General features: G+C 42.3%; 1 protein-coding gene across 5 annotated transcripts; it reads left to right on the top strand.

The window, feature by feature from the left end:
* Positions 1 to 40,758: 40,758 nt before the first annotated feature.
* On the top strand, positions 40,759 to 111,126 carry LPIN1 (lipin 1). Of its 5 annotated transcripts, XM_067544751.1 has the most exons (22): positions 58,822 to 58,974; positions 64,391 to 64,501; positions 69,834 to 70,034; positions 71,708 to 71,803; positions 73,814 to 74,148; positions 75,270 to 75,389; positions 76,754 to 76,861; positions 80,518 to 80,647; positions 82,409 to 82,724; positions 85,200 to 85,293; positions 86,662 to 86,852; positions 88,028 to 88,121; positions 90,217 to 90,286; positions 93,075 to 93,167; positions 94,608 to 94,687; positions 96,973 to 97,117; positions 98,773 to 98,921; positions 99,998 to 100,084; positions 102,125 to 102,277; positions 104,229 to 104,343; positions 105,411 to 105,514; positions 107,543 to 111,126. In XM_067544751.1, exons 3-22 carry the CDS (start codon positions 69,843 to 69,845, stop codon positions 107,700 to 107,702), a joined length of 2,832 nt encoding a protein of 943 aa, XP_067400852.1. In that variant the 5' UTR covers positions 58,822 to 58,974; positions 64,391 to 64,501; positions 69,834 to 69,842; the 3' UTR covers positions 107,703 to 111,126. The 5 variants fall into 5 exon arrangements, 4 of the variants coding, with proteins under 4 accessions (XP_067400856.1, XP_067400853.1, XP_067400854.1 ...); XM_067544755.1 differs by lacking the exons at positions 58,822 to 58,974; positions 64,391 to 64,501 and adding an exon at positions 40,759 to 40,776; XM_067544752.1 differs by lacking the exon at positions 64,391 to 64,501 and having other exon boundaries at positions 58,821 to 58,974.
* Positions 111,127 to 144,179: the final 33,053 nt, after the last annotated feature.

Genomic DNA, 144,179 nt, shown 5'->3' with positions numbered 1-144,179 from the left:
AGAATTTTGTTTTAAGTTAGACAGGATGAGATAGTCATTTGATCTAGGTTACAGTCTTAGAGACATCTATGAAGGAACAAAAACTGGTTTGTAACCTTAATAAATTCTTTCATGTATGCAGAATAAAAGAATATAGTTTTTTGGTTTTGTTTTCTATATTTTTTCCCTTCTGTTAGCTTTTAACATTAGGAATTCAGGCCTTGACTACCCTGCTTTTCCTGAAAAACTAAGGGCCTTGCTGTTTTCCGGCTCTGAACAGTGGGTACAAAATGGTATCAAATCAGAATAGAAGCAATCTATATCCCTTCACAAGGTAAAAGGCAACAGAGAATGAGGTTTAATATGGAGAACTAGCAGTTTTAAAATATCGCAGACATCAAACAAGTGAAACTTAATTAAATTTAATTAAAAATGTGAATTATTTTTATTCAGATTGTTGAACTTTGTTTTTTTAACAGCTGTTTAACTCAAACATCTGAAACTCTTGAGAGAAAAGTTGGTTTTGCTAAAGATTATATTAAGAAGGCTCACAATCAACATTGGAGAGAACAAGCAAAACCTGACTTGACATTCCTGATATTTCTAAGGTAAATAGCAAGCAGGAAAAAACTTTCTTTGGAAAAAATCTTTTCAGGCCTTCTTTAAGGATATAATAGAAATGCAAGCGTGTAATTTGAATAGTGTGATTTTTTTTTAGGGTCTGATATTATGATTCACCAAAGCTAGGAAAAACTGCTGTACTTGAAGTACTTATGTCCTACTTATTACTACTTCTATAGCTGATAAAATTGAGTTTAACATTTTTCTACTCCTGATTCGTTTGCTGCTTCTACAAAAGAAGCTTATTGTCTGATTCAGTGGTTGCATACTGTAGTCAGAATATATTTTATAAATTACACTGAAAGTATTGGGTGAAACCAGCAGAGATCTTTAATTCACTATCAAGTTTCTGACTGGTAGGACTTACAAAGGAGTAATTGGTTCAGCTGCTGGCCTGGAAGCAGCAGAGTTTGAGTTTTAAGGGGAAAGGCAATCTGGATTAAAAAGGAGGACTACATTAAATGTTCTGAAACTGCACACTCATCACCTGGGCATCTTTAACCACTGGGTTTGAAAAAGTTGTATTTCTCTTTAAACTTAGCTCTGAAAAAGAAATGCTTGCGCATCTAATTGTAGAGTTCCACACTACAAAATCAAATAGAAAGGCAGGCATTAAGGGTCCAATTCCGCCTTCAGTGACACCCATGTAACCACATTTAAGGCTATGGCGTTCCGGGGTTGTGTAGGAGGGGGCATGACTGGGTTATGACAGTACGGGCCAATTTTAAAGACCTGTCTAATGTATTAAAATGCCTGCAGAATGCAAATTGCGTAGAGTGTTGTTCACAGTTAATGGAGCTAAGCAAATTGCCTGACCATAAAAACTCATTTCAAAATAAGAAAGAAACCATCCAGCTGGAAGGTGTTTTTGTGTCTGTAAAGCCGCCCTCGTTCCACTGAAGCTTGTGACTTAATTGGAATACTTGAGGAGTCAGTTGAAAGGAAAGTGTGCACCAGTTTATTGGGCTCATGTTTCTTGCTCTGGCTGTGGTTCCAAGAACTTGAGCAGGTTAAATTAGCAAGCAAACATGAGCACTGGGAAATTATTTTCTCTGGATCTTTGTTGTCAACAACTATTACTTGAAGGCAGCATTTTTGTTTATGACCAAAGCAAAACCCGGTGTTAGCACTCCTGGGTAAAGAATTCCCTGGGAATGGAGGAAAATGATCATCTCAAGGTGTCGTCCGGAAATGCAGGACACAGAGGAACCTCTACAGAATCTTCTTGGTCTTGGGTAAGGCCTTATGATCTAAAGCTACATACACAACATTTTAAAGCCGTAGAAGAGTTTTACTAACTATGGTATAAAAACCCATATATTGGACAGAGTAGAACCAGCATGTACTCCACTTTTCTACAGCAGTGTGTTTAACTGATGGTTTGAGTTTCATTTCTGTTTCCACCTACAGACATTTATAAATATATTTGAAATGTGGGGAGGATGTGTTACTTAATCATGCTGCAGATCCACACATTGGAGACTTCAGGGAAAGCAAGGTTGTGCATTTACAGTTCACCCTGAGAATCTGTTGGCTGGATAAAGCATTACTGGTTTTTGTATAGTTAGAAGATGGTCAATGCTCTAAAGTCAGTTTGAACGTTTTTGTAGAAACTTAACTCTGAATTTCCAGATGTTAAAGAAGGGTTAATTTTGTTAGTCTTTAAATTTAAAAATGTCCTGGCTTTTAATTTTAATAACTCCAATGTTCTACCAATACTGATTTATTAAATATATATTTACAATCTAGTTTAAGATAAATGTATTATCTTGGAATTTCCTTCACATTTTTTAACTGTCGAAGAAAAATATCAGTCCCTTTGCTATACGGAACTGTTTATTCTGCACCGACATGACAACTGTGTTAATGTGCATATCCTGAACTTCTGCTTGCAACAGATGCATTAGAGTTCATTCAGAAGTACTACTGATGACTTCTTGAAATCCTTAAACCTGGGTTTCTACTGGGGACTTTAAAGAGTGTGGCAATTTTGCCTCCACAGACTTATTGAAGTGTTTACACTCAGTAGGAATTTGGTGACTAGTTCAACTGTAGAGATCTCTTAGGAAATCCAGAAGGCTATAGACCTTAGACCCTATAAGTGAACTTATGTATTTGAGAGATTTCAGAAGTTCACGGTAAATAAATCCACAATCAAACCTCCCCCAACTATTAAAAGATGCTCATTTTCACAGAGGACAGAATAACAACACATATTTGGTGTCTAGGCCAAGCTATTATTTATTTTTAAATATGGTATTTTAGAATTTTTATGAAGTATTTTTATATAATACTCTTCCAAAAGTGAACATTCTCTCAATTTTTAGAAATGTCTTCAAAATGCTTCCTCTGATTCAAACGGAGACCACACACACACAATTTCATGCAAAGGGGGGATTATTTTTCATCGAGGAATGTAGAGGGAATAACACGTAATTTTCCTTCTGGGAAGAGGAATGGAGAAATAATTGCATAAGACAGAGACAAGTTATGTCATTTAATGGATCACTGGAAGGCACTCATGTAACATGGCTGTGTGCAGTATAGGAATTTGAATAGAACCATATCTCAGACTTATAATGGAAATCTAGTTAAGAGCTTAACAAACCACCATTGTTGTGCAGGAATAGGATATGCAGGGAGGATGATTGTGGATTAGAAACTTGCATAACTAGTTCTGTTTCTTTCCCCTTATGGATTATTTTCTAGCAATTACAACAAACCTTGTTTCAGGAGAAAATTCTAAATGATTTTTGCCTTTATGCTAATGTTTTATCTGGGCCCCCTGATGGATCAAGGACCTCTGCTTACAAACTGCTCAAATTCAGATTCATAGAATCAGAAGCCTAAGTTGCAACTCAATTATTTAGACTAGGATACAGGTATACCTTATATATTTTTAATTAAGTCGTGGGTAAATCCAACAGCTGTGTTTACATGGCCATTAGCAGGTCTTTGGGTTTGGGTTTATAATGCAGCAGATGACGGTATGTTGGACTACAAAATGTGCATAGTGTAGAGATGGGGGGGAGAACTGGTATAGGCTCAATCATTCCCTTCCTCCTAGCGGAAAGGGAGAAAATCTCTACGAATTCCCTAATGCTGTCCCCTGACACCCGCCCCCCCCACCTCCGGACAATAAGGATTTGCTGCAGCTGGGCTATCAGAGCTTCTGCAACCAGCAGCTGACCCCAGGACCAACCACCCAGAGAGTTGGCAGGGGTATAGAAAAGTAATAGAGCCTTTGTCTGTATCACCTTTCTGGCCTGAGCCCTGCAGGCCTAGTGGGGAGGTGCCACCATCTGCCCCCTGCTGCTCTGTGGGATCTGCGAGAAGAGGGAATGCACAGTTTGGACACAGCTGAGCCCCCCCTTTCATGCAGGAGGATGGAGTCTCTGTGCAAAAGGTCCCATCTGTGTGTGGCTCTCAGGAGAAAAACGGAGCCCTATTTGTTGTGAAAAATGGCAGTGATGTGCTGGCAGTATTTCAACAATGGCCTCTCACAAAGTATCCTCCCATCTACCTTAGCTTGTGGTAAACCCAGTGCCCGCATGTCTGAACAGTGAGGGAGTAGGAACAGTGAGGGAGTAGGAAATCTGACAGGCAGGCATTAACACCGGGTTTTGCTTTGGTCATAAACAAAAATGCTGCCTTCACATCAATTTGGTGGCAGGATTTTAACTCGTGATCCTAGCTGCCCCTGAAAGGTCCTATGGCATGTCACTGGGAGGAGGTATGTTGGGTGCGGGCAGCAGTACTGCCTTTGGATGCTCTCTTCCTAGTCGAATTGACAGAGGGCCTCTGCAGGAGTTAGCGCTGCTTCCTTTCACAATGAGCCAAAGGCTGTGAAGCAATCTTTACTGGAACAACTTCACAAACCTGAACCGTAAACCAAAAACTCCCTCCATTTACTTGACTCCCCACAAATCAGCTACAATCACTGCATAGCCCATGCAGCACAGTCCAGGCTGGCCCAATCAACTCTACTCAGCACAGCACGCCCACTTCACATGCACAATATCTTTGGGCTTGGCCAAATTCTTTTTTTTTTTTTGTTATAACTGCAACAGATAATATCTAAATTTGGTTTTAAGCATTTTTTTCCCTATTTTTTATCCATTTCAATTTTCACAGTTGTCCAAAATTATGGGGGTGGGGCCAGCCAAGAATGATTTATGACAGAAGACATTGAGATTCAAATGGTCAGCACCCCAAAATATACAAAATAAATATTTCAGCAAACTAACAAGTTCTCAAGCAGCATTTTTCTTATTTTGCCTATCTGTAAATTTTAATAATCAGTGATGGACATATTTTTTTTTTGTTGGTTTGTGTGTGTCTTGTTAAATCAACTTTTACCGACATTTACCAATGAAAATCTAATCCTTCCAACCCTAAATTCCTTCGGCGGTTTAAGGATTTAAATGCATGTGGTTATGCAGAAGTCTGTTTGAAGGGGTTTGCTGGTCTCTCATGGGGACTGTCAGGTGGCGGATTCCCAGGATCCAGAGAGGGTCCCCCTTATGCACCTCTGCACGAACACTGACCCTTCCTCCTAGGCAGTTCAGAGTTAACCCCTGCAACAAGCACCACAGTTAATAACAAGACAGTGCTATTATCTAATCCAGGCAAAGCCAGGAGCAGACCCAGATCAGGCTCTCCAGCAGGGGTTACATGACTTCCTCATCCCAGAATAGCATACAGCAAATCCGCCCTTCTCCTCCCCTCCACACCTGGCTAGAAACACACAGACTCTCTGCTCTGCACCAGTGCAATCCCATCCCCCCTTGGATCAATCCAGCCTGTTGGGACACCCTGGTTTGGTGCAGGAGTGAGGGGCGAGTGCAGGATGGTGTTGGTTATGTGGTGTCAGCTCCTGGCTGAGAGTTTGAGAGTTCCCTTTTTGCCAGCAGCTGGCTCTCCTCCAAGCAGCTCCCTCTATGCCCTAGCTCAGGGCTCCAGTTTCCTGCTCTACAGATTCCCTTTCTCCTCTTTCAATTTCGGGGCTGGTGCCCAGTTCCCCCGCCTCCCTGGCTGGCTCCAATCCTCCCAGGAGTCCCAGAGAGTTAATTCTCTGTGTTTGAGTGGCACCCCACCCCTCCACCGGGCAACCAGGTTTGTGGAGTGGGGAAGGGGAAGGAGCTCCCTCACCAGCCCCACAGAACTCAGGGGAAAAGTACCCATTGGTTCTCTTTGGCTATGTCTGCACTTGTGGTAGCATGTGGAAAACATACACTGCCCGGCTCCCAGCAGGGGTAGCAATCGCAGTGTGGAGGGTGAGGCACTGCTTAGGTGAGCAAAGACCCGTCAGCACCTTCGGGTATGTACCTCCCACAGCTCTCTACACACCCTTCCTGTGCCTCCCAAGTCTAAACTGCTATTTTTAGTGCCCTGCTCCCTTCCCACTGTTAGAGCTTTTCCCCTCTGCAGCGTCTGTCGGGGGGAGGCAGATGGGCGAGGCTCTGACAGCAGGGAGCCTTTCTGTGCTGCTGTAGTGCTTAAGTGAAGACCAGGCCCCTGGGGGGCAAAAGGGGCAATTGCACAGGGGCCAACCGATTTATAAAGGGCCCGGGCCATGGGCAGCAGGTGAAGCTTCTCCTCGGGGAGGCTATCTCCCCACCCCGCTCTTCCGCCTGTGGTCCCACCCACAGTCCACCCCCCGACTTCACCTCTGGCACTGCTCCAACCCAGGCACGGGCCCCACCTCCTGCCGCTTGCTGCCGTATCCCTCCCTTCCCTCTCTGCTCACCCCCCCTTCTTCCCCACACCCCCTTCCCGGCTTGGCCTCCCCGCTGCCACATCTCTTCTTCCCACTCAGCCCCCTCCGCTGTCGCTCACCGCCTGAGGGAAGGGAGGGTGTGGAAGAGAGGATGGGACTGAGTGGGGGTGGAGGGAAGTGGTGGTGAGCGGGAGAGGGGACGGGGTCTGGGATGGAGAAGGCGTGGAGTGTGGACAGGGCCTCGGGCGGAAGAGGTGGGACAGGGAGCTAGCCTCCCAAGGGGAAGCTTTGCCCAATGCCCATGGCTGTAAACCTCAGCCCTCCATTTCTAGGGGGAGCAGGGGCCATTGACTGTTCTGCCATTGGGCTAGGAATCGCTGTCAGTGGACCTGGTGAAGACACTCCTATGCTGACGGGAGAACTTCTCCTGATGGCGTAGGGAATTCATCTGTGCTAGAGGTGGTAGTTCTGTCGACGGGAGAAGCTCTCCTGCCAACATATCACTTTCTGCACCGGGGGTTAGGTCGATATAACTAAATTTATGGATTTTTCACACCCTTGAGCAACATGGTTATACCAATATAAATCTGTAGCAGAGACCTGGTTGTTTTTATATTTTTATTAATTTTCTCTTTTATTTAGCTAGTAAGGTGGTAGGGGGAGATGGGGTGCCAGAGTTATGTCAGCCTCTAATACTTTCATAATACTTTACTTGAGAACCGAGTGCAGGTGTCTGTATGCCCTGCAATAATACCACCTAGCAGTTACAGCACTTTGAACTGCCATTGTGTAACAAACTGCAGCTATATCTATACAGCCACCTTGGCTGGCAGTGGTGAAAGAACCCACAATGTTCAGTACCAAAGCCGCAGGCTTGAGCTAAGGAGAACTCTTGCAGTGATCAGTGCGTAGCAGGCTGTTATGGTCACTGCAGCTGGGCACTAGAGGTAGATTTGATCGTTAACAATAAATGAGTATACCACAAAAGCGTTTTACAAGCACATTCTCACACCTCGGTGAGGAAGGCAAGGTAGTATTTTATAGATGCATTATTTAGATGTTTTTATAGGCAACTGTTAATAGGGAGGTCTTGCAGCTTGATGTTTTAATCAGTATTTATAGAGCAACAACATTTTGCACACTGTTTTCAGGTCTCTTCTGCATTGGAATCAATTCAATGGCTTCCACTGATGGACAGTGGATTGGGCTCTTACAGAGATGCAAATAGATTTGTTCTCTGTGTCAAAGAGCTTACAGTCTACGTGCAAGAAGCCTAGAAAATGAAAAGAAGACAAAAGAAGAGGCGGGGAATGGAGGGATGAAGGGCAGGGACTGGACATACACTCCTTCTGAGAGGCACATCTGCAGCCCTGGTCAATTTCCTCCCCAACACCTTTCCCCAACATAGAAGTGAAACTTCACTTTTTATCCAGATTTTAACATGATTTCACCATGAATATTATTTCCTGGAAGCATGCCATGAACTCCTTGCCAGTGTCATTGGACAGCAACAGTAACTTGTAGCATTGCTTATTATTAATACTACTCGTATTTACTGGCTTATTTTATAAAACACTTTACAAGAATCAACCTAATTAATCCCAATCCTGTTGAGCACTAGCCCCCAAAAGGGAAGGGAAAACTGCTGCAAATTAATCTCTTCATTCCTCTGACATTTAAAGGACTGCAAAATATTAAAAAATAAAATAAAGATCAGAACAGAGATTGCAGATGATTTCCCTCCCTTCTGTTTTAGAATCACAGGATCAGAAATGTAGGGCTGGCAGGGACCTTGACAGCCATCTAGTCCAGTCCCCTGCACTAACACAGGACTAAGTATTATCTAGACCATCCCTGACTACAGTTTTATTTTCTCTTTGTTCCCTATTCCTCCTTAACAAACTGTTTGCCTGATCCTGGATTCCTAATACAACCCATTGAAAGCAATAGGAGTTTTGTGTGTATAAAAAAAATAGGAGCAAGTTGTTAAATAAAATAACCACCAACACCATAACTCAGTACAATTACTGGCAAAATACCTCTAACGTTATTTTACTATTAAAGATTTTGGTTGGTATAAACATTTCATACAAGATGATATGGTTAAAAGTAGCTTTTATTTGAATGCTTTGGACCCAGTGCTTCATGCACTTCGACCTACCCCTGTACTAGCTCAACACATGGAGTTCTGCACTGTTGGGTCTCCTAGTGAGACTTCCACACCTGACTTGAGGAGTGCCTGTAAAGGTATTCAGCTGCAGCTTCTCAGACACGTTAAGTACAATGACATTTTCTTTCTTTCGGCTAGAGGGCAATGCTGAGTTTGTGGAATCACAGCTTTGAGTTATTGATGTAGGAACTGAGTGCTTGCTGACCAGCACATATTGTGACTGCAGAGGGACCTGGTGTTATGTGTCTGGTCTAACCAAAGAAACTAGGAAGTGTCACAGGATATGTCTACACTGCAGTCGGAGGGTGTAATTGCAGCACATAGTAGACACATAGGAGTTAGCTTTAATGTAGCTCGTTTATACAGATAGCAGTGAAGCCACGGCAGTATGGACTTCAGCAGGGCTAGCCAGCTGGGTCCCAAGAGGCTTATGCAGCCTGTGTTGCTGGCTTCCCTTAGCTAGCTCAGATCTACCTGTGCTGCAATCATCTCCCCCTCCTGGCATTTTCACTCTGAACTGATCCTATGTTTGAATTTAAAAATATGATTTATTAACTTTTTAAATTTCAAAATGACTTTCAGAGAAAAATAAATGTATGTTGTGAACCTTTGAAGTCTGGAATGGTTTTGATGAAAATAGCCTTTTTATAAAAATGATTCACAAGGGGGTCAGAGCTGGTATTCTGTCTTCCGACAGAGGAAATGAATAGAATAGATAATCATCAAGTGATCCATCCTGTTGGCCACGCCCAGCCTCTGTCAAACAGCAATTCCTGCTTATTCTGCCAGCCATTGATGGACCTATCCTCCATGAATGTATCTAGTTCTTTTTGGAACCCTGTTATAGTCTTGGCCTTCAAAACATCCTCTGGCAAGTAGTTCCACAGGTTGACTGTACGTAGTGGAGGAAATATTTCCCTTTGTTCATTTTAAATCTGCTGCCTATTAATTTCATTTGGTGACCCCTAGATTTTGTGTTATGAGAAGGAGTAAATAACACTTTCTTATTTACTTTCTCCACATCAGTCATGATTTTATAGACCTTTATCATATCTCCACTTAGTCGTCTCTTTTCCAAGCTGAAAGTCCCAGTCTTATTAATCTCTCCTCCTATGGAAGCTTTTCCACACCCCTAATCATTTTAGTTGCCCTTTTCTGTAGCTTTTCCAATTCCAATATATCTTTTTTGAGATGGGGTGACCAGATCTGCATGCAGTATTCACATTTCTGGGTCTCAAAGTGGCCTGGAATGAAATGAATATTGTCAGTTAAAATTCCACACGCACCCTTCTGACTTTTTTAATACTCTTTTGATAAACCTAAAATTAAAGCTGTATTAAAAAATGAAGTACAGCTTTCTTCTTTCTGAGTAGATTCTCTGCTTCCAAGTGCTCTAAAGCTTGGGATAGCTGAAACAAAGGCGACCTCCCGTGGACACGTTTATTATTTCTGGCTGATGTCAATTTCCCTTCTCCCTTTTGTTGGAAGATAGGCAGAGCAGAATCCCAATTACATTTTGGGATATGAGTGTTTCATTCATGGTAAAAACACTTAGGGTACAATACAATCTTACGAAGTCTAAAGATCTGTGTCTCCATATAACAGATGTAAAACTTCCGCACTTGAGCTCTGACCCTGCAAGGTGAATCATGGCGGCAGATTCTTGATCCGACACAGAACTTCATTGAAATCAATGGGGCTCTGCGCAGATGCAATGGTCCCTCTGTACTGTTCTCTTTGCAGGATTGAGGCCCTAGTTTGCTAACTCTCTGTAGTAAAACCTTGCACTGTTGAAGCAATGTAAGTAGCAAGCTACTCCAGGTTGTGAGATACCCTGTTAAGTAATACTTTCTGAGAAGTTATGCTACCAAGAATCAGATGAAGGCTTCTAAAGATGAATTAGTACACACTAACTCAAGCTCCAATTGCGCAATTTTTGTCAAAACAGTAATAAAACTTTAAATGGAAGGATTACCACTTTTCCTGCCCTCTCCTGTATATTTAATTTTATATCTTATTATTTATTACTAATATTTTATTATTATTGGGGAACCCAAGATATTTAAGACTCTGCAGGAACCTATAGTCACTTAGGGCCAGATTTGTAAAGGTCCAAAGGCATCTAAAGATGTAGCGAGGTGCGTAATAGGATTTTCAAAAGCATCTAAGCAGGTTGGGCACCGAAGTATCCTTGATTTCTGTGGGCCTAAATACCTTTTGTGAATCCCACGTAGGGCCCTTTGAAAGTTTGGCCCTTAATCTCTCTGTACATCAGTTACTCATCTGTAAAACAGGAGAGTAGCATTTCCCTACCTCACCTGAGTGTTGTGCAGATAAGAACATTAAAAAGTGTGAGGCGCTCACAGGCAACAGTGATGGAACCATAGTAGTACCTAAGATAGCTAGCTAGACAGTGAGGAGCTCTCATTTCAGGGTAAACTTCTGAATCACTCTTGGTCTGCCAACTTCCGCCTTCATGTTGGCCTGTGTTGAGGATGTCTGAATGGATCCTTCCTGGAAAGTCAGTTCTACTTGTTATTCATTGAACATCTTGGTTTAGACAAAAAATGTCTGAGCACTTACAAAACCCTTCTTGTAAAGATTTTAATTTGTGTGTATATTAGAGAGAGACTTTTCATGTCACAGAGAAACATAAACAATAGCAGCATTGCCTAGTGGTATCATGCTAGACTGGGACTCAGGAAACCTAGGTTCTATCCTGGCTTGACCATTGGGTGAGCTCGGTCAAATCATGCCACCTCTCTTGCCTCAGTTTTCCCATCTGTAAAATGGGGATAATGATGCTGACTTCCTTTGTAAAGTGCTTTGAGATTTTCTGATGCAAAGAGCTATATAAGAGCTGTGGATGATGATGATGATGATTAAATATACTGTATATTGCATAATAGCTCCCATACCATATGAAAAGTATAAAATATAACATTAGGATAAAGGCAGCAGGAAGAGTGAAAGAGAAATTACCTTATTTCTAATTCACTGACCACTATGCTTTCATCCAGCATTTGTGTTATAGGGTGACCAGATGTCCTGATACTTAGGGCTTTTTCTTATATAGGCACCTATTACTCTCTCACCCCTGTCCCGCTTTTTCTCACTTGCTATCTGGTCACCCTACTGTGTTAGATTTGTGAAGCCTAGCACTCCAGCTGGAATAGTAGGACCTGAAGAGAGGTCCACACAGCATCTCTACAGCAGCACCCATCTCTCTGTGTGTGCGTATGTGTGTGTGTGTACTGTAAGCATCTTTCATTTGTGAGTCTAACTGCTCTCAAGTGCAATGTGGAGCTGGGGACTCACTGAGAAGGTTATTGGTGCTAAGACTTGGTGAGTGGTGACAGGAGTGAAAAGGGACATCTTGAATACTCTGATTTTGAAGTCTCTCCTTGAGAGTACTTGGAAGATTAAAAGGAAAGCACTGAACATTCTCACACATAGAATGTGAAAGAAACCTAGAAGACATTTCCAGAGGGATCTAAGTTTCTGTGAGGGGATGTTGGTAAGTCTTCTTATAATTGCTGATTTACATTAGGAATTACTTGGTTAATAGTTTACTGTTGCTGTATTATTCCTGTAATATACACAGTCGTTTTCTTTCTGTTGTTGTGTGTACATAGTTCAACGCCTGTTGATATCAAATCTTCTGATTTTTTTTCCTTGTTTGTACGTATTCTGCCCATAACATTACATTTACGAATAAACAATGAGCTTGATCCTGTAACCCTTACTCATGTGAGTAGTCCGATTGCTTTCAAAATTCCTCTTCCTTTTATGGGTGCTGGTTAAGACAGTGGGTATGATCCATACATTTCAATAGATTAGGAGCTAGCAGAGAGAGAATAGAGCTGTGAAATACAGTAGAGAGAAGGGTAGGAGGAGGCTGGGCCTTTTATCATAGCATAGTCCAGTGGCAGAGAAAGATGATTTATTAATAGAAGTTTGGCAGACATGCTGTACTAATGTCTAATGACTGCAGGAACAAGACTAGATCAGGTTTCTAATTTCTTGCCGACAGCACTTGCCCAATGGGTGACAGGTTAACAGAGAAGGGGAACAGAATAGTCAATTTTAGATGCTCAGTGTGTTATGCAGGGGCAGCTTTAGGAGAAAGGAACGTTTTTACATGCACACTGAGCCTGTGGACTGAGGACCCAGTTTAGCAAAGTACTTCAGTCTGTGTTTAACTCTGAGAATGTTGGTAATCCCACTGAAGTCAATGTGACAACTCGCATTTTTAAAGGTGATCTTGTGCTTTGCCCAGTAGGTGCCTAAATGTATTTCTAGGAGAAAGGTGCGATAAGACGGAGGCTTTGGATAGAGGGTAGAGTCTGAGAGAAAGTATAGGAGGAAAGGAAGGCGAAGATGCAGGCAGGGATGATGTGGAATAGAGGCTTAAAAAGTGAGGAGGGGGACCTTGATTCTGAGGCAGAAAGGCAGAGGAAGCCAGTGAATGGATTTGAGGGTGTGTGTGTGACAGATCAGAGAACATTTGGTTAGGGCCCATATAAGTTCTGTGTGATATTTAACACGCAGTAAAGCTCTCAAAAACAATTTAGATGCACTTAACTGATGCATTGGCTTTGTGCTGGTCCTCTGCATGGGATAAATGTGTATACTCCCAGGGAGAATGTAGCCTGGTATGGACAGGGAAAGGTGGACACATGGTTATAGCCTACTCAGGAAAGAATTTCTTTAGCAGTGCTGGTGTCTGAGATCAATTTACAAATGAAAGGCTTGGAGCTGCTTGTGTGTGTGGAGAAGCAAATCCTGGGCCCATTAATGTCAAAGGGTGTTTTTATTTTGACTTCAATGAAACTAGGACTTAGCCTGGAGTTCATTTCTATTTTATGCTTTATTTTCCTATTTTCTTTTCTGAAAGGGGAGAGAAAAGCAGGTTACAAATATGCAAAAGAGAACCAGTAAATTCTGCAGTCCTTACAAGTACATGGTTAAGTGACTTGGGCCTTAATTCAGCAAACACTTAAGCATGTGCTTACCTTTTAAGCCTGTGAGTAGTCCTGTTGAAGTATATGGGACTGCTCACAGACTTAAAGTTAAGCACATGCTAAATTGCTTTGCTGGATCGGGGCCAAGTAACTTAACCACATACTGTTATGTAATAGTCACATTTCTAGCAAATCTTCTTGGTTTGGTCATATAATATATTGGCCAGCTGATCAGGAGGGTTTTTTCCTTTTTCCAATTAGACTCATGAGCTAGCTAGGTTGCTGGGAAAGGCACTGCCTTCTATTAGGTTATTTGTTTTTGTTCAGTGGTGCCTTATTCCCACTCTGAATTTGTCTAGCTCCAAGTTCCAGCCATTGGATCGTGTTGTACCTTTCTCTGCTAAATTGAAAAGCTAATTACCAAATATTTATTCCCCATGTAGATACTTATAATCAAGCCACCCGTCAACTTTCTTCCTGTTAAATTAAATAGATTGAGCTTCTTGAGTCTATCACTATAATGCATGTTTTCTAATCCTTTAACCATTGTCATGGCTCTTCTCTGAATCCTTTCCAATTTATCAACATCATTGTTGAATTGTGGACATCAGAACGGAATATAGTATGCCAGCAGTGGTTGCACCCAGGCCAAATATAGAGATGAATAACCTCTCTTCCCCTGTTTATGCATTGCAGTATTGCATTAGCTTTTTTGGCCACAGTGTTGCACTGGGAGCTCATGTTCAGCTGATTATCCACCATGGCCCTCAAATCCTTTTCTGAGTCATTGCTTCCCAGGATAGCATCCCCCATCCTATAAATATGGCCTACACTCTGTTCCCAGATGTATACATTTATAGTTCTCCATATTACAATGCATAGAGTTTGTTTGCATCCACTTTACCAAGAAATCCAGATCACTCTGTATCAGTGCCCTGTCCTCTGCATTATTTACCACTCCCTCAGTTTTTGTGTCATTTGCTAACTTTATCAGTGATCTGACACAGGTCGAAGACAGGCCCCGACTCCTGGCTCACAAGTCAGCCTAGCTCTGGAAAGAGCCATTTCTCCTTCGAGTGATTGCTCATATCTATTCCAATATAGGTGAGTGCACGCTGGCGTGCACGGTTCCCGGAACTTTTTTCCCCTTAGCAGACCCCATAGGGTCGGCTCTGGTGCCCCCTGGAGCCCCACGAGCATGCCGTAATATATGAGGAACTGCCGACCTTATGGCCCCTCAGTTCCTTCTTTCCGCCTGTGATGGTTGCTGGAACTAGAACTTGCTTTTCTGCAAGTACTATTCCCCTTCTTTGAACTCTTTGTTATTCGAAGTACTTTAGTTAGTTTTAAGTAGTTGTTAAGTAGTGTAGTTAGATAAGAAGTCCCTGAGGGACTTACAATGGCCAGGCCATGCCCCAGTCACCTGGATTTAAGCCGCCCCCATGATCAGTACCTTAAGTGCCTGAGGGAAGAGCAGGAAAGACAAGTGTAAGATATGCAGGGCTTTTAAACAGTGGACTCAGAAGGACAGAGAGACCAGGATAAAAGCCTTGCTCATGGAGGCAGCACTCCACCCAACATCTGAGCCGTCCTGCTCCACCTCAGCACTGAGCGTCACCTCGGTGAAGAGTGCACCGCAGGCACCGGGCTTGACTTGGCTTGGCTTGACTTGGCACTGAGCCACATCCCTGGTGCCATCGGTACGGGCAGGGTGGAGGTGGAGATGCACTGGCCACAGCCCGTTGAGTCTTCTCCAGTGTAGTGGCAGGGCTCGGAAGATTTTGTAACGCACTGGAGAGAGTGACACAGCGGGGCTAGTCTGAACCAGTTTGATTAGAATTGCTGGCTCAGCACCGTAAGCAAGTTGCAGGGCCGGTTTCACAACCCGCTGTGTAGCGTGTTTGGGTGCCAAAGGGAGGAGAAAGTGAGGAAAGAAGGTCATGTGCTGTAAATTAGCCAATGCTTGCTGTTCCCTAGAGAACGCTGTATAAAAGCTTGAAATGCAAACTGCGCAATGAGACTCGGCCATGAATCCACTTGGATTGCGTGGCACCGATTTCCCGCAGCCCGCTTCACAGAGTCGTTTGTTAGAGTCTCCCTCTGCTGTTTGGAGCATAAGTCGTGATTAAAGATAAGTGTACCTAACTGGTGTGGGCGTGTTTTTATTCCTCACCTGGTATCCAGAACCTGCAGGCAGCTGTGATCAGCGGTGCCTGGCATAACACCCGGTGCCTGCATCTCTGAGCAGGGAGCCTCCCCTGACTCCTGGCAGTGGGAGAGTGCTGACCCTGCCGACGCCGTCGACACCGGAGGCTTTTCAGGTGGCAAGAGCCTTGTTGGCCTGCCTATGCCATCTCTGCCCCTCCCCCCCTGCTGAGGGAGAAGGGGCGGGTGTCATGGGGCAAGCCCATGTTGGGTCCACCCGAAGGGTGGTAGAGATCCCCGGTATGGGGAGGAAGATCTCCCACCAGACGGCCACCGGGGGTAGAGCGAGGGCGCTCCCCCAGCAGTTGCTCCAGGTCGGCATCATCGAGCCGACCTGCACTAGCACGGAACGTGGAGTCTCCCTCTCTGCACCGACATCGATCCCCGGCACTGGAGACAGCGCATGAGGCGGCACTGGTCGAGGTCTGCCAGGCAGCGCCTGGATAGCTCCAGTTCCCAATCCCCGGCACCGAGGAGTTCGCCCGCACTGAGGTGGCGCAGAACCCGGTCACCGTCAGAGGCTCGGCACCGAGGGGTTTGCCCACACTGAGGTGGCGCAGAACCCGACCTGATGCGGAACCCGGTCGCCGGAGTAAGGCTCGGCACCGCGGAGTTCGGAGTGGCACCGGTCTCGATTACCAAGGGGTAAGTGGCACCGCAAGTCCTCGGTACCGAGGCTCCGGTACCGAGAGCTCTTCGGAGTGCACCTCCGTCCATCGACCGCTCGTGGTGACGGAGGCGGTCCTCGTTGTCCTCCATGTCGGAGGCATGGCATGACACCTGGGACCAAGGACAGTCATGGCACCACTGGTCTAGTGGCTCAGGGTCCTGCAGGGGGCACAGTCATCGAGACAGTCGACGTCCCCACAAGACGTCACAGCAGGTGGCACCATCAGCCCTGGTTTGGCCTCCAATGGGGGCACCCAGATGGGACCAGGGCCCCAATCCACCCTGTCAGCAGGGGTGCAGTCTGTGCCCCCAGCACAGGAGAAGGCCCAGAGACACCGCTCCTCGGAGTCGGACCCCGTGGAGGGCCCCTCTATGGGTGCATCCCTTCGGCGGACAGGGGAGCACCCACAGGATGTGCCTTGGCAGTCCTCTTCCTCCTCCCCGGATGAAGCAGTCTCCCGGGACCACATGGCATCACTGGAGGGTTTCAAGGCGCACCAGGAGCTGCTCAAGATGGTGGCCTCTAACTTGGAGCTGGAGGTCCAGGAGTTAGTGGAGGCTGTCAATACCCTCTTCAATGTGCTGGTGATGGCTGCCCCAGCGAGAGTGGTCCTACCAGTCCATGATAGGGTCCTTGAAATTATTAAGGCCCTGTGGCAAATCCCTTCCTCGGTCACCCCTACGTCGAAGGTGGCTGAGAAAGAGTTCGAGTATCTGTTCACTCACCCCACCCCAGGTACCCTGATGGTGGATGCAGCCAACCAACAAGACAGGCAACGTTAGCCTGGTTCCACTCCCAAGAACAAAGACAACAGAATTTGTGGATTTGTTTGGAAGAAAAATTTATTCCCCAGCGCCCTGCAGTTCAGGATTGCCAACCACCAGGCCCTCCTGGGGAGATATAATTTTAGTTTGTGCGACTCCCTCAAGTGGTTTGCTGAGGCCCTGCCCCAGGACTAGGCCACAGACTTCACCACCATCCTGAATGAAGGAATCACGATGGTTAGGGCAGTGCTCCAAAACTCCAGTGACGCTGCTGACTCGGCGGGTAGGGCCATAGCCTCTGCCATTTCCTTGAGGAGGTGATCGTGGCTGCAACTCTCAGGCCTGTCCAGGAGGTGCAGCAATCAATCCAGGACCTCCTCTTCAATGGGTCGGCCCTCTTCTCCAATTAGACCGATGCGAAGCTGCACGGTCTGAAGGACTCCAGGGCCACGCTTCGCTCCCTGGGCTTGTACATGCCCCAGGCTTCCAGGAGGCAGTCATGGCCCTAGGCACAGCAGTGACCAGGCCTCCACCTAGGCCCTTTCAACCCTACAGAAATAGGGACGGAAATAGGGGGTTTAGACGACGGAATCAGCCTCCCAGCTCGTCCTCAGCCCACCAGGGGGTCGGGCAATCATAGGAGACAGTTTTGATGGTGCGCCCGAGGGTGATGCCCCTACTGCTCTTCTGGACCCACCCCGCCCTGTCCCGAACAGGTTAAGGGAATTCTATGCCGAATGGGCAAAGAATATGTCAGACTGTTGGGTCCTCATGATAGTCTCTGGGGGCTACGCCATACAGTTTACCTCTACCCTCCCAACAATCCCCCACCTCCGTCCCTCTTCAGGGACCCATCTCATGAGCAACTCCTCTTGCAGGAGGTGGACACTCTCATCAACATAGGAGTGGTGGTTATGGTTCCTCAAGGCAGAAGGGGGAAGGGGTTCTATTCGAGGTACTTCCTCATAACCAAGGCAAAAGGGGATCTGAGACCCAGACTAGACCTGCGTTGTCTGAACAAACAACTCAGGTTTTGCAGGGTTTCCCTGGCCTCAATAATCCCTTCCCGGGATCCAGGAGACTGGTATGCAGCCCTTGACCTCAAGGACACATACTTTCATGGATCCATCCTCCCCAGCCACAGGTGCTTCCTCTGCTTCACAGTGGCTGGCTCTCACTACCAATTTACAGCCCTGCCCTTTGGTCTGTCTTCAGCTCCAAGGGTGTTCACCACATGCAGTCCAGGTTCCATGTGCAGGGGAGCATGACCCTCACTTGCTCCACATGCAGCAGGCTGGGACTGCTCATAAACAAGCAGAAGTCTACACTAACCCCAGTGCAATGCATAGAACCCAGTGGGGTCACCCTGGACGCTTTCCAGGCCACAGACTTCCTGCCTCAGCCATGTTTTGAGGTGATGGTCTCCATCATCTCCCAGCTAAACCGATGCCTCACGACAACAGCCAGGAACCGCCTAGAGCTATTAGGCCATATGGTGGCTCGCACGTAGTGGTTGGCCTCGATGTACGTGCCGAGCAGACACCCACTGAATTGGATGGTCACAGTTCCCCTCCCCGGTCCTAGCCTACCAAGACTGGTGGAGATCTCCCAGGGCAGTGCTGAAGGGCGTTCCGTTCAGGGAACTGGTCCCGTCGGTCACCCTAATCTCCGATGCCTTGGATGTGGGATGGGGAGCCCACATCAGCGACAACCTGAGCACTCAAGGGCTCTGGTTAGGGGAGGACAAGCACCTGCACATCAGCATGAAGGAGCTGAGGGCTATTCGCCTAGCGTGCAGGGTGTTCCTCTGATTCCTGACAGCAGAGTGGTGCAGGTGCTGACGGATAACACCGCAGTCATGTTTTATATAAACAGGCAGGTAGGGGCGCGCTCCTTGGCTCTCTGCAAGGAAGCTACCCATCTGTGAGACTTTGCCTTGAGGCACAACTTCCAGTTGACTGCCTCTCACCTCCCAGGAGTGAGAAACGACGAGGATAATCACCTCAGCAGGTCGTTTCTACCCTGCCACGACTGGTCATGGCACCCGGAGATAGTGAGTACGATCCTCCAAAAGTGCGGTGTTCTCCAACTGAACTATTTGTGTCGGCCTGGAACGCAAAGTGCCCGAGGTTCTGCTCGATCCAGGCTCACGGGATCGGGTCGATTTCCAATGCATTCCTCACTGACTGGGCGGGACCCTCATGTACGCGTTCCCGCCCATTCCACTCAGGTTACTCAAGGGGGTGGAAAGGCTGTATCCGCAGGTCCGTGACCTGGGGCCTTCCTGGGATCTCAACCTGGTCTTCTTGAGACTCATGGGGCCCCCTTTTGAACCGATGGCTTCATGCCCTCTGCTCATGCTTTCATGGAAGGTAACTTTCCTGGTGGCCATTACCTTGGACAGGAGGGTCTCTGAAATTAGGGCCTTGACCTCGGAGCCCCCTTATACAGTATTTTATAAGGATAAGATGCAGTTGAGGCCACACCCAACCTTCCTGCCCAAGGTGGTTTCCCAGTTTCATTGTAACCAAGATAATTTTCTCCCCGTGTTTTTTCCCAAACCGCACGGCTCGGAGGAGGAGAGGAGATGGCATTCGCTGGACATGAGATGAGCCCTGGCCTTCTACATCGAGCGTACAAAGCCGTTCCAGAAATCGACGCAGCTCTTCATTGCAGTGGCGGATTGGATGAAAGGATCACCTGTCTCCACCCAGCGCATCTCCTCATGGATTACATCCTGCTTCAAGTGCTGCTATGAGCATTGAATGTGTCACTTCCGGGTGTCATCAAAGTGCACTAAATCAGAGCTCAGGCCTCCTCTGCGGCCTTCCTGGAGAGAGTGCCCCTGCAGGACATCTGCAAAGCCGCCACCTGGTCGTCAGTCCACACCTTCATGTCCCACTACGCCATCGTCCAGCAGGCGAGAGAGGATGCGGGTTTCGGCAGAGCTGTGCTGAGGGCAGCTCACCGGTAACTCCTACCCCCCTCAGAGGTATGGCTTTTTAATCACCTATAATGGAATGGATATGAGCAATCACTCGAAGAAAACAAGGTTACTTACCAGTAACTGTTGTTCTTTGAGATGTGTTGCTCATGTTCATTCCACACCCACCCTCCGTCCCCGCTGAGGGAGTTGGCAGAAAGAAGGGACTGAGGGGCCATAGGGTTGGCAGTGCCTCATATACCACGGCATGCGTGCAGGGCTCCAGGGGGCACCAGAGCCGACCCTACGGGGTCTGCTAAGGGGAAAAAAGTTCCGAGAACTGTACACGCTGGCGTGCACTCACTTATATTGGAATGGACATGAGCAACACATCTCAAAGAACAACAGTTACTGGTAAGTAACCTTGTTTTTCCCAGGCTTTCCTTAGCTGTTGTTAGTTCCTGTGAACCCCTCTAAGGGTCTGATCCAACTCCTGTTCAAACCAGTGGGAATTGGATAGGGCCCTAAGTGGGTTTTTCATGATGTTGTTGCGGAAAAGAAATGAGTTAGAACTGGCTTTATCAGCATAACTGAAATCAGTTCTCCATATATCTTGCAGGGTTGAGGAAGTTGATAAAGTCAATGCAACCATCCCCTGTACCTATTCCCCACTCATGGAGCCCAATATCTAGTCTAATGTATCATTCGGACAAGATACTTGTTAATCTAAATCCCACAGAAGCCACTGTTGTAAGAGAGGAGCATGCTCCTAGTCCACTGGTTTTGTGTTCTCCTTTGCTAAGGAAGCAGAAGGGAATATTCAGTCCCACATACCTATCCCTGCCCTTGCAAAATAGCATTTTATCATCCCCTTTGATGTGCTATATTCAGGTCTAGTTTGCATATCTGATTTCCTGTGAATCATTTGTTATCGTTATCAGGTTTAGTAATAGTGTCAAACCTTAGTCCTATCATCCTTTCATGCCAGTCTTAAATGGGCAGCTGGGGCTCGCCTAGCATGTAGGAATCCAGGAGTGACACAAAGCTGGCTTAGCTGGCTCTTTGCTAACCCCTCCCAAACGTCCCAGGTGTGAGGGTGTTGCAGGCAGATGGAGGAGGAAGGTGGCTGGAATACACTTGTTGTGCTCCAGTGAACCCTGCCAGCATAATGGCCCCTTAGGGCCATTACAAGCCAGTGTAATTTAGAAGAGGTATGAGGATGCTCTAAGTTGTGCCTTGGGCTGAACCATCTCCTTATAGCCCTAGGAACTGAGTGGCAGAAAGATGATGGAAAATCACATCTTTCTTCCACCAAAGATGTGCTGCACTGTCCCAGGGCACCTCTTGTTCTGGGCCGGTCAGTTTCAGGATGACACCTCCCACCCCACACCTGCCCTCAGCACCAGGGAGTCTAATTTAGCCTTCTGAAGCAGAATCATGCAGTATTAAACTGGAGCTGCCTGCCTGGGCACTAAATGAAGTTAACTCATTAGGAATCCTATTGCAGTGTTCTTATGCATCATCTGAGCAGTTTCTCTCTTTGAAATGGTGATGTCAATGTATAACTATTGAAAAACACAGACAGGACTTGCTCAGTAACATGAGTGGTTTGTTTTCTGTTTTTTAAGGCGCCTTGTTTTTCTCATTTGAATCAGCTTGACTGTAACCAGAACCCACCCAATGCCAGTGTGTGTATGTCACCTGACAGCTTCACTGACTCACTGCAAGGGGACAGTACGTTCCAGGCATTAACACATGGGATCGAGTGAACTTTTCAACTTCAACACTCTACATATCTCAGGGGTCAGGCTCCATACATCAATGACTGCCCAATTCTTATCATGGCAGGGATCTCTGGAGTTGTCTAGTAAAACTGCTGACTCAGTGGGGCCAGTGAATCACTTGACCAGCAGCAGTCTTTTGAGTGCTAATACTTGTATCACCTCTCAATGTGTCTGCCCAGCTTCCCTTGACAGGAGGACTACACACTTAAACAGAGGAGAGAGCTAGGGACAGTCTTTTTGTTCTGTGTTTGTACTGTGCCTATCACACTGGGGTCCTGGTCTCTAGCTAGGGCTCAGAGGAACTATGGTAACACAAATAATAAGTAACAATAAAATAGAACATAAGCCTGCCTGACTGGCCTTTTTTTCCTTTGTGAGCAGCATACTGGTGATGACCAACTGAAGATAAAACCAACTGAATTTTAACTATTTTTACTGACCTTCATATTGCGTTTGTCCTCTTCATGCTGCCCAGCTGTTGTAGTGCGGTTCAGAGGGGGCAGCCTCAGTGTCATAGGGGCAGCACTCCTACACTTGGGGCGTGCACTTTGGGCGAGGGGCAAGGAGGAGCCACACAGAGCACGGAAATGCAACGGGGACACCAACACCGAGAAAAGGAAGTAGCAGGATGTTACAGAAAACCCATCACAAAATGGGCCAAAAGTATCTCTGTCACAGGTTGCTCAGGCAGCTAGTGTTATGGGTGGCACCAGTATCCAGGTAACAGAGTGTATATCCGCATTCGGATTCATTGAATCCTGCCACACCAACATAGGCCTGGAAGTGCCTACCTTGGGGGGAGCGACGTAGGGAGCTTTCATGGAAGGACACCCCACCTCTAGGGGCTAAGGGTCCCCGAACACAACTATGACCGGGGTAGGGAACAGGTAAAGCTGAGCTGGTTGATCCAAGACTAAGGCTGACACCTTATGCCCCTACAGGGCTTGGTAGGTGGATACAGTGGGAGGGGGGAGTACTGGTGCTCTGAGGCTGTCATGAGGATTGAGTATTCTGCCATCTTGAGTCCTGTGAGACCACTGTGGGCAAAGCCTCGGCAGGCGTTCCATAATCAGCGTTGCTACATGTCTCTAGTGGAGAGTAGTTTTCGCTGGTTCCTTCTGAGGTAAACAGATTTGGCCTATTGGCCAAAGCACAGATGTTCTGCTCACGGACACCACTTTTACTCAAGTATCATTCCATTGCCTTTATGGAGTTACTCCTGCTTAAAGCTCTGCTTCAGCAAAGTGCTTAAACATGTGTCTGACTTCAAGCACATGTGTACCTCCAGTGAAGTTAATGGGACTACCGATGTATTTAAAGGTGGACGCCTTGCTGAATTGGGGCTGTAGACTGGTAGAAGCAGAGAATCAAACCCTTTATGTTAAATTCTTTACACAAATACATTGGATACTTTGTATTATGAGCACTAGTGACATTTGTGAACAATCAGACTTGTTTTAACAATAACAAACTTCAGCACCATTGAAACATTTTGTCCATTTCCACTCAAGTGATAGCACTTTTGCCAACACCATAAAATCTTTGGCATCATCATATAACAATGGGTGCAAAAGTATGGTTCTCTTTTGTCATCTTGAAATAAAGCATGAGCAACTTGATCTCTGTGTTTGCTTTCTGCAGGAATTTCTTCACATAAGGAGGATTATATTACAGGTATTACATAAGGAAAGAGCAAAATAAGAAAAATATGCTACAGCTTAGATTAAGCAAATATTTTTGCTGTCACGGTGCAGTCTCCCTTTTTTAAGCCTCCTGTTCCTCCTGAGCTACGGTTAAAATAGATCATATTTGCATGGCGTATAAGGAGGTGTTTGTTTTTTCACTGAGCTGGTTAGTCCTGTGTTTACCTGGGCGTGGGTGTTCCTTTAAATTGCAAAACCCTCAATGAAAGCTGATTCAGATGGAGTCCTGAAGGCCTTCATGACTTTATTATGCATGCAAACCCTTCCCTGCCTCTGGACAGTGGAAGCTGTGGCCAGAATCCTCTGTCAAGGAAGGTAGGTCTCTGGTCTCATCATCAAAGCCATTTCACTGGTAGCTACAATATGGTTATAGTTCAGGAGTCCAGGACTCCAGTACACCCAAGCCTAGAGAGCAAAATGTGCAAAGACATTCCAAAAGCCAAATATCTTTTGTGACACAACCTGGTCTTAACTACACCAACTTTTTAAAATCTTGCATTGCTTCACCACTTTTGTTGCCTCTCGATCAACAAGAGGAGCACTAGTGTAGACAAGACTCCACTCTTCACTGTGGTTTTGTTACTACTGCTAAGCTCACACTAAGACACTTTAGGTGGCAAGGTGGTAGAAATACCAAACTACCAATGCTGTTCTTCACTAGTGCTCCTGCTGTCGCAACCACTTGTGGAGCTGCACCCCAATAAAAAAAAAAGTGGGATATTTCCCAAAAAGACAAGTGTGAACACAACACTAGATGTCTGTCTATTAGGATAACTGATCTCAGAGATAAATACCAGTGTAAGTGATATGTACCAACCAGTGAACCATGATGCAGGGGACTCAGGTTACTGAAGTAAAATATTGGGGAGGAAAGTGTGCTGATGATGTGATTTTATTTAATTGTGTAGTAGCCTGACAAGAGAAATGATAGAAGGCCAATTATCTAAAATAGCCTAGATGCTTGAAACATCCCTGCTAGAATCAACAAGTAAAACTCTATGGGCTTGTCTGCACTGCCCCACGGTGAAGACTACAGGGGGTATGAATAGCAGTGCGCACCAAAGTGCTGTTCTGTAACTTGCCCATGTGGACACTGAGCATGTCAACTAAAAGGTTCTAGTTTGTGATACTGAAGTCCTCTTCACATAGCACTACACTAACATGAACTTGGAATCTGTTAATTCAAGTCCTCAGTGTCCACACAGTTACAGACAAGAACTTTGGTGCACACTTCTATTCACACCCCCATACTCCATCCTGCAGTGCAGTGTAGATATAGCCTAATTGTTAATTATTTTTGGTTTTGCCTAATTTTCAATTGGATTTTTTTTAAAACACACACAAAGCAGGTAAAGATCTCAGGATTTGCACCTGTAATTCTTTTGCTGCACTTACTACATTCTTCCCCAAACAGTCATTTTATTAACATGTTTTAAAAGATTTCCAAAACATATTCACCTAAGCAGATACTAAATTTGTGTCACCACTCTTCTAGGAGCTGAAATGCTTTTGCCTGAGAGCTTTAGCAAATGAGAGCAGAGGTCTTCCCGTGGTTGTGTATGTATGTTTTAATAGTCAGCAGAACTGTAGTGTATTTTGATTAGTTCATATGCATCATCTCCCTCTTCTTGGAAATAACACAGCACAGTTGCAGTGAGAGAAATGCATCACGTGGGCTGGAACTCATATTAGACAATTGGCTTTCTCCTCCTCCTTGCTTCTTGACCTTGGCTAAGATCAAATATAAATTACTTTCCAAGCCGTTTTATGAATATATACTTACACACACCTACCCACCCACACAGAGAGAGACACCCCTCTTAAAATGTTTCTTCTGGATTTGTTTTCAAACTGTTAAATTTTCCCAGGTTCGCACACAATATTTTTTATAACTGTTGTATTGTTCTTTTTCAAAATGTTGAGTTTGGTTTTAAAAATCTAGTGTTATTTATAGGCTATTAAAACCTTTATGAACTATATTTACATCTCTATAGTACCTTCCATCCAAGGAACTGAAAGCACTTTGCAAACATTAATGCACTCAGTTTCATACTACTACCGTGGGGTAGATTAGTATCTCCATTTTACAGAAGATGAAACTGAAGCCCAGAGAGATTAATCAACTTGCCCAAGGTAGCACAGAAAATCTGTGGTAGTCCCAGAACAGAACACAGTCTCCTGACTACCTGTCCTCTACTTTAACCACAGGATTTTCCATCCCAATTCCTTATTACAGGGAGAGAAAAATCTCTTTTCTCCATAGTCAGAGATATAACCATGTTCCATTAAAAATCCTATTTTTACTGTCTATATAATGGTGGTTAGCAGATTGCTCTGAAAACTTTCAGGGTTACTTTGATTGCTAAGGAGACATCTTCTGTTGTTTAAAGAGAATTAGTCAAGGCATACTGGAGTTACAGGTTGATAAATTACTCTGATTTGATATTTTCACTTGTCTAACATTTCTTTGTGGTTCTCTGGCTCAAAAAAATGGCTTGTTACTATCCACCCAACCTTTCCACACAGTCAAATTCTAAAAACTCCTGTACCCACTATATTGGAGGAAAATAGGATGTAATTAAGCAAAGTAATTAACAATGATTGCATCTAATTACAGCAGTTATAGAGTTTTTATAAGCAGATTGCATTCGGGTGTCTAGTTACAGCATAGTGAGCTCCTATGAGTCCTAAACTTCACCATTGTGACAGAGGGTGAATAAGGGGTAGCATGAGAAAGGGAAAGGAGGTGGCAATGAAAGAAGGAAAGGAAGGTGATCCCAGCTGGCATCACTCAAAAGCAGAGGGACATGGAGGCTGAACCCTCTGTTCCTAAATAAATAGGGAGAATTAATTATTACCACAGTTTAACATGTTTAAATTACCTGAATATTTCATGAATGAGTCCTTTTGTTTATTGCATCTTTGGTCACAAAAGTACTGAATTACCCAATGTCCAGATGACAGGCTCTACATTGCACCGATGTCTGAAATAGCTGAATCAGAAATTAGGGCTGGAAAGACCTGTTAGGTTATCTAGCCCATGCCCTGGCTAGTGCAGGATTGTTTTCTATAGTATCTGTACCTACGTATATATATACATACTTTCTCCGGTATAATTTTAAATGTCTTATCTGACGGGGCTTTCACCATGTCTCCTGAAAGAATATTTCTTAGTCTGAGATTTCCTAGTCTGAGATTTTGTTAGAGAAAAAAATACCCTGTATAATCACCTTTTAAAATCTTGCTCACTAGCTCCAAATTATATATCCCCTCATGTAACCCTCAGTAAATATTCACTCTCTTTTGCACACTTCACGAGATCACCAAATCGCACTAGGGAACCAGATGATGAGGTCCTTACACACCTATCTATAATGTGTAGGAAAAGAAGCCACATGATCAAGGGGGATTTCAGTTTGCTGGTGGTCTCATGCTGCCAGTACTAAAACATCCTTGGCATTTCTAAATGTTGCAGATGAGAATTTCACAACTCAAAAAGTGTTTCATCCAACCCGTGGGAATTCTATATCAAGGCTACGGCTACACTGACGGCGGCAAAGTTGCTGCTGTCAGATCGATTTCTCTGGATCGACTGAGCGGTCAGTGCAGACCCGCTCAGTTGATCCAGAAATCGACGTACTAAGACCACCTTCGCAAGTGGTGTAGCGCTGCGTCGACAGGAACGCGGTTCCCATCAGCGCAGTGCACTGAAGACGGCACGCAGAAGAGGAGCCCAGAAGTCAACGGGAGTTACACAATTTTTTTGCGTAGCTTGTGTAACTCCCATCGACTGCTGCCGAATCCCAGAGGTAAGTGTAGACAGGGTCTAGCTCTTGTCTTAACAGATGCAGAGGAACAGATCACAGAACTAAAAAATCATGGCTTGAGTCTTGATTACATTTATAATGTGCAAACAAAATAGAGTCCATAAAAGTGATATACATACTTAATGCTTTAGAAAAGGGCCACTTTCACAAAGCTGGAAATAATCATGAGCCGAATCAGATGGGAGGAAGAATTTAATCAGAAAACGTGAATGATAATTGGGAGTTGTTGAAGAATACTCTGACATTTGGTTTCTGAGCTTGATTCTAATTTGGATAAGTAGATTTTGTGGTCTTAAAATCCCTCATGCTGTTCTGTGTGGAAAGAGGATTGCAGTGTGGCTGGATAGTTTAGGTGAACCACTGTCCTCTTCTGGATGGACCAAAGAATGGTCCATTGAGAAACATATATTGTATAATGGCTTGTTGTAAACATGAAGGTGATGAACTGCAATTAGGACACCAAGCAGGGTTTCGTGTTAGTCTTGGGAGAAACAAGAATTGATTATAGGAGCCATGGGAATACTAGGAAGGGTCTAGTGATGGGCCAGGAGGGGCAGGGGCATGGCCAGGATATCTACACCTAAGATCTACTGGATCCATTCCCTAGTTGGAAGGTGGGGGGCATATAGGAAACTGTGGCTACTAATATACCCTATTAGCGGTCATATCTGGGGCCAGCTAAACAGGTGCTCTACTGACAGGCCAGAGGGAACAACACTGCCAGACCAAAATGCATAGGAAATACATAGGAAAGCTCTTTTGTTAAAATTCTACCAGCAAACAAAGTATTCCAGCAGCTCATCCCACCCGCATTATTCCTCTCTCAAATCTGGCCCATTAGCTCATACTTGCCTCCAGAATGTTTATACAGCACTATGGAAACAGGTGCAATTGACAATATGACAAAGGGCCCCATTCACAAAATGAACGGCTTGTTCAGGTTTCTCTTTAGTGAAACAAAGCCTCATGCATGTTTTCCTCTGGACCTCACATTCAGACCCAGCAAGCTCTAAAACTCTTGCCCAAATTTACATGAAAACAGGTGGATGTAGAGAAATGCCCTTTTTCTTATTTGAAATGCCCCCAGCAGGCTTCCATAAGGGATTTGTGGTTTGCCTCTAACAACATTTTACTAGAGCCTGAATATATCCACCAACAGTACACTGTGTTATTCTGAGAACAGTACAACCAAGTATTGGCTTTACAGTAATGAATTCTTTTGTTACAGCTGGGTGCTATGGTGCCTGGAGCTCTCTCAAACCCATTCGCTCAAGCTTGTAAACATGAAAACTGATCAAGGTTGAGCTCAGCTGTCTGGCCTGTTTGACCAGAATGTATGAGCCTAAGTCTTCTGATACGCCTCAGTATTTCTTGCTTTTCTTTCTACAGTGTCTTAAAGGCACAGGATCAAACTCACCCCCCTGGTGTAACTGCACTGATGCCAATGGAATTACATCACGGATGAATTTGGTCTACACTGTGTTTATACAATAGCACAAGAACAATACATTTACTCTCCAGATTGGCTACATAAGGCCAGATCCTCCACTGGTGTAAATCTGTGTAGTTCTGTTGACTTCAATGGTCATACATCAATTTACATCAGTGGAGGATCTGGTCCAGAACCTCTGTATAAGAGGCACAACGATTACTGTGTTTAGAAACAGCCCTGTTCACTTATTTGCACCAGCTGATTTACAGAAAACAGCCTTTTCTGAGATTATCTGTTTCACGTAGTTTTTGTCATTTTTGTTCTACTCCTACCGAGGTGTCTCAGTCTCCTCTTCCCTCCCCAACCCAGTTCCCCTGTGGCAGTTCTTCCTGCCCTCCACTGGTTACGCCGCATGCCTGCCAGTGGCTCTGCAGCTATTTCTTCTCCGTATTCCCCCAATATCTCTAAGTTTCCAGAAAAGGATGGCTGTATTTTGGGGTGTGTATTTGTGTGTGCGCGCGCATGCATGTTGGTAGGAAGGATCCCTGAGGGTTGGAAAATTGTAAAATATTTTTAAAGTAATTGACAGACCAGTGAACTGGGCAAAAGGTTTATAAAGATTTTGAATGCTGTAATACCAGGTACTTGTACAGTATGTCCGGCTCTCATTTCCTGTGCTGCCATGTATATCTGGTCTGTGCTAGCATTCTATTGCCTCCACTGTTTAAAATGGCAGCCAAGAAGCAAGCAGTTAGACGTAGCAGTAAAGGTATTAAGCCTGCCAATTTAGGTGAATCCTCAAAATCCCTGTATGACCAGACTGATTTTGGGATGATGAGGAAATGCTGACTATCACACATGAATAGATGTGTCATTCACAGATGTTTTTGCTAAGCATTTGATAATTTTTTATGTGAGTGACTGATGCAGTGTTGTGAAAGAGGACCTCTGGCCTACGGGCAAGGAACTACTAGTAGATGGACACATTTCAAAGAAGAAGGTATTTGATTTTATTGCTTTAAAAATATGTGGGGATGTACTAAACATTGGAGGTGACCTGCATGCTCTACGGCATTAGCTGGACATCATCTTGTTATATATAGCATTTCTCCTACACTTATTTCCTTCCCTCCTCTAACACTCTTCCAGATGTAAATCTGGTTTGAAAACAATGACTTGGGAATGTTGCTGGATCTCCATGTAAGAACAGGGGTGAAGGGTTCCTTTCCCGCACTGCCGTATCTGCCTATGGAAGAGGGCTGCGGCCTTTCCTTTAGAATGAAGACTGTGCTAGAGGTACCTTGCCTTTGTCACCTTGAGACTGGATTACTGCACTATCCTTTCCATAGGGCTAGACGTTAAAGCCCTTCAGAAACTTCAGCTGATGCAGAATGCAGGTGTCCAGATGTTTGGTGATGCTTTGTGTGGGGGGCACATTGTACACGTGCTATATGATCTGCCCTAGCTTCTGGTATATTTCTGGGTGCAACTCAAGCAGTTGGTATTGACCTCGAAAGCTCTAACTAGCTTGGGATAAGCTTCCCTTACAGACTGCCTCTCTGTTCATGTGATACCATGGCAATTGTGGCCCATTGTGACATCTGAATGAACAGCTTCCCAGATTTAAAAGGGCAATGGCTGTTGCCAGGTTTTTCAACGCGGGGATAGAATGGAATTAGTTTCTCCCCCACTCCCACCTCTCCTATCCATCTCCACTTTGTCCAACACAGCCTTAATCTCATGATCTTCAGGCCATGATGCAAGGTCACTTAAATGGAGCTATGCTGGTTTACACCCTGCTCAAGATCCAGTCCAAAATGTGGTGGCCCCCTGGGGACTATTATTGGTTGGAGTTTCTCTGTAGCCTCCTTGGCAGTAGCCATTTTAGAAGTTACACTAGTTCTCTGACCAGAATGGATAGGGGAGTCAGGCCTTTTGACTATGGACTCAGCCTGCTAGTGTTATTTTTTGCTAGAGCTATTTGTACCTTCTTGCCTGATGTTTCCTGAAAACATGCTTCCATTTCCTGAGTTCATCTCAATCTAGCCACTGCAATTTAGAGAAAATTTAGAGAAAACCAGCCATTCCAGAAGCCAGGAAGCTATCTTTCTTTCATCATAGGTCAATAGGGAAACTCAGAGTACCTAAAGCTTTCACTGCAAGCTGGATTTAGAGATGTCATCTTATTTTACAAGTAAGTGGTCTTCCTACTTCTTTGCTTCTTAAGAAGCACTCTGCAATGGACACAACATCCTTTTGGGTGGAGATATTGGTGGCTGATAATAGTTACTCAAAGCATATTTTCAATTCAGTCTGCATTTTTTACTCACTCTAAACTAAATATGTTTTTCCCCTCTGGGCTTTGGTGCAGCGTTCTTCCAGCGGCTACTTATAGGTAAGGATCACCACCTTTGTGAGCACTGCTTCTTACATCCCTTGGTGATAATGATCTTATGTAGTAGCAGGGGATGTAAGGTAAGGAAGAATTACTTACTAGTAGTTTTCTGTTTAAGATTTCCACTTCCCCCTTCCTACTTCTTTCATTTCTTCCCAACTCAGAGCCTTGGAACACCCTGCTGTTAACCTCTGTCCTGTTCAAAATTGACTATTTGTTCCTATTCATAGTTTTCTGTCTCAGCAGTTTTCCAGTCCATGATAGAACTTTACCCCTCAAGCCATGATTACTGAAGGTTCAATCCAGTGCACATCAAAGTCAATGGGAGTGTTTCAAAGGGCGCTGGAGCAGGCATACAATTTCTTAATGACCACTTCTTGTGAGACGTTGTCAAAGGCTTTCTAAAAGTCCAATTTAATTCTCTCATCTGGTTGCCCTTTATTCAGTATTGGGGGAGGGTAGGCTGTGAATAAGGGGTGGCATGAGAAAAAGAGTGGAGATGGGAATGAAAGAAGGAAAGGAAGGTGGTCCCAGCTGGCATCACTCAAAAGCAGAGGGACTTGTAGGATGCACCCTTTGTTCATAAATAAATAGGGAGGGATTATTTATTACCAGTTTGACATGTTTAAATTACCTGAGTATTTCATGAATGAGTCCTTTTGTTTATTGCATCTTTTGTCACAAAAGTACTGAATTACCCAACGTCCAGATGACATCACATCACATAGTCTCTACATTGCACTGATGTCTGAAAGAATTGAATCAGAAATTAGGGCTGGAAAGAGCTATTAGGTCATCTAGCCCATCCCCTAGCTAGAGCAGGATTATTTCCTACAGCACATATATATAAATATATACATACGTACATACTTTCTCCAGAATAATTTTGAATAGCTTAGCTGATGGGGCTTTTACCATTTCTCTTGAAAGAACATATCTTAGTCTGAGATTTTGTTAGGGGAAAAAAAATCCTGTGTATTCAGGCTCAATTTATCTTTTAAAATCATACTCCCTAGCTCCTAACTACATCCTGTCATGCAACCCTCAGCAAATATTCAGCCTCTTTTGCACACTTCACAAGACCAGCAAATCACACTAGGGAACCAGATGACGGGGTCCTTATACACCTTTCTGTAATGTGTAGGAAAAGAAGCTGCATGGCCACAGGGGACTTCAATTTGAGTGACATGTGGTAATGGTCTCATGCTGCCAGTATTAAGACATCCTTGGAATTTCTAAATATTATAGATGATAATTTCCTAACTCAAAAAACATTGCAGTCCAAGGAGAATTCTATATTAGGCCTTGTCTTGACTGATAAAGATGAACTGATCACCAAACTAAAAAGTAATGGCAATCTAGGTGCAAATGGTCACGACTTGAATATTGATCACATTTATTATGTGCAAACAGAATAAAGTCCATACAAGTGATATATACTCAGTGCTTTCAAAGGGCAATATTCACAAAGCTGAAAATAATTATGAGCCAATTCAGATGGGAGGAAGAATTAAATCAGAAAAATGTGAGTGATAATTGAGAATTGTTTAAGAACACTTTACAAGATGCCCAAAAAGTTAGAGACCCACATTTTAGGAAGAAGGCCATAATGCTTAAAAAAACCCAACCTAGCTGAGCAGGGAAAAAGGCAACTATAAAAATATAAAAAATTGAAGAAAGGGGAAGTTGATAATAAAGAACATAAGTTAGAAGCTAGGAACTGTAGAAAACTGATAAGGGAAGTGAAAGGACATGGAGCTCTCTATGGCCAGTACACTTAAAGACATTAAAGAGTTTGAAAAGTAATATAGGAAAAAAAGAATGATAACAATGGTTTTGATCCATTGCTAGATGGAAATGGTAAAATTAACAATAAGACAGAAGTGTTAAATAAATATTTCTGTTTTGTATTTGGGGCAAAAACACATGACGTGGTCATATCATATGATAGCACTCTTTCTATTCCACTAGTATCTCAGTAGGCTGCTAAACAGCAGCTGCTAAAGTTAGCCATTTTAAAATCAGCAGGTCCAGATAATTTGCATCCAAGAGTTTTTAAAAGATCTGGCTGAGGAGCTCACTGGACCATTAATGTTAATTTTTAATAAGTCTTGGAACACTGGTGACATTATTAAAGACTGGAAGAAAGCTAATGTCATGCCAATTTTTAAAGAAGATAAACATGGTGACCCAGGTAATTATACACATCAGTCTGACATCAATCCTAGGCAAAATAACGGAACGGCTGTTATTGGACTCAAAAAGAATTAAAGGAGGGTAATATAATTAATGCCAGTCTACATGGGTTTATGGAAACTAGATCCTATCAAACTAACTTGATATCTTTTTTGATGAGATTACAAGTCGTTGAGACAGGTAATAGTGTTGATGTAATATATTTCAAATTCTGTAAGGCATTTGACTTGGTACCACATCACATTTTGATTAAAAAACTAGAACAATATAAAATTAACATGGCACACATTAAATGGATTAAAAGATGGCTAACTGATAGGTCTCAAAATGTAATTGTATATTTGGATCATCATGAAGTTAGGTATTTCTAGTGGGGCTCTGCAGGGAACGGTTCTTGGCCCTATGTTATTTAACATTTTTATTAATGACCCGGAAGAAATCATAAAATCATCACTTACAGTTTGCAGATGACACAAATTGAGGGAGTGGTAAATAATGAAGAAGAGTGATCCGGATCGCTTAGTAAGTTGAGTGAAAGCAAACAATATGTGTTTTGATACGGCTAAATGTAAATGTATACATCTAGGAACAAAGAATTCAGGCCACACTTACAGGATGGGGGACTCTATCCTTGGAAGCAGTGACTCTTTAAAAGATTTGGGGTTGTGGTGGATAATCAGCTCAACATTGGATGCATATACAGGGGAATCTCAAATTGAAATAGAGAAGTGATTTTACCTCTGTATGTGGCACTCATGTGACTCCTGCTGGAATACTGTGTGCACTTCTGGGTGCCCACAATTCAAGAAGGATGTTGATAAACTGCAGAGGGTTCAGAGAAGAGCCATGAGAATGATTACAAGATTAGAAGACATCCCTTATAGTGAAAGACTCAAGGAGCTCAATCTATTAAGCTTAACAAAGAGACAGTTAAGGGGTATCTTGATCACAAACTTTAAGTACCTACTTGGGGGACAAATATTTAATAACGGACTCTTCAGTCTAGCAGAGAAAGGTATAACACAATCCAATGGCTGGAAGTTGAAACTAGATAAATTCAGACTGGAAATAAGGTGGACATGTTGATACTGGACGCTTAGTGATCAGAGTGGATACCAGTGAGACACTGTACACCCGATTTGCAGATCAATAAGGTTTAATGTGCAAGGTTTTTTATAGATATACTAGCTGAAAACAAAGCTTAAAATTAACTCCAATATATCATACTCACTAAGCCTGGAGAGCTAAGCAGTCACTCAGAAGGCTGTATACAGGAACAGCTTTCTTCAGGGGCCCCGCCAGGGAGTCAGTGGATCCTGTGGTCTGACCGGCAGCACCTCCCGCGGAGTCAGGTGTTGATGGTGCGCACCTCTTTGTCTAAGTGGTAACTTCTTATACCCTTCCATAAACAACTTTCACCTAATTACCTCTCTACTCATTATCATATATGCTAATTTCCTACATTGGGTTTTCACCCTTGACTACATTCCATTCTCACCATGGTAACTGGAGTTGTCAAAACAACATCTGGTGATAGGAGGGGTGGGGTAAAAATATGCCCCTTGACAGTGAAAAAGTGTACCCCCCGACGTTCAAAGATAACTTGTTGTTCCCATCACCATTATCTATGTGCAGCTGCAAGCATACATGTTGTGTATTTTGTCTTACTATGTGTTGTGGTATGCAGAAACGGAGACATCTGCAAGGTTACTCAGTTAGTCTATTCATCTCTGCCAACTGAAAGATGTCATGCTGCAGAGGTCAGAATAGCCCTGCAGCTATGCTAAGCCTGTAGGACAGAGGTCAGGCAACTCAAATTGCACTGGGCCTCGAACAGTACATTTTTAGGAGTGAGGGTAATTGACTATTGGAACAAATGACCAAGGCTTGTGGTTGAGTTTCCATCACTGGCAATATTTAAACCAATATGGGATTTTTAAAAAAAGATCTGCTGTAGGAATTCTTTTGGGGAAGTTCTATAGTCTGTGCTATACAGGAGGTCAGACTAGATGATCACAGTGATTCTTCCTGGCCTTGGAATCTATGAAACAGGTGGCCTGGTAACTGAGAGCACAGCTTGATCTAATGCTCCCAGTTCTGCTCCCAGGTCTACCTCTCATTCAGTGGAACGGGATTTGCATCCTTGTAGTGGGTGGCAGGATGAGGGAAACCAGGACAAATTCTGCTTTGTTACATCTCTAGTACGCGGCTGAATTTATTTATTTTCTCATTTTCTGAATTTTCTCATGTCATTAATCAATTTATCCTGACAACAGCCTAAGTGGTAGGAAGTATTATTGCCATTTCACAGGTTGGGAACCGAAAGACAGAGAGACAAGCCTAAGGTCATAGAGGAATTCTGAGGAGAAGCTGCAAACAGAACCCTGATTTCTTGTGTCCCATTTTGCTGCCTTAAGCAGAAGATCATCCTTCCTTATCTGAAACCAAGAGAATGTCCATGGATTTACTCTGGTGTAACTGAAGACAGAATCTGGCACATCATATCTTCTTTAAAATTATTCTTACTTCTTCCTATTTAGTATTCTCAGCCTCTTGAATATGAAAGCTAGGTGGTAGGTTTTTAATAAATATCTTGACAAAGAGGAGAGTCAACAAGATGCCACTTGGTAGATGCTAAATTTCCCCACTAGTTTGGGTGCTGAATAATAATAATAATAATAAAACATTTGCTTTAGTTTTAGAGTTGCTTTTGAAATGTAAGCTGGATGGGACATTAGCCAAGCATTTTCTATGTTTGATTAAATCTTTGGTCCCAATTATCAAATAATACTCAACCACAGTATTAAGCTACATGGTTTTCATATCTTATTTGCATGGACTTGTAAAAGGAGTGTCATCTAGTACTGAACTGTGCCCTTAAACTATTGTCAGGGATCCCAGACTGCCACGTGATTGAGACATCTGCATACACAGAATGTTTTCAGGACTGTGCCTGTTTCATCTTTTTCATAGGATTTGAATTGGGAGGCAGTGGAACTATTGTATGATTACCTCACTTTATTGCAACATACTGTTGGCTTCTACGAATGAATTGTTACGTTTGCCAGTAGCAATTCCTGCTACAGGGGTTCTGAAATGTGTTTACTTCATGGCATGTCTAACTCATTAAGAACAATTGTTTTTACATTATCGCTGGTCAAAAGAGCTAACCTATTCATAAGTATAGACCTTTTCTTATTTTAAAATTAGTTTTACTCAACTGAACAGTGTTTTAAAGCTATTTAGGCTCCAGGCTAATCCAGTAGGTCCAGGGCAGAGAAAGAAGACTGTAGGGGTAGATAAATATGCATGACTCAGAATCCAGCCCTTGTATACATGTTCCTGGGGTTCTGGGTCAAGCAGCTCCTCTAGACTGGACTACATGTGTAGGTGTCAATCTGCCACCCAAACCTTCTTAGCTTTTGCAGAACTCAATTCATTTGCACGAGCCTCTGCAGCCTAGCCCTATGGAGGCACAGCTGCATCCCCCACCTGATCCAGCATGTAAACCTTCTGGAGGGTGGGGAAATAGAGCAGGGGGAGCTACGAAACAAGAGGAAAAGTGAGTAACATCAAGAGAGCGTTAACAAAAACCCAGAAAGAAAAGGCTTGAGGAGGAAAAGAGAACTATAGCAAAGGGAAGGGAAAGAAAATCAAGAGAGATGGCAGAAACTTTGTCCCAGACAAGGCACTACAGGGACACAGAGCATGGCCTCCCTCACACAGACAGACAGGGCTCCCCTGGACAAGGGCTGGACTCCCACACTCATAGAATGCATTAGTATTCCTTTTTATTTCAAAAGCATCATCAGCCAAACCAAGAATGGGATTTACGGCCTCGTCTTCTGCTGACTAGAATATGCTTTATATTTCCTAGCTCTTTGTATTGGATGCTCGGCTGGGTCTTTTAACCTTTAAATGATGTTTGAAAAAATCCTCTCCTTTCTATCATCTTGTATAATGTTTTCACGACATCAGCTTTAATTAGGTAAAATGACTGTTGCCAAAGTATCAAGATACTGTCATGAACTCAAATAAGCACAGCCAATATGGAAACACAGCAGAGTAAACTCAGCATCTGCACACAGTAAACTCTCATGTTTCAATGTTTAATTTACCCAGAGACTATTCTTCTGTTCACCCTCTCTTTCTACATTGCTTCTGAGGAAGGGAAGATGGCTTTATAATTAAGGCTCAGGGACTGGTTGTTAAGAGATCTGCTTCTGACACTGACTTCCTGTGTAGCCTTGGGTAAACCATTTAATTTCTCTGTGCTTCCGTTTCTTCGACTGGAAAATGAGGTTAATAATACTTAATGATCTCATGTGGGTGTTTTGAGGTTCAGTACCTTGATGTTTGAACATCATATTGCAATCCTTAAATAGAAGGTTCCTCTTTAGGTGCAAGATATTATTATACACACCAAAGAGCTATTTGCCAAACTACCACTTTCTTATCACTCAGATTCCTCCTAAAACTTACTTTCCATGTGCAGCAGGTTTCACTCAGACGCCAGCAAGCTTAGTGGGCAGGCCAGGGCTTAACAGTTTTTCCACCCCTAAAGTACTGGGAAGGGCTAGCCTGACAGTTAGCAGGCCCAGCAGTCAAACTGCAGTCCATCATTCCGTACATGGATGAAGAGGGAGAGGGGAAGGTAGAGAGACCCTACTGTTCCACCAGGTCCCCGCCTAGGGCCCCAGGGGGAGAGGCATGGAGTGTCCCAGTTGCCTCTTCCCTGGTCCACCTGACCAACCTTCCTTGGGCCACTTCCTACTCCCTCCACTCTCTCTTAGGTTTGGGGCATTGTTGCAGCCTCCATCACCCTCCCCCAGTAGGGAGTTCCCAATCAGTCTCAGTAGCTCAGTTGGTCAAATAAATATTCCCCAGCTCTCTCCCCAGTGTTAAGTTAGTCTCACTCAGCAAGGAGTGGGGGAGAGAAAAGTGTCATGCCCCTACCCTCTTGGTTGGGGTCATACTCACAAGCCAAATCCTTCTTCTTTGGTTCACTGTCTCCAGAAGATGCAAATGGGCTACCTCCCTTCCAACAGCTTCTCCTTCACACTCCCTGCCGCTTGCCTGTCAAAGTCCTCTTCTGAGCAGATTCTCCATTTGTAGCGTATTCTGCAGGTGCTGAGAGGTGGGGCCCTCTTGGCCCAGTACTGCTCCTTCACTCCCTTAGTCTTTGTGAGGGGTCTGTACATGTCGTCACACCTTGTCACCCACAGACCGTGTTATCCCAATATCTTTATCTATATAGATCTATAGGGTGTGTGTAATACACATACATATTTAATGGAATCTTTAAGAATGGCACCTATCAGAACTGGGTAAACTTATTACTGTGATTACTGTGAACTTATTACTTGTTCTTCTGTTTCTGATTCCCCTGTTGGTGTTTGTTCTTACTTGTTTAGGCATGCCTAAATTAGGTTTGTTAGGACAGGAATCCTTTTGGGTGTTCTATAACTAAAAAATGTTAATTCAAAAGTACAGTAGAATCTCAGTTACAAACACCAGAGTTACGAACTGACCAGTCAACCACACACCTCATTTGGAACCAGAAGTACACGATCAGGCAGCCACAGAGGGGAAAAAAGAAAAGCAAATACAGTACTGTGCTGTGTTAAACATAAGCTACTAAAAATAAAGGGAAAGCAGAATTTTTCTTCTTCATATAGTGTTTCAAAGCTGTATTAAGTCAATGTATCAACTTTTTAAAGCGCAACCATTATGTTTTCAGAACATTTCAGGGTTACAAACAACCTCCATTCCTGAGGTGTTTGTAACTCTGAGGTTCTCCTGTAACATTAATTTTTTGTAAGCATTCATGCCTAAGAAGCTTGGGAATTTGAATGTGTGCAGAACACATAAAGACTGCAAACATGGCCATATTTGAATTTGATTTAATATTGATGGAAAATCTTTTAAAGGATTTGCTCAGCTTTAGTTAACACCATATTTATGGATCCTATATGATTAATGTCTTTCTTTCCAGTCCATTTTCCCTTCTTTTATTAATGGAGTCCCTCATTTCTATTAATCTCTTTCAAAGTGGGAGGCTTTTAAATATTTTTACTACATATTAATTCATTTTGTTATGTTTTACTGCCATGGTGTGCTTTATACACGGATTCATTATTTCCTACACTATTATGAAAATATTACCTATGCAGAAGGAGGCCAAGATACGGCTGCTGTCTGCCACCCTAACTAAGGTTGTGATTCTGCAAACACTGACGTATCTGCTTAACTTTACGCACTGTGAGCGGTGCCATCATAGTTTTGCCACTGCCATCAATGGGGCCAGGATTTCACTCACAGTCCACAAAATTAAATGGGTACAGCAATCCTTGCAGGACAAGGGGCTAAGTTTATTGAACCACAGACATTTTTATGAGGATGAGAACCCGGAAGGACTAAATGTGAGTTCCTTCCTGGTATGTGATTTTTTAAAAAGTATTAACACGTGTGCCTACCTACAGAGACAATGAACAGTGGAGTATGACAGGTAGAAAACTATGAACAGTGGGATAAGCAGCAGTCCAACACACCAGCTGAATAACATTTTTGCATTTGATATTTAGTACATGTAGGGCTAACTGTGATGGATGGATGCTTAGATGATGGTGGGGGTGAGCCAGGGTGCCAGAAACCTTTCCCACCCTCTTGTACTTCTGTGCTGGGGCTAGACCCAGTCCTAGGGATCAATTCTCTGCTGCGCCTCCTGGAGGCACAGAATGGAAGGTGCAATCCTGGGTGCTGAGGGGCAGAGCGAGATGGCTTTATGTCACCTTTGCACCTTCTGGTTTCTGGGCTGCTCCAAGGGGGCTGAAACACCTATGGCAGCCCTATGCTGTGTCTGCTTTGAGGAAATTCTTTCTTGGCCCCTTAGAGTACATTAGTGGCCCCTATATTTCACCAGAGCAGTGAACATGGGCTGGGCTGGGGGAATGAATCTGTCCCCTATTGTCCTCAAACAGGGTGGAAAAGTAAGTTATGTGGGTTCACAACCCAGCCTCTATCCTTTGCAGTGGTCAAGAGTAGAGAGTCTGATCAAGCCCAGGCTTTGTCAGATTTCGCAGAGAACAGTGGTCCCAGGCACTCTGGCTTGGGTGGCGCGGTGCTCCTGCAAAGTGGTGCAAAAATGGACTTCTAGAACTAGGGAAAAAAGCAGACATTTTTGAGACTTGTTTTCAATATAGCTAAAAGGTTATAATGGACCTAATGGCAATATACACCGCGTGAAAGGAGCAGGAGGAGATGCAGAGAAACTCCAGAGAGAGAGTTCATTGATGCATGGATGTGCCAACCCATTTTAATGGCTAAATTTTACTTCTCACCATTTCTTTTTATTTATTTGCTTTTAGATTCCACTGATGAGGGATCCTGGTTGGATCCGAAACGTCTGGACTCGTAACTTGAATGTGAGTGTGATCTCAGTTGTTATCGATATTTATTTTAACTGTAGTACCTACAGTTACTGGGCTGGTTCTGGGCCTTGTACGGGGAGACAGGGCTACATTCAGCTCCTGCCCCAGCTTCCATTATTCCAACACTGCATATCCCAGCCTAATAGTCTGCATCTGTTACCAACACCTCCCTGCCAGTTGGTGAGGCTGTGCAGAAACAGGTCACCCTCATTTGGTTGTCACTAGCAGGTAAGGGGAAAGTGGCAGCAGCAAGGAAACTTTGAAGAACTTGCCTAGGGAGATGAGAATAGACTCACACAAGAGAACCATTGAACCAGGATGATGTGGGGGGAGAGAGAATTCCACTTCGCAGGCATGGTTAGGGTTGTCATTGCATTGCCATTACAAGGAGAGACGCAGTAAAAGAGGAAGATCAAGGCAACCACTGAAGAATTCTGTCAATGTCTTTAGAATATATTTCTCAAGAAAAAATAAACTGTTGCTGGGAAATACTCTCACTGTGCTGGAGGGGAAGGAAGTTTAGAAGTAGACCTGTCTGAAATCTGATGGGGGAAGTTCATGATCCAGACCTACTGGGAAACAACTCTGCTCTCGGTGATTGTGGCTGACTCATCTTTGTCTCATGATGCAGCCTGGCAGACTTTTTGTTTAGATAGGACAGACTGGGGTCAGGATTTCAATGGGGCAATGCCAATTTACACCAGTGCAGAATATAGCCCTATATGTTTAATCTGGAATTGACAATGCAATGAAGATGTTTTGGACACATGGGTGACTGGAATGAAGATGAACCACAGCTGGAATGGGTTAGATTTGGACCTTCATCTCAGTGGATGAGCTGTGTAAAGAAAGTGATGACCTGGGAATCCAAAACTCCTGCAGAATAACAGTCAGGGAAAGAGCTCGGCTACTAGAGAGAAGCTCAGATGATACTGGTGCTGCTAGAAATCAGGTTACTGGTAACTAAGGAAGGTCTGAACCAGTGCTTCAGATCTAACCTCTTCACCTCAAAAGGAAGTTTCTGAAGAAGTTTGGATTTGCATCCAGATGAGATTCTGAACTTTCCAACACAATCTCACCTGCATTTGTGATATGCACCCATATTTGTTTGTATTATAAGTGTGAAGAATTTATTCCTGCAATTATGTTCACTGAAATACTGTACTCCAAATGCAGTTATTTCTCTCAAACTGGGAGATGGTATCTAGTGGGGTTCCGCAGGGGTCAGTCCTGGGTTTGGTACTATTCAATATTTTCCATAATGACTTGGAAAATGGAGTGGAGAGCATAACATTTGCAGATGATACCAAGCTGGGAGGCGTTGCAAGCTCTTTGCAGGACAGCATTAGGATTAAAAATAACCTGGACAAATTGGAAAATTGGTTAGTATTCAACAAGATGAAATTCAAATAGCAAAGTGCTTCACTTTGGAAGGAAAAATCAAATGCACAACAAAAAATCGGGAATAACTGGCTATGTGATAGTATTGTGGAAAAGGATCTGGGGGCTATAGTAGATCACAAATTGAAGATGAGTTAACAATATGATGCTTTTACAATATGAGGCTAATATCATTCTGGAGTGCATTAACAGAATGTCGTATATAAGACGTGGGTGGTAATTGTCCTCATCTACTTGACACTGGTGAGGCCTCATCTGTTGTACTGTGTCCAATTCTGGGTGCCATCCTTTAGGAAAGATGTGGACAAATTGGAGAGAGTCTAGAGGAGAGCAACAAAAATGATAAAAGATTTAAAAAACCTGACCTATAAGGAAACATTAAAAAAACCTGGACATGTTTAGTCTTAAGAAAAGAAGACTTTGGGAGGTGTCACTCGATAATAGTCTTCAAATATGTGAAGGGCTATTATAAATAAGGACTGTGATCAATTTTTCTCCATGTCCACTGAAGGTAGGACAGGAAGTAGTTGGCTTAATCTGCAGCAGGGGAGACTTTGTTAGATATTAGGAAATCTTCCTAACCGTAAGGGTAGTTAAGCTCTGGAATAGGCTTTCAAGGGAAGTTGTAGAATCTCTGTCATTGGAGGTTTTTAAGAACAGGTTGGACAAACACCTGTCAGGGATAGTCTATGTTTACTTGGTCCTGCCACAGAACAGGAGGCTGGACTTGATGACTTCTTGAGATCCCTTCTAGCCCTACATTTCTATGATTCTGTACTATTACAATACATTTTGAATGTATGGTTTGTCTGAGTTAGATTTTGATTGCCTGTTTCTTTGATATCATTGCAGGTGCATTTAGCTAGACCCCACCCTTTATCCTGTATACTACTGGAATGTTGCATATAGAAAAAAGAAGGGGCAAAATAATCTTGTAAGAATAGCTGCCTTCAAAAACGTTACATTAAAACAAAATCACAGGAGATTAGGAATCCGACTCTCTCTAGAAATGAAACAGAGACCTCAAAACATTTGACACACAAATCACGTTAACGTTAAAGTGAAGCTGCTTCTGGAATGAGAGGTCATCTGCTTAACAGCATACAATGGCTTGGAACAGGAAGGGAGGAACACAATATCCAATTGAATCTACAAAGGGAGTTGAGGTAAACAGAATTAAATGAGTCAAACTATAATTTAGTCAAAGCCCTTTGCAGTTACTTGAATACCTGATTCATAGGATATTAGGGTTGGAAGGGACCTCTGGAGGTTATCTAGTCCAGCCCCCAAATTCTATCCAAACTGGAGAATACAGAAATAAAAACACTGAGAAGGAGCTGGGCTCTCACCTACGGTTATAGAGGAGTGGCATCTGCTATCACCATGATGACTACCTTGGAAGCTTTGTTTGGTTATGTCCATAATGCAAAATGAGAGAGGTGTTCATAGTGTGTAGCTCAGAAGCAGACGTGTATGCTGCCATGGCTCTGACCTACCTGTGGATATGGTTTTGTTTGTTTATTCTATTAAATGTGTTTCCTGTCTATGTTTTCTGAGCAGGCCTTTGTGCTCTCTGGAGCTAGACACTTCTGCATCTGGTTTTTGGTTTTCTTTTGTTTTACCTATGTGGTGGTATATACAGAAACACATGCATGTTTTAAGTAGCCTGTAAAAATATTTAAAATAATGGATGAGGATCCTCCGCTGATGTAAATCAGCAGAACTCCACTGATGTCAATGGAGCTATGTTGATTTGCATGAGCTAAGAATCTGGCCCAAACATTTTTCGATTGTTAGCTTTTCAGGGTAGAGACTGGCTTTATTTGTATGTGATGCACAGTGTTGACCATGCAGGCTCTGCTAAGCAAGTTATATTAAAACAAGATTATCTTTCGTCTTTAATTAAAATCTAAATTTGCTTAAGGGCAAAGAGCTTGTTCCTAGCTGGTAGATTTACCTGTGAACTAAGGGAAGGGCAGCAGAAATGGAAACAAGTCTCTGGTTAGTTTCCAATTAGTCCATAGTATAAGTGTGTCATGTAAAATATACTTGTCAGGATCAAAGAGAAAGAGCCGAAGTCATCCCTGGCATAATTCCACTGAAGTAAATGATTCCAATGTACTTTCTCAGAAAAATTCTTGCACATAAGAATAAACAAACTGAGCCAATCCCAATGGCATCAGTGGCGTTATATCAGGGTTGTTTTTTTTCTCTAATTGTGTTATTTCCTGCATGCGATTACTTCCTCGTTAAGAATGCTGACATATATATGTTCTTTATTTTTGTGTCTACATGCAATACTTGCAATTACTTTTTACTTGTGCACTGAAATAAATATACCCAGAGCTGATTATGCCTGACTCTTGTGTCAGTGCACGGTATGGGGAAGGGTGCAAAGAGCTTTTTTTTCATTGCACAGACTGTGCAATGGCAGGCAGAATTGCAGTTCTTGCACTTTAGGGACTGCTCTGTCCCAAAATTCCTAGGGATTCCTACAGGCTAAAATGGGGGAGAAAATGGGGACATGTTCCCCCTAGACCAGCCCTCTCTAGTTCTCTCCGTGGAGCAGAATGACTCCACAATGCCCCAGGATTGGTCTTCTCCAAAATGTTATGATGATGAAGGGATGTAAAGAGCAATGGACTGCCACTCATAGGATTTCTAAATTAATACATTGAGGTGATTAGGAACCTGAGTTCTCTTCCACTCTCTTTTCTCATCATAACCAGGGGACAAGGTCTCTGGGCTGGGACACTTTTCATTCTTCCTCCCTCTCCACTCAGGATGTGTCCTTAGGTGTTAAGGCCTCTCTTCTTCCCCCTCACCTGAGGAGATGGGGTTCTCCAAGAGAGGTTTCTTTTCTCCCATTCTGACTTTGGAAATCATAGGCAGAAGTCTAGGAAGGTGTGGGCTTATGAGCTAGTTGGGTGGATGGGAAATTATTTGTTGTGAGACAGAAAAGATCAAGAGGCCCTCTTGGCAGGAGGGGATATATCCCTAAAAGTTTCCAGATGAGGGAGCAGATTTGCTATCTATGCAAATGAACTAGAGGAGATGGGAGCTTGCTGCGGAGTGGAGGAGGAGGTGAACATGTTGGAGGTGAAGGGGATTTTGTGTGGATGAAGAGCTGCAGGGCATAGTGGGGTAACTGGCAAATGCTTATCCAGATCAAAGTCACAGAGGTTCCTCAATCACTCTGTGTGTGTGTATCTCTTTAGTGTGCTGATGCTGGTTTACCATGGGCTATTACTGAGTTGTTTGTAATATTGATCTTAGAGTTCTGGGTGCATTTATGTCTTTGTCTGTGATGAGTGTGCTTGGCTCTTTGCCTTCAAGGCATAGTCAGAAAGTGAATGCTGGGGCTTGTATGTTTTTAATCTTATTCTCACTACATTCCTAGGAGATGGGTAAGTATTACAAAGATGAGGTATTGTATCAGTAGTATGATCACAAATAGAGCTGGATGGGAATTTTCCATCAGAATTATTTTTTGATGGAAAACGCAGGTTCTGCAAAATTGAAATTTTCCATGCAAAAAATTATATGTTGCAGATTTTTTATTTTCCCCTGGGAAAACTGATATAGAATATTTCGTTTTTAGTCTGTTTGACCTAAATTGAAATATTTCAGTTTGCTGAGCTGATCCAAAACATTTCACTTAGAATCATTTCAATATTAAAATGCATTTCTCTATGGTGGCACATTACCTCATGGGAGTTGTTTGAATATATGATGGCCCATTCTTTCCTGTGGCCCAAGCTTCCTGGCCAGATTACATTTCTGATGATGCAACACAGTCTCCCCCAGACTGAGAGGCATAGTGCATCAAACATTTCACCATTTCCCAATTGAAATTTTTTCTGAATGTTTTATTCTGTGAAAAAAACTTGATATTTCAACTTTCTCTCATTTCAAATGTGGAAATATTGGAATTTCCGGTGTGATGAAAATTCTGATTTTTTTTTGCTCAGTTCTAGTCACCTGTGAGCAAGAGAACTAGGAAAGGGTAAAATTCTCTATAGTCCTACAAGCCGTGGTTCCAGAGTCAACAGTTGGATTTCCAAAATCAAAACATGACAATGGTGTTTTTGCAATAACAAAACCAAGTCTGGCTTGCCCCACCTCTGCTTTTTAGACTAGATAGAGACAATGTCCTAGTACTGCAATTTATCCAATCACCTTTTCTCCAGTTGCTGAGCTACATGGATGTATTCAGGGAACTTTGTGCTGTAGATATAACCTGAAGTCACCAGTGTCTATTAGAAACTAAGCAACTCTCCAATCTAAAGCTGGAGATGGAACATGTCTGGTCAAGAACAAATTAGAAAAGGTCTCTTTAGTTGTGTTCTTATGTTAGTTGATTCCCAGAATTGGTGAACTGCTGTTTACTACATTTATTGTTCTAGGACTATGTTTTGGATGACCTAATTCTGTGTCTGAACTATATGTAGGCTTGTTTCTAGGATTTCAGTATAATTCTGATAATTATCTTATTGAGAAATTATAGGTTTTCTAACACATATGAACTCTGGAACAGTAAGATAAAACTAGCTTTGATCTCAAGTAGGACCAAAAAGAGATGACCAGATGTTTAGGCCTAGGATATTTTTTTCATGCCAATCCATTTTCACACAATGGATAAAGAGCTTGTAGAACTCACTGCCACAAGATTTCACTGAGGCAGGTCACAGAGGAATCTTGATTTTACGGATGCCAGTCTTACAAACAACCAATTATACAAACCATTTTTCCCAATTAGAAAAAAAAAATCACATAATAAAAGTGATATTGATAAAGAACAAGTCAACCTACACATTCTGATACCTTCAATGACTGGAAATCGCTTTGCAGTGGTTTGAAGAACAAGCGATGAAGTGCACCATCCAGTAATTTATGCACCGGGTCTATTGTAATTTTGAGATATTCAGCATTATGAAATTTTTTATTTTTATGAACTCCTCAAACCCCAGTTAATTTGTAAAATGGTTTGTATCCCCAAACTCCCTAATAATGCAAGGTTTCTTGTACCAACGTCTGAAATATCTGGTACTGACCACTGTCAGATCTTGTCTTCACTTACCTCCGGGATTCGGCGGCAGTCGACGGGAGTTATGCAAGCTACGCAAAAAACTTGCATAACTCCTGTCGACTTCCAGGCTCCTCTTCTGTGTGCCGTCTTCACTGCACTGCGCCGACGGGAACTGCGTTTCCGTCGATGCAGCGCTATGCCACTTGCGAAGGTGGTCTTAGTAGGTCGATTTCTGGATCGACTGAGCGGGTCTGCACTGACCACTCAGTCGATCCAGAGCGATCGATCTGATGGCGGTGACTTTGCCACCGTCAGTGTAGCCGTAGCCTCAAAGACAAGATACTGAACTAGATCATCTTTTAATCTATGCCCAGCTGCAAAAGCCAGTTCTGACAGCTCTGTAACACCTCCTTATCATCCCTGGGCTTAGGGGTTGAGAAGATTTGAGGTAGGAGGGGTTGTGGCCCAAGGAGACCTAAAACCTGGCTATTCTGTGCCTCTTCAAAACTCCACTGAAGCATTGCCCACATTCCTCCACTGAGGATTGCCCTAACCTACTCCAGTGGGAGCACTGACACCCACATCCACTGAATAGGGGAGTTGCAAGCTACCTAACCTTTGTCCCTTTGCTGCTGCAGGGATGAAGCGGACTCTTCTTTGGAGTTGAAATGTCTCGTGTTTAGCCTCCTGTCCAGAGGGGTGTGTGCGTGTTTCTTTTTAGTTTGAGCAAACTTTCTTCAGCTGTTTTTGAGTTAGGGAAAAGTGAAAAAATGCACAAATAACAGAGGGCCAGGCTGCCCCATTCTCTCAGTAAAAGCTGTAAAAGAGGGCTGAGAATGAGGAAAACGCCATGAAAGTCGCATCTCAGAATTCTTCCCTGAACTAGGTTTGTCCTCCCTCCTTCATCAGGTGTCTTCACAAACCTGGAGGATCCCCAGGAATCTTCAAGAGGTCCAGTGCTCCTGCTGCCCTTTCCCACCCCCCTAGATAGCAGAATGGTGAAAGCACCTGTGTCCTGTCTACACTATAGCTCCTACCACTGGTAGCACCCGTGCAATATACCTGACAAGCTCATTACGATGCTGCATAGATGTCTGTTGAAGAAACTGTGAAAGCCTGCTTCTCCCAGACACAGGCAAGCAATGGACCCAACTAAGTCACTCTCCCAGATACTACTGTACTTAGCATGTACATCTGTGTACTAGACTGTATTTAGAAGCTAAGAAATGCTAGTATTAGAGCGAAGAGCACAAAAGGCTGGACATCTTACCATGTAAATCTCAGGGAGGTCATTTTAAAGTCCCATGGGAGTTTTACTATTGACTTCAATTGGAGCACTGTTAGACCCTTAACAATACACAGACTATTACAGTAAAATAAAAGGTTTAATATACAAAAGATCTACACGTTATCTTAAATTGGCTACCGTTGTTGAACTCTTGCCTACCACTAAAAAGCATTGAAAAGGGGTATTGTTTTACATAATGATGAGTTAAAACAGTGAACAAATCATGCACAGGTGCCAGAAACTACTTGTCAGGTCAACTAAACAAAATATTAGAAACTGCTGGGTAGTTTAATTCAGTGTCAGCAGCAGTACTGCCCAGTGAAACTGTGGACACGACAGAGATAAAAGAAGCAATGTTCTCAAAGAGTCAGTTCCCACATATTACTTGCCTTCCTGGATTAAACACACTATTCAAGAGTCCAGAGAAGATATGGGAAGAGTAAAGCAAATACTATACTCCTTGAAGTATAATAGCTCTTTGTCTAACTCTGAAGGGCCCCAAAGAAAGGTTTGTACCATTTCCTTGTAGATTGTTTAATGAACAGCATTAATTGTGTTTTACTTTTGATTGCTATGCTGTGCTTTCAAAATGTAATATCTCCCAGGCATATGCTTCACTTCTCATGCGTGTGGTTAACACCTGTGACAGATCCTTCATTTACTTTGTTTGATAAGGACATCATTTGTGGAAGATGCCACGTTGATTCCTAAAAGAGGACTGACATGGCTTTGCCAGACATGTACCCAATGGATCTGATCTTGCATTCCTGGAAACCTCTGTAGATGTCAACAGATGTATTGTCTGAGCAGGTATGCCAGTGGACTCATGAGTTTAGGAATATTGAGCTATGGTGGAAAAGAATAATGCAATGCAATGCTTTGACTTTTATCAAGACTCAGAAAGCGTTTTTAACTTTTCATTTTCCATTTGGGTAAGTTGGGCATTATTATTTGCAGCTCTGGGACCCAATTCATCCCTGGTGCAACTCCACTGATGCAAGTGGAATTACACCAGTGTTGATTTATAGCCTTTCATCTCTAATTTAAATATTCCCTTTCATCATTTGTGGACCAAAGGGGTCAACATTTGACAATAGTTCTTTTATCTAGCAATCGAATATGCTGGAGCACAGTGTTTTTAAAGAAATTTCTCGGAGTGAAACCTCTTTCAGGATGCTAGGGATGAGATTCTAAATTGAGTTGCAGAGCTGGCTGGGGGTGGGAGGAAGGGGAGAAGAGAGATTCAAAATCTTTCCTCTGAGAACCTGTAGCTTCAAGTCATGGAACTTTCCAAGCAGGTAACTTCTCGAGGGACCCATTAGTTCCACAAAAATGATCTACAGAGAAGCTATTTTGCAAGTGCAAGGAAAGGAAGGAAAATACCTTATCATACAGTGCAAAACCACATCTGGTTAGCCTAGATTTTAAGGCCAGAAGGGACTACTGTGATCATCTAGTCTGACCTGCATAACAGAACGTCTTCAAAATAATTCCTGTTTGAACTACAGCATCTTGTTTTAGAAATACATTCAGTCTTGATTTAAAAATTGCTAGTGATGGAGAATCCACTACAATCCTTGGTACATTTTTCCAATGGCTAATTACCTGCACTGATAAAATGTATACCTTATTTCCAGTCTGAATGTGCCTAGCTTCGACTTTCAGCTATTGGATTTTGTTATACATTTCTCTGCTAGACTGAAAAGCCACTTATCAAATATTTGTTCTCCATATAGGCATTTTTAAACTGTGATCAACTCATCCCTTAACATTCTCTTTGTGAAGCTAAATAGATTTTGTTCCTTGAGTCTATCACTCCCATGACTCTTCTCCCAACCATCTCCAGGTTTTCAACATATTTCTTGAATTGTGGACACCAGAACTGGACATAATATTCCAGCAGCAGTAGCACCAGTGCCCCTCTCCTCGAGATTCCCCACTTGATACATCCATGGTTTGCAGTAGCCCTTTTGGCCACAATGTCACACTGGGAGCTCATGTTCAACTGATTATCCACCATGACTACCAAGTCTTTTTCAGAGTCCCTGCTTCCCAGGATAGTGTCACCCATCATCTATACATGGGCTACATTCTTTGTTCCTATACGTATGTCTTTACGTTTGGCTGTGCTAAAACACATATTGTTCTGAAATATGAGCCACAAGGAAACTGAAACGAGGTAAGTTTAGTATCACCATAGTGGAGCATTCTATTGTGTAACAATTATCTTGCTCTGGTCCTGTGGCCAACTCCAATTTTAACAGCGCCTGGGAAAGTAACTACAATCTTTAATTTGACCATTTGATAAAACGTTCTTCTCTTGTTCCCCTTTTGTCTTCCTCTCCCCACCTTTGACTCTGACTTACAATATTCCTGATGATGATATGGTCCCCCTAAGGATGATGTCACAATCACACTTCTCAACAATGAGTTGTTCATAGGACATAGGGAAGATATGGGGGACAAAAGAAGTGAGAGAAAGAAGGAAGAGAAGAAAGGGTGACAGAAGAGTCTTGTCTAATTTGTCTGTGATGAGGCACAGATTAAGGTTTGGATCCAAACTTCTGACATTTCCCGTAAATGAATATAGTTATTGCCAGGTAGAAATCTGTGACTGAGCGTTCTTAACCTTGCTTGTGATCTCAAAAATGATAACAGTTTTACTGTCAGAACAGGAGATGGGCCAACATCAGCATCATAGACTGCGTGTGATTCTTCTGTTTGGGGAGGCTTACACATGACGGCTGGAAACTCCCTAGAAGTTGGGGCGGGGGGCACAGGTGGCTGGACCATGGCCCTGTCCCTTGAGGTCCCTGCTCCACCTCTTCCACACAAGGTCCTGCCCTTCTCTGCCTCTTCCTGCCCCTGTCTGCCCTCTCCCTCAAGACCCCCCACACCTGCCGCTTGCTCCTCTTCACCTCTTCCCCTGAGGCCCACCTCCTGCTTGTTCTTCTCTGTCCATGGCAGAGAGAAGTGAGTGGCAGGCGGGCGGGGGGGGGGAGGATCTAGGGAGAAGAGGCAGAGCGAGGGTGGGGTCTTACAGTGGAGCATCGGTGGCTCCCACACTTCTAGGGAGTGTCGCTTCTGGAACTCCAGAGGCAGTGGGTTGGTGTTCCTCCAAAGGGAGGTGATCATGCCACATCCGTGGTATTTGCCCTCCTGCATGGCCAGCCTTTTTTGGGGAGGCTTAGCCTCCCCCAGCCTCTTATACATGCCACCCATGATCAGCATCTTTAATGTGAATCCCCTTTGAATGTTGGGGTGGCAGGATTCAGATTCAAATCCTGGGACACAAACCAATGTCACTGCCCACTCCTATTACCTTCAAAAAGAAATCGTGAGGAACAGCAGTGTTACAAAGCCAACTATGTGCTGATTTACATTCTGGCAATACCACTGCATTCAGTGGGATTGTCTGGAGTCTAAGGGCCAGATTCATATACCCTCACTCAACCCAGTAGCACAATTGCTAACTACTCATGTAATCTTATTGAAACAAGTTTACTTGTTCACTAAGGGACTACGCAACATGAGTAAGGGTATCAGAATTTGACCCTAAGTTTGCGGAGAATTTGTCCCATGGGAGTAGCCTGAAAAGTATAACAACAACTATGACAAAGGACTGTCTAAAAGAACAGAAAAAAAACAGGTTGAAGAACCGGGATGCTGTTCTGCTGTTAATGTAAATTTACAGGAGTAGGTAATAAACAAGAGTTTGAGAAAGTCTGGAAGGCTTCACTGTGTCCAGTGACATCCAGCAAGTAAGCTTTGGTGGTGAACTGTATGGACACTAGCATCACAACTCCTTTAGGATTAACAGAGGTGGGGAAGGGATTAGTGAAAAGAGACGGAAGTGCTGTTAGAAATTATTACTTTGATGTAGGGCCTAGAATTTGAAACCTTTAGTGGGAGGGGTTAGGAGAGAGAGCGGGCGAGTGCTTTCCCAACATAACTGAAAAACTGAGAAAAAACTGAAACGTTATTGAGTAGTTATTTGACGGTGAATTTTGCACATGCCTGGATTCTGAGCTGCACCTACAAAATTATAGCTTTGAAATCTGCCCCTAGAATACCAAAGGTAATGGGACTTTCCTCTTCCTCAAACCTAAAGTTGTTGTCTTGTCTTTACAAAATGTCCATATGTGCGCAATGTGCTACAGTGCTGCTAACCCTTCTCTTCAGTCTTCCCCAGCTCTGGTTTTCTCCTCTCTTCGCCTTCTGATCTTTTGACACACACCTTTGTGTACTCGCCTCATTGTCTCTGTATGACCTCTTATCCTCTATCTCCTTCTTACTCTCTGTGCTCTCTTCCTCATTGCTCTATTTCACTTGCATTTCTCCTTTGCACACTATTACAGGCAGCTCACCACAACAGACCTTAGAGAGGCCTGGTCTACACTTACCTGGAGATTTGGCGGCAGTTGACGGGAGTTACACAAGATACACAGAGTAACTTGCGTAACTCCCGTCGACTGCTGTACTTCCGTTCTGCGCGGTGTCTTTACTGCACTGCGCCGACGGGAATTGTGTTTCCATCGACACAGCACTACGCCACTTGAGGGGGTGGTTTTACTAGGTCGACTTCCTGATTGATTGAGTGGGTCTATACTGACCACTCAATTGATCCAGAAAGATCGATCTGGTGGTGGCGACTTTGCCGCCGTCAGTGTAGACATACCCTAAGTGTTTGGGGTTCTCCTTAAAGACTCATTTAAATGAGTTTAGTGTGGTTATCAACCCCCGATTTTGAAGATATAAGTAATTCAGCATGCAGGGCTCCTTCAGACATTCCCTCTGTTATATATTACAGTAGTGGGTTAATGAGGGTGAATCACTATTAGGCTAAATCCTTCTACTTTATAATCTGTTACAAATAAAGAAAGATGATAAATCATCAGGCAAGGTTGGTGGGAGGGGAACTGAGGACTGGGTTCTTTTCTCAAATTCTGCCAGTAGCCTGCTAAGTGACTTCGGGCAAGTAAATTCATCTCTCTGTGCCTCAGTTTTCTCTGTCTATAAAATGGGAATAATAATACTGACTGCCTTTGTAAAGTGCTTTGGAATCTATTGTTGTAAAGCTCTATATAAGCACTAGATATTATTACTATTCCTAACTTTCAAAACCATAGGATAAGTAAAAAGAACAATAGATATACAGGGAAACTGAAGAAAAATAACCTCTTGCTGACCCAGATTTGACACCTAACTGTATTTGTATATACTCAAATAACTTCTCAACTGCACCACAGTCCTCCCATAGTGTGTCTGCTCAGATAAAGTTGATCATTGGTATCCACTTTAAGGATGATTAGCTCAGCTGGTCTGCACTTTTAGAACCCATTCCCTCCTGGAGCTGTCCCAGGAAGATTTATGCATTTTAGGATTCCATATTTTTCCCTCTCGAACATCAATTATGTAGTCCATTGGTAGCCCAAGGCCATGGTGGTGGCCCATGTAGAGTTGGCTCATCATGTGATGCTGAATCTCTCATTTCCACTGTATTACAAACTGCATACCATAAAGTAATCTTTTCCCTGATACTATTTTTTCATGTAAGCAACAGAGATGTTATTTGTTCATGAATGGGAAAGAAAGTCTCTTGCATGATCATAAATGGAAGATCCAGGAGATCATCTCTCTATTGGAATACAGTCTACACTTTGTAAAAGTTTGAGAGCCTCATTCCTGGAGGCTTTCTAAGACTTCCGAGTTCTTCCAATCCAAAAGTTTTTCATCCCTTCAGGCCTGTTGAGTTAAGTTTGTAAATAACTCTCTGAAGTTATCTTGCTTTCTCTTCAATGATCTTGGAGCACTTTGTAAACATTAATGAATTAAGCCTCACCACACCTCTCTGAAGCAACTATTATTAATATCCCCATTCCACAGAGGGGAAAATGGAGACACAGAAGTGTAAGGGATTTGCTGAAAGTCAGAGAAGTCTGTGGTAGGTGCAGGACTAGAACCCAGATTGCTGACCCTTTCTCCTGTGCTTTAAGCACAAGACTCCTTCCCCCTCAAAAGATATATCTTTGGAACTTGCATTCTTGGTGTCCTTGGTGATGCTACAATGTGCGGAGTCTGTGTTTAGTACACAGAGAAGGCAACACACTTCTTCGGTTGATTGCCATTTCCTAGCTCCTCTTCTTCTCTCTTTCTACATATATATTTTCCTTTCCCCTGCTCTCATATATGCAAGAATCTCCTTCGAGACCCTTCACTCCCCCTCTGCCTAATCCTGACCGTTGGCTCTCCCGCTGCCTAGCAATTTGTGTTCCTGCCTGCCTCCCTCTGAGCACTGATCCATTCCTTGCATGATTTGCATCTTCGTATCACACAGCTATGAAGAGGCACTCACCAGAGGTGATGCAGGAGCACATCCATGGGTTGTGAGTAGTTCTCAAACTGAAGGAAATTGAGACTCACTGAAAAAAAGTGTTGGGTTGCCAACCTTGCATTTCAGTTTTTACTGACATGAAGATCTGAAGCTGATTTTTTTTTTACTGACATGGTAAACTTTTTACTGACATCACTAAAAATACCATAAACAATACAATAGTGTCCCAAAAGTGTGTACTCAGTCATGGTATTCTGTACACAGGAATTCAGAATCACACAATTGTTCTAGCCGCAGTTAATTGCTCAGTTGGGTTCTTTGGGCGTGTGCAGTAATAGAAAACAGGAAATTGATAAAGTCATGGTCCGTGTAGTTTTATGATACACGAAGTGATTCTGAATGACAACAATCAATGTCAAAATACAATGTTTTATTTCTACCCAATTTCATGGACATTTTTATGTATTGACGGGTTTACGGACAGTGTTAAAATTGTACATTTTTTTTTCTGACTGTCTGTAAATATACGGACGGTTGGCAACCCTGACAGCTGCCGGCGGCCTGCCCAGCTCCCTGTACCGCTGGCTGCTGCTGCTGCCGGCCGCCGCTCAGCAGTGGCAGACCGACTGGGGGGTGTGATGGGGTCATGACTTCACTGAGGGTTCCGGTCCCTTTCAGGCTCAATTTGCCAGCATGCCATTCTCAAGACAGGGCTGTTCATAGCTCAGCATGGGAAGCCCTGGTAGCGAATACCCAGTCAGGATTGACTAGCGTTGATTGTCTCAGAGGTTTGATGTTAGGGGAAGATGGCAGAGCACAACCGGCCACACAGCCCCATTCCCTGCATCTCCATAGCCTGCCCCCTTCATATCTGGGGAGGCTGGGCTCAGACACACTGTTGCAGGGTTGGAGCAAGGAGATGGCATGTCAGAGAGCCATCACTCCTCACTTCTGAGCTCCTGAGTAAGTATCGCAGAGGCCACAAAAACAGAGGGGGGCCTTTAACCCTTAATCTTCTGATTAATCTGTCTCTTTAGTACAGAAATGGTTCTTTGACTACACTCCCCTGGATCCCAGGGTGTGTTTGTGTTTGCAGAAAGAGAATGAGGCAAGGCAGCTTGTACGAGCAAACGTAGTTGCTGTCTTCTTACTAAAATCCCACAAGTTTGCATGATACCACCCTATTTTGATACCAATGGTATCTCAAGGCATAAATGGGGTGAAGCTGCTGAACCATGATGATTCTTCCTTACATGCACAGCATTGCAAATTTTCTACGCTTTAATACTGGCAGGGACCATTGGTGGCTTTTTTTCCCCACTCTCTGCCAGAGCACCGAGTCATGAATTAGTGTCCGGGTAAAAACAGTAAAAGCTACCGATTGCATCTGAGAAGTGAGCTGAAGCTCATGAAAGCTTATGCCTGCTGAAATTAAATGTGTTAGTCTTTAAAGTGCTATAGAACTCTTCTTGTTTTGGCTGTATACAGACTAACCCGGCTACCCCTCTGGAACTGTCTGGGTAACATTTTTCAAAAGCACCTAAGGGATGTAAGGCCCAAAATTTTAAAGGTCTTTAGATGTTGCTTTGCTCACTGTTCCAACGCCTAGGTGATTTAGGAGCCTAAGTTCAATTTTTTCAAAAGGTGGCCTGGGCACTTAGGAGCCAAAATCTCACTGACAGTCAGTGGGATGTAGACTCCAACATCAGGTAGGTGCGCTCATCACCACGGTATCTGAGCATGCACCGATGACACATGCCACTGGCTCAGTTCCCTGCCCAGTTCTCTGGGTCTCCTGCCATAACAGCTACGCTAGATGCATGTAGGTAGCTGAGATCACCCTGGGAAAGTCCCTGGCAATGGTTTCATTACCGCGTGCTGCTCAGGCGAACGGGAGACCGTGGACCGCCGGAGGTCTGCCCCCCACACAGACAGAGCTACCCCGGGGGACGCGGTCTGCCCTTGTGCAAGACACTGTTACTCTGTGGCTACAAGCTGAGGTCTGATCTCTGCCCCCGGTCGTTACACAACACCCGACCCCCCTCTCCCCGCCGCCCAGCTCCGCGCAGATCTGCCTGGCAGTCAAGACACGTCCCCGCAAAAAGCCTCCTGCCAACAACATTCCAATCCCCCCCGGCGCTCAGGCTGAGCGTCCCTCTCCCTCACAGCTGTGTTGGGCTGAGCCCTGGCGGCCTCCTGATTGGCCAGGGGGATCACCTCAGCTCTCCGCCTCCCAGCGCTGAGTCACAATGAAATCGGCGGAGGCGAGGGCCCCTCTAGGGGGTTCCGGACAGACGCTGCTGTGAGCCCCTCCTGCCAAGTGGCTCCCAGCTGCTTTCCAAAAAAAAAAAAAAGGGAAGCTCCTAGGTCGTTAGAAAGCTACAGCGTAGCCCACTTGCAGGCTGGATCCTAGAGCCCCTCCCATGCACAAAAGTGCCCTGGTTCCCTGGAGAGCTCTGTGACACCCAAATCTCCCCCCCAGAAGCTGGTCCAGTCAAAGCCATCACCTCATCCACCTTGTCTCTTAGGAGTCAGAGGGGAAGTCCAGTGGGTGAAAGACTAGCAGGATCGAGCCCTCATTAATTATAATCAGGAGCACCGCGTGATTGGCAGGGACGCCATATGATGATGAAAAAACAAGGAGAGTTCTGCAGCACTTTAAAGACTAACAAATTTAATTTCTGCAGGCATAAGCTTTTGTGGGCTGCAACCCACTTCTTCAGATGTATGAAATAGAAATCAGGTGGGGGGTATATATATATATATGTACATGAACAGCAATGGGGAGGGTAGGTGTTAGCAAAATCCATTCAGTTAGAGTAGATGAGGCCTCTTCACAACCGTTGATTAGAAGGTGGGAATTACAATTACTTCTTGTAATGAGATAACCATTCCAAGTCCCTGTTCAGACCCAGTCTGATTGTGTCAAGTTTGCAGATGAGTTCCAGTTCTGCAGTTTCTCGCTGAAGTTTGTTTTTGAAGATTTTTTGGAGAAGTATGGCAACTTTCAAGTCAGCTACAGAGCGTCCTGGGAGATTGAAGTGCTCTCCGACTGGCTTATGGATGTTACCATTTTTTATGTCTGATTTGTGTCCGTTTATTCTTTTGCGTAGTGACAGTCCGGTTTGGCCAATGTACATGGCAGAGGGGCATTGCTGGCACATGATGGAGTATATTACATTAGTAGATGATAAGCAACCACATCTGCAATAGGCGAGCACTGGTCCCCATTAAGCAATCCCTTTTAAGTGTCCCCGAGGTTTCCCATACAGAGCTTGTGGGGTTTTTTTTTTAAACCCTTTAATTAAAGCCCCACCCTGTTGCTTGATAGCTTCTTTTTGGCTGGTCCTCCCAGGGCAGCTAGAAGAGAGTGAATTGTAATTTGTTTGGGCTTTTTCTCTCATGAAATCTTTATTTTTATATATTTTTATATTCATCCCCTTACATTCAGTAGGATTTTTCCAACAGGGTAGGGAGATTTTTAAATGCAGCCCACACAGCAAGATCCATGTGCACTGAATTGTGACTTTTTCTTTTTTTTTTTAAATGGAGTGAATGTTAAAAGGAGGCGGAATTTCCTTACCTATCGTCTGATCTAAAACCCAAGTGTCATTGACTTCAGGGAGCTTTGCATCAGTCCCAAATGCCTTACCTTGTGGGATGCTGAATCCTCCTATGAGATAGATGCTGGGCTGCCTTAATTCCTACCGATGTTAGCGGTTGTTCTGGAGACAAGGTGGGAGAGGTAATGTCTTTTATTGGACCAACTTCTAGTCGGTGAGAGATGTGAGGTTTTGAGTCACACAGACCGCCGTATCTTACATCTAATATCCTGGGACCGACACGTACATGCTGCATACAAAGGTGGGTTTTGGGAACATTCAGAACCGCACAGGATCAGGCCCCAAGCGGCTGACACTTGATAGGCTTGAGCAGGCTGCTGTTGCGATCTCCTGATTCCCCTTTTGTCCCTCCTCCACCCCCTGTCTGTATCCTGTGGGTCCCTCCTCTAGGGCGGGTACACCAGGCTGCTTGCCCTGATGTGAGCTCAATTGACAACCCTGCAGCAGGCTGTTTGCACACAAAGGCCATTGGCAGGAGGAGCCAGTAATTAACTGAGCTTCCTCTTAGAGAGACAAGGTAGGTGAGGTTATATCTTTAATTGGACCAAGTTCTGTTGGTGAAAGAGAGACGCTTTGGAGCTTACACAGAGCTTCTTCTTGATATTTTTCCCTATGTCATTCTTTGCCTTAGAGAAGAATGGTGTGCGTGTGCGTGTGCGTGTGTGGTGATGGGGCGAGCAAGGAAGATGCGATTTTGCCTTCCTGTGGCTGTGGGAGCTGTTGATGATTTCTGTTTGGGGATAGGGAGGAGAGATTAGAAGATAAAGGGAGGAACTGGGGAGTTTATAAAACAAAAGGAAAATTGGAGGGGAGATATTGTGAAAGGAGGAGCTGGATTTTTAACTGTTTTGGGGATTGCGCCCAGGACCCATTGAAGTCCTGAGCTTTAGCTGGCATCATCAGGCATGGTTTTCATTCTCCATGTGGGGCTATGACCTTGAGAACCCTTCTCTCACCTGCTTGGATTCAGATCTGTGCTTTGGAAGGTCTGAACTGGAGCACCATCTTTTTTCTCTTAATTCAGGATCTGGTTTCAGTAACAATTTGAGTGAAAATAACAACTTACTTTCCTTCAGCTAAATTCTGTTTTCAGGTTCATCTGGGTATTTAATTTAAATTGGGTTTGCTGGAGCCTTCAGTGGTAGGCTTTGGAAAGTGCCCCACCAGCTTCTCAAAAGGCTAGGAGGAGAGGAGAGGAGAGCTGGGTTTCTCTCTTTAGTTGTTTATGCTCAGAGAAGTGTACCCGATCCCCGCTCTGGGCAGCTGTGATCTTAGCAGGGGGCTAGGAGTCAGGAGATGGAGATGCTGTTCCCAGCTCTGCCACTGACTGACTGTGTGACCTTGGGAAAGTCACTTCACCCCTCTGTGCTTCATTTTTCCCATATATATTTACCTGTATTTGAGATCTACTGATGAAACATACTATGTTAGTGTCACTTGACTACATCCCAGCTTTATCTGAGAGGGGAAAAGGAAAGGGAGATAAAAACCAGGCCAGGCAGAGATTTTAAGGTTAGAGTGAAGGCTGGTTAGAGGGCAGTGGAATTTTACATGTATAACTGAACTTTAATTTTTGTTTTGTATTGCTTTCCTTTGGAAACATCTATCAGTTGTTTTGAGCAATAGACCCTTTTTGTCTTTCAAGAAGAAGGATTTAAACTTTCATTATGTACTTTAATATAAGGTTTTATACAAATCTCATATTCACCTTCATCTTTCAGACTGTGCTTCAGTGAGAAGAATTTATTTTGTGTTTTGAAGCAATGCTATATTTTGTTTTATATTTATATTATAAGACAAAAGTGTATTTCACTATTATGTAGTAGCCTGTCTAATAATGTTTAGATAACCAAGGTGATGTTTTTACCACTGGTCTGTTATAAATCTTAACTACTATACTCTGAGGTCAATTTTCTCTTTCATATGTAAACTCATTGACCTACTAACAGGCCCCTTAACTTCCAGTTTGTTCTGTTTTTGTTTTTGGTTGCTTGTTTTCACTACTGTGGCAGGAAATATATATCAGCAGCTTTTAAGCGGCTCTAGATGAGAGTTTGTCGTTGTCAGCATTTCCATTGTAAAGCCAGATGGAAATTTCTGCACTCTTTAAAAATGAAATAAATTGCCGGAGAGAATTTAAAAATGAAAATCAAATAAAAAATAATCCCCAGTAAAATTATTTGATAATCTCAATGATAAGGCTGCGAAAAATAAGAGGAATGGAACATTAATGGTTTTCTGATGCTTCTAGACCTCTAATAGCTGTGTTTTTTTAAACTAAAATCTTCATGTTACTAGTCCAGGATGTGGATTGCATGCCAGCATCTGCTTTCTGACTCATGTGAGTACCCCATTCACTTTAGCGTGACGTGTAATCAGGAAGATGAACAGCATTTGATCCTAGGTACTTTTTCATATATCATAGAAGTATGCTGTGTATTGGCGTAGGTATGTGTGTGTATATGCACGCACACAGAATGATAATCAGAACAGCTCACACACTAAGGGTTTGTTTTGAAACTCTTGAAATCCAGTAAATGTAGAGTTAAAGCTGAGACAAATCTCACTTTGTATTATTATACACTATGCAATTTAATTGAAAGAAAAGGACACTAGCCCAAAGAGAGATCCCAGCTCAGAGTTGAATATGCCTCTATTCTTGAATCACTGGATCACATTCTGCATTGACTTACCTATCTAAAACTCCTTTTACTTCAGTGGAATAACATAGGTCAGCACCTGAATATAGCTTGCTATATTTTCTCCAGTTATTTTAAAAGTTTCTAGATCTCATGTACCAATTTGTACTTTTCTGTCTATCTATTGCATTTATTTTGATCCCATTGGTAAAGTATCTGAGCACCTCAGAATCTTTACTGTATTTATCCTCACAACACTTGTGTGAGAAAGGGAAATACCCACACTGATACCCATTTTACAGATAGGAAACTGAGGCACAGAGAGACTGAGTGCCTAAGGTCACACGAGGTCTGTGGTAAAGGAGCCAGTTGAACTTGGGTCGCTCACGTCCCACGCTATCATGCTTACCATCCTTTTTGCTTTTGCACGTGAGGATTCATCACTAGCAAACTTCCAGTCTCCAATCTGAGTGTGCTTTGTTCTTTAGTTTAAAGTGCTTTTATAAACATATAAACATAGTATTGCGTGTTTTGTATCAAATCATTTTAAAACTGAAGCACTTGTGGGGCTTTTGGAGTGACAGATGTTGAAAGTGATGACAACTCCATACAAGCTAATGGGTATTTTTACAATGACCTGTTGGGTAGGATAAAGAAATACAGGAATTTGAACAAAGGCATTCTTGTTTGATATGTGCTTGCATTTCAAACATGAAGATGCAAAAGTGAACTGGAACCTTTACCAGGGTTGGGCTGCAGAATATTTCTGATATTTGAAAAATAATGGTAGGGCCTAATACACTAACAGAGGGCAGGTTACTAGGCACCTGGTAGTCAAGTGTGTGGGTGTGATAGGGGCATGTTTTAGCAGCTAGGAGGCTGGTGGGTCTTATTTTTCTCCTAGGCTGCTGCCCATGGACCATGTTGTGGAGACCCTGATGCTGTCTTTGGCTAATAGATGTGTGATTAAAATATGATATGATTAAGCCCTAATTAAAATATCGCAGCCTTTCTTGTTACTTCTCTTGCTTAATCTTCTTTACAGAATAGTCTAAAGCAAACTTCTTTTATCTGCCACATTGGCAATGAGATATGTATTTTGGAGTTTAGGAGGTCATATCATCATGGCCTATATACTTAGCTTCAAGCAGGTGGTGTTTCCTCCTTGTTTTTTGTTTGGGTGAGTAGCGGTAGGATTTTTTCTCTTCTTTGGGTAAGGACCAGGAAGTTTCCTCCAGTTCCCACCGCAAATGAACATATCACTTGTCATCTGTAGAGGCCAAAGCTGTTTGCTTGGAGGACCTGTATATCTGCACTGGTGTTCAACCTACCTCAAGTCTCCACATCTTTTTTGCTACCAGTTCCTCTGTCGACTGCTGCCCTTTTCACCCTGGAATATCCCTGTAGGGAGTTTTCCACATCACAGAGGGTGAAAGCAGGTCATTTAATACTGATACTATCAACATTATTGATCTGCTGAAGCCCCAGTTGACTGGTGAGGGGGACAATGCTGTAGAGAGCAGATCTGTATCTAGCTGTGCATTGAAGACCCTGATTCCTGTGGAGCCACCCGAGAGACCTCTTACAGTGTCAGAAAAAGGTGGAATGAGGGTGTAAAGATGACTCATCTTCTTAGATAGCCCCTATCCAGATCCATACTGCTTTTGTGTCCCCTCCACCACTATGGACAGAGGAGATGATATGCCCCATGATGATCAAGAGTTTAAAAATTAGCACCCTTGGGAGGAGTTTCAAATACGCGTGACTGTCCTCTTCATCATCAAGCTCTCATCCCTCTCTTTCCTTATGAAAGAGCCATGTGGCATTTCTCAGGTTGTGTTCTTAACAGTTGTGGTCCTATCACCATATATAGAAACATCTCACAATCTTTAATGCATTGTATTTATTCTGATAACACCCTATGAAATAGGAAGTGGTATCATCCCCATTTTACAGATGGGGAACTGAAGCACAGAGAGACTAAATGACTTGGCCAGACTCGGAAGCCTGTGGCAGATCAGGATCTTAAATCCGTATCTCCCAAGTCTTAGGCTGGTGCCCTAACAATTGCACCATCCTTTCTCTCCTCAAGAAAGATTGGATCCATGGCTTCTGGGTTGGGTTTATCTTAGAGATAAGCCCAAGGAATAAACTATGAATCTGGATATTGAATCTGCTTAACAGCTCAGGAGTGGGTGTTCTCCACTGGTGTCTGGGTTGGACCCATCTTTAGTGCTCAATGAACATAAAAGACAAGATTTTCAAAAGTCACTAGTGATTTTGGGTGCCTCTGTGTTGGGATCTTCAACTTGAGATGCCTGAGAGACAGCCTGATATTCAGAAAGAGCTGGGACTTTTTCAAAGTGCTTTGAGTTGAGCCCTCAAAAATCATTAGTTTCTTCTGAAAATCTTGGGCATACGTTTTAGGTTTTGTATTTCAATAATAAAGAGTGGTACATCCAATTTTTGAAAGTTAGAGCAATGTCTTTTTGTGAGTTACTTAAATCTAATAAGTTAGTCATCAATGTGGTTCATATTCAGGCACGTATCATTAATCTTAATTTTACAAACATCCATCCAAAGAATTTTCATCTGAAGTATATTCTTCCTTTCTGTAAGCTTTTAGAATAAGTCTTTCCAGAACATACAGTCTGATAAGGCTTTTTCTTGGCAAAGAATAAGCTTTAGAAGAATGCCATAAAGTTCTGTAAAAGGAGCTAGTGTTTAATAAAGCAAACAATATTGAACTCTTAGATCCCCCAGAAAAAAAATCAATAATAATAGGATACTGGCAGTTAGAACTAATTTTACAAGTTTTAAAATTATACAGTTTAGGCAAAACTCTCCATCTAGTTACACTAGTGTGAATGAGGAATAATTCCATGAAGTCAGAAGGAGTCAAAATGTGGTTTTAGGTTGTAACAGTTACTCCTTCTGGTTTTACATCCTTGTAACTGAGACCAGTGGGCAGATCCTTAGCTGGAATTGTCACAGCTCCAGCGACTTTAATGAAGCTATGATGATTTACAGCAGCTGAGGTTCTGTCCCCAGGTTTTGGCCCCCTTCCAGCATTTCACAGATATATTAGTGAGAAGTTCCTACTTATTAAAGGGACAAAGTACATTATTAATTATTGTTATTATTTATTATTTGTATTGTTATAGTGTCTAGGGACCCCATTCATGGGTCAGGGTTCCACTGTGCTAGGTGCTGTACAAGTATAACAAAAAGACAGCTTTGTAGATGTGTTTTTTATTGAGCTTTTGGTTTGCCTTGCATTTTACCGTGCTGCAGATCTTCTCCTAGCACCCTGCCAAACAACTCGAAGTGCAACACACTTCTGACCCAAGAACCTGTTAATGGCAACTGGGAGTGCAGAGGGGTTACAGGAATCTCCTGATTCTGGTATGTATATTCTGGTTCACCAAAGAATATTAAGGTCTCAAATGAAAGCTGGTGTCACACTGGTCATCAATATCATTGTGAAATGTATGTGCAAATACTATGTAAAGAATATGTATATATACTGAATATATGTTCTTGAAGTCTTTTGAGGTATTAGTCATCAACAAATGTGAAAAACACGTTTCCTGTCAGACGAGATGGTTTATCTGACTGTTATCCATCTATCTGTTTATGCATAAACTGAGTATTGCTTCATTCACAATGGGTCCCCTATTACCAGTCTGAACTGAATGCAAATGAAGAATTGTAAGAAACAACTTTAGAAAAAAACTAACAGGAAGAGGAACATAGCAGAGGAAAATAATCTTATCTCGAGGTGCATATAAAAGGTTTTCCTTATATTAGGGGTAGACAAAAGAGATGCCTGGGCATCCCTAAAGTAGGAAGTAAATGCCCAACAGACTTGCTTCATGAAAAAGGAGTCTCAACCAGGGTTGGTTGAAAAAGGTGAAGAGAATTTTAGATGAGATGAACTTCTTTAGACAGGAGGTTAACCTGTTAGTTTAGTTTAGTCTCTGGAAAGCATGTCATGATGTTGTTTTATGTGTAAGCATTTGTTTCCATTATTTCTTATACACTATCACTTGAATCTCTGTTCTTTGATAATAAACTTATCCTTGTGTTCACTATAAATATATCTAAGTGCTGTGGTGTTAAGCAAAGTGCTGATACTGAATTGACTCTTACAAGCTGGTGTGTACAGCAGGGTGGGTAATTCTATGAGTGTTCAGTAGAAAAGGGGCTGGACATTAGAAGGAATGCTCTGAGGACTTGGGGGTTGGTGCCTATTGCTACCGGTACAGAGAGAATAAGGTCTGTGGAGGCCTGGAAGTCATTGCTTGTGCTGCCTAGAGGTTGTTGGTTTCAAGGAGCCGATCTACATTCAGCATAGCGGAAACTACTTTGTGCTAAGGGCAGTGGTAGTAAGGGCTGCAGAACCCTGGGTATCCCTGGGAGTGGCACAATGTTATCCAAGTTGTTATGGCATGGGATTTTCAGAAAGCACCAAGTGACTTAGGAGCAGGTCTCCTCGAAAGTTAATAGGACGTGTTCCTAAGTGACTTATGTGCTTTTGAAAATCCTACCTATTATTTCATAGCACACAAAGGTGTGCTAGGCCCTCTTGCAGACGGAATAGAAGCCCTGCCCCAAAGGCTTTACAATCTAAATGTTAATGTGACCTAATGAGTGAGGATGAAGAACAGGAAGGTGGGGATCTGGGGTGATGGGGAGGATTCAGGAACATGATTATAAGGTTACTCAGTTAAAGGATGTGGACATTATGGTGAGTGCTTTAAAAGGTTTAATTTTATATGTATATTTATATATAAAATGGAGAATAAAGATGTAAGACAGTGAATTTAATTACTGTGAGCACTGTGAAAGAAGTAAACTTTTAGAAGAGATTTAAACAAGGTGGCTTAGGTTGATCAACCTGTTGTAGGTTAGTAGGATATTTAATATGATAGCGAACCATTTGTTTCTGACATATTTATCTGCTAGAAAAAGTGTCTTCATTGGGGGCCTGGCTTTGCAATGCAAAATGCTGAATGTGTCTTACAGTCAAAGCGAGATGCAGATGCTGAGGAGCTCCCAGAATTAGGCTCACATTTCTGCAGGTTAAAAATGATATCAGGTAGTGGGAAAAGTTGGCTAAGTGCTTTTATTTTCATTGTAGCTCCATGTTGTCCCAAGGTACCGGTCTGCCCGAAAATTCTAGTTCAATGCAAAGAATAAAACTGTAGCAATTGGGAAATTCTAACAGAAGCAGTGCAAATAGTTGGCAGATTTTCTTTTTGATTTTTTTTTCATGAACCTGGAGTGGAATGTCTTTATATTTTCCAAGTACCAACAACATTTTCATATGGGATGGCATCCACTATTTATCATATAGAGAAAAGTTACTTCTTTGTACAGAGTGCTCCTCTGGAGGTCAGAGGACCACTAAATTCAGTGTAAGAAACAGGGAAGGGTTCTATCCCAGGAGCTGAAGTTGTTTATTATTGGAGCTACTGCTGCCTGGATAGCAAGAAAAAGACTTCTTGGAACAGCTAGAGTAAAACACGTTGCCAAACCCACGTGCAGCCTCCTTGGGAATTGGGGAATGTTTCCTGGAATGCTGACGTCCTCAGGAACTGACCGTGGGCCCAAAATATAAACTTTGAGACCTCTGTAGGCACGCAACAATCTAGGCTTTGGTTGTATTGCTTTTTAAAAATTAAATATGGTTGGAAACCTGAGTAAGAATCCTGAATTGCCTCATTCTGTAAATAGCCTTGTGCCCCTTTCGTACCCGGAAAGTGCAACCTCTACAGCATTTCTGAGAAGTTCAAAGCTTCTCCATAGTTTTCATCAGCTCTATATGGTGGCCAGCAGTTTAAAATGTGTCAGATCCAGTTTGCCTGGACTTCATTTTGGAAATGAATGAGGAAGTATGAAAATACACATGAAGACGGAATAGCATTTCTTTAAGCTCAGGGAATGTTGTACATTAAACAAATGAACAAAACACGAGAGGCAAAAGCATTATCAAGTGGCTAGAGTCACCTGAGCCGGAGCAGAGGGGTGCAAATTGAACTCAACTCTCTGAACCTCCCGGGGGCTTCATTCTGAGAGAGGGCAGGTAGTATTGCTTGCTGGGGCTCCACTGGGTGAGGGCAGTTTTAAAATCCTCTCATGGCTACTTAGGAGCCCCAACTGGTGTAAGCTGCTGAGGGGATGCACAACACAACCCCTGTCCTCTTCCCTGCCTGGCATCATTGGGACTATGCTGGTCCCTCAAGTCCCATCTCAGGTGAGAAGAGTTTGTCGCTTCTTTGCAACCACTCACCTACTAGACATTCTGCTGTTGGGGGACTCTGCCAGGTCCTATGGCAGTATCAGGCATAGACTGGGGTGAATCGGGGACATGACATGCTGGGCCCGATTGTAATCATCTTTAAACTTGTTTGAGCTGCAAATTAAATGCATTTCTTACTATATCTTAGTTAAAAAAAAATCCCCAAATATAAACAAAGCCAGTTTTTCCAAAGCAGCAGCAGTCTGTGCCCATAGCTCTAGCTGCAGATGGATACTGCTGCCCTTTAAATGTGCATTCAGCCAGCTGCACGGGTAATGTGCCTGTAAAAGCCTGTAGCGGAAGTGTGGTTTGACTCTCATTTTTGATAGTAGGTTTTACGTCTAGGTACCAGTTATTGGAATTCTTCTTGTTAAAATGAGTTAGTTGGGAACATATTCTCTAAATATGTGTTCCCTGAATTTAGCAGAATAAATAATGCAAAGGAGATATTTCGTATTCAAGGAGATTAGCGAGCTGTCTGCATATAACTGTATACCTTTCAGTTAACTCAGTTCCAATGGACATTTCAGCATCCATTGGCATACTATCTGCTCCTTTCTGAAAACTTTCAGATGAGGAACCCATTACTTAATTAGAAACATACAAATATTAATTATATTACATTAGTGCTCAAGTTCCCAAAACTTCCCATTTATAAGACCCTGTTTTTATTTGCTTATAACTTTGCCAAACTTTAACCATTTGAGTTGAGATTTTCTATGCTGGATGTCGGCCTCAGGCTGAAATTTTATGGAAAATTGCAGGTGTAACACGTCAGCCATTTCCAACAATGAAGTTAATACATTGTTTTGCCCATGTTAAAAAATTCTGACAAACTTTCCTTTGAAAAGCTGTAGTACCCTATTTTTTGGATCAGGCACTTGAAATTTGGCAGGGTGGCAATCTTTTTGTTAGGGATTTGCCTTTTGCTGTTCCTGAAATCCATCCAAATTTGACCAAATTATAATCCTTTGAAAAATCTCAATTTACACATGCTGCATGAGGAGCTCTTTGATGACCTGAAAATCAAAAAGGAATCATACAAAAAGTGGAGACATGGACAGATTGCTATGGATGAATATAAAAGAATAGCACAAGCATGTAGGGACAAAATTAGAAAGGCTAAGGCACAAAATGTGTTTCACCTAGCAGGGGACATAAAGGGCAATAAAAAAGGTTCTATTCACATATTAGATGAAAGAGAAAGAGGAAGGAAAGTGTAGGTTTATTACTGAATAGTGAAGGAGAGCAAATAGCAGATAATGCAGACAAAGCTGAGGCTTTTTTGCTTCAGTCTTCACTAACTAGGTTGATTGTGACCAGATGCTTAAGACAATTAATATTAACAACAAGAGGGAAGATTCTCGGGCCAGAATAGGGAAAGAACAGGTAAAAGAATATTTAGATAAGTTAGAAGTATTTAAGTCAGCAGGGCCAGATGAAATTCACCCTGCTGTACTTAAGGAACTAGTTTAAGCAATCCTTGAATCATTAGCAATTATCTTCAAGAGTGCTTGGAGGGCAGGTGAGGTTTCAGAGGACTAGGGAAGGGCAAACACAGCACTGTCTTCAAAAAAAGAGCAAAAGAGGACCCAGACCGGTCAGCCTAACTTCGATACCTAGAAAGTAAGGCTTTTGACACAGTCCCACATGATGTTCTCATACGCAAATTAAGGAAATACTGTTTAGATGAAAATACTTTAAAGTGGTTGCATAGCTGGCTGGGGTTCCCTTGTACATATGCATTATGATGTAGTATTTAATTCAGATTTCAAAGTCAGAAAGGACCATTGTGATCATCTAGTCTGACTTTCTATATAACGCAGGGCATAGAACTTCCCCAAAATAATTCCTAAGAGCACAGCTTTTAGAAAAACAGCCAGTTACATGATCACATACCATTGTTTTTTGACAGGAAAAGACTTATGAAGTTTTTCTCTCTCCCGTTTTACTGGAGGAAGAGACTTGCTATTGATTTAAATGGTGGTGGGAGAATTGAACCAGCTGAAGACAACCCACTTGCCCAATCCAACGGGAAAGGCGTACTCAATATTGAAAACAAAAGAAAGTGATGTAGTGGAGGAAGGATTTGAAAAAAAGAAAGACTTGTCAATTCAGATACAGTTGGAGTAATATTTGGGAGTTGCAGAGTCTCAAAGTCTGGCTGTGGTTTAGAACACAGCTGTTCTCTGGAGTTTTGGATGTAGTTATAACTCTTTGAGTCACGAGCTGCCCTTTGTTTTTGCTGTCTAGTGTCTGTACAGCCACCGTAAATAAATTAGATGGCGTATTCCCGTTCTGTGTGAAATCATTTCTTTTCTAACACACAAATAATCCATTGCTGGAATCTAAAGGTTTCCGGACTGTTCAGAAGTCTTGACGGTATCCTGGCTTTTTTATGATTACATATATCTTCTGTATGCTTCTTTCCAGGCACAAACCATGAATTACGTTGGGCAGTTAGCAGGCCAAGTATTTGTTACTGTGAAGGAGCTTTACAAAGGATTAAATCCTGCCACTCTATCTGGATGTATTGATATCATTGTTGTACGTCAACCGGATGGAAATCTTCAGTGTTCCCCTTTCCACGTGCGCTTTGGGAAAATGGGGGTTCTGCGTTCTAGGGAGAAAGTGGTAAGAAAATAGAAATCTTTACACTTTTCTCTTGTTTTCTCAGTGTGTGAACTCATTGCATGTAGGTACAGAATACGTTACAATTTAGCAGGCAAAGCTTTCATTAGATGGTCTTTTTAAAGAGCCTAAATGGTATTTTCAAGGTTCAATTAAAATGGTTGGTACTGATAGTACTGTTTTAATACATAATTTGTAGATAGTTGATTGTAATAACTACAAACCAAACTAAAGTAAGATAAATGTATTTGAATGAAAATACAGTTTCCATATTTACATTTAGGCTTTTACTTGGAATTTCACAAAATATAACTAACTACGGCTTATGTTATTTAACTTGCTAATACTTATAGGATTGTGTTGGCATATTGACAAATAAGTTAATTAAAGTATTTCTCAGGATTCCTCTCGTTATATCTAAATTTTAAAGTTTTGCTGTAGTTTCTGTTAAATAATAATCTATAAATGCTCATAATGAAATATTTTCCATAATTATTGCAACATTTCTTTTCAATTTGGCAAAAAGTTAACAGTACAGACCTAAATTAACATTAGGGTCTCATGGTTTTATGCTAGGACTTTGTTGTTCATCATGTTTATTAATGACTTGGAAAAAGGAGTGAATGGTGTGTGGGTAAAATTTGCAGATGACAAAATTATTTAGGTTATTCAAAGCTAGAGAAGGCTATGAGGGACTTCAGAGGAACCTAACAAAGCTAGGTGAACAGGCAGTCTGGTGCCAGAAGAAAGCCACTGGTGACAAATGCATGATAATGCACATTTGGTGGAATATTTTATACTACTTACACACATTCTGGGTTCTAAATTAACTGTAATCACTCAGGAAACACACCTGAGTGTCGTTATGGATAGCTCAGCGAAAACTGTTGATCTACACTTATCTGAGTCAAAAAGGAAAACAAACAAACATTTAATATATATAAAGATTGGGTAGAAAATAGATATTGTATAATGCCACTATATAAATCAGTTGGATGCCCTTGCCTGAAATCCTCTGTTCAGTTATGGTCACCCTAATCTCAGAAATGATATAACCTAAATAGAATGGATGACTAAAATGATTAGAGGCCTAGAGATACTTCTGGCATAGAGGAGAGATTGAAAGGGTTGGGGCTATTTAGAAAGGGGATATGACAGGGGTATAAAAAACAATGAATGGTGTGGAGATGGCAAATCAGGTTTTCCTATTTCTCTTTTTTCATAGTGCAAGTACAGGGGGTGTTTAATGAACTTGAAAAGCAATAAATACATTTAGAACTGATACAAGGAAATACATTTTCACCCAATGTACAATTTGTTGGTGGAGTTAATTACCACAAGATATCACTGAGGTCAAGAGCTCAGTAGGAGTTAAAAGAGATTAGGAATTTGGCTAATGAACATGGCTAATGAAACATCCACCGTTACCTTAGATAAAACATAGAATTTTTTATATGGGATAAAAACCTTCGTGATTCAAGGTGCAAGACAACCATTAACTAACAGGGGTTAATACTACCCCAGTGGGCAGCTTTCCCTATAATTATTTACTATAGATTTCTTGTACTCTGAAGCATCTGATCGATGTGAAGGACAGGATAGAGCACTAGGTGGACTTGGTATGGTAGTTCCTGTGTTCTTAAAATTACTTTATTTTTATTGTATTTTCCCCCCAGGTTGACATAGAAATCAATGGAGAATCTGTAGATTTACACATGAAATTAGGGGACAACGGAGAGGCATTTTTTGTACAGGAAATGGATAATGATCAGGTAAAGTCCAAAGATGATTTTCATTTGTCAAAATTCAGGTGCATGCACTATGGCAGTGATTTTGAATTTAGGGATTTTGTTTAAAAATGTACCTCTGTTTAGTGTATGTGTAACTGTGTCATTCTGGTAGTTGCTGGGCATTTTTTCCTCATAGAGGAATTTGGTACTGGATTAAATAACCGTTTCAGATTTCAACTTTGACAGCTTGGCAAAACCCATTAACAAATTCAGTTGTCATTCATCCAGAAATAAGTAAGGCCCAAATGCATGTGTACGTGCACAGGTGCAAAAAATACGCACACTTTAGCACTCTTCAAATATACACAAATACAATGCCTACCACACACTTGCAACTCAGTGATTTGCACATGCCTACGCCTATGCTTGCACAAATCTCTGATTTGTGTGTGTACATTGAGCATTGGGCTTATGCAAAAGTGCACATGCGCTTTTAAACATTTGGGCTTAATGTGTTTATGTTACTCATTAAAGCTATCATTCTGCACCCGTACTCACACTGAGTACTACTTAAACTAGAACTCCTGTTGTGAAACTGTGATTAACTGCTACGTAGTGTAAATAAGGGTCACATTAGTTTTGATGGTACTTCCCACGAGATAGAGAAGGGAAACCTTTTAGGGTATTTGCTTTAGAAGTATGCTACGGTTGTTTTGATTCTCCAGCATGAGACAAATTTTTAAACCCAGATGAACCAGTTTAGTCCCATTAACTTCAGTTAAGAGTTGCATTCATGAACAATCTTTGTTCCCACATCTTTAAATCTAAATATATTAGGTGGTAGCAGTCATTTCCAGACAAACAAGATTGTTAGGAAACTTTCCATATGTGTTTTAGATGGTGGTGTGTGTGTATATTATTTAGTGTATACACTCACTTCATAAACAGAATCTTTGGGAAACTTCTGGTTTCCATGAATTCTTGACATTGTGTGATCCAAATCATACCTATCACTGGTGCAGAGGTTACTAGCCCCCTACTGTTTCCTGAGCGTGGTGTGATCTGCACACAGATCATGGGGGTATGACCAGGCCATAAGTTATGAACCTTCACTTAAGAAATAGTGGTTCCATCACCTAATAGGCACTGAATTCTGCCCTGGGATGTGGATAGGGCCTGCAAAACTCCCATTCACCTGGACCCTAAGTTATCACCTAATTTATGTTTGAGTTGCCTTGTGTGGGAAAAAAAGCAAAAGGAACAAGACAGAGCCCTAACTGAGCATGGAAGCGAATGTGCCTTACGGGGTACAGCATATGTGCAACTGGGTAGTTCCCTGATCCTTTTGTGGGGAGGGTGTGGCCCTGCCTCTTCCCTTCCTGCCCTCCTTTGGCCCTGCAAGGTGACTACAGTTTGTTGTGGTACACGGCAGAAGCAGTCTCTGTGTTCAGGGAGTATAGGGACAATAATTGTGTCTGGCCTCTGGGTGGGACAGTGTGGGGATGCTTCTCAGGCCTCATGGCCAGCATGGGTGGGCCCGGTACAGTCTGCCCAATGTCTCTATTCTGATGTGGTAACACTTGAGATGGGCCTGAGCCATAAGCTTTGGATATGGATCCAGAGCAGTCTTGGGATATTTGGATCTGGGATTCTGGTTCAGGCCCATTAGAGAGAGAGGGTGCTGAGCCATGGAGATGGATCAAACTTCCCCCCAAATTCCAGGTTGTTTGGACCTAGGCTTCTGGTTTTGTCCCATATCTAGCATCAACTGGATAGAGACTAGAAGCCACTAACAGGCCAGTATTAACTGTACAGAAGAACCCCAGGGTGCAGGTACCCTCCCTTGTTTTCTTCAGGAGCTGCCACCCTGAAATAATTTCCCCCTGCCTTGGAGCCTAGGGAGCCTACGTGGGAAAGGGGCATTGTGGGCCTGAGTTGTTCTGATAGTCAGTTGGGTTAATGGACAGAGATAATTCTGCTCAGATGCTAAAACTGCTTTTTTGACGGCCTGGGGGAATAATGTACGCCTGGTTTTGATTTCTTTGTCTTCAGGAGGTAATTCCTTACCACCTCGCTACATCTCCCATTCGGTCAGAGGGAGCTGCTCTGATGGAATTGCAGCTGAAGAGGAGCTTGCTAGACAGGGTGAGAAACCTGGACTCCAATGGACCCTCACAGTTACCAATCCCAGGTCTTGCTTCCCAGTCTACTACAGAAAACTCCTTGGTTTGTGGCTCTGTGAAAAAAAGAAGGAAGAGGAGGAGGAAATCCACCCATAAACTTGACAGTTTAAAAAGAGAAGACAATGGAGACACATCCGAAGATGAAGATATGTTTCCTATACAGATTAGTTCGGAGGAAGAGAATGAGTCAGTGGACAATATGAGGTATCATAATTTATAATATAGATTTAATACCATATTGAAAGCATTAATTGTTTCTTGCATGTGTTGCACAGAGCACTCCGGTGGTCTTTTTGGGTATGTGTGCAAAAATTTCCTTCTGAATTAACAACCAAACCCTCTGAACTAGTTATGAAATCCCAAAGACTTCTGATTTGAAACCAGCATGGAGAAAAACCCCCTTTTAGTTTGGCTATAACTCCTTGGTAATGTATAGGTACAGGAGTCTAGCAGATACAGGGGACCAGAGGCTCAGCTAGTGTAAATTGGCATTCTTCCATTGGCTTCAGTGGATCTACATTGATTTACACCAACAGAGAATTTGGCCTGTATATTGTGTCTACATAGTGGATAAAACATTATGATGATTAATCCAGAATATCCAGATCCACTAATTACTGGCGCTATCATTGTGCAAACCCAACAGATCCTGGAGTTACAGGCATGGAGAGCCAGCCCCTCTGTGGCCCTCTCGGGCCCCCTTTATTCAGCTCTGCTGTCGGCTCTCCCTTGTTTTCCTCTCCCTTCCTGTGGTTCAGAGCAATGCTAGCTCCTGGGTGCATTTCTGCTTTGAAATCTGACAGAATAGGATGGAAGCTTGTGATGTACGGTGACTGCTGCTTTGAATTTACCCCCTCCTACTGTGTACACTCCCCACCCCACAGACACCTACTCCTGACCAGAGAAGTTCCATCTCCACAGTGTGCCTGCAGAAAGGATACTGAGGAGTCAGAGGATGAGAGTAGCATATAGCAGAGTGGCTGCTTCCCCCTTCCGTGGCCCCCCAATCCACTTCTTCAGGTTTCAGCTTCCCTCCAGCAGCACACATAGCTGAGGAACATCTGGCCCTGAGAATTAGTTTTAACCTAGGAAATTGACTGCAAAATGACCAGGAGAATGATGTATAGCAGTAATCTAGGTACATCTGCGGAACTATAGGGTGTGAGTCAGACTATGGTTTTCTCCCACCATTTGATTTATACCAACGTCTGGGTGGCTTCTTGCAATAACCTGTCTGCCGTAGTCTGTCTGTTAACTGAAATAGGAGGAAATGTAATAGTCAAGCATTATTTTAACTTCGTTTGTTTGGTTTTTTTTATGCTCAGGATATCTGTTTCTGATGTGTTTAGTGAAGAAGTGTCTGAGATAAATGCTTCTGCAATCAGTATGCTTTCTCAGTCTGCACCGTACCCCTATTCTGATGGAGAGTGGTCACCACTTCAGAGGTACAGTATATAGATGTAGAATATATAGGTTTTTTTTAAACAATCTCCCCTTCCTCACTTAGTCCTATCTCACTTAGCCTTCTCAAGTCTTGTTGCATCAGGCATTATCCTTATCAACTACTAGATACATACCTTCTACAATTGAGTGTGAAGTATAGTTGTAGCCGTGTTGGTCCCAGGATATTAGAGAGACAAGGTGGGTGAGGCAATATCTTTTACTGGACCAACTTCTGTTGGTGAGAGGAACAAGCTTTTTAGGAGAGACAGAGCTCTTTAGGCCTGGGAAAGCTACTGCCAATGTCATATTTGCATTTTGCTGTGACACTGGGAGTACCTTTCCCAGACCTGAAGAAAAGATCTGTGCAGCTTGAAAGCTTGTCACTCTTGCCAATAGAAGTTGGTCCAATAAAAGATATTATCTCACCCACCTTGTCTCTCTACATTTGAGTTCAGTCAGACAGTATGCAACCATTTTAGGGCAACTCTGTTCTCACTTCCAGTCTTCAAATGTGAACCATGCTGTGTTGAACCCTGAAATATTTGTGGCCTTAATCTGGTCACATGCCCAGTGCTGCTCTTTGAAGTTGGGAATCATGCTGCAATGAACAAAAAAATGCATTTGTTCAGAAAGAATGACTTAATCCTGCAGTCCTTACTCGTGTGTAGTAACACTGATGTTAACGGCTTTGTATAATTACCATGCAGAAGGCAGAACATTCTGTGGAAGTTGAATCCATGCTACACAGAAATTGTAGAAAGACTTTAATGAATTTAGTCGTGAGTCTATTTTTTTTTTTTTACTTTGTGCCTGATCCTTCTAAGAACGTGCAAGATTGGGCCCTATTGTGTAAAAATAAGATTCTTCATGATTCAAGAAAATTAGCTTCCTTTGTTTATTTAAAAAACCTGTTCCTTTAGTTACAAAGGTGGGTATAACATGGAATATTCATTACGTATAATAAGCACATATACTCAAAGTATATTTTATATATAGTCCTTATGAATTTCTTGTTTAATACACCATGTATGTGTGTCTACATTAGAATCAAAGTGTGTCAGTTTGGGCTACATTTCTTCCTCCTGATGAACAGCCTCAAAGCTGCTCAATTGACATCAGTTGAGTTCATTTTCTTCATGTTACAGTGATGTTCCAAGGAAGTCTGTTTCTGTGCAGACTTCGTAGTTGTTTTGAACTGTGTGCTACTTTTTTGCTTCTTGTTTGCAATGCTTAGATTTTGATAACTCAAGATGTACATTCCTGTTTTCAAATAAACTTCAAGTTCCTAAAGAGCTTGTGTTAATTAGCAGCTATTATGAATAATGACACCTGGTTTTTCTCTCTTTCAATATATCGTGCTATCCAGTAACCCTATAGATTACACAGGGTCATCCTCTTATCTCACTGTTCCAGCAGATGGAGGCCTATCTAGTTCTTGTCCTCATCAATCTTCTCACTTCCCTGCTACAGACAGGTAGAGGAGTTATTCTCCCTCTTTTGGGATGTGTGATTAATCCTTTAATGCATTAACAGTATGTGAACTTTGCTGAACTTACAAAGCTATTTATTACTAATCTAGACACTTGGGAGGAAAATGCAAGATAGCAGAATTTCCTTTACGTGTGCTTTGATTGTAGATATGTTGCACAGTCAAACCCTGCATTGCACTATGATGGGTAATATAATATCAATATAATGCGAAAAAGGGTTAGAAAAATGGAAAAAAGACTAAGAAAACATCGAAGGACAAATGATCCAGCAGGTTGGCTGGGTTAATTGATGTAGTTCTATTGAAGTCAATACAGACATTTCTTTTGGGGCTTTCTGTAGTTTATCTTATCCAAATATTGACTGCTTTAATGATGGTCAGATAATACTATGTAGTTCCCTTTGTAAAAAAAAAAATATTGTGCTCTTTCAGACGTAGATTGTGTAACAGTTTTTTCTGGCTAAATTCAATCTGTTTTGTGGGATTTATAATTTATTCCTCCCATACTCTTCAACATCATTCTCTAATTTCCCAACCTTTCCCCTTGAGATCCGAGTTTCCCATTTATTTATTTTCCTTCTGACGTATACTTCCTAGCCTTGAGATTCATGTCATGATCACTGTTTTTTAAAACATGACCAGGATTCCTTTGGGAGCCATTAATATTCTTGAGGATACCAAGTGATGCAAGACGTGCCTTCCTCAGGAGTTTAGTACGTTACCTGAAGAATATTCCCAACTCCTTCCAAGCCAGAGAGCAAGAAATTAGAAGTGGGAAATGAACCTAGAAGATCTCCTTCCTGTCGGGACAAAATCATTAGATTAGCAGTCTGAAATGGTCTTGACTTTGAATAAGCCCAGCTCATCCCTGATTGAAGCCTGCGGGGGAGAATTTCTGCATCACAGATCAGAGTATTTAAATTTCTGGTGATTTTTCATATCAGAATACCAGGCTCAATCCCTATCCATTGGGGCGGGGGAGTTCTTCTCCCTTCAGTTGAGTAACCTCATGGCCCAGGCAAGTCTATGCAATCCATGGAAGAGGAAATCCTTTTCAAGCAGAGCAGTAGTAGTATTATGCAAAGAGACAGTGCATTTTCATTATTTATCCACATTCTTTCTCAGCCCTAGAGTCTCCTGAAGTCATTTTTTTGATGTTTCTAAAGGCATGATGTGTTGCAGAGCTGCACTGTGTAGCCTTTTGCTTTCCAGTGCCCTTGTGTAATGGAATCATGATAGTTCTCATGTGCTGGGTCTTCTGTGAGCAAGAAGAGAGTCAGAGAATTTCATTCTGAGAGTGACAGCTCACATCAGAACACTAAGAATATCAACCCCAGCTTAGTATTTGTAGACGCATGGGAAACTAACCTGCCCTTTGCATGACATTCCAACCAGTCTAAGTAATAGGAATGCTTTAATATCTTTTGTGTGTGTGTGCAAATAATGCAATATTTACTCCTCCTTTGCCTTCTGGTGCATGTTTCGTTTCTGATTTGATATTACAGTACTTAATTTAAGAGGACCAGACATTTCAGACATACAAATTACAATTCTTATGCCCTTCTTAAAGTTACATTAGTTTTTGTGTGCTAATCTACAAGGAGAACTCTGAAGAAAAGAATTTTGGAATGTGGACATCCTTTGCCTTCTAAATTTTTAAGTTTTATTATATCTAAATTGCATTTAAGCAAAGCCAGACATTTACAGAAAGAAACACTGAATATATATGTATTTCCATTGTGCTTGTGTCAAATACCCAGTAGATACAATAAACATTCTTTGTTTTGTTGGGGACAAGGGTGGATCATTAGGGTTGCTGAGTTCAAGTCCTAGCCCTGTTACTGATTTACTGTGTTATTTTGGGCAAGTCACTTAGTGACAGATTTTTAAAGGTAGGTACCTAAAGATGCAGATAGACACCAGGGCCTTGAACTACAAAGGTATTTAGGCTCCTAACTTCCATGGAAGCAAGGAGCCTAAATACCTTTGTGGATGTGGGCCCCAGTGAGATTTTCAAAAGCACGTAGTTGCATAACTTCCATGAAAATCTCACTAGATGCCTGTTTGCATCTTTAAGCATCTAAAGACCTTAAAAAATCTTAATCTCCCCATCTGTAAATTGGTGAGATTGTGATGAGCATTGATTAACGTTTGTAAAGAGCTTGGAAATCCATAGAAATAATTTTCTATAGCAATGACCCTTGGAAACTTGCTGGTTTTCTTAGATAACGAATTACTTGTGGCTGGAGGAACATGGACTTGCAGTGTTCATGGTATTTTCTATAGCAAGCCCAGGGAACTACAAGGGCAAAATGTAAATAATTTGGAAACCTTGTCTATTTATTATAGGGAAAACTGATAGGTTTTAAGGTCTGCCTTTGTGTTAGCGCAAAGTAATTGTTTATCTGAGAACAGTGAATCTATTTTATTTATCCAAGAGAAGGTTAAGAGATGTCTTAATCGTGACAAATTCAGACTAGAAATAAAAAGCACATTTTTAATAGTTTAGGGTAATTAACTATGGGAACAACTTTCCTTGAGAGGTGGTGGATTCACCATCACTTGACGTCTTTTAATCAAGATTGGATGTGTATTTAAAATATGTACTCATCTCATCCAGAAGTTATAGGCTTGATGCAGGAATTTGGAATGAAATTTGATGGACTTGTGTTATGCAGGAGTCAGATTAGATGATCAGTATCATCCCTTGTGGCCTTAGAGTCTATGAATCATCATCAATTAGTGGCTGACTTGACCATTTGTGCTATTGACTACTGACTTTATTGCATTAAAGAAAGATGACTGATGATGTCACAGACTAGTAATTCACTAATTGTATTATTAAATATACTGTATGTAACGTGTGGTCTGGTAGTGGACAGTTGATTGTCCAGTTTTCCACCAAGAAAGATCAAATTATGCACGCTCCACTCTTGTTGGCTTTAGTGGGAGATCCACACCAGCGTCCAATGGCAGAATTTGACCCCTAAGAATGGGCAAGTCATTAAAAGGAAATAATATAGAGCAACTGGATTCAGAAAACTGGTTTACTGCATGATCAGAATAATGTGGCCTGATGAGCTTAATAAGTTACTTGTGCTCCGACAACATTCATAGAATCATAGAAGATTGGGGTTGGAAGAGACCTTAGGAGGTCATCTAGTCCAACCCCCTGCTCAAAGCAGGACCACAAGGCCTCCATTTCTGTCCAAAAGCCCTTGCTGCCCATAAGCCCTTCATTTCTCTACTTTTCCTAGAACACATTCTCTCTTTCTTCCATGTGTTTTTATGCATGGGACGCCCTTCCTGAACAAGTCTGTACCCCCCACTTCCTTCAAATTCCTCCTCAAGACCCCGATGACTACCAAAACCTGCCAGCAAAGATGCACAGAGATCCAACCTGAGTTTAGTTATTTTGAAAATGGTTTATTACTCTTCCACATTTTTGATTTGTTGCTGAGCTCTTTAGATTTTTGAACTCTTTGGGTCAGTGACTGTTTGTTTGGAAAGTGCCTAGTATATTGTGATTATGTTTGTAATACAGATAATATACAAGAATACTGCATGGTGCAGTTCGGCCTATGCTTTCCTTTTACTGAGCTGTTAAATAAGTACCATTTTGTTTTGTTTTTTTTCCCCAGTCCCTCAGGTTCACGCCCTCCCACTCCTAAGAGTGATTCAGAATTAGTCAGTAGATCTTTGGACAGGGGGATGCAGAAGAATAACCCACAAATGCACTGGGCCTGGGGAGAACTACCCCAAGCTGCAAAGGTATCGAACATCACTCCTGTTTCATTCCTCCTGGTATCTACTGTGTATTGTTAATATGGCACTTGTGCATGCGTATGCATTATTTCTCATGTCTGATATACATATTTGATTTAGGCCTTAATTTCATATAAGCAAATCAAAGTCAAGATTCAGAACCGAATTATGTTGAGTCTTGAAAGGCGAAGACAAGACTTTACTATCTAATGAGATAGAGGAGTGGGAGCCAGTGAAAGAGTTCAGAGGGGGATGGTGATGTGGTTAGATGGATGGTCTAGGAAGATCACGTTAGAGGCTGCAGCTGAGGTGGACTGGAGAGAGCACTGTGAGTTTTGGAATGAATGTCCAAGGGGATGAGGCTGCACTTAATTGACATGGGAGATGATGAAGACCTGTACAAGAGTTTAGCTGTTGGGACAGAGGGAAAGGGTTCGATTTCTAAACTATTGCAGGGGAAGAACTGGCCAGGGACTTGACCTAGATTGGAAATATTGATGTAGTCAAACACTTCTGCTAAATGAGGAAGGCTTTGTATGTAAGCACTTGGTCTACAGAATTAAATGTTCTTGGTATTATTCATATTTCTTACCGATTGAAATAGAGAACACTCCTGGCCAAGATTTCATGAAATGACTAATGATTTTGGGTGCCCAGCTTGAGGAATGTTAAAGGGAGTTGATTTTCAGAAGTCTGGGCGCCCACCTTCTGATAGGCCCTTTCGAGGTGTCTGCAGATGGGCACCCAAAGTCACTGGTTAATTTTGTAATTCTTAGCCCCATCAATAACTTTGGTTATAGATCGCGAGAGACATTAATGACTGAAACAACTAGGTACAAAAATGCTGTGTCCCACAATTGCCCTATGGACAGATGATGCAGAGTAAAATTTTCAAAAACACCTTAAGTGACTTAGGAGCCTGTGTCCCATTGAAAGTCAATGTCGCTTAAGGTGTTTTTGAAAATTTTACCCATGCATCCATCTATGAGGCACCTTCACTACGGCTTTGTAAGCATGTGGATCACAACTGTTCATTCTAGGTAAAGTATTAGAGCTGCATTGCCGTGAGTGGGAGCTGAAGTAAATGCAGTGTTTGCACAGTCTCAGGCTATGACAGCTGATGGTGCATGTCTGGCTGCTGCATGTTCCAAGCACGGGCTGACTATGTGACATGGCAGCTCTGTGGTGTGCATGCCTTGGACAGCATCATAACCAAGACTCAAACGAAGCTCCTGGCGGGCTGTCGGCAGCTGCTCTACCAAGCAGGAGCTCTACCAAGTAAAGAAAAAGGGGCATCGCACCGGGGCAAGCTAGTAGGCGTTGTTCTTAGCATAGCTCCATAGAGAATCACACTTTGTATACCTTTCACTAGGAGCTGCCGTGTTCATAGACCTCTTTGTTCACTAGAGTCCCCATCTTGTCGCTTCTCAGAGTGCTGCTCTCCCTTATAAGCCACTAGGAGTTCTGCAGACAGAGCAGCTGTCGAATTGGGCCTTTAAGAACCCAGGATTCAGTTAACAGGTTTTCAGCGGTAGATGGTTTTCTTGAGACTCCGATCTCAGGGGGCATGGAAATGAGAAGTGTTATGGGCTCTGTTCTGCTTTCTAGGCGAGGCCGAGTGCCTTTTGTTCCCATTGAAATCAAAATCAAACAGGGCAGTGCAAAAGTGGAGCTTGGTGTGAATGGACCAGGCTAAACTCTGACTACTTTGTGTCTCTCTTTCTCAATCACTTTTTGTTACACTGCTCTGTTTATTTTTTCTCCTAGTCCACTTCTCTACTCAAGGCAAAGGAATCCAGCATGGTGAATGTAAATCCTACTGAAAGCACTCACTTTCGGGTAATTCAAAGTGATTCTGCAGAGGAGATAAGCAGCTTGACTTCTTTACCTGCCATTGGCCAGGCAGATATTGCAGCTGCAGAAGAAAATGACCTCCAGCCAACACCAGCTGAGTTAAATGAACCAGAGATAGAGGCTCTAGGGGCAGCTGCACCACCGCTACTTGCAAATGATGAAATCAAACAAGCTGCAGCTTGCTTAGCCCAGCCAGCGAGCAAAATAGATTCCCCCTCTAGAAAGAAAGGTAAAGCTGTTGTTTCTGCAATTCTACACACATGCTTTTGTACCTAGATCCCACAGTGATTAGGCAGTGATTGTAGCCAGTTAAACTAATCTATAATATTGGAGCATTTCTGAAGAGACTGCCTTTTAATGTAAACAACAGCTGAGCGTGTGTGGAGTGGGCTTTTTAAAAGAGCTGGAATGACCTAGAGAAATAATTTTCTCCCTTGGTTACAGAATTTAGCAGCTCTGTGGAGATAAGCGGGGTTGCAAAACTTGTACTAAATTCTTCCCTATTGCACAAATCGAAGGGTTGCAGAATTTTGTGGTCTGAGCATGAGACAGGTTTCCTTTTCAGCTGTACCAATAGTCAGCTGTACAGCTGGGCCATGCCACTGCTAGCCTCCAAACAAAGTTGCAAAATGTCCTTTGCTTAAACATCATGCATACACAAAGCAGAGTGGTCTAATCACACATAAGCAATTTTTAGCACACACATAATCTTCTTAAATTGGAATATAACTGTGCCCATTTTATTCCCCTCGAATGTCCAAAGATGATGCCAGATTGTTTTCTGATAAATGATATAATCTCCAAATGAGGTTTACACATTCACAATTTGTATTTTAGTAGATCCAGAATTCTGATGCTGGAATCTTTATATCAGCAGACGTTACAGACACATTTCTCAGCCAGTTCCCCAAGGGTTTTCCATCTGGGAAGGCAGAAGAGATTGAAGTGTTACATCTAGTATGCAATCATTTGTGCTCTTTAACTTGCCTTCCTTTGATTACTCTTCAGATGCTAGACATTCAGTAAGTGAGTTGTGTGCATTTGAGTAAAGAATGCAAACTGGAGGTCGCAGCTCTGAGTAAGACTCTCAGGATTTGACCCTCCGTGCAGTCACTTTTCTAACAGTGACTACAAGAAGAGACCAAAGATAGTCTAGCGGTCAGGGCACTAGCCTATGACTTGGGAGACCTTTGTTCAAGTCCTTGCCTTTTGTGACCTGGAACAAGTCAATTAGCATCTCTGTGCCTCAGTTTCCCATCTGTAAAATGGGGACAATAGCGTTTGTAACCTCACAGGGGTGTTGTGAGAAAAAATATCCTGTGAGAATAAATATGTTAGAGAGTGTTAAGTGCTCAGGTAACACAATGATGGGGGTCATATAAGCACCTAAGATAGACTCATAGAATTTAAGGCAGAAGGGACCATCATGATCATCTAGTTTGACTGCCTGCACATTGCAGGCCACAGATCTTCACTCCTCCTGTAATAGACCCCTAACCTTTGGCTAAGTTATTGACATCCTCACATCCTGATTGAAAGACTTCAAGTTACAGAGAATTCACCATTTACTCTAGTTTAAACCAGCAAGTGACCTGTGCCCCATGCTGCAGAGGATGGTGCAAGGAGACCCCCAGGGTCTCTGCCTATCTGACTTGGGGGGAAAGTGCCTTCCCGACCCCAAATATAGTGAGCAGTTGAACCCTGAGCATGTCAGTAAGACGCATCAGCCAGATATCTGGGAAAGAATTTTCTGAGGTAACTCGGAGCCCTCCCCACCTAGTGCCCCATCTCCAGCCATTTGTGATACTTGCTGCTATCAGTCACAGATGAGCCACATGCCATTGTGGGCAGTCTCATCATACTATCCCCTCCATAAACTTATCAAGCTCAGTCTTGAAGCCAGTTAGGTTTTTTGCTCCCACTGCTCCGCTTGGAAGGCTGTTCCAGAACTTCACCGCTCTGATGATTAGAAACCTTCATCTAGTTTCAAGCCTAAATTTCTTGTTGGCCAGTTTATATCCATTTGTCCCTGTGTCAACACTGGCGCTTCAGTCATAGAATCATAGAAGATTAGGGTTGGCAGGGACCTCAGGAGGTCATCTAGTCCAACCCCCTGCTCAAAGCAGGGCCAACCCTGACTAAATCATCCCAAGCAGGGCCTTGAAAACCTCTAAGGATGGAGATTCCACCACCTCCCCAGGTAACCCATTCCAGTGCTTCACCACCCGCCTAGTGAAAAAGTTTTTCTGAATATCCAGGCCTAGACCTCTCCCACTGCAACTTAAATAACTTCTTCATTTAAATAACTTCTCTCCCAGCAAAACCAAAATATTGTAAAGTTTTTTTTTGGTCCCGCGTTTGTTAGGTATCCAAAAGAGGTATCCAGGTGCGGTATCCAAATGAAACATCACAGGTGCAGATCACTGGCAGCTCCCATTGATTTCAGTTGGAATTGTGGGTGCTCAGCACCTCTGAAAATCAGCCTTTTGATGTCTCACTGTGGGCATCCAATATCAGTGACCAGGTGTGAAACTTTTGGCTTTGCAGTTTTGTGTCATTATAGATAATTGTTTGTTTTCTTTTAACTACAAATTATGTGCACATGCTTTATGTGCTCTATGGCTCCTTAATATATAGAGATTTTTTTTCTGGTTGTGTGTTTGGAAGACACCAATTCATTATTTTTTAACTCTGTGTTTGACAGATAAACGAAGCCGGCATCTTGGTGCTGATGGAGTCTATTTAGATGACCTCACTGACATGGATCCAGAAGTTGCTGCGCTTTATTTCCCCAAAAAGTATAACTATCTATTTGTATTAGACTATGTTAGTTAAATCTCCATCTTCTTCCATCATATTCTTAGTAGGTCTCATTGTGCCAAAATTATAGGAATATAGGCTGTTAGTAACATTCAGCTAAATGAGAGTCTAGCTTAAAAAAGGATGTTGGTAAAACTATACAGAGAAAAGATGGGATTCTTGAAATTTGTAACAGCTCTACACTTGTTCATAAGAAACGTGATAGAAACTGCTTGCCTTTTTTGATCGTCTAAGAATTATATACTGATCGCAGACTGCTGTGCAATGTCCATTAATGTTATTGGGAGGTATGCTCATGTATCAAGGGCAGTATATGGCTCTTAGTATAAAAGATATTCTAAGGGATATATATATATATACACAATGTGCTTTTCATCTTGTTACCTGAAATCACCTAAAGTTTACTATTATTAATATTATTATATTATTAATAATATTATATTCTATCAACTGGTATAATTGTCTTTCTTTCTTTCTTGATTAACCGTCTATAAATACAAATGATAGAAAACTATTTTTGGATGATACTTACGATACTTATTTATGAAAATGTGTTTTTCCCCAAATATATCATTACCATTTGGGGTTAATTTCATTAGAATTTCTTTTAACATTTGTATGATCCTCTTCTGAGATCACATTTATAGTGGTTGTTGACAGAAAAAAATTCAGCAACAACTAAAGTGAGAATAATTTGAATAGTATCTTTTTCTGCTTTCTTAAACTTTGTTGTTGTTAAGGATGGAAATTAACATTGAAAGAAAATTATCGTCAGATTGAGACAAGAAGTTGCACCACAATCTCTTTTACCAAATGTACTGTTATAAATCTGGAAGTCATTGTAACAGAGACAGAATTTTGTCCCTGTGTGTTCTAGTAAATAAGGACACACAGATTTTGATCCAGTATTATTGATTAAGTATTTAAGGGGGTGATTATTTTTACCAAAACAGTTACATCAGTACAACCTGTAGTGTGGATTCAGTTATATATATAGAGATACATTTTACTGGAATAGCTTATTCCTCTTCTTATGTGCGAATAGCTATACTTGTAGTAGCACTATTATACTAGTGTAACTGTGTCCAGAGTAGTGGAGGTTGTACCTGTCTATACTGGTGTGGTTAAATGAGTACAACTTTTGTGTATAGGAAAGGCCACTAACTAATTTGAATTCCTTGCCAAAGAGAAATGATTTCCTGTTATCAGGAGAATCACACATTTTAACACGTGGTTTGCCTTAGTGTATGCATGATGTGGGTTTGGGCTTGTGAAGGGAGAAAATTTGGGAATGACACAGATCAGAAAAAAATGAGGACTGAATGCCTGTTTTTCCCCCCCCCCAGTGGTGATAATATTGCACCTGGAAAGAATGCAAGTGAAAATGGACCACGGTCAGCCAATCAGTCCCCTCATTCTGGGGGAAGTTCAGGTGTTGACAGTGGCGTTGAAGGTGTCTCGGATGGAATAAGAGATTTGCCTTCGATTGCCATTTCACTCTGTGGAGGGCTTAGTGATAACAAAGAGATAACAAAAGGTACCAAATTACCCTCCAATTATGATTACATGTTGTTAGTCCACTCTCAACTCGTGTTTAAAAGGAAACAGTGCCCTCCTATGGCTAGAGGTAGGAATTTAAGGATGAGGAAGTGTGTAGCACTTCTCATTTGGATAAAATAGTATCAGAAGTTTGGTATTAATATTCTATAAATTATTTTAACTTACTGCAATATTTTGGAAATTACTGTATTTACAGTTTCACTTCATACTGGTAGTTCTGTGCAACAGTAATAAAGGGGTGCATTTGCCATGTATTATGCCTTTTACTTCAGTGTATAATTGGTAAATTCACAGTGGTCACTGCCATGGACAGGTAGGATGGTCCAATGGTTAGGATGGCCCAATGGTTAGGGTGCTAGCCTAGGACTTGGAACACCTAGGTTAAATTTTCAGCTCTGGCACAGACTTCCTTGTGTAATCTTGGGCAAGTCGTTAGTCTCTCTGCACATTGGTTCCCCAGCTGTAAAATGCAGATAATAGCAGTTCCCTACCTCACAGGAGTGTTGTGACGATAAATACATGAAAGATCTTGAGGTGCTCAGATACTAATCACGGGAGCCATAGAAGTATCTAAGACAGATACTGCACTGAGCATCATTTAGAAAGTAGAAGTTGAAATATTTCATACGTGGGGTAGTTTATGGTAAAGTAGTTCTATTTATTATTTTGTTAATAATTCAAATTGTGATTCTTGAGGACAAGGAGAGGAAGGGGGTGTTTTCCCAGGAGGACACATTTTCATTTTTCTCCAAGGCCTGCAAGTACTGATCAGGTTTCCAGCTGGGGCCATAGCTCTACACTGAGTCCATCAACATCTGCCCCTAACTTGCCAGATAAGATCACTAAAGAGCAGCGTAAGGCACTGGAGTGAAAGGCTTGATCCTGCAATGTGCTGCTCTCCCTAGCTTTCATTGAGCAACTCCTGTGAGGAGTTAAGGGCATTCAGCAGCTCAAAGGAAACACCCAGCACCTTGCAAGATAGGGGCCTTAAGCACTGTCTCCATAGCACTGCTGGTCTCCACCACCCCCATAGGGAAGGATTGATTCTGAGCCTGAAACTTAGTTCTCCAGGATCTCTTAATGCTAGTTAAGGGGAGTAGGTTGTCCAATTGCAAGTACTTATGTGTGCATGTTTTAAATATTTTCTAACAGATCAGTTTTTAGAACAAGCAGTAACATATCAGCAATTTGTGGACAATCCTGCTATCATTGACGATCCCAACCTTGTGGTTAAGATTGGAAATAAGTAAGTATATTTCAGCACATAAAAGTCTGGACATTGTGACAAAAGCACTTGAGTGTTTTTAATGCTACCCTAGGATTTACATCAGCTCACAATTGCTGAACAAATGGGTACTCATTCTCCTACTGTAGAGTCATCCTGCGCGATTTAAAGCCAATTACAGCTAATTAAATAACTTATTTGGAATTCAAAGAGCTAGTATTGAATGCTAACAGTGTTCACACCTAACACCTAGAGCAGTGGTTCCCAGTCGTTTTGGCTCGAGAGCCACAAATATCGTTTTTACAACCCTGAAGGGCCACCACTCTATCAGCTCATAAAAACGTATTGCCGTAGACACCATTAAGGACTACAAATCACTACATATTTAAAGTAAACATTTTGATGCTGCTGTGCTCATTTTTATGTTCATTATTTTACATCTACAAATTACTCACAGTATGTCACACACTCACAGACAAAGCACTAGTGTAGCTGAGTGACCGTCACTACACACTGAAGCACATGGCCTGGCAGCTAAGTCACAGGCCAAACCAAAAGTCACTGATTTTTAGAGTCCTGCCCCTCCTCAAGCATGGTGGGCCCTGGCTGCTCTGCCAGCAGCCCCGTTTTCCCTTCCCCTCCACTGAAGTCAGACAGAAAGAGTTCAGCAAGGAGACTGCCTCCTCACTGATCTCCTGTCCCCCTGGCTGCAGCAGAGAAACTGCAGGTATCTTGTAGCCCCCTGCACTCCATCTGGGTCCCTAGGCAGTGGCTCCCTTCTGCAGCCAGGGAGATGGGAAATCAGTGCTCCCCTGCCTCTGGCTCCAGCAGGGACCCCAGCGCCTATGGATCGATGTGGAGCGTTTTGCCATGCTCCCTGCTACAGCCAGGGGGAGGGGAGCGCGGATCTCCCAACCCCTTGGCTGCAGCAAGGAGCCTGCACCGGTCTTGTAGCCCCACGGCAACGTGCTCCGCCTGGGTCCTTAGGCACTGGCTCCCTTCTGCAGCCAGCGGGAGGGGAGCAGAGCGGCGGGCCACTTTGAAAGACCCCGCAGGCCATTGGTTGGGAACCGCTGACCTAGAGTAAAAATAAAATAGACATTAAACCTTGCTAAGACGTTCATTCAATACAATTGAATAATGAATACCTATGGGGAAATCATGATTGGCTTGTGGCCGTTCTATATGCAGAAAAAAACTTACATCCACTGAATATATTAATCCCTCCCCTCTGTGCTGATGCATGTGATTTTGGACAAGTTGCTCAATTTCTCTATGCCTTGGTTTCCTGATCTGTAAAATGGGGATAATACCACTGACCTACCTCTCCAGGGTGTAGTGAGGAGAGGAGTAATTAGGGAAGGTCTGATTATGTAAGGTGCTGGAGACCTGCTGTGTGGACCTCACTCTCATGGGCAGCATCTCTGAAGGTTTAGCTCCCTAACCTCAGGGGGAGTTGCAGGCCCTCAGCACACCAACAGAGAAAGTCAGCACCACACAGAACCCAACCTTGTACATTTGCACAGAGCCTTGAAGGGGTAAAGAGCACTACATGTGGCTCCCTGAGCTGCGGTACAGAGATGAGGAGTGGATGAGACATACAATTTCTGTTTGGGGCGTAGCTTTTCTTTCATGATTTCCTTTGTGACTTCTCCTCCAGTGGAATCGTGGTGTAGTAAAATAGGCGCTGTCTTTTCATTGGAAAGGCTTTTACACCAGATACGTACACAAGAGAAGGGCCAAGAAGAGGATAGGTATTTGGGAATTTGGTCGCCCATTTGAGCAGCTTGGAGGAAGCTTCCCTGGCCAGCAAGCCAGCATCTTTAGCCAGGTTCTTTGAATGTTAACTTCATCCTGTATAAATGTAGTATGATGTAATGTGTTAACGTTTTACTGTGACTTTGCCTTAATAAAAAGTTAAAATAAAGACACAACCAGAGTAGCCTAAATGGAACATGAATTGACAGATCCAAATCTGAACTTCATGCTTTTATTTTTGAGTTTAAATAAACTCCATTGCTTTAACTGACTGTACAAATTACTGTTAGGCTGTGGGTTGGGATTGATGATATTACAAAATGGAACAGTATGCAAACTTTTTTTTTTTACTTCCTAGGTACTACAACTGGACAACAGCTGCTCCACTTCTACTGGCAATGCAGGCATTCCAGAAACCTTTGCCAAAGGTGAGATTGAACATGAAAGTCAGCTTGGAAAATATGAGCTGTGGCAATTTTCATTTCATGAATTCAAATTCACGAAGACAGAGAAAACAACTGTATTTTACAGGAGAACCTGCAAATTAGTAGTAGCCATTCACAAATCACCAGTCACATCGCTTGTGCTTACAACACAGGGCCAGATTAAACCCAACAGTAAGTGAGGCCAAGGGCTTGACTACACGGGAATTTAGTGTGCAGCAAACTAGGCTGTGAAGGTACAGCATACTAACTCCCATGGGGAGTTAGTGTATTAAGCTAAAAGTGTACAAAGGCACTTCTAGTGTGCAGTAAGAGTGTCCACACAGGGAGTTAGTGTGGACTGGATAGTACATTATAAATTCACGCTCTGCCTTGCTGTGCTCTGACTTCCCTGTGTAGATAAGCCCTAAATTTGGTCTATGCTGTATTTATTTGCTAGCTTATAAAAATTCAGAAAATATTTAGAGGATTATAAAGTCCAAGAAAGGATGATCCTTCCTGATGATTTATCTCCCCTTTCTCCTTTGATTAATATTCACTGGCTTATAAACATAGCTTATATTTACACAGACAAGTGTATGCTGTAATTGAATATTTGGTGTCTGTATCTTCTATTATGTCTGCACAAAGTGTACAATTTCAGTAGAAACCGAGACTAGAGGGTTTGCTCTTAATGGACAACTATTGCAGAAGTAGTAGCCCTTGCTTTAAAGTGTCAGAAAAGAAGCATGCATTTGAGAAGGGATATTTGTAACTTTTAAAAGAGATTGCCACAGTTTACAGTTAATTGAGAGGACACTATTGGGAAAAGACCTATTCCTAGCTTTGCAATTCTGCTTTGCACACAAATGGTGTCTTTGGTTTTGACCCATGTGATTTCGAATTCCCTTTCTGTCACTTTGAGTTTGGAATCAAAACTCATGCAAAGCCTCAAACTGACATTTACTGGGTACCACTACATTACTCTTGCCTTTGTGTCAGAATCATCTGAATCTGCAAATATGCATGGTTCCAACATAACACCATATATTCACCCCACACTCCGTGTAAACTGTATGAGTTTGTAATGAAACACAAATCCAGATGTGATTTGTTTCATTGCAAACATTTTGCTAAGATCTATGTCTTTGGTAGATAAATTAGAAGATACAGGATGAAATCCTGACCCCACTGAAATCAATTTCACCCTTAGTCTCCTGGGTTATCAATAAAAATATAATTCATGAGCACTAAATTCACTGTTTGCTTTTTAAAAAAAAAACCCAAATACTTACATTCCAAATATTGGTAACTTTCTAGAATGAACCAATCTAATTAAATGAAGAAACAAGTACTGGCCAATACATTGGATTCGAAAGATTTACTTGGATGAATTATAACCTGAAAATATTACCATTCTGCTTTCTATTACTTATCTTCCAACTAATTTTCTTTCTTGTTTTCATACATATTATAACTTGTTCCAAAAAACGGAACCAAGTAATTGAAATGTTAAAAGGTTTTATATTTTGTCAAAGGAGACTATATGAAGTGAATGTGAACTTGGAGCTTTTGCAAAGGAATAGTTGATATTCAGCAAGGTACTTAAACACATGCTTAACTTTAAGCTTTTGAGTAGTCCTGTTGAAATGAATGGAACCAGATACGTGCTTAAAGTTAGGTATGCATGTAAGTATCTTGCTAGGTTGGAGACATTACTCTCAACAATTCAGTTCTTGATTCAAGCTGTTCCTCTGCTTTTTTGCATTTCTTTAAAAGAGTCCCAAAGCTTATTTGCTCAGTTTTAGCTTTCTGCCATTTGTCTAATTATCTTTCTCTGGTGCATTTTAGATGCAACTGTAAAGGGAAGCCTTTGAAAAACATAATATACTTAGAGAGAGAGAGAGAGAGAGAGATGGACACTAGAGCTGCACTCTGCTTTTCATTTTCATAACAGCTAATAGAACTTGGATTTGATTGTGGTTTGTCTTACAAGATCCCATTTTACTGTCACAATTTTACACTGATCTTTAGAGAGGAGGGGCAAAATTAGGCTTACGGAGGAAGCTGGTTGCAACCTTTAATGATGAGAGGCCATCCTATATTTCCATAAAAATGTCCTTTTCCCTGAGTAGTCCTATAAGTAGGTTGCAAAACAACATTGACATGCTAATAATTTTATTAGAGAAGCCAAGGGTTCATGGGTGCGAAAACTGACTCTTTTCACCCTTGGAGATAGATGATAACTCCATGTTACAGATCAGACATGTTGAGTTATTGAAAGGAAATGTGCATTGTTACCATCCATATTATATCTGTGGATAAATAACTTCAGGGTCTAGCCCCTATCAATCCAGCACATCATCACTAAATTCACATAAAAATAATAACCCCACTACTCCCCATAAATTAACGATAGATACAAATGTTACCGTTTTCTTTTATTTGTTGCAACTTACAATTTTCACTAAACAACCTCAAATCAGAGACTATTATTTACCCATGCTAGACATCATACTAATGTCTTTTTATGCTTTTTTTTTTTTTTTTTTGGTTTGATCTCCTTTTCTTTTTCATTTAAAAATTCCTCAAGTATTCATGCTTAAGTTACTTCCGTGCAGTTCTGGATGCCATTAGGTTTTGCTTTTATAAAATTTATGGCCCACAGAGAGTATGTTTCTTTTTCTTCTGTTTATCCTTGGTTGAAACTGTGTTGGTCATTTCCTTCATTTGCATGTGTTAGGTTGTCCCTTTCTTTTGTTCCATTATTTATGTTACCATCCATTTATCACAGGCCACTGTGGAATCTATTATGAGGGATAAGATGCCCAAAAAAGGTGGAAGATGGTGGTTTTCATGGCGAGGGAGGAATAGCACTATCAAAGAGGTAAGTTTAAAAAGCAGATGGAATTAGTTTTTGGCTGAAGTTTGAATCTCATGTACTTACATATGCATCCTCTAGTGGCTGTGTTTCTACAGACAGTACAATACCCAGTCTGATTTAGGTCACACGCAAGAAAGGCATTTAGGGCGTGATCCAAAGCCCATAAGTCAATGGAAACATTACTATTGACCTCAGTGGATAAGGCCCTTAGCTGAAACATTTGTCTATAGAATTTCACTTCTGCATTTCTATTCACAGCATCTAGCTTTGGCAGCATAATCAAATAGAGTAGTCAGGGACATGGGAACCAAGAACTGCTGAGTTCTTATCCTGGCTTCTCATATAATTTCATGTATATTATTAGGCAAGTTGCTCACTCTTTCTACAGGTCTGCTTCCACATTTGAAGGATAATGATATTTATTACGAGAGCAGGTTGGAAAATTACAACCAAAGCTAAATTTGAATGAAATATTGAAAGAAATTTGTTTCATTACTTTTTGTTAACAATCCCCCATTTTCCAACCATCTCTGGGGATTGAGTATTTTAATTACATCTTCAAAGCTGTGTATGAACATTGGAGCACTTTATAAGTGCTGTAGTAACCACTGCTCTCTTGCCCATTAGACATATTTAATCTTTAAACTTGCTAATAAAAATTTCTCTTCATTTAATTTTTAAAATGTAGAAATATCTGAAACTTGAGAGTTTTCGAAGTTTACACGAAATAGTCATTCTTGGGAACTCTAGTTATGAGCTTCATATAATTAGTTTTTCTTGCCATATTTTTCTGCAACTTGTTGAACCCTCAGAATGACTCTCTTCTTGGAAGTGTTCACTCATAAACTGAGCTGTGACAGCTACAGCTGGTAGAAAAAGCTTTAGTTAAGGCTGTCCATTTGTTTCCATGATAGCCTCTTGTAGCTTTCTTTGTTTGGGATGAAATTGTCAGAGCTAAGTCTGCCCAAAGTAGGTTTGTTTTTGGAAAGTTGTATTGGATTAAAGTTTCTAATGACTGTGGAACAAAGTCACAAAACGTTCCAGTATTATCTCTTACTTTCTTAATTGACATTTGGTTAATGGAGGTTCTGTGCAGTGAGTGGCTAAAGGATTGGCCCCACAATTTCCACCAACCATTTGAAATCAATTCTCTCTGTCTATCTGCCAAAGAAAAACAAACTTTAGTTTCTGCTGCAGTTTATACTTGTGATTATTTTAATGCTCTGTGCAGAAATGTTCATATGGTAAATCCTTGTTATTTTATTACATACATGCACAGAACCAAGTCCTGCTTGCCTTTTTCACATTTATAATCTTGGTGAAAGCAATAGGATTACCTGCACGATTGAAGCAAGCAGGATTTGGCCCATAAGATTACTTCCTTTAAATATTTCCTCTCTCTGTCTACTATGCGATTCACGACTTCTCATGCTTGTGTTTTAGGAAACAAAGCCAACGCAAGGTTTGAGTGGGAAGGAGCTTTCTACAGAAGAGGAGTCATCACAAATGAGCATTGCAGACAGGTACACAAAAAGTGGGCTATAGCCAAAATAACTCTGGATCATTTAAAAATGAAAGCAGGATACTTCAAGTCTTTGAATGGCAGAGTAGGGGTAGTAGTGAAATCGGGTTTGAGATTTGTAATCTGTTATGCCATCCTATCTCTAAATTTGATCTCTTAATACTGGTGAAATTCACCCATGGTAGAATCCACTTCACCTCCATAAAGCCTAAGTAGATGAAGTGTGGGGGGATTCGATCCAGGGCCAGATTGTGGAGCTGCAGTACTTTCGTGAGCCTTTTCCAAACATCTTAAGCCTGTAAAACTGGACTTCCTCGTAAGTGTTCTGCTTATGATTGGGCTGGCATCTCCATGACAACACTCTCTCTCCTTATATGTTAGCTCTTCTGTTTTTGATCCTAGCCAGATGCAGGAAGTTTAGAAGCACCTGCAAACAAATAACAACGAGATGGATGATTTCCAAAGCTTTTTGCACCTCACCGAAATCAAAATGTCCCAGATCCTTGTAAGGTTCCCTAATTTATGAAAACTTGTGCAGTCTGACCTCTCCCTGTTCGCTTCTGCATACGTGAAGAGGCTCAGGAGCATAAGTCGTTCTTTTCAGACAGATTCTTACACCATTTCTCTCATGCAGGGGACAGGAAACTCCACAGCTTTCTATTACTTTTTCCAGGGAGAAACAGGAGAAGGGGTCCCAAAGCCAGCAGATCCTCCTGATCTATGCATCTCTTGTAATATTCCTCGCTGGCCCCAGAATCTCCATTTAGGGGGGATTAAGTTACCTTCAGAAGTCCCATGGTGATTAAGTAGCAGAGAGTAGCTGTCTCCCAGCTGGTTTTCTTTTTGCACAGTCCAAATCCCACAGAGCTACAACCAAGTGGCTTACTGTGAACACAGCACTGCCCACTTCTGTGCTGTCCTCACTCAGATCTTCCAGAGATGGAGGGGGTGGTAAGACCCAGATTCAATTATAGTTTACACATGCTAAATTAGCTTGAGACTTTTTTGGGGGTTGACCATTGCAATCCAGGAGAACTAGCTGGAATGAGGAGCCACCTTTTATTTTGGAGACCAGAGACCGACAGGTCAAATGCGTGGCACGTAAACTACTGCCTAAGTAACATGTATTGTTCCAAATCTGCAAGATCCATAAGTGGTTCTCGTAGGACAGTTTCCTTATCAGTGATGTTTAGTTCTGTCCTCCCTTACATGTTTGTTTAAAGACCAAGTCTTAAAACAATATTGGAACTTCAAAATCAGACTTCACTCCTTAATTACTGTTTTGTGTTTGAGTTTTAACTGACTTTAGAAACAGATCAGGAAGGATTTGTCGCTGGAAACCATTTGATGGTAAATAGAATATTGAGTAACAAGCAGCTTTTAGGCTGGAGATAGCAACAGAGAGTGAGGCAGGCTATAGCTTTAAAATCTGCCAATCACAACATGCAATACTTGGGACACCAGGGTCAGGATTTCCCAACCACCTGCAGAACCCAGCTGTATAAGTGGAAAAGAACGTATAGGTTGGTATTTAAAGATCACATTGGCGGTATGTTCAGAATATTTGAAGCTAGTACCTAATATGATAGAATTTTAATGATAAATAAAACTTTCTTCTGGGAAAAATTTTCCTTGACAGGTTTCTAAAAACAATTGTGGTTGGAAAAATATTTTTTTGGTGATACATATTTAAACTAATATCATGCACAAAAACAAAAAGTTTCTGGCATTTCATTTTAACATTCTAAACAGGGCAAAGTTATCAGTAAAAATATAATCCCATTGACAAAAATTGTAGCTTTGACAAAGCATGGACGGTGCAGGTTATTTTCCATTAGAAATTTGCATTAGTCATGTTCTAGGTTTATTCTCTAATTGCTGAACCCTTTGTAGACTAAATATATTCTTTTCTTTTTTTTCCCCCCTTAGAATGAAACTCCTTTGTAGTTGCTCACATTAACTAACAGATTTTTATACCTTGTTTGAGTTTTTTAATGAGTCAACACGGACTGTAATTTAAGTCTTTTCTTTTAAAGTGACAATTTAGACAAGTGAATGGGTAGAAGAACCCAAATATGAATAATGGAAGGCATGCATGAATGAGAATTCAACACTTCATTGATGCATTTTTTAAGCCATGTTGTAAATAACCTCCCAAGAGACAGTACTTAGGAGCAGAGAATCAATTGACTTATTCAGCGAGTCAGTGCTAATGTATTTTAATGGATACCCAAATGCATTTACTGAGAGATGATAGCATCATTTTTTCTGTGTGTGATGTTCCAGAATAAAGGATGAATCTTCGTCAAGCGATGAAGACCCTACAGCTGCAAAACCAAACTTCGGGTCATTACAAACAAACTCAAGTTCTCTCTCATTATTGTCAGGAATCAGTTACAAAAAGACCCTTCGACTCACTTCTGACCAGCTTGTGAGTTATTTCTATATATTCCTTCTGCAATATCACTTCTAAAACATCAGGCACAATGCAGTTATTTAGTCTAGCATAGGGTTAATGAGCTCTTAGTATTTGTACTTACTTCTAGTTGTTACGACATTTAAAAAAAATCTCAATGTTTAAAGTAAATCTCATGCTTGTAAAAGGTGTTGGCTTGTCAGATCAGGAGACTGAGGTCTTCCAAAATGGGAGCCTACAGTTAAACACCAAAGTCCGTATTAGGCACCTAAATAAGGGACCTGGTTTTCAAAAGTGCTTAGCATCCCAGCAATTCCCATTGCTCCTGTCAAGAGTCTGAATATGTTGTGTGTCCTGGGTGAAATTTTGTACTGTGCCTCTAGGAGGCATGACACGGAACTGCTTAAGTCACCTTTGTACCCTCCCAATCTTGGGTTTGGGCTGTACTGGGAATAATTTAGACAGTGCTGGGGGACGGTCTAATTTAGGGCAATCTCCCAGAACTGCTTGATGGATTGCAGTGCTACCTGGAACAGCCACAGTCATATGTGCTGCGGTCCTTTCCCTGATATGTCTCCTTGACTCCCGTCCTGTCCCCAGCACGTCGCTTAAGGCACGGCTTGAAAAGGGAGTCCTCAGAGGACAGACTTACGGCTGTTGTGCACAAGGAGAATCCTCCCCCAGCTGGAAGTGAGGCTTTTAAGCAAGGGTGCGGGAACAATTTTTATAGTGGGGATGCTGAGAGCCATTGAACCAAACTGTAAACCCTGTACATGATGGAAACCATGTCAAGCAAGGGGGTGTGGCCCGTAGTTCCAGCACCTACGTGTTTAAGGCCGCTTTGTGCTGCTCCACCCTTTTATCCAGCATAACGGGGCCAGGCCCTGTGTGTGTGTATGTACACATGCACACACAGGTGTATGTGTGTGTGTGTGTCTTTCTCTCCCTCACACACACCCAAGTTGACTGCTTCTAAACGAGCTGTTTGTGAATTTAGTGTGACCAGGACGATATTAATTTCATGAAAGCAGATTCAGTTTCTCTGCACAGAGGTGTTGTGGCTAATGCTGATAAATAATGCTGTTGGTGTTCAAGCCCAATGCATTAATATTTGAGAAGGAAAATTTGGCTACTGAGGAAAATACATTTTCTCACATCCACACGCACACAGCTCATTAATTTTCAGAAGTAAACACACTTGGGGAATACAACATTAGGCAGCCCACCATTCACTGGCTGTTGAATGAGAGAGTGTTCTCTGTAGTTGGCAAACGGTCTAGAATTTGCCATAAGTGACAGATATGGTTTATTGGTCGTGTTCTGTAACAAACTGAGAGCAAGGGCACACAAAGCCAGCCGTGTTTATTTTTCAGATTCAGTAGTTTTGCAGGGGATTGAAGTCACATCTGTTTTTTGCTGACATGAACACCTCAGGCCATACCATGCCACTGATTGTAAAGCAGAACGCCGCCTTGTTTGTAACTCTGCACATGAATCAAGGGCACAGCACGGTCCTGGCAGCCAAACTCTGCTTCCATTATTCAGTAGATCTTCCCATGACAGGAAGGGGATTAACGCATGACTAGGGCAATTAGTCTCTTCCCATTCATGTTTATACAGTTCTGTCGGTTTCCCCTGCACTGTTTGATCTTGCTAATAATGTTTCACAGAAAAGTCTAAAGCTCAAGAATGGCCCTAATGATGTGATCTTTAGTGTTACGACTCAATATCAAGGCACTTGCCGCTGTGAAGGCACCATCTACCTATGGAATTGGGATGACAAGGTTGTTATTTCTGACATTGATGGAACTATCACAAGGTAAGATGACAAACAGGGCAAGATTTTTACCTACTGGGCAATATCTCCTTCTGGCTCAAAGAATCGTTATTAATGTAGAGTTGGGGCGAGGGATCATCATGTTCAGTCTTTGAATTTGCTTTTCTAGTGAAGCAAAAAAGGTAGGAGGCTCCCAGTATATTGACTGGATTGTTAAAGGCTAGCGTGTGCTATACTGTTGATCCGTTTATGATATGGCTAGGCTTTTCTGTGGTGCTCCTCACAGGAGTATCTGAGCACCTCTCACACATTATTGAGTTCATTGTCGTGTCACCTCTGTGAGGCACACAGGACTGATATTCATTCTGCTTTTAGAGATATTACATATTCCAGAGCTAATCTAGTGGGACAAGGCAGTGTGATCCAGTGGACAGGGCGCCAGAATAGGAGGCAGGAGATCTGGAGTCTATACCTGTCTCTGCCACTAACTGCACTGGGTGGTGACTGAGTCATTTCACTGCTTTGTGCCTCTGTTTCCCATCTTACCCCCAATTTTATACTCTGTCTGTCTGTTCTATTTGAATTGTAAGCATATCAAGGCAGGGACTGTCTGACTGTATTTGTGTAACGCCTTGCCCAGTGGAGCTCTCAGTCTTGGGTGGGGCCTCTATGTGCTACTATAATATAAATAATACTAAATTCCCTACACTTAAAATGGGGAATGCCATTGGAACCAGTAAAGCTATTTCCCCTGTTTTATAGATGGTGAATTTAGGCCCGGACCCTGAAGGGAACTTAGGTGCCTAACTCCCAGTGAAATCAATGGGAGCTAGATGTCTGGCTATCTTTGAGGATCTGGGCCAGAGGGATTAAGCTATTTGCGGGGGTCACACAGAAGATCTGTGCCAGAACTGGGAATAAAACTTAGATCTCTTGAATCCCAGGCCAGCGCCTTAACCAAAAGACTATCAGCTCACTGCTGGCCAAATGAATGCTTAGGAGGGCATGTAGCAATACCACCCTTTCCTTAAAAAACGTTATTTCAAGTTGTTTCTGCTTGTTCTTTGGGAGTTATTTCTTGCAGTCCATTTGCTCTGTTTTTCCCCATCTTTATTCAGGTCAGATACTTTAGGCCATATTTTGCCCACTCTTGGCAAGGATTGGACACACCAAGGGATTGCAAAGTTGTACCATAAAGTGAGCCAGTAAGTATTCAGCAAATCTGTTCATGTTCATTTCTCTCAATTTAAATGCAAAACCAGATGCCTGTTCACAGCTCTAGGTGTCCTAGCAACTATTTACAGGAATGTAAGAAATGGGTAAATTACACTCACAACAGGAAATTGGACTGGATAAGTAGAATCAGGCTAAATAGTGAAAGACCTTAACATGAGGACAAGCTTGTATTTGATGCAGTGAGGTAGGGAGAACCTGTAGAGGATGCAAAGAGCTGATGGGGGAGGGCAAGGTTAATGGCATCAGTGTCAGAGAGAAGATTATAGTAGTTAATATGCAAGATAAGGACCTTGACAAACGTTTGGCAGCCTGTATAGACAAAAGACTGGAACTTTGAGATGTTATACTGTAAGAAGTGACAAGATGTGTGCATCCAGGGAGAATCAAAGGTCACACCAAGTCTTATTGACTAAGAGGATAGTGGGCTTTGTCCATGGGGATAAAGATAACAGGGAATGGAGGTAAGGACTTGGAAGGGAAAGATTAGAAATTCAGTTTTAGGAATGCCATATTGAGCTTAAATTGGTGCTGGACAGCCATGAGAATGCTTTGAAATGGGATTGGATGGAGAGAAATATTTTATCCTATGCTAACGTTTACACACATGTTAATGTAAACTTATTTTGTACAAAAACAAGAGTGACTTGATTGTTCCACATTTACTACTGATGGCATTTTTGTTGTCTGTAGTGCTGTGTTTCTTCAATATTATATATACATGTTCAGATTACCCTTAAATTTGTGAAGATCTTTAGATTCAAGGCTCAATTGTCCATTTGATTTATTTGATTTGTTCTATGGGCTGGGGTTGTGTTAAACTTGGCTTGTTACTTTTGTTTTGCATGGATGATGTATTTTAAATTATGGATGATGTAATCTGAAATATGTCAGAGACACTGGACCTGACTCTTACTTTGAATAGGTGTAAATGACTCTACAAGGTCACTTAGAGAGACCGTGTGGATGAGGTAATATCTTTTATTGGACCATCTTGGTGAGAGAGATAAGCTTTCAATCCACACAGAATAAGATCAATGCAATCTGAAAGCTCACATAGCTAGAGGTGTTTTGTTTCATGAATAAACTCTTAATTGTATTAGAAATGCTAATTTCCAAAATTAAAAACATTTTTCTTCAAAAAGAATTATTTTCAAAGTCTACCACTGGAGGCCGTTATTGGGGGCTTTGATGGCCATAAATTTGGGTTTTCCTGTTAAGTTACTAAATTAATTATACAGCATCTAGATATTCCAGACTGGCACTATATAAATTTCTAAGGGAGAAATTTAATGCCTTTACTCACATTTAATGGTACTGTACTTCATGAACAGTCTTATTACAGGGCTTGTGGAGTAACATGCTATAAAACAGAATAAAGGTATCAGAATCTGGACCTATGATCACTAGCACCAGATAAGATGATATCTGGAAAATAGTAGCCTGTGCATATCCTGTGATTTCTGATAAAATTTCTATTTCAGTACCAAATCGGAAATGACTTTCTCTTATAAGGTTTTAAGCTCCAAACTCACTTATGTTTGAAGGAGTTTAGGCATACAAAACCAGCCTTTTGCTATCTCAAAGTGCATTACTGTGGCTTAAATTGAAAGTAAGGTTGATGCAATATTGTTGCTGAATGCATAATGTTCTCTTGTTAAGAGGACTCATTTCAGTAAATGAGGAGGGATGTGATGCAAATACACAGAACCAGATTTTACGTGGGGGCCATACAGGTCTCTTAGATAGATTCTCTACTGGTATAAATCAGTGACTTCATTGGAGCTATGCAGATTTTCGCTATCTGAGGATCTGGCTTTTAATGTTTTTACTCTCTTTTAATAATTCATTAGTTCTTAATACTTTAATTATTCATTAGTGTAACGGGGTTAAAGGGCGGAATCTGATAGTCATGGCTTATGTCATAGGCAAATAAAATATCACAAATATTGTGAAAATGTCCACTTTATTATTAAAGTAATTTATCTCTTGTTTATTTGTTTGTGTAATAGAAATGGGTACAAATTTCTGTATTGCTCGGCACGTGCTATAGGAATGGCAGACATGACCAGAGGATATTTGCACTGGGTCAACGAACGAGGAACAGTGCTACCTCAAGGACCTGTGTTGTTAAGTCCAAGCAGCTTGTTCTCAGCCTTTCACAGGTATCATTAGATAGTGCCTTGTACCCAATACAAAATTCACTTCTCTGAGATGACCCCTTTAAATTATTCTCAGAGTTTCCAATATGAGTTGGTGCAGCCTTTAGTTAAAAAACAACCTGTAGTAGGCAACCAAAATTTGCTAGTAACTTAGATGGTTTCTTAAGACAGGTCTCATTTTACAGTGGTAGCCATTAAAAATTCAGCATTTGCCAACAGATACCACCTGTTCACTACACAGTTACCATGATGATTTCCTGTTATCAGTACCATAGTACTTCAGGTGCCAACGGCATGAGTATCAACTTTTTAATGGCAATCATTGTGCAAAGTCTGTCAGATAGTGTACAAGTACTTTTACAGAATAGCATTGGTCAATTTCAGTGGTTTTTGAGGAGCTACTTAAAAAAAAGTCACATTCAATTTCAGGTGGAAATAAAATTAATGTATTGCACTCAACTGTATCAGAGAATGTAATAAAGAGAATGTGCTTCTCTCTGCTTGTGAAAATGAACTGCGTGGATGTGGAAATCAAATATAACAAGTCTGAGGAAGGAATAACTCAGAACATAGATAGTGAAGCTAATATCTACTTCCATGAAGCTTGTTAAGTGATTACTGAAAATATTGTGGGTTGTTAAGTGCTGCTATGAAAGGATTTGTTTCATTATAATTTTTAATGGGATATTCTTTGCAATGTTCTACTGCCTATCTGCTGTGTGTCAGTCAGTGTCACTCTAAATATAGGAGACCTTGGAGATCTTATACCTAAGGATAATAAAAGTGTAGTTTTCATTCCCTTTCACTCTCCGTCTCTAAGATGTACTAAAGTGGTACTGCTTTCTGCATCTATTTTGGACAGTTGGCCAAAGGGTATCCTGTCTATCTCTACATAAATGCTCTTAGCATTAGCGACGTATATGCTGGCACAAAACAACTGCATGCAGGATATTCTTAGTGATAGATTTAACCAGCCTGATTTTTGGGGACTTTTGGCTCAGGGCTTGTGTGGGTTGCGGAAGGATGGCTTTACTCCTGCCTTTGTGCCTCCTCGATCCCCGAGTTATTTGGGGAGCTGCTTCAACTCCTGAGATAGGTTAGAGATACCTGAAGGTTGCCCTAACTTGTACTTGGCTGCCTGTGGCTTCGCCACGACAGCTGCGAATAGCCAGAGTCCAACAGCACTCCAGCCATGCCTGTTTCCTTGGCAGCATTCCATGTGCGTACTCCTGTGCTGGGGTCTGCTCTCAGGAATGGTGCAGGGCAACTACACCAACACTGTGTCATGCAGGATTCTCTCTGTCAGGGGAATTCCCTGGGAGCCATCTTAGCCACCTGTATGGTCCCATTTTGCCAAGAGGGGCAGTTGTGAAAGGTCTGCAGCTTAGAATGAACTGGTTCCTCTATTCATTATTCTGTAAAGAAGAGCTAAAGAGAAATAGAAGATACCTTTGTCTTTACTTACCTCCAATTGTCATTGATGGGTGACTGCACCTGTAGAAGCAGCTTAATTGAATGTGGATCTGGCACATAGTGAAATTTAAATCCTGTAGAGAGCATAGAGAACTATACTTAGGGAAGACCTATTATAATCTTATAATCTATTGAATCATACTGTAATTTTCAGTATGGCAGTTTGTATCATTACATCACATATGGGGTAAATCTTTATTTAGAAATGTCTCTATAATTCACTACCCTTGTTTAGTAACCACATCTTTTATCACACAGTTTTATTAAAAGTCCCCTTATTTAGGAGGCTTGGTTTTACTGTGAACTTTATCTGTGCAAACATGGGGAAAGTTATTTACATTTAATAGGAGTCCTGGCTTCTAAATGAAGTTATATGCGGGTTTTTAGTGCTAGAATCTGGCTAGGTGAGATGTATTACATAATATAAAAATAAAATAGGTGATGTACTTATGAAATATCTTTTTAAAATTTTTTATTTTAGGGAAGTGATAGAAAAGAAGCCAGAAAAGTTTAAAGTCCAGTGTCTGACAGACATCAAACATTTGTTTTATCCTAACACTGAACCCTTTTATGCTGCCTTTGGAAATAGACCTGCTGTAAGTAATAGCTGAGATTATTTTTGACTATGAAGTACAGAAGTGCTGGTGTTGTTATTTAGTATTTCTTTTGTGGTAATGTCTCAGGGCCTCAGATAGGAATGAAGGTCATATTTTATTAGGCCCTGTTAAAACCAATAATGTAAAGTCAGTCTCTCCCCCAGAAATCTCACAGTTTAGGTTGTAGATGATGTGCAATAGGTGATTAAACAGACAAACATGGAGGGCAAGGTAGCAGTAGAGACATATGCATTTATATAAGTTAGCAGTCCCAGGTGGTTGACAGCCTAATAGTATTAAAAATCTATAAAGCTGTTTGAAAACAATGCTTTGGTGCTTTTAGAAATGTGTGTCCAAATTCTGCTTTCATTCACACAGCACAACTCCAGTGAGCCACATGTGGTTGCTGGAGTATAAACTGAGGCAAAATTTGGCAGGTGAAAGTCAGTGGCACTTAGGCTCCAAAGTTAGTTAGGCACTTTTGAAAATTGTACCCCTGTGTCTGTTTAATCTCCTCTAATAGTTATGATAACTTGGGCTTGTCTACATGGTGCGTTAGTGTGCGCCAGTGGGGAATAAATTCTAATCTGCACCAGCGTGCAGTGCACTAACTGGCCCATCTGGATCCTGCTGCCATACATTAAAAGTTCCCTAGTTCATGTTAACATACCCATGTTCCCAAATAGTACTGTATTAACATGCACTAGCAACTTTTAGTGAATGCCAGCAAGGTCCACATGGGCCACTAAATGTGTGACATGCCGGTGAGGACAATAATTTACACCTCTGGTGCACAATAACGCACTATATAGATGAGCCCTTAGCTAGTTCCTAAGGATTTTGTTAGACTTAGTTGATGTTTGTAACATGCTATGAGAGCTTCAGATGCAGGATAACATAGGTATATTCAGTACCAGTACTTTTCTCTTCAATATTCTTTATATATTCTTTTGCTGTATATATTCTATATCTATATTCTTTATATTCTATAAAGAACACAATTGATTGTGCAAAGGCAGAAGTATAGTGTAATTTTTTTGAAGTTTACCTTTTTCTTTCTTTGTCAGGATGTTTATTCCTACAAGCAAGTGGGGGTCTCTTTAAACAGAATATTCACAGTTAATCCCAAAGGAGAACTTGTGCAAGAGCATGCAAAAACCAACATCTCATCGTAAGTAATAATTTGTCCTGAACATTTCATGGGCTGAATTCATCCTCTAACCTATGACTGAGTTATTAAAGTCCTCAAATCATGGTTTAAAGACTTTAATGTACAGAGAATCGACCAGCAAGTGAGCCATGCCCCATACTACAGAGGAAGGCAAAAAAAAAAAAACCCCAGAGCCTTTGCCAATCTGCCCTGGGAGAAAATTCCTTCCCGACCCCAAATATGGTGATCAATTAAACCCTGAGCATGTGGGCAAGACTCACCAGCCAGACACCCAAGAAAGAATTATCTGTAATAACTCAGAATCCACCCCATCTAACATCCCTTCACAGGCCATTGGCATATCTACCACCAGTAGTCAAAGATCAGTCAGTTGCCAAACTAGGCTGTCCCATTATACCATCCCCTCCATACATTTATTAAGCTCAGTTTTGAAGCCAGCTAGGTTTTTCAAAAATGAGTTTGGATGAGGTTCCATGGCCTGCATTGTGCAGAAGATCAGCTTGGATGGTCATATTGGTCCCTTCTGACCTTAGAGTCTATGAGTCATTACCTGGTTGATGATGAAAGTCACACCAAGGATTTATTTGGTTCTATATCAGCAAAGGTTTCCTCTAACTGTTTCAAATGAAATATTTGGATTGATATAACATTTGATTACTTTGATACCAAGCCTCCACTTGTCAATATTTGAACTAACACAAAAGATACTCACTGAACCAATAATTAAAAAAAGTTTTATTTCATTCATTTACAGGGATGCTGTCCACTTGCAGTTCAGTCAATTTCAAAAATAAATTAAATGTAGTTTCCTGTGTCCCTCTTCCATTGTTTGTGATCTTTAAATAATGCTTTCTTTAAAGATTCCCTTTTTCAAGGTTTCTATGTGAAAGACTTAGGCGAAAAAAAGCTGAAACTAACTATATAGTGGGCACAGCTAAAAGTGGCTATACACAAATCCCTGTCCAACTGAAGTTAATGGGAATTTTGCAGAGTTTAAACAAACCGAAGGCTTGATTTTGGAAGCACTTTCACACTCTAGCAGTCTCGTTACAGTCAATAGGACTACTCACATAAGCGGGGTTCCACAATCAGGCCCTGAAAAAATATAAATAACTATATTTTTCTCTCTCATTGTAAACCAGTAACAATAGTGGATAGAAAAAAATCAGACAAATGTAGATTTAAATTTGTGTGTCCCTTTAATTCTCTCAGAATGTGAGCCTCTTATTTGTACTGGTAGGCAGTTAATCCCATTGATTTAGTAACCCTGCTTGTGTGAGTAACTGCTCACTAGTGTGAGTGGGTATTTGTAATCCTTCATATTGGAGAGTTACACAGAGTGGTTTGCAGCAGATAACAAACACACTTTAAAAAAAATGTATAGAGTCACATGTAGGGGGAAAAAAAGAGAGACTGCGGTAGTTACAGTCACTGCACAGGGATTGTTACAGCGTGGTGGTACAATAAAGGTCACGACCCTTTGGTGAGTCAGCAAGGTGGAAAGAATGAAATGCTATGTGGTTTGAGATAATGAAACCTCATAAACATTTCGTCCAAATTTTCAAAAATGACTAATAATTTTGGGTGCCTGCAGTCTTGGGTTCTCAACTTTCGACACCTGAAAGGAACCAGATTTCCAGAGAATGAGTACGCAGCACTTTTGAAAAAATGAAGTCTCTTTAGGATGTCTCAGGTTGGGGACCCAGAAAAGGAGATATCCAAAATTACAAATCACTTTTGAAAATCTGGAGTTTTTTTAATAAACAATTATTCTGTGTGGGTTCACAACTAACCATTTCCAAAATGAGCTGCGGTAACCTCTGCTCTTCAACACATGACCTTTTGAACATCACTGTACAAAACGAAGGATGATGAAGGGGTGGAAGCTGGCTGGCTGAGCTGGTCATTTCATGCAGAAATTGTAGTGGTAATGTGTGTTAGGATGTTTAGAGCCTTAGGTAGGCATCTTTATTTTTATATCAAAATAAATAAATCTGAGATTATTTAAACAACATTTTTTGCCCCCAGTTACGTCAGACTCTGTGAGGTGGTTGATCACGTGTTTCCTTTGCTGAGAAGAAGCCATTCTTCAGACTTCCCTTGTTCTGATACCTACAGTCAGTTCACATACTGGAGGGAACCACTACCACCTTTTGAACACCAGGATTTTCATCCGTCCTCATCTTAAATGCACCTACAGCCTCTTGGCCTCAGTTCAAAGGACTTGTTATCTTATATTTAAAGGACACAGCTTGGTTTTTGCCTTGGACGAATCAGCTGGAATCTGCGATATTGTGAACATTGTGTTCATTTGTTAAAAGCAAATTTGGAACTGTGTTTCCATGCTTAAAGTCACATTTCTAGTGACTAGGAATGGGAGTGGTGCTTCCCACTTCTCAGCCAACATATTCAAAATGTGCAACATAGTCTTATTACAAAAGGTCAATTACAAGTGCAATGGTACTGGGATTATAGTTAATCATCTCAGAGTTAGTTTAAAAAAAGTGGTTCTCAACCTTTCCCACACCAGATCTTCCATGAACCACCTCCCCATCTAACCAGAACCATCTTCCATTTAGCAGGATGGAAAGGGCAGGGCTTCAACACCCCTGACACCAGTTTGTGTGCCTGTACAGGTTGCGACCACTGTCAAGTTAACAGTCCCTTGTTTAAAAGAACAAACAATAATCCCCCCACAAACAAGCATATAACTGTGTAAGAGATATTGGGCCAGACTCTCAGCTGGTTTAAATTGGCATAGGACCATTGAAGTCAACAGAGCCATGCTGATTTACACCAGCCATGGATCTAGCCTATTATTTTGACATTATAGCTTTTTTTTTCCCCTGGGAAATAAATACATTTACCTGATTCTGTCATCCTTACTCACACTGTGCAGTACCTTACTCCAAAAGCAGTCCATTTGGATTAAGGTACATTGTGAGAATACAAGTGGAAGTGGAAGAATTCAATCCATTGGGTTTGGCTCTGTTGGAGTCAATGGCAAAACTCTTGTTGACATCAGTAAGGGGAAGAGTTTACCCATTGATTGGACCGAGTTGCACTTTGTGGGAGCTGGGAGCTTCAAGGGATTTGTCAAAACTGAAAAGTATTTTGTGAAGCATTTTCTAAGGCTAAAATGTGAACTTTGCTGCTGGTTAAGGATGCACCTCATGGTTTCACTGTGGAGCATTTTTTCAGTTGTGTGTGCTTTGCAGTACATCAGACCATCTTTGGCGTTAATGAAATCTTCCTTTTCACTTTCACTTCTGTACCTGCATACTTCTTTTCTCCATTGCACAGACAGTCGTCGTAGCTACTGCTTGGTACTTTTGGATGCCTTACATTTTAACTGTGTGCATTGGAGTCAATATTGTAGCTCAGATGAGAGCATTTTTCAAATAATGTACTTTCACATATTGCAGTACTTTGCTTTAAAATGTAGACTTCAACTGACCATATGTCAAATGATCCAAAAAATTGTGCTTTGAGATAGATTGCAAAATGATTACCTTATTTATTTTTAAAGATATTTGGCTGGGGGGAAGTCCAAAGCATATTGTTCTCTGAAAATGGCATCATGGGATTCCATGTTTAGTGTATTTCAAATTTGCTCAGTTTAAAATGAAAGGCTAAATCCTGCTCCTGATTGAACTCAATGGAAGTTTTGCCACTGACATTAGTGGTTTCCCCAGAATATGGATTTTCTAATTGCTGGCCCTTAAAACTCACTCACGTGGGATGTGAAAGTCAAGGTGCCGATTCACATTGCCCTGCACCTTGAATAATCATTTACACAAGTGCTGAAAGTCTTTCCTTCTTGTGCATCGTCACTGGAACTCTGACCCAGGAGAAGAATATTATAGGTGTATGTATGCTTTAGTGAAGTCAGAATTAGTGCACAAAGAGGAAGAACACATTTTAACTTTCAGATCTTAGGTCAAGTGGGCTGGGCTGGCAGTTTTAAACAAAAACAAATGTCTTTTTTTATTTGTAAACTGAACACATTGAGACAATCAATATGGGCCTCCGGGTGCCAATAAGAGAGTCACTTCTCTAAGAGCAACCACACTTTGGCTTCATTGACTCTTTGATGTATAAACCAGGGATTAGGAGTAATTATGTGATTTTTATGTCTGTATAAGGCCTCAGTGAGACCAATATTACATACAGTTTATGTCCACATTTTAAAAAGATGTTGAAAAATTGGAGAGGGTGTAGAAAAGAGCTACAAAAAATGATTCAGGGTCTGGAGAAAATGCCTTAGAGTGAGAGACTTAAAGAGCTTTGTCTGTTTAGTTTAGCAAAAAGAAGATTGAGAGGTGGTTTAATTACAGCATTTGAGGACCATCACAAGGAGAAGATATTGAGTATTAAAGGGCTCTTTAAGGGAGCAGAGAAAGGAAAACAGGAACCAATGGCAGGAAGCTGAAGCCAGACAAATTCAAATGGGAAAGAAGGCACAATTTTTTATTCTTTCTAGATATTATTTATTACTTCTTGTAAGTAACTGCTGAGTTACTGGATGAACGTATTAGCCATATCCGGTATGTATTTATTTTGCTAATGGCCTGTCTTAGTGAATTGTATTATATAAAAAATTCCTGCCACTTGATAAGATGCTCACAGTTCAGTTACCCTCCCACAGTCCTTAGGGCATGATTTTCAGAGCTGAGCCCCTAGAGCTCTCATTGACCTCACCCAAAGTGAAACACCTCTGAAAGGCAGGCCCATAGCATTTATTTACCAATGGGCCAGGAAGAAGGGAACCCAGTTTTTAATCACCTTTTAGTATTGGAAATGAAATGGCAGTGTAGATGAGTAGCTAATTTAAACCATTTCAGTTTGAAGACCCTACTACTACTTATACACTGCAAGATATCCTGCTTTGTCAAAGTTTGACTATAGCTGTATAAACACACAAAGGTATATTTCACTCTTGACTAATATTTATTAAATTGGCTCCTGGGGAGAACAGTTTGGAAAATCAAAAGCTTGCTCTGTTAACGACGAAGGATTTTGCTTCATTTTTAAATATACTTTTTAAAGTGTACACTATATTTTGCTTTGACAGTCAGGCAGTTGTATTCATACACCTTTAAATTGGATTTTTCATTTATTAAGAACAAAGTGGAATGGCTAAAGAAATTTTTACTCTTTCTGTGAAAGAAAAATATTGCCTGCTCTCAGTGTAATGGTGGTTTCTGTTACAGAAAGAATATTTTTGCTAACAGGGTAAATACAGACACCCAAACCACTATATGCTCTATTTCAACAAAAGACATATTATAAACTACTCTATGCAGTGGTGACTATTGTTTATTTTCATGAATCTGATGACTATCCCACTCAACCCGGGGTGGTCAAAGGAGGGGGAGGATAATATACATGACTCATCAGTTATATTGAAGCTAAAATGTATTGACAATTTTTGGGATTGGGGAATTGGTCTTTTATTTTTTGGTTTGGCTCATCCTTTCTATGTTTGTTTATATACAGGATTTGCTCTGTCTAGTGAACTGATGGAAATCATTGTAACACCTTATTTTGATGCGCTGAATGCAAAGCCATTAAAGAGAGAGATATAATAAAGGCAAACAGCTGAAAAATAATTTTTGCTATTTCAGTTCTGTGACGTCTTAAAAATATTTAGCTTTGGCCTTGTGTCTTTTGGACAACTTCAGACTATTGTGTTGTGTGGTATTTCGGTCTGTTATTAATGGCTTGTCTTATATCAGGGTTACCCGCTGTTACTTCCAGTATTTGCAATATTCACTCTGTGGCATTGCAAAGAGCCTGGGAGCCTAAACTTATTTAAGTCTATGGAAGATGCCATTGAAGGTAGCCTGGCCAGAGTGCCTCTGTTCTGCTAGTCCTGTCTGTCAGTAAGCACTTCGGAGCCAGGAGCAGCCACGCATGCATTAGAGCAACCTTGATTCTAACTAAATGTAGGGGCCAAAATTTGAGAGCTGAAAAGGCCTAAAGGCAGCTTTATGGCTCCTCCCCATCCATCGCCCCTCTCTTCAGCTCAGCATAGCTCAGCCTGACCTGAGAATGTGGGTCTGGGTGTCTAACTCACATCCTTCAGGTTTGAATGTGGCCCTGGATACATAAGGACTGGGTCATGTCCCAGTGAAGGCAACAGGAGTGCTGTCATTGGCTACAATGGAACCAGGACTGGACGGTAAGGTTCCCCCCCCCCCCAACCCCCGCCCATTCCATTGCTGAGAAATCTACAGGAAAAAGAATTGCTGCTATTTATGAGACAACAAAAAATGCACTGTGCTCCCTCTGCTGGATTTGCTGAGCAAATAACGATAATCAATTCTCAATGCTATGAGGTTGGCTTTAGTTGATGATTTTAAAAACAATGTTTGGGATTAAGTAGGTTCTACAGCAGCTGAAGTTCAGTTCAAAGATCCATGTTTGGACAGCCCACACTCACGGCAGCACTAGGCCTCTCTGATTTCTGTAGAGCTCTGACCTGTGTAAACGTTTATGCTAAAGCCCTGGGGATGGGTTTGAAACAAGGATGCTTTTTAAATTAAAAGTCACAGAAAAGATACCTCCACCCTTGCAAAGCAGACTTTGTAAGGACGTATTCATTGCTCCTGGGATATCCTGTGACCAAAGGATGTATAAAAAGTTTGAGGTAGTAAACTTTCAGAGGCGCTACACACGTAAAACTGCCTTCTGGTTCTTCAGGGGAGGAGGAGAGGTCTCCCAGCCTCTTAAATGAACATTTCCCTTTAAATATATAGGTCTAAACAGTTGGAGGGCTTAATTTAACATGCTTCGCAGATGGTACCAAATACCTTGGGAGAGATTTTTGCAAGATGTAAAATCAAATACAAGAAACTACTTTAAATATTCGAGACCAAGTATAAACACTTGGAAATATGAGGCCTTCAACTCACCCTCTAGTGCATAGTTTCTCAGCCTGTGGTACATGTACCCCTGGGGTTACACGAGACACAGGCAGGGGGTACTGGGGAAAAACAGAGAAGGGGAGGCAGGCAGCAGCTGCCAGCTTCTGGGGAAGGCGGGTGGCAGCCCCCTGCTTCCCGCCAAGTCACAGCTGAGAGGCAGGCAGCCGCCGCCGGCTTTTCGGGAAGGCGCGCAGCAGCCGCCCGCTTCCCGCCAGATCACAGCTCCCAGTTGGGAGGTAGGTGGCAGCTGCTAGCTTCTGGAGGAAGTGCCCAGGTCCCAGCTCCCAGATGGGAGCCTGGTGGCAGCCTCCTGCGTCTTGGGAGCAGGGCTCACATCTGGGTGGCAGCTACCCACACCCGATTCCTAGCTGAGAGACAGCCTCCAGTGCCCCAGCTTGAAGACTGGCAGCAGCTGGCTGCCCACATCCCTGGGTCCCAGCAGGCGCGGAAGCCTCCTCTGCCCACCTCGGAGTGGGTGGCCATCCCCTACCTCCCAGCCAGACAGCAGCCGTCTGCAACTTGCCCACGTGGCAGCCCTCCTCCCTGGTTCAAAGCCCAGTGCCCAAAAAACTTGTCAATTTTACGGCTCTAACTGAGCTGTGAAATTGACAGCTATGACAGCTCCAGATTTGACCAGTTTAAAAATGTTAAGAGGGGCTCACACAGTGTGATTTGCTCCAGGCCCACACCACTCTAGGGACAGCCACGGGGAGCGCTGCTATCCACTCTGGGCTGCTAGTGCCTGCTTAGACCTCAAAAGTTCCCACCTGTGTGAGGAGAACACCACAACCCCACCATTAGGCCATAGTGACTGGCTTGTGTTGACCTTTGCTCCTATATGGAAGAAGGGGAGGAGGAAGGAGGGGAGAAACAGCAGGGGGTTTTGTGATCTGCCACAGCCACACAGCATTGCAGAACTCAGAACTCTCCTGCTTTACGAGCAATACAGTCGTCCAGGAGTAAAGGGCAAAAAGACTGTTTCTCAGAGTTTACGCATGTGCCAGTTTGCTGTAGTTTCCACTTTTAGTGTTTGAATGTAACTGGGCTTGTGTTATTGTTTTAATTTGACTGATTGTGAGGGTGTTAAAATAGATTTTTTTTTATTTATTTTTTTTTAACAAGAAAACTAACAACAACTTCAGATTCAGGAGAAAGTAGTTCCCATACAAGTGTTGGATCCAGAGGATCATGTTTCAAAAAAAAAAAAAAAAAAAAGCATCAGTAGTGAAAGTACAAAATCTTCACAGTTTCCTAAAGCACGTAGCTACGATCCCAGTTATCTGGCTGCCGGGTTTACAACAAACAGAGATATACCTCCATCACCACTTTGTGTGATCTGCAGTGAGACGTTGCCTAAGCACTGTATGAAGCCTTCCATTTTGAAAAGGTATCTTCAAACGAAACATCCTGATCTGAAGGACAAATAGATTTTTTTCACACGAAAATGTGAAAGTTTGACAAAATCAAGTGCTGCTTGAAATTGAACTCTGCGATTCCCTAAACAAGCTCTGTAAGCTTCGTTTGAAATCGCACACATGGTGGCAAAAATGAAGAAACCACATACCATTGCTGAGAACCTTGTCATTCCTGCTGCTATCAGAATTGCTGAAATCATGTTTGGCAAAACAGAAGTAGATACAATTAAAATCATCCCACATTCAAATGACACCATGACAAGAAGAATTGATGGCATGGCAGAAGACATAATTAAACAAATTTCAGAAAAAGTCAGCCAGAAAAAACAGTTCGCTTTACAGATTGATGAATCTACGGATGTAATCACCTATGCACAACTGATGATGTTTGTCAGATACATTGATGATGAAGACGAGCAAGGAATAGAGGAACAAATATATGGCTGCAAAAGAATTGGACACAAGAACAACAGGAGAGGACATTTTTAAGATCTTAAATGAGAACATTGTAAAAAATGGATTGTCATGGGAGTGGTGTGTGTCTGTATGCACAGACGGAGCAGCAGCAATGGTAGGTCGACGAAGTGGTCTTGTTGCTTGCTTAAAAACTATAAATCCTTCAATCAAGTGGAACCATTGTATTATCCATAGGCAGGCATTGGTTGAAAAGCAACTGAATGAAGATTTAAACAGCATGCTAGGAACGGCCATGAAAACAGTAAACTTCACAAAAGTGCGGGCTCTGAATTCACGTCTTTTCTGATTGCTGTGCCATGACATAGGATCTGAACATATTACTGTACTTCACACTGAAGTTCGGTGGTTGTCACATGGAAGGTTGTTGAATCCCCTGTTCGAGTTGAGATATGAAGTTACTGTCTTTCTCAGAGATATGAAATCTGAATTCTTGCAGCATTTTGAAGATGAACTATGGATTTGCAAATTAGCCTATCTTTGTGACATTTCTGATAAAATCAATAACTTGATCCTTCAGCTTCAGGGATACAACACAAATATATGTATCTTGCATGACAAAGTAAGAACTTTTAGAAAAAAGTTGAGGTTCTGGAAAAATCGAGCTTTATGTGGAAATTTTTGTTTCATTTTCACAGCTCTCAGAATTCTGTGAAGAAAACGAAATCACTCTGAACGAAGGTGTGAAAGAAAATATTAAAAAACACTTGGTAAATTTGGAGTCAGACTTTGAATGTTATTTCCCTAATGTTGAAGAGCATGAAGATCCACAGAAATTGTGAATTTTGAATCCATTTAATGACTGTGCTTTTGAACAAGCAGGAATTCCAGAAAGCATGAAGGAAAAACGTTTTGAGCTTTGCATGGACAGCATGGACAGTATGGCAAAAAATTTGGTGCAGGCTTTATATCCCCCAGCATTGGCATGCCACTCAAAGCCTCCTAGCTGTGGCCAACATCACCTCTAGCCCAGGTACATACTTGAGTTGCGCACCCCTGGTGTAAAGGTGGTACCCCTACCCACACTAGATCTGACATCTGTCATATCACGGCCTTATATACTCAGCCCTTCTTCCAACATATGGCTCCCATTAGTCTGTAAATATAAAATCCCGTGGAAAATTGAGTGTTGGGGGTACTTATTAACATTTTCAGAAGTTAGGGGGTACGTGCTACTTGAAAGGTTGAGAAACACTGCTCTAGTGTACACTCAAAAAGGGGGCTGGGCACCATTTTAAAAGGGCCTTGTCTGTGTGTATCCACAGTAAAGATGTGGCTTTGAAAAGGCACATGGGTGATACACAGTTCCGATACAGCAGACTACAGCCCTTATGGTTTTGGAGGAAAAATCCAGACTCTCCTTGGCCAAAATACATTTCAACTATGCAAAGGAAGGGCTGGATGCAGGTGAACGCCCAGAATATTGCCCCCTTTCTCCCTCCACCCTTCAGCTTTGTTGTGGCACCTACTGTGGCAGCACATAGGGAGTAGTGATGGAAGACCCTTTTGTCCTGCTTACGAGGGGACTATAGAAGGGCCTACAAAGTACGGCATGAAAACAATGGGTGCAGGAGCAGGGAGAGGAATGGGGGGAAGAGGTGGGGGTAAAAAAAAAAGCTTGAGGAGCAGAGGCAAATTCAGTGGTTCAGCATTGCTTCCATGAAGAGGCTGTATAACTGCTCTGGGCCTTCTCATCACTGCACATCAGTTCTATGCTGAGCCTGGAAGTTAGGGGCTGGGCTCAGCCTTTGGTCTGAAAGCATTTTGCCTGAAATCGTGCTCGGCTTTGCTTTGGGAGCTTTGCCTGAGAGAGGTGAAGAGGCCCTTCATGGCTGGTTTGCCAGATAGGAGGGGATAAAACTGGTCAAGGACAAATCTGTTTTTCAAGTGTCTAAGAGGGTATTGCAACCAGCAGAGGAAAGTTGCAGGTGCAGTTACATTTAAATCTTAATTAAGTACAATGCCCTCCTAAGTTTTCCATAGAACTAGAAAACCGCCTAGCAGCTCACTACTCTGATGCAGGGTGTACAGCTCCATAAAACCACACGGATCTACTTTCAAAAAAGGCTTGCCACACAAAATTAATATGGAGAGGCTTTGATCCTAATTCAGCAAAGCATTTAACGAGATACTCAAGTCCCATGGATTTCATTGGAACCTAAAGACGTGCCTCAATGGTTTGCTGGACTGGGCCTGGATAGTTACTAACTGATCTCAGTTTCTAGCGGCTACACTTTCGTATGGTTTCCAAGCCTATAGCAATGTCAGGTGTTCAGTGTGCTGCCAGCAATCTATTTATTGATACAGGAAATCCATTTTGCCTTGCCTTGCTTTGTATGAGTTTTGCAAGCAACTGGTCCCTTCCTGTGACTCATTTTATGTTTTCTGAATGGGTTTTGTGGGTGTAAGTTTAACAATTGGAATGTAACCGCGATGTCTGCTTTTCCTTGTCTGCTGGAATCGTAACAAGAAGAATACATTTTGGAACAAAGAAATGTAAATGGAGTAGGATAGTTTGCATTACTTTACAAAATTGTATAAACATCCTTTTTTAAAGACAGTTAAAAGAAACATGCAAACTGAAACTAGGTCGTGTTTTCAAATTGATTTGTTTAACAAAGAGGTTTGTTTTAGAACATCACTTTTAACAGAAAAAAGACTATTTCACTGATATTGTCTCAATAGTTGGTTGTCTTTTGATTTATAACCAATAAATATTCCAAAAATAAACACTAAAGGCCTTACTGTGATGTCAGTTACAGCAGAGCAACTCCATCTAAGGCAAGGTTACCATTCGGATTCATACAACTGCAACTGAGAACTGAATTTTCAGCCTAAATATTGAACTATCCTAAAAGAAATTTTAATTCAGCTACTGATCTTGTAATTTCATGAATTTTAATCTTAAATAGTTTTTGCCTTTTTAATGCAGCAGATGAGGAACTGGGAAGAGTACCTCTGCTTTTGTTTTAGTCTTTTGGAAGAGGTATGGCAGAGGAGGGAGAGAATCCTATTTAACTTGGGACCATTAATCTGGGATTCATAGATTCCAAGCCCAGAAGGCACCATTGTAATCATCTAGTCTGACCTCTTGCATAACGCAGGCCATAGAAGTCCCCCAAAATAATTTCTAGAGCATATCTTTTATAAAAGTATCCAATCTTGCTTTAAAAATTGTCAGTGATGGAAAATCCACCATGACCCTTGGTTAATTGTTCCAATGGTTAATTGTGCTCACAATGAAAAGGTTGCACCTTATATCCAAATCTGAATTTGTCGAGTTTCAACTTCCAGCCAGTGCACTGTATTATACCTTTCTCTTTCATTGTTTGCCTTCATCCAGTTTATCAGATGATCCAAATCATGCTGAATCAGTGACCTGTCCTCTTCATTATTTACTATTTTCCCAATATTTGTGTTACTTGCAAATGTTATCAGTGCTGGTTTTATATTTTGTTTGAGGTCATTAATAAAAATAGTAAATAGCATAGATCCAAGAACCAATCTATGTTACATAAACACCATCTTTGTCAACCAACGGCATAATCTTGTTAAAAAGAGACAGTTTGACAGGACCTGTGTTCTATAAACCCAAGTTGATTTGCATTAACCTCCTTTAATTCTTTATTAACTGAGTCCTGTATCAGCTGCTCTATTTTCTAGCTTGGGGTCAATGTCAGGCTGACAGGCCTATAATTACTTGGTACATTATGTTTATTCTTTTTAAGAATTGGCACATTAGCTTTCTTACAGTCTTCTGGAACTTCCTCAATGCTCCAAGACTTATTGAAAATCCATATTAATGATCCAGCAAACTTCTGAGCTAGCTCTTTTAAAAATCTTGGGTGCAAGTTATCTGAACCTGCTGATTTAAAAATGTCTAAGTTTAATAGCATCTGTTTAACATCTTCCAGAGAGACTAGTGGAATGGAGAGAGTATTATCATCATATGATGAGACTATATCATCTGTTTTTTCCACACATACAGAGCAGAAATAGGTATTGAACTTTTCTGCCTTATTATTGATAATTCTACCATTTCCATCTAGTAATGAATCAATACCGTTGTTAGGATTCTTTTTGTTCCTAATGTTTAAATGTTTAATGTTTAAAAACTCCTTCTGGTTGTCCTTAATGCTACTGGCCAGAGATTTTTTCTTATGTCCTTTGGCTTTCCTTATCTATTTTCTACAGTTCCTAGTATCTGATATTCATGACTATCAACTTCTGCCTTCTTCCATTTGTTATATATCTATATATTATTTCATTTATTTTACAGCTGCCTCCACTTCCCTTATAAACCAGGTTGGTTTTTTTTAACCAGTACAGCTTTCTTTCTCGATTGTGGGTTTTGGGGCATTTAGTAAAGTGTTCTTAAATTATTCCTAATTATCATTCATACTTTTCTGATTAAATTTTTCCTCTCAGCTGCTTTATTTCACAATTATTTTTAGCTTTTGCAAAATGGTCCTGTTAAAGCATCAACTATATATATTACTGGTCTGGACTTTATTTTGCTTGCACATTAAAAATTTATCAAGTCATGATCACTTTTAGCTAATTAATTAATTTTTAGTTCTGTGATCAGTTTTTATCTGTTAGGATGACATCTAATAAAGAAGTCACCCATGCTGGCTGCAACACTTTTGAGTTAGGAAATTGTCATCTACAATGTTTCGAAATTCCAAAGATGTTTTAGTACTGGCAGCGTGAGACCTCAAACTGTCACTCAAACTGACGTTCCCCCATGATCACGCAGCTTTTTTTCCTACACATTATTGATAGGTGCATAAGGAGCTGGTTATCCTGTTTCCTAGTGTGATTTGCTGGTCTGTAGCAGACACCAACTAGTACCTCATGCTATGCTATAACTATTAGGATATTGATCCATAAGATCATTTTCTTCCACATTATCAGTGACTTGGAACAGGTGATGCCATTTTTGACACAAAGTGCCATTCCCCATCCCCTTTAGCCCACGTAACCCTTTCTAAATAGGTTATAACCATTAATTTTAACATTCCAATCATGTGAATCATCTCACTAGGTCAAATAATACCAGCTAGATAGAATTTATGCTCTTAAAGGAGAATTCCAATTCTTTTTGTTTGTTACCCAGGCTCCTAGCATTGGTGTATAGGCAGTTCAAAAATTTCCTCTCTTTATGTCCTTTGGGTCCTGATTAATTTTGTTCTTAACAACTTATTTTTGTGCTGAGTGCTCCTATCGTCCCTCTTTTTACCCTTCCCTTTTGTTATTAGTTTAACCCACTCCTGAATACTCGATCCAGCCTGTCCTGGAGGAGACTGGCCCCTCTTCTACTGAGGCAGAGGCCATCCAAAATATACAGATCTCTCTCCCCATAGAAGGTAGACCAATGTTCCACAAAGCCAAAACCCTCCACCCTACACCACTTATCTAGCCAGTGATTCACTTCCGGAATCTTCTGCCTTCTGTCTACCTTTGCTTGTGGGACAGAAAGGAACTCAGAGAAGATTGCATGGACAGTCTTCTTCTTCAGCACACGTCTGAGTTCTCTGAAGTCATCTATCTGCAGATCCTGCAATGTAATATCATTGGTGCCAGTATGAACCATCACCAGTGGAGCCTTGTCCATAGACTTCAGAAGCCTCTCTAATCTTAGAGTAACATCTCATGTCTTGGCGCTGGAAAGGCAGCACACCAATTCCTCGCAGAATGTTCTTTTGATTCTTCTGCATATTGAATCTCTAGTAATGATTGTCTGTCTTCTTTGGATAGTTTCAGAACTTTTTGCTGGCAAGCTTGATTTTCTAATAGGTTGGGTCAACCTGTTCTCCACATGTGTGTCCCATACATCTTTCCATTCCCTTGGACCTGCTGCATCTTCAGAGGCATCTTCCATCATTGCCACATTGAGGACCTGGTATAGATTTGAAACTTCTAGCTGTGTGGAATTCCTCCCAGTCATAGTCTCTCTGGTGGCCACAGCCTGACCTTCCTCATCTATTTCCCACAATATAAAATGCCACTGTGGCATCTTGTCTCTGGTGGTTATGAGCCACTAGGCCTCTTCTCTGACTTCCTCTCTGTCCTATTCTTGGTGGCCAGTGCTATTCTTCCTTGAATCTCGGGTACTGGTGTTTTCCAAACCTGGCTGTCTAGAAGCTGATCATTTTCTTTGATTCTCAATAATGTCTCAACTTGCCTCTCCAATCCAAGAATCTTTTCCTCCAGCACAGCCACCAACTTGCACTTCATGCATATGAAATCCCTTCTGACTCCAGGTAGGAAAGAGAACATGGCACATTCAATGCAGGTCACCACCACTGTTCCATCGCTGGCCACACCTACGGTTGAACCTGGAAGGCAAGAATCTCCCACTCCATTTCCAAACTCCTTCTGAAACTCCTGTTAGCTGTCTCTGTTCACAGTTCTTGAGTTCACCTAGCAAGTGACTTTTTATACACAGTCTTCCTGCTTAGCTCAGCTCAGCTCTGTCCTTCACTACTGAGGAGCACTTAACCACTCAGATACTTCAAACAGCTGGACTGATCAAAGCTCCAAGGGCTAGAAAGCCTCCCAAACTTTAGCAAGGCATCCTGCTTACTCAGGGGGTTACTCTGTCTTTCACAGTAACCAGCAACATTAAGGTACTGTGTGGAAGTTAGGATCCTTTTAGCAGTTCTGTTACCTGTCAGCTCTGTGTTCTTGGGGAACCAGGGAGCAAAACCCCTACTCTCTCTGGCTCACCTGAATCCCCCCCAGCCTCTGCTTGAACCAGAAACCAAAAGCAATAAAAAGGCAGTGGGAGACACATCTAAACCCTTCCAAACAAGAGTGATAGGATTAAGGCAACTCCCCTAGCCTCATCTACATCAGAGATGTAAAAAGGAGGCATCCTGATTAACACATTGAATGGAGAACAGAAGCCTCATCTACATCGAAGATAGAACAAGAATTAGCATACTGAATGGAGAACCAAGCTCCAAAGCAGGAACCACATTGAACTCTTGGATTGGCAAAGCAGGGACACGCTGCACGATGGGAGATCTCTGCTTCTGATGTTAATGAACCCACCCCTGCACACACCCAGCTCCGCAGTTATCAGACCATTCTAGTTATTGATATCCAAAACACTGAATCTGCCTGATTGCATTGTGAGCTCCCTCAAGGAACACTGCCCGTAACCAGCAATGATCAGCTCCTATTGTCCAGCATAAACAAAACCACTCTGGTATACTCCCTTGAGTCATCGTTTACCCATAAACAAACCTAGTGTTCTCCCTTGTTTCTTCCCTACAAAAACCCCTACCCAAGTTCAAACCTGGGTTCTGACGCCTGGATCCAAATGCTGCATCAGCTCCACTGGAACTTCCCCTTTTCCTGACTGATCGTATTGGGGGCTCTGCCTGTCTCAAGCGCTCCAGACCCTAAGCTGAACAGCCTGTCTCCTGGGAACCTGTGAGCTGCACAGAGTGGTGAGACCACCCGCCCCACATCTTCCCTTAACATACTCTCTCGCTCTTTCTCTGTCTCTCTTAGTCCAGGTATAACTGTCTACTTTTGTAATCAAACCTGGGATAGCTTTCTCCAATACCCCAACTGTAATTGTGTAGTATTGTAAGTGTTTGATTGTTTTTCTCTCCTTGTATGATATTACTATTAGTATCATAAGTGTTATATCCTGGCAATAAACTAACTCTTATAATCACGCTGGTTGCCTCTCTCTCTCTCTCTCCAAACTTTATTTTACTCCTTTGTGTTCTTGGCTTCCCTATCTTGCTCTGCAGCAATGCTTCTTTTACCTAAGCCAAAGATCCCTAGAATGCCCAAAAATCCTATGGGGTTTGCTCCTCAAGGGGGTTGCTACTAGAACAATTGTAGAGTGGTGAGGGGCAGCTGAGAAGTGCTGCTCTGCCTAGCCTGATTGAGTCCAGGGACATATAAGGGGGGTAGCTGAAAAGTGCTGTTCAGACCCCGCCTGCTCAGAAGTGTGCTCTATTCTGTTGCGGTGCAAAAATGCATGTAAGGGTGGCTGCTGAAAGTGCCGTGTCACCCGGCCTGCTGAGTTCAGGGACATATAAGGGGTCAGCTGAGAGTGCTGATAGCCCGGTCCGCTCAGACGCACTCGGTTAATCTGGAATGTGTGTGTGTATATTGGGGGGTTTATTTGAATCTGGGGCTGGAGGAACCCAGCCCTGAAAACCTTAGGTCCTGCAGGATAGCTCCATTGGGAGGGGACTTACCGCCATATGAACACACAGGTAACACAAGCAGTACATTAATAGGATCACACCCCCGCTTCCAGGAAGGTAACCCTAATAAATGAGCATACCGCAAGGTGATGGGCAAGTCTGGTAACAGTTCTATAAAAGGTCAGTTAGGTCTAATAGGTTTTGGTAAGTGCAGGGTAGTTACAGACAAAGAAGTAAAAACAACGAGAGTCCTGTAGCACCTTAAAGACTAACAAATTTCTGCGGGCATAAGCTTTCATGGGCTGCAACCCACTTCCTCAGATGCATGAAGTGGAAACCACAGATAGGAGGTGTGTATATATATATATACATCCAAGGGTGAGAAACATGACAATAGGGAGGGCAAGTGCTAACAAAGTCAATTCAAAGTTTGGGTAGATGAGGCCTATTCACAACCATTGATTAGAAGGTGAGAATGTGTGAACAGTGACAATTACTTCTTGTAATGAGATTGTCATGCTGGGTAGATGGGGTGGGGAGAGCATTTGTTATATTGTTTGACATCAGTACGTCAAAATCATAATAATTCATGTAAGATATGCCATGTCAGGTACTGTTAGAAAGCTATAATACGCTAAGTCAGATGATAATACTTATGTTCATGTGTAACATGTGAAATGGAAGTTATAGATATATTTGAGATATCTGTATTTCAAATTGTGCTGCCTGGGCAACACCCCAGATAGGATGGCAGCAGAACAATAGCCTGCTTAATGGCCCATTAAGACACTCACAGATCCAAGGGGCCGAGGAAGAAACTAAAGGCATACCTGAAGAGTTACCAGGATTGGCCCATGTGACTCTGGACTCCATTTTAGTTCTTGTAATATTCCACAAGACAGCATGGCCAGGCCCAGAGGGTATATAAGGCCAAGCCACAGAAACCATTTTGTCTTTGTTCCTGTTCAGTTACTGATATATACCTGCCTCTGGATCAATTCACTTGCAACTGAACCGAAGGACTAAGACCCATCCAAGTGTTGGATGTATACCCCCAGAGGAACTGTACAAGCTTGCAACTCCACAATTCTCCCAGAAACTTGATGTATATGGACTTACAATCATCCGTATGGATTTGATTTGCTTTGACCCTTTAACATTTCTCTTATGGTTTATTTCTTTCCTTTTACAATAAACCTTTAGTTTTAGTTACTAAAGGATTGGCTGGCAGCGTGGTATTTTAGGTAAGTTCCAAACTTATATTGAACTGGTACTGTGGCTGGCCCCTTGGGGTCAGAGGGAACCTATTTAGTAAAGAGAACAGAGTTTATATAACTGGTTTCTTTACTGGACCTAGTGCTGATTTGGGAGCCAGGAGCTGAAATGCAGTAAAGGAGGCTGTGTGTATTTATATACTGACTTCTGTGGGGATTCAGGAGTGCAGTTTGTGGCTGGTTGGGAAGTCTGGCTTCAGTGCCACCCACCAGTGCTGGGAGAATCTGCTCTCCATTTGCAGCCTGCCCTGACCTTGACATTTTCAGGGGGTTACCCTGGGCACAGGACGGGTCACAGAGATAACCATTCCAAGTCCCTATTCAGACCCAGTCCGATTGTGTCAAGTTTGCATATGAGTTCCAGCTCATCAGTTTCTTGCTGAAGTCTGTTTTTGAAGTTTTTTTGTTGAAGTATTGCAACTTTCATGTCAGCTACAGAGTGTCCTGGGAGATTGAAGTGCTCTCTTACTGGTTTATGGATGTTACCATTTTTTATGTCTGATTCGTGTCCATTTATTCTTTTGCGTAGTGACAGTCCGGTTTGGCCAATGTACATGGCAGAGGGGCATTGCTTACACATGATGGCATATATTACGTTAGTAGATGTGCAGGTGAATGAGCTCCTGATGGTGTGGCTGATGTGGTTAGAACCTGTGATGGTGTCACTAGAGTCAATGTGCGGGCAGAGTTGGCAACAGGGTTTGTTGCAGGGATAGCAGACTGGGTCTGAATAGGGACTTGGACTGGTTATCTCACTACAACAAGTAATTGTCACTGTTCACACATTCTCACCTTCTAATCAACGGTTGTGAATAGGCCTCATCTATTGTAACTGAATTGACTTTGTTAGCACTTGCCCTCCCTATCGTTATGTTTCTCACCCTTGGATGTGTGTGTGTGTGTGTGTATATATATATATATATATATATATATATATATATATACCTCCTATCTGTGGTTTCTACTTTATGCATCTGACGAAGCGGGTTACAGCCCATGAAAGCTTATGCCCACAGAAATTTGTTGGTCTTTAAAGTGCTACAGGACTCTCTTTTCTCCTGTATACAGACTAACATGGCTAGCCCCCTGGAACTTTTCAGACAAAAAAGTGAGAATGGGGAATGAAATGACCAACCTGATTGCTTTCTATAAAGAGGTGATGAGCTCTGTGGATGTGGGGAAAGTGGTGGATGTGATATACCTTGGCTTTAGCAAAGCTTTTGATACGGTCTCTCACAGTATTCTTATCAGCAAGTTAAAGAAGTATGGGTTGGATGAATGGACTATAAAATGGATAGAGAACTGGTTAGAGCATAGGGCTCAACGAGTAGTGATCAATGGCTCCATGTCTAGCTGGCAGCCGGTCACAAGCGGAGTGCCCCAGGGGTCGGTCCTGGGGCTGGTTTTGTTCAACATCTTCATTAGTGATCTGGAGGATGGGGTAGATTGCACCCTAGCAAGTTTGAAGATGACACTAAACTAGGGGGAGTGGTAGATACCCTGCAAGGTAGGGACTGGATACAGAAGGACCTAAACAAACTGGAGGATTGGGCCAAAAGAAATCTGTTGAGGTTCAACAAGGACAAGTGCAGAGTCCTGCACTTAGCACGGAAGAATCCCATGCACAGCTACAGACTGGGGACCGATGAGCTAGGCAGCAGTTCTGCAGAAAAGGACCTGGGGGTAACAGTGGATAAGAAGCTTGATATGAGTCAGCAGTGTGCCCTGGTTGCCAAGAAGAGTAATAGCATATTGGGCTGCATTAGTAGGATCATTGTCAGCAGATCGCAGGAAGTGATTATTTCCCTCTATTCGGCATTGGTGAGGCCACATTTGGAATATTGTGTCCAGTTTTGGGCCCCCCACTACAAAAAGGATGTGGACAAGTTGGAGAGAGTCCAGTGGAGGGCAATAAAAATGATTAGGGGGCTGGAGCACAAGACATATGAGGAGAGGCTGAGGGAACTAGGCTTGTTTAGTCTGCAGAAGAGAAGAATGAGGGGGGATTTGATAGCAGCCTTTAACTATCTGAAAGGCGGTTCCAGGGAGGATGGAGCTAGGCTGTTCTCAGTGGTGGCAGATGACAGAACAAGGAGCAACGGTCTCAAGTTGCAGTGGGGGAGGTCTAGGTTGGACATTAGGAAAAAGTTTTTCACTAGGAGGGTGGTAAAGCACTGGAATGGGTTACCTAGAGAGGTGGTGGAATCTCCATTTTTAGAGGTTTTTAAGCTGCGGTTTGACAAAACCCTCGCCTGGATTATTTAGCTGAGGTTAGTCCTGCTTTGAGAAGGGGGTTGGACTAGACACCTCCTGAGGTCCCTTCCAACTCTATGATTCTACGACATTTAAAAGCAGCACTCAAGAGCAAATAAAGACAATAAGGTTGCTGAGCTTTAACTGAGGGCAGAATTTGACCCACAGAATCATTATCCCTGCACTCACCCAGCTTGACTTTCAAATTCCAGGATGAGGCTGCAGGGTCATCAGTTTAAAAAATAACTTTGTAATCAAAAACTGAGCCAACTTAGTCTGGAAATTGTTGAAAACAAACAAATATAGAGAACCCAAGATGCTCTTTTACAGTCACTCGGCTGGGAGGATCTACACTTCCAGTAAATGTATTGTGCTGTATCTCAGCTCTCGTTTCTGTTTCATGGACCACAAGACTCAGTATGTTGCTGACAGAGAGGAAACAAATCCCAGACCAGGAAATATCTGTAAAAGAAGGAGAATGGTCTGGTGGTCAGGGCACTAGCCTACAATGGGGGAGGTCTAGGTCCAAGTCCTCCACCAGAGACTTCCTGTTTGAATCTGGGCAACTCACTCAATCTACCTTGTGCCTCAGTTCCCCATCTGTAAAACAGGAACAATAGTACTTTTATCATTAATCAGGAGAATATTTCCTCCCTTCCTGTGGTGTTTTGAGGATGAAATCATCAGTATTTGTGAGGTGTTCAGATACTACACTGAGGAGGGCCATATAAGTACCTATCTATTTATCTTTGGAAGTTATATTGCTTCAATAACATAGATAAGGAACTGTGACACAAGGTAGACTAAGTGACTTGCCATATTCGTGCAGGAAAGCTGGGCAGAGCTTTAAATTAAACTCAGATCTTCTGAGACCCAGCTTATTGCCCTTGGCCCAGAACAACCCTTTTTCTTCGAGTGCTTGCTCATGTCCATTCAGCTATAGGTGTGCGCACGCCTCCGTACACGGTTATCCAAAACTTTTTTCCCCTTAGCAGATCCAGTAGGTCTGGCTCCGGCGCCCCCTGGAGCCCTGCGCACATGCCGCACATACACACATGCACATGCACACATGCCGCGGGATATGCGTCCTTGCAGGGACTTTGAGTGGCTAGGCCATTCCCCGGTCGCTGTGTGCCTCCTGCGGGAAGGCCTTCCCACTCAGCGACCCCCCACGACTGCTGCCTTAAGTGCTTGGGGGAATCCCACAGGAAAGAGAAGTGCAAGATCTGCAGGGCTTTCAAACCGAGGACTCAAAAGGACCGAGAAATCTGGTTCAAAGCCCTGTTGGTGGAGGCAGTGCTCCGCCCGGTGTCCGAGCTGATCCGCTCCGCCTCGGTACCGAGCATGACCTCAGTACAGAGCGCACCATCGGCACTGCCCTTGACTCGGCACCGCGTAACATCACCTGCACCTCTGCTGTCCTCTTCCTCCTTACCTGACGAGGCAGTCTCTCAGGACCACTTGGTGCCACTGGAGGATTTCAGGGCGCACCAGGAGCTGCTCAAGAAGGTGGCCTCCAACTTAGGGCTGGATGTGAAGGAGTTAGAAGAGGCTGAAGATAGCCTCTTCAATGTGCTGGTGGCAGCTGCCCAAGCACGAGTGGCCCTCCCAGTCCACGAAAGGGTCCTTAAGAATGTAAAGGCCCTGTGGCAAACCCCTTCCTCGGTCGCTCCTACATCAAAGGTGGCGGTGAAGAAATATTATGTCCCGGGTGAGGGGTTTGAGTATTTGTTCACACACCCCGCCCCGGGAATCCTGGTAGTAGACGTGGCTAACCAGAGAGACAGGCAAGGTCACTCAGGGTCAACTCCCAAGAACAAGGACAGTAAGAAGCTGGACTTGTCTGGGAGAAAGATTATTCTATGGCAAGCCTGCAGTTCAGGATTGCCAACCATCAGGCCCTCCTGGGCAGATATAATTTCAACCTGTGGGACTCCCTCAGGCGGTTCGCTGAGGCCCTGCCCCAGGACCAGGCTGCAGACTTTTACCGCCATCGTGGAGAAAGGAACTGCAGTAGCTAGGGCAGTGCTCCAGATGTCCTGTGATGCTGCTCCTGTGACTCAGTTGGCAGGACCATAGCCTTCTCCATCTGTATGAGAAGGTGCTCATGGCTGCAGTCTTCGGGCCCGTCCCAGGAGGTGCAGCAGGCTATTCAGGCTCTCCCCTTTGATGGGTCGGCCCTATTCTTGGACCAGAGCATTGCGATGCACGGTCTGAAGGACTCCATGGCCATGCCTCGGTCCCTGGGCCTTTACACACCCCAGTTTTCCAGGTGTCAGTCACGGCCCCAGGCACAGCAGCAGCCAAGGCCTCCGCTCAGGCCTTTCCAACCCTATAGGAATAGGGATAGGAATAGGGGGTTCAGAAGAAGAAATCAGCCCCCTAAATCATCCTCATCTCCCCAGCAGGGGCCCCCCAGAAGGTCGGGCAACCAAAAGATACAATTTTGATGGTGCGCCCGAGGGTGGCACCCCGACTGTTCTCCTGGATCCACCCCGCCCCTTCCTAAACAGCGTAAGGCCCTTCTATCCCTAATGGGCAAAAATCACTTCGGACCATTGGGTCCTTGGGATAGTCTTGGGGAGCTATGCCCTACAGTTTACATCTATCTCCCCCAACAACCCTCCCTCTCCATCCCTCTTCAGGGACCCCTCTCACGAGCAACTCCTCTTACAGGAGGTAGATACTCTCTTCAACCTGTGAGCAGTGGAAATGCTCCCTCAAGACAGAAGGGGGAAGTGATTCTATTTGAGGTATTTCCTCATCCCCAAGGCGAAGGGGGGTCTGAGACCGATATTAGACCTGAGTCATCTAAAGAAATATGTCAGACGACTCAGGTTTTGCATGGTCTCCATAATCCCTTCCCTGGATCCAGGAGACTGGTACGCTGCCCTCGATCTCAAGGACGCATACTTTCATGTGTCTATCTTCCCCAGCCACAGGCGTTTTCTCCGTTTCATGGTGGCTGGCTCCCACTACCAGTTTACAGCCCTACCCTTTGTCCTATCTTTGGTTCCAAGGGTGTTTACCAAGTGGCGGTGGCTGTCCACCTGGGGGTGTGCACATTTTTCCTTACCTAGATGATTGGCTGATCAGGGGCAGGTCCAGGTCCCAAGTGCAGGAAAGCGTGACCCTCACCTGCAGCAGGCTGGAACTACTCATAAAGGAACAGAAGTCCACACTAACCCCAATGCAATGAATAGAGTTCATTGGGACTACCCTGGATGCTTCCCAGGCCAGAGCCTTCCTCCTCAGCCACGTTTCGAGGCTATGGTCTCTATCATCTCCCAGCTGCACCGATGCCCCACGACAATAGCCAGGCACTGCCTACAGCTGTTAGGCCACTTGGCGGCTTGCACGTACGTAGTGAGACTAGCTAGCCTAAGGCTCAGACCGCTTCAGGCATGGTTGGCCTTGGTATATGTTGCGAGCAGACACCCATTGGACCGGGTGGTCACAGTTCCCCCACCCATCCTAGTCTCCTTAGACTGGTGGCGGACTCCCAGGGCAGTGATGAAGGGCGTTCCGTTCAGGGAACTGGTCCCGTCGGTCACCCTAATTTCTGACGCTTTGGACATAGGATGGGGAGCCCACATCAGCTCCAACCTAGGCACTCAGGGGCTCTGGTTGGGGGAGGAGAGGCACTTGCACATCAACGTGAAGGAGCTGAGGGCCATTCGCCTAGCGTGCAAGGTGTTCCTCCAATTCCTGACAGGCAGAGTGGTGCAGGTGCTGATGGACAACACCGCAGCCATGTTTGACATAAATAGGCAGCGGGGAGCATGCTCCTCAGCCTTCTGCGAGGAAGCTATCCGTCTGTGGGACTTTGCCGTAAGGCATGATTTCTACTTGACTGCCTCTCACCTCCCGGGAGTGATGAACGATGAGGCAGATCGTCTCAGCAGGTCATTTCTGCCCTTCCACGTCTGGTCCATTCCACAACCCACCACTCATTCCTGCTGCCAGAAAGAAGGGACTGAGGTGGGTATAGGGCCGGCAGCGCCTCATATACCGCCGCATGTGCGTGGGGCTCCAGGGAGCGCCGGAGCCAGCCCTATGGGATCTGCTAAGGGGGAAAAAAGTTCTGGGTAACTGTGCATGGAGGCATGCACTCACCTATAGTGGAATGGACATGAGCAACACATCTCGAAGAACATCAGTTATTGGTAAGTAACCTTATTTTTCCTACCCCTAGAACAAAGATGGATCAGAATGAGGAGCACAGGGACTAAGTCCTAATATGTAGAACCCTGCAAACCTGCAGATATCTGCTTTATATCCGCATCCCTGGATGTGGATATCCGTGGACTATTTCTTGTGGATCGTGGATCAGATGGTGATGGAAGTTGGACCTGCATGACTTCTGCAGCAAGGCTGGAGCAGCTGCTACTCAGGGGTGCAGCCAGAGCAGCTGATCAGCTGTTAGGTGGGGCAAGAGGGGCTAATCAGCTGTTAGGTGGCTGGCAGAGCTGAACAGCTGATGGGGGGCGGGGGGGAGCTGCTGGCTACAAAACAGCTGATGTGCAGATGTGGTTAAATCTAAAAGAGGAAGGGCAGATTGCAGGTCGGATAAAAGTTTGTTCCAGTGGGTGCAGATCGGAAGCGGATCCACATATTTGTATCCACGCAGGGCTTTCCTAATATGTCACACGCAAAAATGCATGAATACAAAGAGTCCATTCAATGTTTACATACTGCATTAATAATAAAGCAAATCATATCCCCATTCATTATGCCTGAATTAACTGCTCAAATTTTCCACACAGGAAAATGAATATGGCTTGATATTATCCATACTACTATGTAAATTGTTCACTGCTAACTGGACAACACCGGTGTTACAAGAATCAGTCATTCATAGGTCAACAAGTGATTCTTTCATCTCCCCCTCAAGTTTCTTAAACCTGACCATTACACATTTTTTCCACCTATTGATCTTGTTACAATCCAGTTTTTCTACTGTGTAAACAAAGATGTCTGAAAGCGAACAGTCACAATTCCAGAAAGTAACTTGGTTAAAAGAAATAATCCTAACCTGAGGTAAAATTACTCTATTATTAAGAACTTTACTTTTCAGCCAAGGGTGAGAAATGGTTTAAAACAAAGTTTGTGACTGATCACATAAGTTATGAAAAAAAATTGAAAGCGTCTGATGTGTGATAAAGTGACCCTTTTGATTTTCTGCCAAAAGCAATTCATGTCAAACCATAAGGAAATTGACATTTTACCAATTAAATTTTATGAATAACTATTTCAGCTAATCAGAAACTAGTTTATACATATGCATTAAATCACAATTTTAGGACTGGTCCAGGTTCTGATTAGCCAGAGCACACTACAAGATGTTCGGTTATCACTAAGACAATGAGTGTATTGTTTTTTCCAATAATACTTAGAGAGAAAATATTCATCACTCCATTATACCAATGCCTCATCATCAGTGTAATGGAAGGAAAATGTCACTGGAACTGAAGGTCCTCACAAGAGAAATTTCTCCTACGGCTATAACTATCTGGGTTTGTCCTTTATGTTTTACTTTCCAACGAGGCTTGGCTTTGGCATTCACATGGCAACAGATGATGACTAGCTCATGACAGCAGTTGATTTCACTGACCATCTTTTTAAAGTAAATTTGGGTGGGCACAATTCATTTCTGAAATTCATAGTTGAGTGAGTTGAGTCTGGAAGGTGTGGACCAGTGTAAACAGTGCCACATCATTCCAGGCTGGGTGAGAGGGGAAAAACACACAATGATCTTAAAAGCATGATCTGGGTAAATAGAATTATAGTCTTTCATCCAATGCTACTGTTGGAGAACTATACTATGGAAGGCATCATATCAGCTGAGCAGGTGGGTAAATAATGCTATATCACAATATACATGGCAAGAATCCACACTAAGATCCCAAATCTGTGAACCACATGCATGGGGAGGTGGGATCCACAAAGGTCCCAGGGGTGCAGGTGAGAGTAAATAGGGCTACGTCACTATGACACGCTGTGTCTGAGAACTGGACCCCAGAAATCCCATATTCACCAATGTCATGTAATTATGATATATTCTGTACAACGTATGCCTTGTGTGGTATTATTTTAAAAGTTTTGAGCTGCTAAACATTAATATCCTTGTGAATTGTATGTGCTAGCATTGTATGTGAAATTATGAAACATTGTCGAATATACTACTAGAACATGTTGCAAGGGGGGAAACTCTCACAAACAGCCTTTCAGGCACAACAATGAAGTAGCCAGACGTGCTAAAGGGCCATTAGCAGGAGTCTGCATTCCAAAACCCCATCCCTAGAGACTTCACCCAGAAAGCACATACACAAAGGGATACCAACTGACCAGTGAGGATGACCTTTGCCCCCCCTGCTCCCTCAGGTCACAAGCACTGATTGTTCCAGCAAGCTGGAAAAGACTATAAAAGGGGAGTGACATCATCACTACCCCACAGCTCAACACTTTTGACTGGGGTTGGAGGTGGCCCAGGCAGGGAAAGCAGTCTCTGCCTGTGAACTGAAGAGCTGTAGCTTTCTTGTACCATCTCTCAGGGTGAGACATTTCTAGATTCAAATCTTGTTAGACTTTAGACTGCGAGCTTATTTTTATTTCTTTGGTAATTATTTCTAGTCTCTTTACGTTTACAAATTTTAATCACTATTTAATCATCTATTTTCCTGTAGTTAATAAACTTGTTTATTGTTTTATCTTAATCAGTGTGTTTTTGAGTAAAGTGTTCAGGCAATCTTTGCTCTGTTAACAAAAGCGGGTGCATGCATTCCTCACATCAAGGGGGAAGTGGACTTAATAATGAGCTTGAACTGAACAAATCTTTGTCCAGCACAAGACGGTATTATCTCAGGGTGAATTCCTGTAGTGAAGTGCTTGGGGTCTGTGAGGGTTACTGGCTGTCATTTTGCTCGATATTGGGTGTCTGAGGGCTCAGGCAGAGTATTCATGTGACTCAGTTGGGTGTGTGTTGCCACCTGCTGTCGTGTTGCCCTTATTGCCAAGAAGGCTAACGGCATATTGGACTACATTAGTAGGAGCATTGCCAGCAGATCAAGGGAAGTGATTATTCCCCTCTATTTGGCATTGGTGAAGCCACATTTGGAGTTGTCTGTCTAGTTTTGGGTCCTCCACTACAGGAAGGATTGGACAAATTGGAGAGAGTCCAGCGGAGGGCAACAAAAATGATTAGGGGCCTGGAACACATGACTTACGAGGAGAGGCTGAGGGAACTAGGCTAGTTTGGTCTGCAGAAGGAAAGAGTGAGGGGGGATTTGACAGTGGCTTTCAACTACCTGAAAAGGGGTTCTAGGGAGGATGGAACTAGGCTGTTCTCGGTGGTGGCAGATGACAGAATAAGGAACAATGGTCTCAATTTGCAGTGGCGGGGGGGTCTAGGTTAGATATTAGGAAAAGCTTTTTCACTATAAGGGTGGAGAAGCACTGGAATGGGTTACCTAGGAAGAAGGTAGAATCTTCATTCTTAGAGGTTTTTAAGGCGTGGGTTGACAAAGCCCCGGCTGGGATGATTTACTTGGGGTTGATTCTGCTTTGAGCCGGGGGTTGGACAAGATGAACTCCTGAGGTCCCTTCCAACTCTAATCTTCTATGATTCTATGTTGAGTGATAAAAGGGTCTGGAGAGACTGTGTGTGTCATCAGCAGTTGCATAGTGGGAGGTCAGCCCAAGCCACAAGGGAGAGGAGGCTCAGTGGTACCCCACATTCAAGATGCATCAGGCTGTATGTCCCTGACAGTCATGTAGTAATAATGCTGCATTGTGAGATGCAGAGATAGGGGCATCCAAGGTCCTCGAAACTTTGGATGGAGGCATAAAAAACCTCAAAAAGTCTCGGTCTCACCATATATTTTGCAATCACCAAAAGACACAGGAAAAGGAACTGAAAGAGGGGAGAGAATAGGTCATGCTTGGGGGAGAGAAGTGATTGAATATTGAGAGGCAAGGAAGAGGCGATGGGGACTCCCATGGTGTGTGTGTGTGGGAGGGCAGGCTGGGCATTGTGGGGGGGTTCCATGTTTCCCTTTGAGCAGGACAGCAGAGAGTTCCCCCCCTTTGGCTTCCCAAATGCTTGTAGGAGTTGAATTTCTCTGGGGGCTGCCCCTGTGGGTTGAGGTAGTGGTGATTTCCCTGGCCCAGGGTGGGGGAGTTATGAGGAGATTTCCCCGGCTCCGCTGGCTGGGGGGAACTCCCCATCCCAGCGACCCACCCACCCTCTTACTGTCTCTGGTCTTCTGTTGCTGATGTATTGCAGGTTGCAGCCAGTGTTGGACTCGAAGCTGTGGGACTCCAGCTGGGAGTGGGCATTCCTGCACACCACAGGACTGGAGGAGCCACAGCAGGAGGTGGTGTTCCCCATTTCCTTCACTGCCTAGCCCCGGCTCCCAGGTGTGGGAGGATGCAGGAGCAGCCCATCACCAGTGGTGGTGAGAAGCCATGGATAGCAGCGAAGAAAACAGCAAGCAGGAGGAGTTGCTGCTTCCTCCAGCCACACTCACCGGCTGATCCCCCTCCCACAGGCTCATCCAAGAAGCCTTGCCCCTAGCACGGTCATCTCAGCCAGCAGAGAAAAGGGTGCAGGAGCTAAACCATCCTGCCCTAGCATAACGAGATTTTTCTGAGGGGGCAAATGGACTGGGGCCCCTGTGCACGGGCTCTGTGGGCCTGTGCATTAACCTGTCACTGCTGATAGCCTGTACAAACTACGCCAAGTTTTTGCATTGCCGAATAAGTTCAAGTGGTTTGAGAGATTTGATCCTGAGCCTTTGTGTAATATTTATGACATGTTCAGCCAGCCATTAAACACAAAAGGTGTTTGCTAATTGGTTAAGTCCCTAGCTGTTCTTATGACCTGCTTCCAAGAACTACATTAGTGCAAACAGTATGTCATTTAGGCATGTATAGATTTGTCTCTTCTTGCTTCCAGCCTCTGTCTACCAGTTTACATAGGCTATTTCTGGTTTCTGTAAGGATCACTCTATTGATTGATATGCAAAACAGGAAGATAGGATGTTTCTGTGTGCAAAAGCATTTACAGAGAGACAGCATCTAATGAGCAAGGTAGTCACCGGATTACACATGCAGGCCATCAATTATACGAGACTGAGGTTAAGGCCAGCTGGCTGTTTGAAACACCAGGTGTTAGCAAAGGCAAATTTCCTGTGTTGCGACACAGGAGCAGCGCAGCAAGCAAGACACAGACCTCCAGTGTGATGCGGGGAGCAGAGCCTCTCATTTCCATTTTTAGCGATGTCTTGTGGGGGAAAATAAATGTGTGTAGAGCCCGGCACACCTGTGCTCACTGTGCAATACCTACCGGCCCTGCCAACATAGTGTTCAGCTATCGAAGCAATAGGAAGCCTTTAAAAAAAATACCAAAAAACTCACAGATTGAATTAGAGAAACACCATCAACCTTAAACTGTTTGACTTGCAGGGTCAAAGATTAGGGTACCCTAATATTTATTTTCTATCACTGAATGCAACAGGGAGATATTTAAAGGCTCTATCTATGGCCTCTGTTGTCTACACAAAAAAGCTGTAGCATTTTAACTATCCGGGTATAGTTAAAATGCTACAGCCCCTTAGTGCTTACAGACTGCTATGGCTTATTCCTCTCTGGGAAGGGAATAAGCTACACTGGTATAACTGTATCCACACTTTCTGTTGTACAGGTAAAGTAGATCAGTAAAACCACATCCCTAGTTGAAATGGTTATACTGGTATAAAATGGGTGTGTAGACCAGTCCTTAATTTAACTTCACAAACAGCCTAGGCCAGAGCTCCTTATTCCGGATGCACTGTGGACAGAATACTTGGCAGGCAATGAACTCACCAGGCCACACAGATAGGAGAAAAAAAAATTGGCAAACATAACCTCAAGGAATCAGAAGAAAACCTTAAATGAGTTTCTCTGAACCTCTATTCAAAATAGCCCAAAGGTTGGTTTAGTTAAAAACCTTAATTGTTGCATTTTATCTGCCTAGCAGCCTGGTTTGGTTTGGGATTCACAGCTTATATGAATTCCTCAACCAAAATTCTTCATTTACAAAAAAACAGCAAAGAATGTTAAGTGACAACGCTGTATTTATCTATCATGTCCTCTACAAATCCTTGGCACTGAGAAGCATGGAAATGAATATATAGGGCCAGTGTCATTTAAAAAAAAATGTCCATATACTAAAAAAAGATACTGATGAATGTTTTCAAACTGGAGTTGTTAAAGTTGGGCACCTAAATCCACTTTTAGACACCTAAATAAAAAGATGCTGATTTTCCGAGGTGCTGATCACCTATCAGTTTCGACAGACTACTGGCAGATGGGAGTACTCAGTCCTGCTGATGAACAGGCCCTTTTTATTTAAATATCTAAATATGACATAAGATGCCAAAGTTTAGGCACCTGAGTTGGAAAATTTTGGCCATTTTTCTTATCAAGTATGAAGAATATAACATATTTAATCATAATGCAGCACCCTTAATTCTGACCCATGGGTACTATTTTTAACGTACTGCTAAATATTTCCTTTTGAGGGATACAGTTCAGTGGGAAATATTATCAGTTAATAGCTTATCAAAGAAAGTATTTATAGTTCCAGTTTCTTGAGAAGAATGTCATAAATGCAAATTAATAGGAAAAGTAGAAAATCATTGCCGCGTGGTAAAATTGTGCTGTGTGTGGTCTTCTATTTGAAGTTGATTGAAATACATCATGAATATGTACCTACATGGACACTTGATAGTGCAAACATTTGCACTTGTGAATAACTGCACTAGTGATTAAAGATTTTTTTTGACTCCAGGTAGACTAAGTATATGTGCAAAATAAAGCACTTGTGGGTTTGCAGCATTAGGCCAATCCGTTTTCTGTTTCTTTTTCAGAATTATTTTCGGATATGTTTCTATTTTATCTCTGGAGTTAGTGATGAAAAGATTAGCATTCATTTTAAATGCTGAGAGAGACAAGTCAATTGCTGTCACTCAGTCCTAGGTCCTCAAAGGTATGTAGGTGGCTACTTCCCATTGAAATCAAGGCACCAAAATATCTTTGAGAAGCTGGGCCTTACAGACCCTAAATAATTATTGTTAAATGATTTTTTTTTTTATTTTACTGGGGAATTTGCCAGGTGTAGGTTTTGGGTAGTTTATTTTATTTTAATATGTTCCATTATTCCCCATTTGTGTAGGTAAATTAAAAGTAATTTTCACAAACTGTATATACATGGGATGGAAGGGATAACCAATTTATTAAATGAAATTAATAGAGCCAGCCAAGCAAAAAATGTCTGTAAGTAAATATCCATGCTTTCTTACTACGTTGGAAATGATGGTGGAAAGAACCTGTCAGTTAAAATGCCTTGCTAAAATGCCAATACATCTCCCACTATCTTTGCTTTGAGGTGTTGGCAGGATCTGTTGTTGTTAGCGACTGTGTATATTTTCTGTCTGCGTTTCTTTTCTTTCTTTTCCTGGTCAACTTCAATGATGGAGAATTGTGTCTAGTTTTCAAATCATGGCAATTTCTCAAACATTTTATTATTGCAGTCCTTGAAAACTGCTTCTTGTGTGAGCCAATGTCAGAACCCACCTATCTTTCAAATTTACAGTGTGATATGATTTTATAGGGCAGACACAGAACACAAAGAAATGTGAAACACTTTGGTTCTGATCCTGCAAATGTGTGACCATTTCTTTAACTTTACTCATGCATTTAGTTCCATTATAGACAATGGGACTGTGCATGTGAATAAAGTGATGCATATTTGCAGAATCAGGGCCCTTTATAAGGATTTCACAAACGAGCTATCTTTTAGGAACATATGACTTGACAGACTAGATCCGGCCCAAGGTCTATCTAGCCCAATAGTCTGTGTCCCACAGTGGCCACTACCAGATACGCCAAAGGAAGGAGCAAGGAACCCTACCATAGGCAGTGTTGGTATAATCTGGGCTGTCTCCTCCCCTAACCCAGAATAGTTAGATACTGGTTTAAACCCAGGATGTGGATTTATATTCTTTTAATCTAAAGAAACCCCAAACACCTCACTTAGTTATTTTAAAATATTCAGCACATGTACTGTTTGTCAATAAGCTTTAACCCTATACATCTGAAAGAGGGAAGAGTTTGGTTTTCTTTTCTTTTTGAATACCAAGGGGGAACAAAATAGGCCATCACCATCACAATAAACTGCACATCTGTTGAGCTAGGTTTAGACAGCTAGCCCTACAGTGCCAAACATACATGCCCCATCACTTGAGCTAACAAAAGGTCTTTGTTAGCAGTTGCTTTTCAACACATCCTCATGTTCTTTTTAAGCTGCAGCCATCCAGCAGAGGGCAATAAGCTCTCACAAAGAGGGAGAACGCAGCCTCACCCCACTGAACTGCAAAATATTCCACTGACATTGTTGATATCAGGTTTCAAATAGGAGCAGGTTCAAGCCCCAAACTATCAACAATAAAATTATTAATAACTTTGATCATGACCTATCATCTTCACACATAGACAGCAAAAGACTTTTCAAGTGTATTTTACTACAGTGATAGTCGGAAGGGATAGTAACGAGCCAATTTTTTGCAAGACAGAGATGGAGAACTTTAGACAAAAGTTGCAATTATTTCGTTACTTGCAACGCAAAAGTTTGACCAGTTTTCTCAAATTTTTCCAGAAACAGCCTCCTTTGTCAGAGCAAATCTACCCACTTTTAGGCCCAACAATTTTTTAAATTCAAAGTTATAAATATGGTAATGATAAGGCTTTGAAATGGAAGTTGGTTGCAACCTTTAATGTGATTTACAGTGGATATTATAAAAACTGGCCTAGCTGCCTTTTTAGCTTCTATGTTATGGAGGAAGGCCTGAAAGGTTGGTTTTTTTCTCCCTGCTTGTTTTTTACCTTAGGGCTTGTCTACACACAAGAGGTGTCCCAGGATAAAGTTGTATGCCCCCTCCTTCGCCTCCCCCCACCACTCCTGTAGTATGCACACAGTTATGCCAATATAAATGTGCTTATCCCAGGGTAGCTTATTTGTGTACAGGAAAGGGAATGAGTTATACTGATATAACTTTAGTTGGGGTTGATCCTGCTTTGAGCAGGGGATTGGACTAGATGACCTCCTGAGGTCCCTTCCAACACTAATCTTCTGTGATTCTTCTATGATTGGCATCAAGTAACAACCCAACAAACAAAAACAACCCAACAAACAAAAACAAATCATATCCTAAGTGACATAGTTATACCAGTATGACATAAAGGGTGTAGCTCAGGCCTTAGAAATATCAGGAATGTAAAATCTGCCCCTCTCTGTTTCATTGCAGGACCTCGGGAGGTCTCAAAGCTGTTTATTGTGTACCCTTAACTCTTTCATTCAAAGGGTGAGGATGTTAAATCTTGAGCAAAGACTTCCATCAAAATATTAGTTGATGTTAAATAGGTGTGAACCCCAAGAAACAAAACCAAAGCTTTTTAAGCCGTCTGGCCTGGTCTACACTACAGCGTTAGGTCAGTTTACGTCGATCTAACTTTGTAAGGATCTACACTAACATGTATCTAATGTAAGTAGCCCACTACATCGACTAATAACTCCACCTCCGTGAGAGGTGTAGCGCTTAGGTCCATGTAATAGGGTGATGCAGTGTCTGTGCAGACACTGCGTTACTTACATTGTCTGTTGCGTGCCTCAGTTTTTTGGTGCCCAAATTCATATGCCTTAAAGAGGCCTGCTTTGCAGAAATCCTACTCTCATAAAATCTGGCCTCAAGTTTGTCTCGTCAAAACTGAGGCACCATGAGTCACTTTTAAAAATCTTGGTAGTTAAAATGTTTAAGATGCCATTTCTTAAAAGCCATTCTACATCCTCTTTTCCATGTCCCATCAATAATGGAATAAAAAAATGCCAATTATATTGGAAGCAAATAGTTTTGATTTTATTGCTAAGGAAGCAATAATGTATTTAATTACTGTAGTGTGACACTCCTGCTTTCCTGAAGTGTGTGTTGTAGGTTTTCTGGGCCAAATCCTCAACTTCAGTCACTATAGCTCCACTGAAGCAGTTGCAGTTATTCTAATTTGCACCAGCCGAGGACCTACCTCTATATAGAGTTGGCTGATTTCAGTAGTGGGTGAAAAGATTTTGATCGTAGTTGTAGTGTGTGCAAAGCACTTTAGGAAACATCAGAATGCAAGGCACTATATACATGCAAGATATTCTTTATACCATACATATCAATAGCACTGAACTACTACAGCTAATAATTACTTTAAGAACTGGACATTCAATTGCATTAACCTTGACACAACATGTACTGAGCCAGATCCTCAGTAGACACAAATTGGCACAAATTGCCATCAATGGAGTTAAGCTGTTTTATACCTGCCCAATTTTTCAATAAATATTTACCATTCGGTTAATTCGTATCTTAGATAACTGGAGTGCTAGTGCTGATTAGCTCAGAAAAATGAGCTACTGCACAGACATCAGGCAAGAAGGATTTTTTTCTCTAGCTTAAATGAACCGTAACTACAAATTTTCCTCTATCTAGCTGTTATCCATATCTTAGACTAGATATGGTCGTTTAGTGATTACCTACTGGTTTGCTTTGGTTATCTTGCCATTTTCCAATAAACACTGCTCTCTTTAGGATCCTTTTGGGTGCGGGCGATTAGTGGGTCAGTCCCTGTGGCCCATTCCCAGAGACTTTGGTGAATGACAGAACTGTAGTCACATGCTCCAAGATGTGGAGCCCAAGGGTGTATATTCCCAGAAGGTGCTGCCAATAAGCAGGCTGCTATCAGTAAGGAGCATGGGAAAAACCCAGTGACCACAATGAGTGGCAGGGACAGGAGACCTAAGGTTACAGCTCTCCTGTGAGAAATGAAGCAGCCTTTGGTTTTATAAAAGTTGGAGTGAAAAACCTAAATGCTTTTCCAAAGAACTATTTTCCATTGGACTGGGCTTTAGCCTGGTTCAGTGAATGCAGAGCTACAAATATTGCAGCTATGCTATTCAATGCTCTATAGTTAAAGCTGTAGCCACACTCTTTTCCTGAACTGCCCATTATGAGATAGCTTTGGTTAAATAGCCCTGAAAATCGGTTCCAACTGTCAAGAATTATTATCATGGAGAAAGAGCATAGGGATGAGTTGCTCATTAGGTTAACCTCTTGCTATAGCTTTCTTTTATTAAGGGGGTGACAAATCTGTTATTTCCTCCTCGTGAATTATGCATGGACCTAGCAGTCTTGAGACCTAGGTTCTAATCCTGTGACGACTTGCTGTGTAACTCTGGATAAATCACAGAATCCCTGTTCTCCAGTTAGCAGAATAGCAATGCATATTCCATAGCCTCACAAGAGTGATATGTAAAAAGCTATATAATCATCTGTATTTTCAGGGGCACCCCAGAGCTTGGAAGAGCAGCGCTGCAGAGGGGAGCACAGACCCAACTCTACCCTATGTTACAGCATGTATGTGTTGATCTAGGATATGCCTACACTGTAGTTAGATACCTGCGGCTGGCCCATGCCAACTGACTGAGGCTCGTGGGGCTTGGGCTAAGGGGCTTAATTGGAGTGTAGATATTCGGGCTGGGGCTGCAGCCTGAGCTTTGGGACCCTCCCACCTTGCAGAGTCCTAGAGCCAGGCTCTCAGCCTGAGCCTGAATGTCTATACCACAATTAAACAGCCCCTTAGCCCGAGCCTTGTGAGTCCTGAATCAGCTGGCACTGGCCAGCCGCAGGTGTTTAACTGCAGCGTAGCCCTACCCTTGGTTACATGACTGACATTTACAAGGCAGACAGTGCGTGTCATCTTTATCTTGCCGTACTGTTTATGGGCCAGATTGTGCCTAGTAAGCCCAGACCTGTGTTGTGGACAGTGCAGAGCCAGGCCACCGCAAGGGTCTGCCTGCAGATATGTACCTCAGGGACACTATTAGCCTGGTTCTCTGCTGCTTTGCACCTTGTACAGTCATTTACATCTAAGCAAAGTGCTACTGCTGACTTGGTAAACGACTGCATACGGTCAGGGAGAATTGGACCCTAACAAACAATAGCAGAGAACATCTGCACCAGCCCTTAGGCGCTGGTGGCTGTTGCAGCAGGGGGAGAGAGCCATGGCCCTGCCCATTTATAGGAGGTGAGTGTCACGGATTGCTCACAGAGAGCAGTGTCCATGCTCTGGAGTGTGTGGGATTTGCAGCTGTGCACAGAGGATGCCAGTGGGTGGAGGTGGAGAAGTGGCAGATTTTACTTAAATGCCATGTGAACAAAGACTAAAGGTGGGATTATTTTCAAAGGAGCCTAAGGAAATTGGGTGTCCAGTTCCCTTAGGCTCTTTGAAAATCCCAGCTTAAATCACCCAGAAAAGTTTGCCACGCACTAGGTCTGAGACACAGACCCCCGCAAGAAGTAGAGTACAAATGATGCCAGAAATGTACCTTCCTCGCTTTATAATGTGTTTCCTCTCTTGCCATCCATCTGCCCATAAATGTATGCTATGTTTCTCACCATGGTATCTCTGGGTTACCCCTTCTACTGTAGCTTCTCTTTCAGCTCCATTGCACCCACCCTCTATTTTAACATCCCTTTTTGACACTCAGAAGACTTGGCACTTGTGTTTAATTGAAGCAGCGACTGCTTTTAATTTGATCCTTGAAAACCTTTTCTAAATCATTTTCAAAGGGATGGCACATCATTCTCAAAACCACCATCAGACTGTCCAGAGCCATGCAAGAAACTGCTGAGCCATTCTGTGCACTCTCCAGAAGATGGTGCCCTGCTGCTAGGAAACAATACTGCAAGCAGCAGTCATTCCAGTTCACTGGCAGAATGTCATACAAAACGCTTTGTGTCTGTCAGCACATTCCTGGAAGGTCACAGTGAATGATGAATGCTCCTGTGTAGGAGCTGCAGATTTTTTTTTCCCCATGAATTGCATCACTTGGCAGACTCTTGGCTTCATTCATTTGACTCCTGTGGTTACAAACCTTTCCCAATTGTTGTGAGCCTGCTTCCTCCACTGGCCCTCTGTGGCCAAGGCAGGATATTCATGACTGACTGGCCTGGGGAAGCTGGATAGTTTCCAGCTACTTTCCACAGCTGAGTTGCTCACTTCCCTCCCCCTGAGGTCTGAAATATCCTGTGGTTCTGGTTAGCTTTCTGTCCGGATACATATCCACTAAAGCATATGCATCACCATGTGATACCCGAGGTGGTTTCAGCATAGCTAATTATGAGAGAGGATTTATTTAGACTCTGTTTCTATAAAGACAAGTAAAACAGCCCTATGTTAAGTCAGGTGGTTATTTGATCTTTATCCTAACTGAAAAGCTGATTTTCACTGGTACTTAGTACAGATAATTCTCCATTGAGTTTGGATATACGTCTAAGATTCTTAAATAATTCTAATAAACTATGAGGTCATCTTTGCAGTTTAGTTGCTATTTCCTATTACTTGGTTCATAATTCCTTCCCACCCCCTGGAGCTTACTAAATGTTCATGAAGTTTGTGCAAATGAATAGGACTGTTCTCCTTTTTTTATTCTAATACATAGAACAAAGAACTATTACTTTTCATCACGAAGAAACAGGCACAGTCAAATGCTGCAGTATTTCCTCTATGAGAATTTTGCCTGAATAAGAGCTACAGTATTGAGCTGTTCAATTCCTAGGCATTAATGTCACTTGTCATATGCTGAACGTTATTAGTCAGACACAGAGAACATCCGTTTCCTGAGGTCTGAAGGCAGTAGATATGGGGAAAGGGTATGAACTTGTACTTTTGGATCTTAGGTCCAATTCTATAAGGAGCTCTGAATGGGTTGGCCCATACATTTGCATACAGTGCACAAAAAACTCTGAAGGCACAGGAGTCAACATGCAGGGGCCTAGCTTACTCCTAAGTGTGTGTGTGTGTGTGTGTGTGTGTATGTGTGTGTGTGTTGAGGAGAGTTGTTCATAAAGAAATGGGAGGAAAACAGCTAGTCACCTCCATTATGTGATGTTATTTTTTTGTAGCACAGATGTAGGCCAAATACAAGACACCTCAATTTCTCTTGGACAAAGCCTTGAGAAAACACTCAGCATTGCTCCTGAGTCAAAACTCTGGGGGAAAAT

The sequence above is a fragment of the Emydura macquarii genome, unplaced genomic scaffold, assembly GCF_026122565.2.
Source record: "Emydura macquarii macquarii isolate MOO-44397 ecotype Brisbane River unplaced genomic scaffold, CSIRO-AGI_Emac_v2 contig_1027, whole genome shotgun sequence".
In the NCBI taxonomy this organism is placed as follows: domain Eukaryota; kingdom Metazoa; phylum Chordata; order Testudines; family Chelidae; genus Emydura; species Emydura macquarii.
This window is presented reverse-complemented; position numbering and strand designations above follow the sequence as displayed.

Excerpts from the sequence above, each read along its gene's own strand:
- LPIN1 (XM_067544755.1), top strand. The coding sequence starts at position 69,843 with ATGAATTACGTTGGGCAGTTAGCAGGCCAAGTATTTGTTACTGTGAAG. Across the intron at positions 93,168-94,607 it reads GGAATAGCACTATCAAAGAG|GAAACAAAGCCAACGCAAGG; the intron begins GTAAGTTTAAAA and ends CTTGTGTTTTAG. Across the intron at positions 105,515-107,542 it reads GCAAAAACCAACATCTCATC|TTACGTCAGACTCTGTGAGG; the intron begins GTAAGTAATAAT and ends TTTTGCCCCCAG.